Source organism: Vanacampus margaritifer, chromosome 18 (assembly GCF_051991255.1).
Source record: "Vanacampus margaritifer isolate UIUO_Vmar chromosome 18, RoL_Vmar_1.0, whole genome shotgun sequence".
NCBI lineage: Eukaryota > Metazoa > Chordata > Actinopteri > Syngnathiformes > Syngnathidae > Vanacampus > Vanacampus margaritifer.
The window spans coordinates 14,324,182-14,468,360 of record NC_135449.1 but is presented as its reverse complement, the minus strand read 5'-3'; the positions used below and the strand labels follow the sequence as shown (position 1 = coordinate 14,468,360).

At 38.8% G+C, this 144,179-nt stretch overlaps 7 protein-coding genes and 2 pseudogenes across 9 annotated transcripts in view; 6 read left to right on the top strand and 3 right to left on the bottom strand.

The window, feature by feature from the left end:
- Positions 1–14,940, top strand: part of LOC144037925 (uncharacterized) — a 17,000-nt gene extending 2,060 nt beyond the window's left edge. The window contains exons 3-4 of the mRNA XM_077549814.1: positions 967–1,210; positions 9,676–14,940. Coding sequence (XP_077405940.1) covers positions 1,034–1,210; positions 9,676–11,022 — 1,524 coding nt within the window. The 5' untranslated portion in view covers positions 967–1,033 and the 3' untranslated portion in view covers positions 11,023–14,940. The remainder of the gene's footprint in view (positions 1–966; positions 1,211–9,675) is intronic.
- A 5,059-nt stretch (positions 14,941–19,999) lies between these two features.
- Positions 20,000–29,963, bottom strand: LOC144037926 (uncharacterized; annotated as a pseudogene). Its single transcript, XR_013289117.1, has 3 exons — positions 29,442–29,963; positions 24,338–24,514; positions 20,000–23,156 (listed from the first exon to the last, which is right to left on the bottom strand). The product of XR_013289117.1 is annotated as an uncharacterized LOC144037926 (transcript).
- Positions 29,964–44,512: 14,549 nt separating this feature from the next.
- On the bottom strand, positions 44,513–49,366 carry LOC144037930 (uncharacterized). Of its 2 annotated transcripts, none has more exons than XR_013289118.1 (3): positions 49,042–49,366; positions 46,461–46,511; positions 44,513–46,375 (listed from the first exon to the last, which is right to left on the bottom strand). XR_013289118.1 is itself a non-coding variant. In XM_077549817.1 (3 exons), exons 2-3 carry the CDS (start codon positions 46,509–46,511, stop codon positions 46,109–46,111), a joined length of 318 nt encoding a protein of 105 aa, XP_077405943.1. In that variant the 5' UTR covers positions 49,054–49,366; the 3' UTR covers positions 44,513–46,108. The 2 variants fall into 2 exon arrangements, 1 of the variants encoding a protein (XP_077405943.1); XM_077549817.1 differs by having other exon boundaries at positions 49,054–49,366.
- A 2,479-nt stretch (positions 49,367–51,845) lies between these two features.
- Positions 51,846–57,994, bottom strand: LOC144037923 (uncharacterized). The gene is made up of 2 exons (XM_077549811.1): positions 57,564–57,994; positions 51,846–53,925 (listed from the first exon to the last, which is right to left on the bottom strand). Exons 1-2 carry the CDS (start codon positions 57,667–57,669, stop codon positions 52,322–52,324), a joined length of 1,710 nt encoding a protein of 569 aa, XP_077405937.1. The 5' UTR covers positions 57,670–57,994; the 3' UTR covers positions 51,846–52,321.
- A 4,443-nt stretch (positions 57,995–62,437) lies between these two features.
- On the top strand, positions 62,438–66,626 carry LOC144037928 (uncharacterized). The gene is made up of 2 exons (XM_077549815.1): positions 62,438–63,237; positions 65,377–66,626. The coding sequence occupies exons 1-2, from the start codon at positions 63,114–63,116 to the stop codon at positions 66,453–66,455; spliced, it is 1,203 nt and encodes a 400-aa protein (XP_077405941.1). The 5' UTR covers positions 62,438–63,113; the 3' UTR covers positions 66,456–66,626.
- A 4,052-nt stretch (positions 66,627–70,678) lies between these two features.
- On the top strand, positions 70,679–72,274 carry LOC144038805 (synaptonemal complex protein 3-like). Its single transcript, XM_077551549.1, has 4 exons — positions 70,679–70,736; positions 70,853–70,964; positions 71,058–71,157; positions 72,173–72,274. The coding sequence occupies exons 1-4, from the start codon at positions 70,679–70,681 to the stop codon at positions 72,272–72,274; spliced, it is 372 nt and encodes a 123-aa protein (XP_077407675.1).
- A 15,586-nt stretch (positions 72,275–87,860) lies between these two features.
- On the top strand, positions 87,861–89,820 carry LOC144037927 (uncharacterized; annotated as a pseudogene).
- Positions 89,821–96,290: 6,470 nt separating this feature from the next.
- LOC144037922 (uncharacterized) lies at positions 96,291–143,894 on the top strand. Its single transcript, XM_077549810.1, is given in 7 exon segments — positions 96,291–96,707; positions 97,009–97,434; positions 98,777–99,938; positions 118,222–119,397; positions 119,483–120,089; positions 135,193–137,638; positions 140,015–143,894. Coding segments are annotated over 6 exon segments (3,906 nt in total). The 5' UTR covers positions 96,291–96,577; the 3' UTR covers positions 135,598–137,638; positions 140,015–143,894.
- Positions 126,995–130,946, top strand: LOC144037929 (synaptonemal complex protein 3-like). Its single transcript, XM_077549816.1, has 8 exons — positions 126,995–127,088; positions 127,151–127,244; positions 127,348–127,382; positions 127,931–128,048; positions 128,153–128,252; positions 129,194–129,292; positions 130,525–130,641; positions 130,683–130,946. Exons 1-8 carry the CDS (start codon positions 126,995–126,997, stop codon positions 130,734–130,736), a joined length of 711 nt encoding a protein of 236 aa, XP_077405942.1. The 3' UTR covers positions 130,737–130,946.
- Positions 143,895–144,179: the final 285 nt, after the last annotated feature.

Here is a 144,179-nt window from a genome sequence, read left to right as displayed (position 1 = left end):
GATGACGTGCTGCACAAAAAAATCCAATATGACAGCATACATGGTATGTCATCATTTTGACACTTAATGGGCTTAAACCTTTTTTTTTCAGGGAGTCAAATGCCATTGATATTTTAATGTTCATATGCCCACGCTGCAAAATCGTGTTGCGTTTTGGAGGAATATGCGTAAATAATGCGTGTGTTGTTCCAGGCAGAGCCGCACTTCTCCAAACAGAGTACGCTCCGCCTCAACACAAGCGCTCTCTCACCGTCGTAGTATTTGGGCGTCAGAGTGAATTTATGAATAGGACCTCGGAAACAACTTTGCCGACACGTTTGATAATGAAGACATTTAACATTTTCAATTTATATTTTTACTGTTTTTTAATTTACTTATAGGTATATAGATGTGATATAACCATGTATTGAAATGAATAACAATGTGATAATGATTTGTGAACTTCATTTGAAACCGCTTACTCCTCAACAGCTCTTGAGATAAGAATGCGCATGTTGCATAATGTTGTCAGAGTCTCTTATCATTAGTCATTTGGTCGTAAAAACTGAAGGTCTGAGGTCAAATCCTGTTTACATCTGATGCCCGAGCTGGTAGGGGGGCTGGAGTAAACATGTCTGTTTATTATCATCACTAAACCTTTGTTCAACCTAGGAGGGGGAGAGAAACCTTTTATCTTTCATGGATAAAAAGAGTGGGTGTTTTCATATTCGACACACTCGAGGCTTAACATCACCTTTGAATGTAAGCATTTCTCCTGTGTCTTTAAGAGCTCTTAAATAAGCTTGAAGCTTGGACGCATGCGCGAGATGCTGTGACTATCACGAGACCTACAGCGAGACCGGGAAACCCCAACATGGCGGCGCCCTGCTGCTAAGATAGAATTAGCTCTATTATACTAAACTAATCCAAATTTAACCATCATATATCTTGCCTTTCTTTTTTTCCCCTCTCTTTTTCATCCGACAGATTTGGAATACCACCCAACGTGGAGGACCTCGAACGCTTCATCTACGCATATTTTTACAGCTGCGCGATGGAGAATCCTTCCGTCGAGAAACTGTCGAGAAAACCTTCGAAAAAGAGGAAAAATGATTCAGCGACGGACACGGAGAACCTAGCCACTACGCAGGTTTCGGTCAGTATGCTGGAGTCCATAAATAAAAAATTTGAGGTCCTCTCCCTAATCAGCGAGGACGTCAAAGAATTAAAGGTAAGTATGGAATTCTTCAGCCAACAAGTGATCTCCAACGAGACAATGCCGAGTTACACTCTACACTCGTGACTGTTTCAGCCAAGTTAGAAACCGTTAAAAAGGAAAATAAAACGCTAAAAGAAACTGTTCTGGATATTCAATCCCGTAGCATGCGGGAGAATTTAATATTCTCAGGAATATCCGAGAATACCTCTGACAATCCAGAGGTTGAGATAAAAAAAATTATGACGACGTCGTTAAAAATTCCTCAGGAGTCGGTAAATAACATATCTTTTCACCGGGTACATCGGCTTGGAGCCCCTAGGGGCAACAGACCCCGTCCTATTATCGCCAAGTTTGAGCATTTTAAACAGAAAGAATTCGTTAAAAGTAAAGGACGGGAGCTTAAAGGGACCTCATTTGGAATGAACGACCAATTCCCGAGAGAGATTAATGAGCGGCGAAAGGTACTGTTTCCTTTAATGAAACAAAATAGGCAGGAGGGTAAACGGACTGCGATGGTCGTCGATAAACTATACATCGATGGACAACTGTTCCGGAACCCCAACTCCACTCCCTGGCTGTTCTAAATGGCATTGGTGGAACTAAACTTTGTTTGATTATTAGATGTATACATATACTGTATATGTGGTTATAAAACCTTAAATATGAATACTCATTATGTTTAGGCGATATTATAAATATATTATTAAATACATAACTATATCTAAAGTATATTTAAACAAAAAATCTCGCTTGGGTTACCAGTTATTGGTGTATTTTTATGTTTAATCCCCCGTTAACTTTCTTTACTTTTACCTCCCTACCTGTTTTTTCACTGTTATATTTACTTACTCGTCACCTCATATTTTACACAAATTACATAAACCACCTAACCACTTTGATTCTATCCTATAACATACTAATATTGACAAATGGCCTATGCAGATATATACACAGGACTGAGTCTATATTGTTTGTATGCATAAATTAGTTCTGGTTTCCTGGAATGTTTGTGGCGCTCGCTCAGAAGCAAAAAGAATAAAAACTTTAGACCATCTCTTTAAATTAAAAGCAGATATTTGCCTCCTACAAGAAACCCACCTACAAAAATCTGAAGAAAAATTACTTATTGATAAGAATTTTAGCCAAGCGTACTCTGCCCCTTATAACAGTAGACAAAGAGGAGTCTGTATACTCATACATAAGAATTTACTCTTTACTTTGAATAATACAATAACAGACCCAGAGGGCCGATACATTATTATTCAGGTGACTATATTTAATAAAATATATACACTTGGTAATTTATATGCCCCTAATAATGATGATCCGGCCTTTTTCCATGAATTTTTCTCTCAGCTGTTTGATTTAGCAGCGAACTCTACTATTATTATTGGAGGAGACTTTAACACAGTCTTAAATCCATTAATTGACCGTTCTAATAATACAACATGTAGGCGATTACAATCTACTAAAGTAATAGGGGAATATATGGATGACTTTGGCCTCGTCGACAGCTGGAGACTTAAAAACCCAAATAAGAAGGAATTTACCTTCTTTTCCGCTGTGCACCGGTCTTTTTCAAGAATTGATTATTTTCTTACAAATAACTCTATTGCTGATAAAACTGTTACAAAAATACATCCTATTATTATTAGCGACCATGCACCAGTCTCCCTTTCCCTACAAGTTGATTATACCTTTAAACCACCACCGACATGGCGGTTTAACATCTCACTGCTAAACGACGCAGAGTTTGACAAAATTATAAGAAAAGAATGGGCAGACTTTTTGGAAATAAATTACTCTCCAGACCTATCGCCATCTCTTCTCTGGGAAACTGGGAAAGCAGTAATTACCCAAAAAAACAAAAAAAAAAACAAATATGGACTGACTTACAAAATACAAAAATACAGTTAGACGATATGCTAACTAAAAAGACAGAATTTATAATACAACAATTGAGATATAACAACTTTGAATATAATAACAAATCAGGTAAATTTCTTGCAAACCAACTTCAACGCAATCGGGAAAAGTCTCTTATAACGGCTATTAAAGGGACAACTGGTGAATGCACACAATCACCAGAAGAAATTAATCACATTTTTTATAACTATTATCGTAACCTATACATAGAAACTAACAAGCCTAACCCTGAGCATATTGAGGCATTCCTCAGTAGCTTAAATATACCTCAGTTAACTACTGAATATAAAGACATGTTAGATGCGCCACTTACTATAAACGAGTTGTACAGTGCTCTAGATAGTATGCCTAATGGCAAAGCACCTGGCCCGGATGGTTATCCGGCTATATTTTTTAAGCACTTCTGGTTAATGCTTGCTCCACTATTCTTAAGAGTAGTAACAGAAATTAAAACTAAGGGTTACATACGCCCACACATGAATACAGCAGCAATTAAACTTTTATTAAAGCCAGAAAAAGACCCCACCCTTCCATCAAGTTACCGTCCGATTTCACTAATTAACACTGATATTAAAATTATCACTAAGGCTTTCGCATCTAGACTAGAAACAGTAATCTCGACAATTATTCATAGCGACCAAACAGGCTTTATTAAAGATCGTCACTCTACTAATAATATTAGGAGACTCTTTAACCTTATTAGCATGTCACAGCGGCATGATAAAAAGGCAGTTATTATATCATTGGATGCAGAAAAAGCTTTCGACAAAGTTAACTGGTCCTTCCTCTTTGCTGTTTTAAATAAATTTGGCTTTGGGAAATCATTTATCCACTGGGTATCAGTATTATATGATTCTCCAAAAGCTACAGTTACTACTAATGGGATTATATCTCAGAGCTTTACTTTACAGAGAGGCACAAGACAGGGATGCCCACTATCCCCTTTATTATTTGCAATATTTATTGAGCCACTTGCATTAGCCATACGCCAGGAAAGAAGGATTCAAGGAATTCACTCTGGGGTAACAGAACATAAAATTAATCTATATGCCGATGACATCTTACTTTATTTAGAAAAGCCGGCTACTTCGCTAGGGGAAGTATTTAACTTAATAACTAAATTCTCACAGTTATCAGATTATTCTATTAACTGGACAAAATCAACACTTCTACCTATTACAGAAAATTCATGGAACCCTGCAAGCCAGGACCCACACTACTCATTTCCTATAGGTAATTTAAAATACTTAGGCATAAAAATCTCACCTAAATTAACTGATTTAATTCATTTAAACTTTTCTCCACTTCTGGATAACATTTATAGTGACTTGGACCGCTGGAATAATCTTCCTATTTCTCTAATAGGACGAATAGCCACCATTAAAATGAAAGTTTTACCCAAAATAAACAATTTTTTTCTCAATGATTCCATTTAAACCTACGGCTAAATGGTTCCGGTTGTTGGACTCAGCCGTTACAAAATTTTACTGGAATAAAAAAAAAAGCAAAGATTAGTCTATCTACTCTTCAGAAAAGTAAATCCAAAGGTGGTCTAGAGGCACCAAATTTTATGTACTACTATATAGCTAACCAGCTACAATATATCGTTCTATGGGCACAACCCAACAGAGACACTAACTGTTGGTTGGAACTAGAACAGAAGGATTGTAATAACCTCAGACTTCGAGATTTACTCTTTATTACAACATCGATTAAGCGACATAATTGTTTTAAAAACCCAATGATTTCCGCCACCGTGACTGCCTGGTGGAAGGCACTAGAATTGACAAAAGCCCAAGTGGAGTCCTGTGGGCTCTCTCCCCTATGGCATAACCCCGACTTTCAACTTAACAACCAACCGTTTCATTTAGCTGTGTGGGAGCAGAAAGGAATTACACATCTCCACCATCTCTTCTCAGATAATATGTTTATATCATATACATCCTTGCTCCAAAAATACAATATAAAAAACGGAAATTTTTTACATTATTTACAAGTTAAAAATATGATAAAGAAAAAAATTCCAACACTTCGGGGTACGCTCCAACCGCCTGTTTTAGTTAAAGATATTAACAAGCTTTCTCCGACAACAACAAAAAAACTTTCAAAAATATATAAGTTACTTTCATATACTGATAAAATGTCTTTACCCATCTCGAAATGGGAGACAGACTTGTCTATAGCACCGGAACCTGACTTTTGGATTCAAGTTTGTGAAAACGCATTTAAAATGACAAAACACACAAATTTACAACTTATCCAATATAAAATTATTTACAGAACATACATTACTCAATATATGATGAAGAAAATGTGACTCTCCGACTCCGACATTTGTCTCCAATGCTTACAAAACACTACAGACACTTATGTTCATGCTTTATGGTTATGTACTCCGGTTATGTATTTCTGGACTAAAGTCTTAGAAAAACTTTCCGCTATTTTGGACTGTAGGATACCTTTATCTCCAAATTTGTGTTTGCTAGGTGACCTAACAACAACTGACTTACCACATAAACAATTTCAATCTACACTTGTAGCCCTTACTATCGCTAAAAAAACAATTCTTGTTAACTGGAAAAATAAACAAACTCTGAATATCGACCAATGGTCTAACCTCCTCATAAATCACATTTTAATGGAAAAAATATCTGCCTCAAATAAAAACCAAATATCAAAATTTATAGAAACAAGGTCTACGTATATAGAATTTTTTAACCTAATTCTGGTTACTTAATTCTGTCTGTTAGCGAGAGCCACTACATCGTGATAACTTACATTGATGTTTCTGCATTTGGCAATTTATTATTATATTATATTATTAGTATGTGATTTTTTTTAATGGGCTTTAGGTGAACTGATGAATACACACACGCTCGCACGCACGCACACACACACGCACATACACATACTCACCCACATACAAAAAAAAAAAAATATATATATGTGTGTATATGTATGTATATATATTTAAAATAAATAGAAAAATAAAAACATTTATTAAATTTTTTTAATTTATTTGTTTTTTTTAAAAAAAGGAGAGCAATGATGATGTCAAATCGAATGAACAATACTGAGCTCTCCTGGGAAAAAAAAGAAAATAAAAAAAGAAATACACTTAAAAAAACAAAACAAAAAAACGTAATTGTTTTCTCTGCTTACAGAACCCTAGAATCATGCCTTGACATCTTTAATGAAAAAAATAGCTCATATGCTTAGTTATTTAAACAATAAATTAAAAAAAACACAAGTTATGTGGGTATTTTAATATTGGTTGACTAAACCCAAATGATCATTAAAAAAAACAACAGACTTTATAAATAATAGGGGGGTTCAATCAATCAATCAATCAAAAAATTGATTCAGCAATATATCGCGATATTACAGCGCGCAATTCTCGAATCGATTCAATATGCGGCCGAATCCATTTTTGAACATCAATTTTTTATAGAAATATTCAACAAAACGTCTTACTTAGGGTTAGGATTCACACACTAACCATAGAAAAAAATTATGGAACATTAAGCCTTAATATTTTATTTCATTGCTGTTCAAACATGAAACAGACTGCAACCTGTTTGTTAAATGCAGTGGCTCAGTTATAAGCCTGAATTTTCAGATAAATAAATACATTTTCATACAAATCTTACAGTGTACAAGTTTACTGATTAGTATTTTCTAAATTTGAGTTACTAAAAAAATCGCAATAATCAATTTATAGATTCGTATCGGGATTAATCGGTCTCGAATCGTGACCTATGAATCGTGATACGAACCGAATCGCCAGGTACTAGGCAATTCACACCCCTAATAAATAAAGTGCATGGTAATTGTCTCTTTCCTTTAATAACAAAACCTAGTAGAATAACAGCAACTGACACATTAATAGATAACATATTTACAAATAAAATTGATCCGGAAATCCAAAGTGGACTCCTTATAAAACGAAATGTGAGATCACCTGCCTGTCTTTGCAACCTTTCAAGATCTTATGTGACCCGCTCCGGCAAAATGGTCCACATGTCGGGAGGATAAAAAAAAAAAAAATAAGTATTCTATACCGTGATATATACCGTTACCGCGAAGGGATGCAGTTTATACCGTGATATGAATTTTGGGCCATATCGCCCAGCCCTATTGTAAATACTAGTGTAATGTTTTGATAGCTTGTCGATGTTGTCAATTTCATACAACGCCGTTACACGCCGCTTCAGCGATGCATCACAAATAAATGCCAGCATCGCAAATATCACTACACATTTTCACTGCTCTTTTAGTGAGATGACTAATGCCACATCAAATGGCAAATAATCTTTTAATTGACATAAAATTATTAAGTCAAATTTCCCACTGTGGTAAAATGACCTAATTTAAGAAAGAAAATACCCCAAGGAGCAACAATAAAATAACCAAATTTTGGCTGATGCCTCAGAAGATGAATTGTAAGCTTAATGTGGTATTCAAAGTTGAGGCTGATGTCATCTGTGGAGAGGTCAAACTTCCAAAACTTTTAAAGGGTTAAAATCTCGGATGATGGCCTTACCTGCGATTGGAATTGACTTTCCACTGATATTTTAACAGTTCCTGAAAATTCAGGTTCATATTTTTTTTCAAACTTTAAACCTGTTTTTCTCAAAACTAGAGATTTCTACCATCCAACATTAAAGTTGCTGTAATTTTGTCAATTTTGAGGTACGTCCATGTATTATGTATCATTTTAAAGGGAATTAATTAAGTGTAGAATTTTAATATATCAATATCTCAATTTAGATTTTTTGGGGGGCACATATTGATAAAAAGGTGAAGCATAGAGCCTGTGCATCAGTATTAACGATAAGAACCCAACATACTATTGCTGCCCTAACCCATTATGGCCTAAAGCGCCTGAAAAACATGCCTCTAAAACCTATGGGTGACTTTAGAATCACCTCAGAAAACCTGAAGTTTTCCTGGAAATTCAACAATATTGTCAATGCCCACTAAATAATTGATATCTCAGCTCCTGAAGCAGATAAAAACATAATTCCAAACATTCAAACATTTCAGAGCTTGCACCTGTGGCGTTCACACAAACCTAAGTTTATCATTATAAACCTTCAATATATAATTTTTTTTTTTTTTTAAATCAACAACTGTCATATCTGCGAGTATATTAATTACCTTCAACATTAATAACCTTGGGGCGGCAATTGTAACAACCTCTGGGAATCAAGTGGTAATTATTCCTCCATTGCGTTTGAAAGCTGTCAAAACCTTCAACATTCTCATTGTCTACAAACATATTTCTTAAAAATATCAAATGGTATCAAAATTTCTCTCTGAAGTATTAAAATATACTTATCTTAGTTTAATTTTTTTACAAAAACAGAAGGTGCAGAGAGTCCCCATGGTCAGCAGCATCTCTGAAAAGTTCCCTGAAGTTAGCACTTTTTCAAATTAATCTATTATCGGCCGTATGATTCTTCAAAATGGCCAATGCCAATATTCGTCAAAATGCTGAATATCGGCGCCAATAATCGTCCCAGCCAATAATGGGTCTATCCCTATGCGAAATGATAAATGTATTTCTGGCGGGAAATTTGTGGTGTTTGGACAAATTTGCATGGCAAGTGTGATTTTGCGGGGTTTTCTTGATTTTGCGTTAATAGTTGCGATCACAGCATTGCGAAATCCTGGAGGGTCTGACATTTGGCATGACTCTGACAAGAACAAAGTCTCTTTCTGTCCACACCACAAAGTCACATATTTTAAGCCTACTACGAAGATCTGTGTCTACACCTGTGTACTGTACATATGATGTTCCTTTAATTGTGTTCTCCATCACAAAGCTCTTTGATGGACACTTTATTTCCACACATCCTTTATTTTAAGTCCTTGTGGTATGGTTCTTGCTTAGCTTGATAAATACTCCTTGTAGCCTCCTCATGCTCAATCCCCCATTTCATTTCCCGTGTTGTCGACAGTGTCGATGGGTAGCATACCTTCCTCACTGTCGACAAAGCTGGCCTCTCAATGTTGGTGGTGACAATAGCATGCATGTTAGAGGCAGTTACTCTCACTGCCCGTAATGCATACCAGACCGGTGATTTACGCTGCTGCCTGGTCTGTGCCTCCACTTTGTGTGCTTGTGCTACATTCACATGAACAATGTCTTTAACAGTTTCAAAGTGTGGAAGAGCACCATCAAACTGTGAGTCCTGCAGCCTTTTTTGAAGAGGTTTTGCTAATAAAGTTGGCTGGATGGGGTTTGCATACAGATGACAATACGCGGCCTTTACAGTACGGCTTTGTTTACATACGCTGTTGCATCCAAAATGGCGGATGATGACGTTGCGATGGTGCGGTGCACGGCCGATATTTAAAATATTTATTCTGATTAATGAGATATTTTTATTCTTGAGAAATTAAAGTAACTGGATGACCAATTAGGTCTCAGTCTAGAGCTCTACAAACACTAAGTAGAAATCTTAATTCATCTCGCTCTCCTATTAACCTTCATTATGAATAATAACCATATTTACCATGTGTGTTTGTTTTCTTGTGTCTTGCAGACATCAGTGAATATGTTTGCCCCGAAGAGCAGGAGCCAGAGCACCTTCACATTAAAAAAAGAAGAGGAGGATGAAGAGGTCCCACACTTAAAAGAAGAGCAGCAGCAGTCTCCTTCAATTAAAAAAGTGGAGGAGCCAGAGCACCCTTGCATGAAAGGAGAGAGAGAAGACCCTCCCTGCATCAAAGAGGAGGAGGAGAAGGAAAAGGTTATCTATATGTTGCCAACGACTGGTGTCTCCTTGAAGAGTGAAGATGGTGCAAGCGAGGTGAGCAGAGGGACGAAGCCTCCAAGCCGCAGATCAGGTCAACAAATGACAACTGAAGGTGATGGAGACCACTGTGGAGGATTACAAGCTGACGGCCTCCTAGCTCCACTATCAGAAAGTGATGACGCTATGTCACACGCTCTCCTGGATGATGAGGAGGAGGAGGAGGCTGAAGGTGATATGACATGTCACACGGACAACAAACGCTGGGAATGTTCTCGGTGTAGGAAAACTTTTGCTTATAAGCGCTATTTCAACGAACACATGAGAATTCACACTGGTGAGAAACCGTTTGCCTGCTCAGTTTGTGGGCAAAAATTCTCTCAGAAGGGAAGCTTAAATATGCACACAAGAACCCACACTGGTGAGAAACCTTTTGCCTGCTCAGTTTGTGGCCGAAGATTCTCTCAGAAGGGAAACTTAATTAACCACACAAGAACTCACACTCATGAGAAACCTTTTTGCTGCACAGTTTGTGGGAAAAAATTCTCTGTGAAGGGGAGCTTAACAGGGCACACAAAAACCCACACTGGTGAGAAACCTTTTGCATGCACCGTTTGTGGACAAAAATTCTCTCAAAGGGGAATCTTAAAACAACACACAAGAACCCACACTGGTGAGAAATGGTTTGCCTGCTCATTTTGTGGGCAAAGATTCTCTCAGAAGGGAAACTTAAAACAACACACAAGAACTCACACTGGTGAGAAACATTTTGCCTGCTCAGTTTGCGGGGAAAGATTCTCTCAGAAGGGAAACTTAATAAATCACACAAGAACCCACACTGGTGATAAGCCTTATGTTTGCTCAATTTGTGGAAAAGGATTCTCTGAGAAGGGAAACTTAAAACAACACACAAGAACCCACACTGGTGAGAAACCTTTTGCCTGCTCAGTTTGTGGGCAAGGATTCTCTTGGAAGGGGCATTTGATAAGTCACACAAGAATACACACTGGTGTGAAACCTTTTGTCTGCTCAGTTTGTGGTCAAAGGTTCTCTCATAAGTTTCAGGTCAAGAGACACAAGTGTGCTGGTGAGGTATGCAGTAATCAAGAAGCTTGCAATGAAAATATAATTGGTTAGGACCTGGGGTCCATTTTACAAAGCAGGTTTAGTGAGTCTTTTAACCCTGAAATGCAGGAAATTCTGCGTTTTCCATTTGAGAAGGTGAGGTAACTGAAACCAGAAAAAGAGGTGACTCTTGCTTGTTTCATAAAAAGAGGTAACTTAAATTCTTCGTCAGTTACCGTAGTAACAGACTTTATGAACCTAACCTGGTCGGTACCAGGTTTATCTCAATTAACCTCGAGTTTTTCTCTGTCTCCGCTTCCTTTCAGCCACACTTGAAATTTGATTTCTTCATTCATTCAGTCAGTTTGCGAGTTTTGATATAACATAGTTTTGCTGTCTGTTATTTGAAAAAAAAAAAAAAAGTCAATAGGCCTATATTAACTCTTTTACTGCCAATGACGTTAAATGACGTTCTGCAAAAACCTACGGAGGAGCGCCAAAGATGTCCGCCCATTTTTAAAAAAAAAAAAAATTTTGAAACGGGTGCAGGGAAGGCTTGCGGAGCTGTCCTGAAAGTTTCAAGCAGGTCTAGTGAGCCTAATGACTATTTTTGGCCCCTAGAGGGCAGCAATGACTCTCTTTTGACAAGATCGGGTGGGCGTCAGCAGAAGACGTGAGGCGGGGCTAGAGTGTTGTGGGGACAATGGCTGAAGAAGCCATAATGGCGGTTGCAAGCATCTCACGCTAGAGCCGTTTTTTTCAAAGACGAAAAGCATCGACCAACGATAAAGAGCACATTGATGACGACGATGATCATCATCGATGATGATGATGATGGTGACTCCGTGGTTGGAAGCATTGACGCGGCAGTAGAATACGTTAGGCGGAGCTAGATGGAGGAGGAAGCGGACAATGTTGCAAGCAGCTCACAGTTGGGAATTTTCAACGCTAAAGAGCACATTGAGGACGACGATGATCTTCATCGATGATGATGATGGTGACTCCGAGGTTGACGGCGAAGTTGGAAGTGTTGACGCGGCGGCTATGACGACGTCATAAAGGTTCACGGGCTAGCGATGCTGACACCGGAAAACGCGGAGCACAAGCGAGCACGCTCAGGCGGACGTTCAATCGGACGACGAAGAGTGCCCCGAGTCCAATGCATATTCATCGGAGGAGTGGGTACAGTCTGCTACTTGCTATTTATTCCCCGGAAAAAAAGGCCGTCAAGAAAGTGTAACGTCTGAAACGGACAATGAAAGTAAAAAGTAATCTGTTGTGCGCATCCTGCTCGCTCTCCTTGCACGCAAGAGAGTGTTACAAAAAGAAAAACTGTATTTGAAACATCCACATAATTGTAAGTAGTACCACAGTTGCATACATTTGTAAATAGTTTGCGAAATTGTTTTGTCAAATTGTTACACTGTTGAATGGAAATAAACGTATTTTGCAAACTAAAAACACTTTTTCATTGTTGGTGAAAGCGTTTTACAGAAGTAAAGCACTGTTTAGGTGTTTGTAGCATCATTCATGGACAAAAAGAAGTGTACAATTCACTAGAGTGCATGAAATAACATCGTTTCACAAAAAGCTCTTTTTCTCCGTTTTTTGTTTCAAAACAGCATTTCGGTGAAACTAACCATTTTCTATTGTTGATTACTGAAGAACGGAATAAGGTAGAAACAAACTTTTTTTTCTGATGAAAGATGAGAGTTCAATCTTTCATTTGGTAGTATGTGTGTTTCCATAGTCCAAACAACATTTTCTGTGGACCTTGAAAGATCAGTCAAAATGCTTAAATCGGCTGGCACTGGCGACATCCCGTTTCTGAAAACGTCTGGCAGTCAAAGAGTTAAAAGTTCACTTTTTTCACGAACATAGCTTTTGACAATGATCCCGTTGATAAAGGTGCACTCTAAAAAAAAAAAAAAAATTGTTGAACCAAATTTAAGATTACAAATTGAATTGTTGACCAATTTAATAAAATTGCTTCAATTGGTAACACACGATTTATTTAAATAAATCCGGTGAATATGTTAAAGCAGGAACAAAGCAGCATTTGGCTTTCGTTGATTGTGGCGGCACCTTTGGACAAAAGCAATATTGTTTTCCCTTGAATTTTCCTTGAAAGAACCACATTTCCCATAAGGACAAGCGCTGACCATCGTAAAATCCGGATGTCCCAGGCGCAGGCAAGTTGACTGAATTACATTGTTTCCAGTGGCTTTATACAGCACTATAACGTTTCTCAAGCTTGTTAACAGCAGACGGGGGTTGTGATTTTATTTTCTTTGTTCTACACACACAAACGCTGTGCTCCCCTTCCCTTCCTAACTTCCCACGATGCATTCGTAAGCACACAACTTTTGAGCGTTGCGTGGCTGGTTGGGTCAGTGTGGAAGGACAAACTATCAAGCTACTGGCTATTTATTGCTACCACGCAATTTTCCGACAGCTAACGTTAGCGTTATCATTTTGATTTGAACATGGAAAGCTAACCACTACAAAGAGCCGAGTCCCCACAAAGGCAGCGTCGGTCGGAAATCCCCCCTCGTCTTTCACCTTGCAAGCGAGTGAAATCCTGTACTGTTATTTTATCCACATCCAGGTAGGCTTTTTATCATTATTATTATTGTTACCTCAGACAAAAATCCTCGTTTTTTTGGGGTGTTTTGTAGCTTCTGCACGATAACAGTAAACCCGCGTGGACGTTTGACTCGAGTTCCTTCTGGAACGACTGGGGAAAGGACGTATGCCGTAAAGCAGTCTGCACGGTTGTAGTTTTTTGTGTGAGGCAGAGTTCACACCATTCACCTCAAAGTCGTTTAGTGCTAGTAAAAATCAGAGCTGTCAAACGATTACATTTTTTCATTAGATTGATCACATCTTAGAGTTTTGATTAATCACTTAATTAAAATGAAAAAATACGCAATCATACGCAAACATTTATTAAATGCTTTACTTTAATGCATGTTGTTATGTTCATGGTTCAAACACCTCTCCTACCTTTAACGTAACCATTCGCTGTCAAGCTAAAGTATAATCTGGTCTGCGTTAATACATGATTAATGCAATATTTTTTTGTGATTAATCAATGAGTTAACGCTTTAATTTTGAGAACTTTAGTGATAATGATACAGACCCCCTCATATGACAAATATTTAATGAATCTAGCTGTAAGTCAATGTTTTATCAGGAGAATTATGAAGATATAAATTGAAGGTTGAAAAGTGATTTACAATCGCATTTAGATTACCAAGAGAGGGCTTAAAAATGAGGAAAAAGAGGATGCCGCTACCCTCTGCTTCCCTGGTGCCATGGTGACTCGCCGAATCGGGGCTCCATTGATGCATTTTTTTTTCCATTGGTGGTGGTTTACGCGATTAACTCCAGGTGAAACTACTCTCCGTTGATCAAATCTCAGGGTAGGTCAACTCTCAGTTCAGGGTAAGTCTCAGAGTTTGTTGAACCTGCTTTGTGAAATGGACCCTTGAAGTTTTTACTAAGAAAAATCTTTACAAAATCGTACTTTATTTTATTCTATGGAACTTTTTTTTTTTTTTATCACCTTGTAGTCTTTGTATAATCTAAAAGCCTCTGTGGGCAAGTGCTGAGAATTAGCGCTGGTGCAAAAACATTTTAAGCAGTGCATTGGCGTTGTACAATGTTATGGTAATGTCCATATGAAGTGATTGATTAGATGGACTGTGAAGAAACTGACGTTTCATGGGAAGGTTAAATGTGATTGTGAATGAAATGCAAATAATCAGTGTTCTTTGCCAATGAAATGGATTGGATATGTTGACTTCCAAGCTATCCCGTGTTTCAAGTTCCTTTTATGTTCTCATTGTCAATTTTTTGTTATGATTATCATTCTCTCATCATTTATCATTTGAATATGATTAATTGCTTTATGCCTTGTATCTAAGTTCGGCTTCCTTTGTTTCAGACTTGATAATTTGTAGTTGTTTAAAATTATTTTTAATGATTCCTTGTGCAACTCCAGTGTATTTTTGTCTTTAGGTTTTAATGTGATATTCTCTCACCTGACAGTGTTTGTTCTACAAAGAAATCAATACAAAGAGTTTGTACAGTCATGAAAGCCATGGAAAACTTATGAAAATTTAAACTGCATTTTCCAAATCCTTAAAATGTTCATGAAAAATAAAATGTTCTGTAGAATGTTGTTAAAGTCATGGAAATATTGTGTGGATATGTAGGAAAAAAATGCTGTAGCATGTTAATGAATTTAATCTGACATGGAAATGCAACGTAAGTCACATATGACAATGCAACCGTTCACGGCATTACCGTAAACGGGAGCATTTGCCAGCATTCTCAACTATGAAGGGTATGGAGGTAAATATGGTGCAAAACTAACTTGTAAAAAAAGTCTAAATTTGCATCTGTAAAAGTCGTGATTTGTACCTGTAAAAAAAAATGTGTACCTGTAAAAAAAATAAAATTGTATCTGTAAAAAAAAAATTGTACCTGTACTGAAAGTGTAAATTTGTATCTGTAAAAGTTGTGATTTGTACTTGTAGAAATGACAACTTGTAGTCAAAGAAGTCGCCACTAGGAGTCACAAGTGGTTTTTCTGCTGCTGTCCAGTGACGTGAGTTTTGCACCAAATATACCGCTAGAAATGTAGCAAACTGATTTGTACTTGTAGAGCGCCGTGATTTGTACTCGTAAAGAAGAGGGCGGGCTCTGGAGGATTTGGGCGGGCTAAAGCTCAACCTCATTGGTTGAGCGAACGACAGTGGGTTCAACTCAAATGACGCCCATGCACAAACAGCGTAGCCACCGGCCCACACCAGTTTACGCATCATTTTGGAAGAAGAGGACGTCCCAGCGTGAAAATTTCAACATGATTTAATATACAAACACCGTGTGGAACAGCTTAAACGTTGGTTGACATGCAGAGCACTCCAAGTGGGCAGAAAGAAAGAAGTTTTAGTATGAAGGTAAGATTTATTGTACGAACATAGCTCGCAATCCTGTGCTAGCTAGCTAGCTCATCTCATGTTGTTAACACGAAAACTGAACACATTGAAGTCACGATTTTTATTTCATGATTTGAAGCCTACCAGTGTAAACATACGACCATTACTATCATAATAAAATGAAAACAAAACGTTTTTAGAGTGGATCTTTAAGCCGTTACAGGTATTTTAACCTCAACCCTTTATCCTCTGTATTTAATCATTTTATTTTAAATATTACAATTTCTTGATAAATGTCAGTATTTTTGCAATGTATGCTTTGCAAACAGTTAAATACCTACATTGTAGCGGTATATTTGGTGCAAAACTCACGTCACTGGACCGCAGCAGAAAAAACACTTGTGACTCCTAGTGGCGACTTCTTTGACTACAAGTTGTCATTTCTACAAGTACAAATCACAACTTTTACAGATACAAATTTACACTTTCAGTACAGGTACAAAAAATTTGTTGTACAGGTACAAATCATGACTTTTACAGGTACAAATTTGTTTTTACAGATACAATTTTTTTTTACACATACACATTTTTTTTTTACAGGTACAAATTTTTATTACAGATACAATTTTTTTTTACAGGTACAAATTTTTATTACAGATACAATTTTTTTTTTACAGGTACAAATCACGACTTTTACAGATACAAATTTAGACTTTTTTTTTACAAGTTAGTTTTGCACCATATTTACCTCCATACTCAACCCCTCTCTATGTCTACCCAGCGTGTATTCCCAAATGTCGTTATTGCGAACAAAATGACATAAAAATGTAGTTTAAACTTTACGGGTCGTGACTCGTTCAAAAAGTTCTAAGCCTCGCCCAGAAAAAAGATCTGTAGCTAAACATTTATATTGTAGAAACACACTGACACTTCTTATGAAACTATAAAAGCTACTACAGCGTTCTGTCTTCATTTTTTCGCCGGTGATGGACAGGCAAACATCAGGCATGTGTGACAAATCTAAAGTTGGACACAACAGAGGTTTGAGTTACACTCATATGTGCTTTAGAGGAGTTTTTAGGAGTTCAGGACACCACCTTCTTCTGTGATGGGATAACATTGCTTCAGCATCGTTGGACCAGGTGCCTGATTTTATATAGAATAGTCGTGAAAAACTGTCTCCTTCCCACGATTCCTCCAGGTTGAAGTTTAGAACTTTTTGAATGGCCCTCTTAAACTACTGAAAGACCTATAGTCCCTTAATGTGGATCTGCGCTATGACTGTAGAGTAAAAGTTGTTGAACTAAATATAGTTTCTTCTGATTGAATTGGAGATTTCAGTATTGCCCCCCCAAAACTCGCTGTACATGTGTGAGCCGCTCCGACAACACATTGGCAACATTAGTTTTGAGTTGACAAAAATAGATTGTTTGGACAAAATGTCTTATATTTTAATTTCCCAGCAGCACAAAAGCTAATATTGTAGTAGAAATGTATGAAAATAAACAATTATTAGCACAAGGGCATTTTTTCCAACGTGTTTTTAGCTGACTTTAGCTAGAAGTGTGTCTCGGAAACCTACCTCAAAATAACCCGGAATTCCTTGCCTCTAACTCACTTCACAAATGATTTATATAAATGGACATAGGAACAAAACAAAAAAATCAAAATAGATGATCATGTGACCATTCAGCACAAATGTGAACAGAAGCACACAAATTATAACAACGGCATCCTACCTTGGAGCAGAAGCGAAGGTCATTATCGTTCCGGATACCGCAGCAAAGGTTTGTAATCCAAACAGAGATCATCTTCAATTCCGGGATCTCTTTCTTTAATGAGTCTATTTCGTCTTTTAATTCAATTGAATGCATTTGGCACTAGAGCATGTTATTTATTTACTTGAATACTTAGCCACTTAAGATATTAATTTTATTTTGTGTTCTTTTCTTTCACTTGTCTCTACTACAAGACAGATTTTTATTCCATGTACAGCTTTTTGTATGCAGCAATGGTTGTTTTAAAGTGCTTTATAAATAAAGTTGAGTTGAGTTAAGTCGATAATGATATAACGCTATCATATGGGTTCAGTGAAAACTAAGCAAGCTATTAATCAAGGATGTGTAAAGTGTTGTTTTTTTTAACATTAACAAACTTAGCAATGAAAAACAAGTTCAACTCACATTGTACTGCAATATACCTTTAGTGGTAAATCATTTTTGCCTTGTACTATAATTTGTACGTGCAGTAGGTGTTGCGCGCCAGCCCACAAATCCTTTTGTCTGTCACGGATAATGAGTTAAGTGCGTAAAAGGTACGAGGCTTGAGCCAGTCACAGCGAAGCTTCTTGGTGATTGGCATATTGAAAAAGCCAATGAGATTCTGAATACATCGAGGTATAGTTTACCTGGGGGATTTGTTTTTGTTTTGTTTGTTTGTTTGTTTGTTTGTTTTTTTTGGGGGGGGGGGGGGGGGCAAGCACAGCACGTCATAAAGGATCATATCTATTTGATGTGTTTGCTTTGATTTCGTGGCAAAACGATGTCAAAATGTGAATATAGTTATTAAACTATGGCTAGGATGGAATAGTGACAAATTCAGAAGAAGTTTAATAAGATTTGACCTTGACTTTCAATGGTGCCCCAAATGGGAGAAAACACCACACCATTCTACATTCATTTTCAAGACAGCTTGTGAAAACTAATTAGACTAAATACTTTTTTTTTTCAAAACTTTAATATGTCAGTGAATACTATATATATAGGTAATTATTATTTGAGAAGAATTAGAAGATTGCTCTAAGTGGAACCATTGGAATGGTCCAATTAGAGCAATTGGGAACATAGGTAAAAGTGTCATTTTCAAAATATCTGCGGGAGCTCTGGAATGTTGTAATTTGTGGGTCAACTCAAGAGAAACTAATAAATGATAAAGATTGACATCTAACTATGTCCCACTTCCTTTTGACTATTATAAAACTCCCCACGTATTAAAAAAAAAATCTGTAAAAATTGGCATTTTTTTCCTCAATGGCTTCCAGGTCATGTGACCTATTGATCCCAAATCACTGCTGGATCATAGAGCCATGCTGGTTGGTGGACATATGCCCCCCCCCCCCTTTTTTTAAACTCCCCACTCATTTTTTAAATATATTTTTTTCTGTAATAAATTGTATTTTTTTCCTGAATAGCGTCCAGGTCATGTGACCCATTGACCCCAAATCCCTGCTGGATCATAGTGCCATGCTGGTTGGTTGACATACGCCTCTTATTTTACGATTTTAATTCCCCACATATTTGTAACCCTATAACGCCAAACGTATCATATTAAATACAAGACATTTTGAGTCCTCTATTTCACGAGCATAATATTTTTCCCCTATTAAAACCTCCTAAGGCTTAGTGGCCACATACGTGGACAGCACTTTGCATGTAAAAAACAGCTTGGGCCTTAGGAGGTTAAAACCCTGACATACAGTATATGATCTGACACATGCATTGCACGGATAATCCTCTAGTGGGCAGTATCACCCGTCTGATGGCTTTTCCAGCGACCTTGCAAGATTGCCCCAATTGAGAAAGGAGAGAGACTTATCCTTGTTATTAATAGTGGGAAATGTTCTTTCTGATTTTGAAATGCAAATAGTGAATATGTCTGTTTATTTTTATATTTTTGATAGTTATAAATGTACAAATTTAAAGCAGTGTGACTGGATATATCAAATATGACACAAATCAAAAGTCATATGTGGAAGTTGATTTGTTTTTGTTCAAAAGTACCAATAAATACGTTATTTACAAAGAATCATATTTCATGGTTCATGCTTTATAGGGTTAACAAGCATTTTTGCTCAATAGCTTCCAGGTCATGTGACCTATTGACCTCAAATCAGTGCTAGATCATAGCTTCATTTTACCTAGTTGACATTTTAACCTTTCCCTCATTTTCAATTAACTTAATGTTCATATCAATATTATAGCTCAATACTAGGTCATGGAACCTCTTTACTTGACAAGAGAGCATAGCCAATGAAACGTGAATTGGTGCTGCATTATACCGAAACAACTTTTAAACTGCCAATAATAAATAAAAAACGATTAAACTGCTTGTCAAGAACATTTTATTTTGAAAACTAGGTGTCGCTCTCCGCACCAGCGTCCCTTTGCGGACATAACCGTAAATCAGAGAAAAGAGCGAATAGAAAGGGCGAACTTGGAATGAAGAGCGGTTGGCTTGACTCCGCAAAAATAGGCGGCGAGCTTCACTGCAGTCATCTTAGCGAGATATTTGGAGCTAAATGAAAAAGTAAGAAACAGAAAAAACACTGGTGACTCCTCGTGGTGACTTCTTCGACTACAAGTTGTCATTTCCACAGGTACAAATAACAACTTTTACAGAAACGTTTTTTTTTTTTTGCTACAGGCACAAATTATAAAAAAAATTTTTACAGGTATGAATTACTTTTGCACCATATTTACCTTGATACAAAACAGCCCATGTTTGGCCGTGGTCGAGTCATCAACTCATTTGGTTTCCTTTTGACCTTTTAAGGTCCTGATAGGCACACATTGACATTTTTCCGTGACTTTTCCAAAATTCTACAGCACATTTTATTTTTCAATAACATCTTAAGGATTTAGAAATGCATTTTCAAATTTCATTTCAGTTTTCCAGAATTTTCATGATCGTACAAACGTTTTTGTCTCTCTGTTAAGACAATACATTAAACCTGAAGACAAAAAGGCATTGACTTGTAAAAGGAATAATATATACTGTAATTGTAAAAAATAAAACAAAAAATAAAACATTGTTTGTCAAGTCTAAAGCAAAAGAAGCAGAACGTAGATATAAGGCACACATCAATTAACAAAGATTGATAAAAAATCAGACAATGAAAAAAACAAAAGTAACTTGATACACTGATGAGCTTCATTAAACAAGGACCTTGGAAGTCAACATATCCAACTTATTTGATTGTCAAAAGAAGACTGATGATTTATATTTCATTCAAAATCACATTTACACTTTCTCACCTTCCCATGTAAGTCAGTTTCTTCACAGTCCATTTAATCAATCCTTATATGGACATCACCATAACATTGTACAAAGTGCATGCAATCCTTAAAATATTTTTTTGCACCAGTGCTAAATCTCAACACTTGCCCACCGAAGGCTTTTAGATGATACAAGGGACTACAAGATGATAAAATCAATGATGCTACATAAAAAAAATACAGGTTTTAACAAATATTTACCATAGTAAATACTTCAGGTACTAAACAATTACATTTTCATTTAAGTTTCTGGATTTTATTTGTTATTTATTTTTGTTAATTTTTTTGATTACTGCGTTCCTCACCAGCACACTTGTCTCTTGACCTGAACTTTCTCAGAAAACTTTTGACTACAAACTGAGCAGACTTTAAGGTTTCTCACCTGAGTGGGTTCTTGTGTGGCGTTTTAAGTTTCCCTTTTCAGAGAATGTTTTACCACAAACTCAACAGGGATAAGGTTTCTCTCCAGTGTGCGTTCTTGTGTGTATTTTTAAGTTTCCCTTCTCAGAGAAACTTTGACCACAGACTGAGCATGGGGAAAGAGAAATTGTGGGGAGGGTGGGCCCGGCCCCCGGCCCAATTTTTTTTTGCGCCGGGGCCTCTCAGCATGATGACTTTTATTGTGGGAAGTCTAAGGCACATGTGTGCACTAATCATGGTGTCTAATCAATAACTTGATAGGATGTGGGATGTATTATCTAGGCAAAGGAGAAGTGCTCACTATCAGATTTAGATTGGATTCAATTAAAAATTACGATAAGGAAATCCGAAATGTTAAAGGTAAGTCAAGCTCGCTGTCATGCCACGACATGGGCCAACTTAAAAGGAAAACTGTACTAAGGCTATTTGCATTGCCGTCAATGCGCTATTTGACAAACTTTATTTTGAAATTAGCCTGAGTGTAGGCAGCTTGTTACGTTTCCAGCTTCCTTCACATGTCTAATGACGTGTCGCAGGAGGGAGAAAACAAAATCCTGTATCATTAAAAACATTTTTTGAAAAAGGCGGCTCGAAGAATCCCTAGCACAAACAACTTTGTCGCGCATTCTTGTGTGTTTTGTTAAATTTTATTTCTGAGATGCTTTTGCCATCATCTGAGCAGGTAAAAGGTTTTTCTCCAGTGCGTGTATTCTCATGTGGATTGTTAAATATGACGTGTGAGAGAAGCTTTTACCACAATCTGAGCAGGAAAAAGTTTTTTCTCCAGTGTGTGTTCTTGTGTGTGTTGTTAAACTTGACTTATCAGAGAAGCGTTTGCCACAATCTGAGCAAGAAAAAGGTTTCTCTCCAGTGTGTGTTCTTGTATGAATTGTTAACTTTGACTTTCGTGTGAAGGATTTGCCACAGTCTGAGCAGGAAAAAGGTTTCTCTCCAGTGTGTGTTGTTTTGTGTCTTGTTAACTCTGACTTTCGTGAGAAGCATTTGGCACAGTCTGAGCAGGAGAAAGGTTTTTCTCCAGTGTGTGTTCTTGTATGAATTGTTAACTTTGACTTAACAGAGAAGCTTTTCCCACAATCTGAGCAGGAAAAAGGTTTCTCTCCAGTGTGTGTTCTTGTATGTGTTATTAATAATGACTTGTAAGAGAAGCTTTTTTCACAGTCTGAGCAGGAAAAAGGTTTTACTCCAGTGTGTGTTATTGTATGTTTTGTTAATTTTGACTTATCAGAGAAACGTTTACCACAGTTTGTACAGGCAAAAGGTTTTTCCCCAGTGTGTTTTCTCAAGTGAACTTTCAAAATCTCTTTTGAACACAATGTTTTCCCACACTGAAAACATACACAGCATTTGTTGTCAGTGTGATGCGACCTATCACTGTTAGCATGTTCATCATCACCATCCAGATCATCATCATCATCATCATCATCATCATCATCATCATCATCAAGCGAGTGTGACTTTATGTCATCACTTTGTGCTAGTGGTGGTCCCCAATGGCCTGCATCAACTTCTGTCAACATATGTTGAGTAGTTGACCTGCTCCTTGGAGGTTCCGCCCCTCCGTCCTTCTCACGCGCACCCTCGACTTCATCTTCACTCTTTATAGGGGAAAAGGTAATTGGTGACATGGTGACATCATCTTCAACCTCCTCCTTTTTGACACGAAGGGCATTTTCCTCCTTAAAATAAGGGTGCTCTTCCTCCTCCTGTTTCACATGAGGAAACTTCACCTCCTGTTGCTCAGGACGAAGATATTTTTCACCGATGTCTGCAGGACACAAATGAATAAACACACATTTGGTTTGGTGAAGTTAAATATCAAGCGTGACTTGATATTGTGTATTATTGTTTCTACAGCGGCACCTGGTGCATCCATGTGGATCACGGCTCAATGATGAGCAGTTGCACCACTCTTATAAACATGTACTCGCGGCCGTGTGACCGCATTATCATTTTCTTTTTTTACCAGCACAGGCTAAGTAGGTCATATTTGCGGGTAAATTGGTCACAGTGTGAAGTGCATTGCTATTAAAAGTGTGCCCGTACATCTGCAACGCTATAGAAACGAGTACTCGATGTAGGAAAAAGACCTTGAGGATTTTTCGTAAACGAGCTATTCGATTTACTCAAGTACTTTTTTCACCCCTCCACCAGAAACACAATATTTACATGTTTTGTGAACAACAAAATGCTAATTCTGTAGTGTTTGTGAAATGATCAAGCCAAGCAGTGAACTAACAAGTTAACTCTTTAATGCCACAGTTACTCGGCCGTAACCATGCCACAACACAACACGCTAATGTGCGGAGCTTATTAAAAAAAAAAAAATCTGTTCCCTTCACGGCCCGTCCAGACCATGGGAAACTACATAACCCGCCACCCGCCCACAAGGGTTGCTACAATACTGTACCAGTACTTCTTTTAACCTGTATGCACTTTTGTGTATTCATTTTTTGGAGTTAAGGTTGACAAATGTCAATGCCTAGAAATTTTACCTACCGTTCACCTACCTCATCGTAATGCCCGATTGCACTTAAAGTGAATAGATGCATTCCTTTTGCATAAATACGTGAACGTTTTTTTTCTTCAGATAAATCAGTTATAGTTCTGTATTAATTTTCAAATAATGCACTTTTTTGTTTTGTGTAATTATTTGTTAGCCACTTCAAATGGCAAATGTTTGGCCAGTGTTTTTGCGAACGTTATTTTTAACAGCAAATGACCAAAATTATTTGTATGATAAGGAATGAAAATAAATATACATTTGAAAGACACAAATTTATTTGCCGTTCTAATCAGAGCAACTATAATAAGTTTTTCATTCCTGGATGCACAAATTGCTGATTATTTGAAGACTAAATTAAATATAAAAACATATATTTATCGGTATTGGCCATACAAAGCAGGAAATTATTTTTCATATCGTTGATTACTACTTCTCATGCTCACCCTCGTTTTCATCTTCACTCTTTAAAGGGGCAAAGGTCAGTGGTGACTTGGTGACATCATCCTCAACCTCCTTTTTGACACAAAGAGGCTTTTTCTCTTCTTTGATGTAAGGATGCTCTTCCTCCTTTTTCACATGAGGAGACTTCAGCTCCTGTTGAAGATATTTCTCACCGACGTCTGCAGGACACAAAAAAGACAAACACATTTAGTTTGGTCAAGTCAAATTTCAAGCGCAAGTTCATGTGTATTATTGTTTCTACAGCGGCACCTTGACTTGGACCCATCCCACACGGTGCAATGCATCAGAAACCCAACTCGACCGGACCATTGTGAAAAAAAATAATATGGTTGGCAAACCAATATCACACATGGAGTGATTAGATCTATGGACCTCCTAACGGCGCATAATCCCACTCACACTTCTTTTGTAGCTGCGCCCAGCTGTGAAAATACCAAAAAGAAAGAAAGCTACATCCATGCAAAGAGTCAAGGCCTCTATACAACAATCCGACTTCGGAAATCCGAAAAGAGTCCTGGTCGGATTCAACATGTAGAATCGGCGTCAGCCCGTCATGACATTTCATCACTCTTATTGCCTGTTAGCTAACGAATCAGCGCATGGGGCAGGAACAGGAAGTGATGAATGTGGATAAATAGCGATGACAAGCGTTTACAATTTTACCCTTCGCATTTGGACGTAATTATAAGAACAGACGATGAATTAATCATTATGGTTCAAGTAGGGCTGTGCAATTAATCCAAATTCTATTACGATTTTGGTTATTACCCTCCACGATTACAAAATGGGCATAATCGTAAAAAAAACGATTAATAATACTAGGGCTGCAACGAGTCCTCATCATTTCTGCCTCGGATACCCGCCAAGATAGTCGTAGTCGAGCTAACAACAGCATGCATGACAGTACATGGAGCTAACACTGTGAGAAACCCAATTTCAAAATAAACCTTGATGCCGACGGTCGGACTAATTTACCGTTCCTACTGATCAATTATTAGCAAACCAGGCTTACTCAAATGTGCTATTTATTTAGCCGACAAAATCGCTATCATGGGTCGGACGTCACTTTAGTTCCATTGACCAAAATCTATGGGGAGGAATCTCTGTCTAAAATCTCACTGTTTTAGAGGAAAATAGTTTGCTGGCAAACACAGTTTAAGTACAAAATAAAAAATAAAAAAAGTTGATCATCTAAAAATGAACACCAGTTGGCTGTTAATTATTACATGCAAATGTATCGTTTGTCTTAGTATTATATATATATATATATATATATATATATAATGATTATATATTATTATTATTATGATATATATATGATTTATATATATATAGTATAGTACAAGTATATTTTAACTTCTATCCAAATACCCGATTATTCACTAGAACTTTCATTAGGATATCCGAATACTAAAATATTCCATAGCTGCAGCCCTAATAATATTAATTAACACGAGTTCTTTCACCACACACCGCTGTCAAAACTAGCTTGCACCCCACAAGCCATACTGCACACGCTGCACCACAACTTAAAATTTTTGCTAACATAAATAATATAGATTATTATAAATTCTGTTTGGCCTAAAAGAAACTTACATAATTATGGTGTTTAAAATAATTTTATTTGTCTTAATATTTTCAATTTTTTAAAATATTTTCTTGTTTTAAACAAAAAAAAGAATCGTTCCGAATAATTGTGATTTCAATTATTACCAAAATAATCGTGATTATAATTTTTTCCATAATCAAGTCTTTTCATCGTATTTTATTGTATTCATTTATTTATTACTATATTTACAATTTCTTGCATCCAGCCGGGTTGTAAATGAGCCTTTTGTTGAAGTGAAAGTAATGCCGTTGACCAATCTCAATCTTGAACAATTTGGCTTGTGACAAATCTACTGACAGGATACACATAAAATTACTGGACTGACATTGCACTAACGGCCACAGCTGGAATTGGGAGCCAGTTAGTCTGGAGGCCAGTTGAACTAACAGGGTAGGACACATCATACTAAAATAGCCTATTGACAGCTAAACTACTGCAATAAGGGTAAAAAGAACGAGCTAGCCATCGGTGTCCGTCAACAGCAGCCTGACCACCAAGTCACGAGGGCTTACACCACTGGGCCACAGAAGTTTCCACCGCCGCAGCTTTGACCATTGGACCGCAGCGGCCTTCACCACCGAGACGTGGCGGCCTCCACTCCGGGACGCAGCGGCCTGTATCGTCAGGCCGGGGCGGCCCCATCGCCTGCCCGCTAAGAAAAGCTAAACTACTACATACAATAGTGTATCGTTTCCTTTTATAAAATGCTTTATTGAACAACGTGCACTTACAGCAACAGACATCGCAAAAGTCACTTTGAAGCAGTGCAGGTCTACACAGTATAGCTAAACAAATCACACCACATACAAAAAAAAACCTGATTGGTTTTTCCCACGCATTACCTTTCCTTCCTTATCTCTGACTCAAATGCACGCACATCTCTCAGCCGCTGTGAAAAATAAAGTTCGGCAAATCAACACGGAGCTTGCTATGATTCCGGGAGGCCGGCGAACACAGCTTTATCAAGATTGTGAGGCAGCACCGTGCGAGTTACGCCACAATTTGTCAATGGATCGTGGATGCTTGGGTGAAAGCCGGCATCACGACAATGAGGACACATGAGGACACGACAATGAGACTGACTGACAATGACACGGAGCCTGGCGTGTTTGATGGAGAACTTTCCCAGTTGTTTGTTTCGGATACAGAAGATCATGAGGACTATGCGGGATTTGTGGATTAGGAGTGATCAAAAGCAACGTGAGTACATTTTTATATACTTCAAGTACAACTGAACTCACTGTTTACATTGTTACTTCAACTGAACTCAGTTTTGTTCCGCTCGCTGCCTTTTTAAAAACTTGTGCTAGCACTAGCATATATTTTAGCACAATAGCATGCTACCATATGTTTTGAGCTAGCGTATGTTTAACTGTGCCTGCGCCCAATAGTGCGGTGAGCCTTATCTGTGTGTTAAACACAGAAATAGCACCCGTAACTGAAAGCAAATGCAAAGGGGTGTCCGGGCTAAACTACTACATACAGTAGTGTATTGTTTCCTTTTCCCCCCCTTTTTTTAATGCTTTATTGAACAATGTACACTTACAGCAACAGACATCGCAAAAGTCACTTTGAAGTAGTACAAGTCTACACAGATCACACCAAATACGTAAAGACACCACATTGTTTTTTCCCACGCATCACCGTCCTTCCTTATCTCTGTGACTCAATGCGTGCACATCTCTCAGCCGCTGTGAAAAATAAAGTTCGGCAAATGAATGCGGAGCTTGCTATCATTCCGGGATGACAATCAACTAGACACGCGCGTGCTCCGGGAAAAAGAACAACAAGAGTCCGGGTGGTGATACCGGTGCAACGGCGTCATCAACAACTTTGGTGGCTAAGAACAATTATACCTAAGTTATTTGGAACTATTTTGGATTTAGAAAAGAGGATGTACAGTAGATTGTGGTTTTGTGCAGGATGTGTTTGCTGAGAATTGCTACAAAGCAAGGTAGCACAACTAACGTGTTTCACCACCTGTAACAACACCACTGTGTACTATATGAGGAGTGTTGTGAAATGAGAACGAACGTGGGGACTTCTCAATCATCCCAAAAGAAGCCCAAACAAAGTTTGATTGCCGATGCATTTAGTAGCGTTACGCCATACAAATTGACGTCAACCAAGCACAAAAAAGTGGGCTTTCAGAAAATGGTTTAAATGCTGGCCAAACGTTACAAATTACCATGCCAATCACATTTTCATCGAGTGGTGATTCCACAACTTTATAACAAAGGTAAAATAGACGTTCAAGCTGAGGTCCACGAAATGGATCATTTTGCCACAACCACGGATCTGTGGTCAAGCCGAACAACTGAACCGTACATCAGTTTATCTATCCATGATCAAAGCACTGGAGTTGAATGGCTGGACTCTGGTTCAGTGCTTTGGACACAGGCTACACCTGGCAATCGGTAAGTTTATTGTTTCGTCCAATAACTTTGTTTTGGGAGGGAAAAAAACAATGGAATGGATGTGTGTGTTTTTTTTTAAAACAGCACTTTTCACATAAGCTTTATTTATTGCTGAGCTTGTCAATGTTGAATGTTAGTAAGTTTGAATTTTAAAAAATGTGCACTTTCGACATTCTTTATTGCTACGTGCTCAATGTTGATGACTGCGTTTAATATGACGACAAAACAAAAACAGCACTTTTCATATAGGGGGCTACAATATGTATTTTTTTTGACTTTGTCAATGTTATTAATTGCCAGTAACTTCTAAATAAAAATTGCACTTTGCACATCTTTTTGATTGATATTTATCTTTTTCTTAAAACAAAAAAAAGAGCTTAAACTCATTTTATCGTTATCGGGATATCTGGCATAAATATCAAGATGTGGAATTTTGTCCATATCGCACAGCCCTAGTGTGTGTGTGTGTGTTATAAAGTTTTGATTGATTGATTGATTATAATATATGATATAATACTCTATATCAGAGGTGGGCATCGAGGGCCGAAGTCCTGCAGGTTTTGCATGTTGCCCTTCTCCAACACAGCTGATATATGATCAGTTCATCAGCAAGCTCTGCATAAGACTGATAACGACCCTGTCGATTGGAATCAGCTTGGGTTGGAAGTGAGAAACCTCCAAAACCCGCAGGACACCGGCCCTCGAGGACCGAGATTGCCCACCTCTGCTCTATATATAACAAATGTAACTTCCAGGCACAATATGTGTAGTGCATTAACTTGGCTTTGGCTACAAGATCTGGCTTCTACTACTTCTACTAAACTTGGCACATAGAGTCAAGTTCACATATTCAAATTTTATTTTATGTTTTTGTTCGGAAAACTTTGAACATACGTTAACAATTGAAAACGTATTGATGTGTGAAAATGTATTATGCACTTACCGGTAAGTTACAAAAACATAATGGCTAATTATTTTACTGTGTACATTAGGGATTGTATTAATATTTTTAACGCTATATAGTTATGCTAAGCAAGCGAGAGAAAGAAGTGTACAAACCTGTAATGTGTAGCACAACTCGAGGCTCTTCGCAAACACCGTCCAGTAGTTGAAAATGTTGCTCGTTCTCTTCTTTTACTCCAAAGAGTTCCTCCTCGTACTTTGGTGTCGTTCTCGCATACATTTTGGCACAATAATAACAACAAAGTCACACTTGGTCTCTTCTTGACGTGTTATGTGCTTCTCTTTGTTAGCGGCTAGCGAGCTAAGCTAAGCTAACTACGCCGAGAAGCATCAACGCGCACCGAGACGATTTTATCCACACGCTGAGATTTAATAAATGATGTTGCAGTCCTTCAAAGTAGTGATGGGCATCCTGAGTGGAGGCTGCAGTCGATTCAGCACGAGATCGGAAAGAATGATTTAGCAGAGTAGGCTCCAGCGACCCTTGTGAGGACAAGCGGTTAAGAAAACGGATGGATGGATGATTTAGCAGAGGGCTTCAGGTTAAGTGAAAAAAACCAAGAGTGTATTTGCTGCAGCCCGGAGCCCTCACCGCTCATGCGGAGCTCGATAGCGGAAGCTCGGATGAATTTAAAAATAAAAGTAAGCGGGAAATCGATCAATTTCAAAAATAAAATTATTGCAAATGATAAAGTTATTGCTCATGCATGCGTCGATTAACGGAAGTTCTTGATCTTGAACGAAAGTCAAACATCGTTGTCTATTTATATTTAAATGTGTGTATGTTTTTTAAGGTAGAATTAGGTCAGTTGATGTTTTAATTAAGCCAATGTGAGTCTAACAAAATAACTTTAAAATAACTATATATATATATTTAAAATGAATGTTTAATAAATACACAAATTATATGTAGGAATAACATATAATAATGTATAAGAACATGCATGAAGATTAGAATTTTTTTTAATTGTCTCATAGTCATAAGTGAATGTCATGCATTGTTCTCTTAGGCCAGTCATCTTGCAATCAGATGTTAACTACAGTACATCATTGGTTTGGGATTTGGGCAAAAGACAGTTACTGTCGTGTTAGTACAGTTAGTTATAGGAGGCGACACGATGGAACGACACACGTTGTTACAGGACTACTGTTAGATATTATTAACATTTAAATTCCTTATTTCATATATTAACCATTGTTATACATTATTAACATCTTAATTCTTTATATTAACCATGTTGAAATGTTTTGTAGATGTGAGGTAGTGTTGAACTCAGTATAATTTGACCTTAACCTAAGCTGGTAAATTGTTTGGTCTAAAAAATTCCTTCTCAGCATTCTGTGCGAAAACACATTTGGTCCTTGAGAACAGAATCTGTCTCGAACACACACCCCTGACCCTGACTCTGTTTTCGCCATCGCTCACGGAAAAGTACCCAGAGAGTATGTTTTGTCTACAAATGAAAGAGAGGCGGTCGGTTTAACTATAAGAAGCCATTTTACACGCGGAAGAGACACATTCGGCACTCTGAAATTCCACCTGTTATGTGATGTTTGGAGCCTGTCACGATGTCCAGAGATCTCTGTTTTTTTAATAAATCATCTTGCAAAGGTGTTTTTTCTTACATTAAATCTGTCTTCAAATTTTTGGAACACGCAAAGAGGACAAAATAATTTTATTCCTCTTCAAATGGTGACCCGACGTAGAACGACGTTTTACAGCGGGGCATTCAAAGACGAATAGAATTTCCCGGCCACATTAATCACGGTAAGTGGACACTTTATCCACGTTTTAGGAATTCTGTCTGTTTGAGAACGCTGCGGCTGGTATATTCGTCTTGCAAAATTATATTGAAGATGGAATTTATGTAAGAAAAATAGTGATAAATTTTGAAGTCGTTTGGTTGGACGCGAAGTCCCATATTTCGGATTTTACCACGGTATTTGAAGTATACACATGTGGTGACGTAGCATTATTTATAAAATGCTGTCACGTTGAATTGTACGCGATCGTTTTGTAGTCAGTTTTGAGAAACATTTCTATGTTTTTACAAGACGAGAGATACTTGGAGGATTGACATAAATTCCTTGTATAAAATAGAAGCTGAAGAGGAAAACAGTCTTGTTCACGCAGATGAGAGGCACTTACTGTAGATAATTTGTTCTTAAAGGTCTTTGTGCAAGGAAGCAGTTTGTTAAACGCAAACGAGAGGTTCTTGGATAAAATTTCGGAGATACTACGACTGAGACAGCGGAATAGTACTGCCCTGATTGACATCGTAAAGATCCTTGAACATTTATTCAGCGTTGGTAGTCAGATTGGCATAAAACGGATTTAATACGCCGCTTTAAGATCAATCGGGAGGTCCTTGGATGATTGGATATGGATATTCATGGACAAGTCTGTTCAGCTGAAAGACAACAGAAATACGAATGCGCAGATGAGGATATATTACCAGAGATTGGTACGTAACGTTACGATGGGTTTCTGCACAATTGAATCGAATAATTGTGAACAGACAGGCTATATTAGTCGAGAGATTGCTTCGTGATTGATTAAAAGCAGTATTTATTATTTTGAGGGGAGATCATGATATTTGTTGTGTGTTATTTGTATGTTTGGTATTTGGTAGAATAGTCGGACGTTAAAGGGACCGCGATGAGATATGTTGTTGACTAATTCTGTTATAAGTGAGACGTCACTTCATTTATAAATGTTAATACGATTTAACTACAATATAATATAATATAATAAGTTATAAAATACGGGAGTCGATAATTAATAGAAATTAAGGACGCTCTTTTTGAACGCGAAACAGAATTGTTTGACCCAAATGAGCTTCCGTTAAGCGAGAACATGATGACGCTATGAAAAAGTTGAGAGCGCATGCGCAGTTGCTATCGGAGTTTTGCCCACTAAGACAGACCCGTGAATTGAAAGACTAAATAAAAATGGATGCACGATTGCAGTGGAATAAATCTTTTGGCGCCGTTATAATCTACGGCAGAGGTGGGCATCGAGGGCCGGAGTCCTGCAGGTTTTGCATGTTGCCCTTTTCCAACACAGCTGATATATGATCAGCTCATCAGCAAGCTCTGCATAAGCCTGATAACAATCCTGTTGATTGGAATCAGCTTGATAACAATCCTGTTGATTGGAATCAGCTTGTGTTGGAAGTGAGAAACCTCCAAAACCTGCAGGACTTCGGCCCTCGAGGACCGAGATTGCCCACGTCTGAGCTACGGTAAATTAATTTTATTGATGAAAAACGTTAAAACTTGCGCCGCCGGGCGTTCGACGTAAAATACGAGATAGAACCGGTAATTTCTTCGAGTGAAACAAAAGCGAGACATAATCGTGTATTTTTGGATAAGATGATGAATAATGCTAGAATACTAGCTTTAGGTATTTTTGTGAAGTTCTAACCATTTATATAACTTTAATAAAGTAATAATGTTGGGGCTACGGTGCGCTTTTATTCTGAAGGACTAAATGATTTTCCGCTAGACGTGACTAAAGCTTCTAGGTTATATAATTGACCGTCGAATAATGATATAAAATGTAATTAATATTGAACGATGGGACTTGAATTTATTGTGGAAAAGGTTAGTTTATTCTAATGAGATGTGTCATTTGTTCGGTGGTTTTGGGGGCAGTTTGGCTATGGATGTGCGTGAAAGCCGACCGCTGATTGGAAGAGTGTTGGAGCTATATGTATTTTATATAGAGGAAAGTCCCGGACATAGCTTTAAGAAAAGTGTATTGAATAATGATTAATGCTGAAATGTTGCTTTGCAAATAAAACAGCTATATAATACAAATTTACGTAATAAAATAAATGAAACCGTTTAATAAACGCTGAACGGGATAAATTAATTAGACGATATATTACTAATAAAATTTCTAACGCTAAAACCGCGAGCATCAAGGTCTGCGTTAAATAATTAAACGACATTACATAAATTATTAACGTAACTAAATTTCTAAGTCCTTATATAAATCTCCTAACCACTAATGGTGAATACTTAATCTGGCTTCACGAGTACAAATACGTCATATTTAAAATTATGTTTAATACAAAACAAACGAATATTAATACGCAAATAACATAGAGAGGTATAGTGTTAAAATATTGTAAAATTTCGATGCATATCTTACGCTTATTGAACATAAATAACTGTAAGACCGATTGTAGTTGCTATGACTCTAGCTGTCACCCTTTTATAAATTAATGACGCGAGTCAGTTAGAAATTATAGTTGTTGTGACTCATTCTGACCGCCAGATGTCACCCTTTTTTCAAATTAAAATTGATAACAGCCTTAAAACCTTTACAAATAGAGAATACAATTTTTTCTATAAAAGACAAGTTGTTAAATGTGTCATTGTTGCTTTTGTATGTGCGTTAATTAAATTTGCTTTTGAAGTCTAATGAGAAAATATATATTTAACTTTTTTGGATTGTTTTTAGATAAAATAGTTTAGTCTCTACTCTCCGTATTTTAATAATAATAATAATATTAATAATTAAAAAATGAATAATTTGAATAGGGAATTAATGTGGAATATTTTGTTATAAGATGATTGTTTTTCCCTTATAATTATTCTTGTGCGCGAGAACATTATTTAACCTTGAAATATCTTTTCAGAAGCGGCTGTCAGCCATTATGAGGAGGAGACGACAAGTTCCTTATCTCCCGTCCTGGGGATGAAGTAATGTGTTAATTATAATTTAAAAAGGGGCTATTCCCATGTTTATAAATAGAAAAATATTTTTTAATCTCTCCTGAATATATTTAACCTTTGAATTCGACATTTGAAGTCCCATTTCAGAGTTTGGAGCAGGCCTTGCGAGTCCTGGAAGACTGGATTCCATGGGGGAAGCCATCTGGGAGAATCACATTTTTTGGCATAATTTGAGGTGCTATGTAATTAAAAATCATTTCTGCTTTGATGTTTGACCAAAAGCTGACTAGGCGTTTCTTGAAAATATTAATTGAAAACTACACACTGGTTAATTGACTCTGTATTATATTCATAAATTTTTAGAGCAAAGCTATCCTTTCTTATCTTAAGTATTATTTACGAAGGTATGCAAAACATATTAAATATTGTAAACCATAACAAATATTGAAATATAATTAGCAATTATTAAAATTGTAAACTTTCATTGTTTTAGTCATTTTTATTTTTAATTAATAAATTATAATTTTTTATTTTATTTAAAAATATATATATATATTTTTTATTATTTATTTTTTTTTTTTTTAAATAAAGGAGGATTTTGTTCTGACTATTTACTGACATGTTATAACCTAATACTGTTGGGGCAGATTTTAATGTTTTCAGTCGAGTGAGGGTCATTTGTCGGGGTCATTATTTCAAAACAAGGTCAACTGGACTGATGCAAGCGGGACACAGATGTCATCAAAACAAAATCCCCACCAACAAAGAAACCGCAAATGCTACCACCAGCAGAGGGGCGTGGTGCGGCCATCCCCTGATCAGCACTCCACCTGCTGGGCCTACCACCACCTGATGGACAGCAGAGGTTCCTGGCGCCACCTGGTGGAAAGTTTCCACAATGACTGCACCCTGAACTCACATGCAAAAGTCTTAAATGAAAAAACTGCTCCAATGCACACAATGCTCCGCACAAGCTTCCTTAAAGCATTCCTGCGTCCCGAACTGTCCTGTGAAAAAACTGCTCCACTACGCTGGTGCCTCCGCCCCCACCAACAATATTTCCTTGAGTTAGTGATACCAGACCATATGATGTGATACTGACTGTTTACACTGCACTCTATATTTTTGACAGATATAAGGTGATAACATTTACAGTAAAACATTTCGTAAATATAACGAACTGATTGACAACACTCTATGCACACAGATTTATTATATTTTAAAACTTTTGATGTTTATTTTGATTTGATCTGATTTGTTTATCTCTGTCTATTTTAAAACAGTCAGCTTTTTGGACAAACATCAACAAAAGGGGGACTAGCAAGCTTAATGGTAAAATATTAAAATTAAGGGCAACTTTATGTATTAATAATTGATGAATTGGCTGAAAACTGAGATTCTTTGTAAAATTCATTGGCTTAAGCTACAATATTTTTATAGTACAAAAGATAATACAGGTAAATTTCGTGTGGTTTCAGAAATTGAAAACAGCTAATGTGAATAAAGATAAGATAAAATTTATTTCAATCTTAATTATATTTTCCGTTATTTGACGCTTGTTAAATTTGGTCTTCTAATATTTTCCCAAATTCTCTTTTGAAATTTAAATAAATTGCTTGGGGCGCATTGTCGAATTTACTGGTTAAATTTAAAATTTTCCCCTCTTTTTAAACAAAAAAGCAAGCAAAATTGATTTACTGCTGTAGTTCTATCATCAGTCTGAAAAATTCTCTAAGTCGATTTTTTTCAGATGGGGGAATTATTGGTCGGTCTGGGTATGTCGCCGCGAAGGACACAAACAGTCCATGTTGAATTAAATAAATATAAAATTAAAAGTTAGTCTTAATGTGATAATTATAGATAGTCCGTGAGAATGAATGAAATTTACAGGACGACAATTGGGGATTTCCTTGACCATGGAGAAGGAGTAAGTTTTGGCAGAGACGACGAAAATAAGGTGACTATGTTCCATTTCTATTTTTCCCTGGGGCCCTGGGGTTAGATGTTATTTTTTGATTTTATTTGTTGGCGAAAGTTGCATTTATTTAATGGCTGGAAGCACATTCATGCCATATCTATAACAGTAAATATTATAATAAAACATTCCACTAATCATTACACTCTGTAAACAAAATTGGCCTCGTCAGATTTGAATTGGCTAAGATTTTCATTTTTGCATTAATGAATGTGCTTAGGTCATTAAAGTCAGCCAAAGGCTGGATTCTAATTGAATGTCACAACAAACAGAATTTTTTCCCACAGGACAGGACTACAGAACTTTACTAACATTTACTAACTCCAAACTAATAAAACTGCCAGATGCTCTTTCAAAAGAAGGGATGTGAAGATGTATATTTATTAGTGACTAAATGAGAATATTCTGCACCCAGATGAGGTGATGAAAAGGTCAATATGGTCCAGTCCACGGGGGGCACCTGGTTCCACATCTTGCCTATCAGACCTGCCGGGGGTCCGCCTTCTACTCAACCCCCACCTTCAGGAGCAAGCCACCAGACGAACCAACCGAGAAACCATTCAACTGTTTCTAGGAGCCACCTGACGAGCTGAAGACATCACTCAATGGAGATTGAGTTTCGCTGAGGACATCCCTCACTGGAGATAGGAGGAACGTATCCCTTTTCCAGGGCGTTCCACAAAGAATGAGTCACACCTTGGGAAAACAAACCCCGGTGATCAATCCCTGCATCTCTGGCAGTTGATGTGGGTTCTAAAAGAGCTGAAGGATCCATCCATCCATTTTCTTGACCGCTTGTCCTCACAAGGATTGTGAGGGTACTGGAGCCTATCCCAACTGGCTTCGGGCAGTAGGCGGGGTGCAACCTGAACAGGTTGCCAGCCAATCGCAGAGCTGAAGGACTCTGTTTGAAAAAAACAAATGCAAGAACGAAAATGGAACTGACAAACGTCAACAAAAACTTCCCTAGCCCAAACGACAACAAGTCTTCAATCGCGTCTCCAATTGCACGTACATAATGACACTCTTTCTCATACTGACTGTCATGCCAATTTGCTATTTCTGGGATCCCCCACCACAATTTTGAACATAATCAATCACAACACATTGTCTTCATATATGATATGCTTATTTTACTGAAAAAATCTTTTAATGAATCACATTGTTTTTGACATATGACTGACCTCCTCTCCTGCTAAAAAGAATGTTTTCATTTTTTTCCTTCCTTATGTTGAAAGATATTATAACATTTTTAATACCTAATTTCATATATCAACTATTGTTACACATTATGAACATTTTAATTCTTCATATTGTATTTTGTGTCCTGTGCAGAGCAGATGGTGTTGATTTCGGTATAATCTGACCTAAACTGGGTCATACTATTTAGTCTAAAAAAGTTCCTTCTCAGCGCTTTGTGCGAAAACACATTTCGGTCTTGAAAACAAAATTTGCTTTGAAATAACACACACACACACTCTTTACTTTCTTCATCAGTCACGGCCACCGTAAATTTGGTTCAACTTGTTTGTGAGATTTTGCTATGGGAAAATCCTTCAACTATATAACACATTCTGTCTCAAAAACATCCACCTGACCTTGTTTATGCCATCTGCTCACGGAAAAGTACCAGAGAGTATGTTTAGTCTACAAATGAAAAGGAGGAGGTCTTTTTAACTATAAGAAGCTATTGTACACATAGAAGAGCACATTTGACGCTCTGAAATCCCACGTTTTTTAAGTGATGTAATCAGAAGCTGTTATCTGTCCAGAGATTCTCTGTTTTTTATTAAATCATTTTTGCAAAAGGTGTATTTTTCTTACATTAAATCTATCTTCATTTTTGGAACACGCAAAGAGGACAAAATTCCTTTATTCCTCTTCAATGTTGCACCTGCCATTGCGATGATGAAGATCCCGCTGGAATCTTTGCGTAAAGATGTTTAAATGTTTATTTATTGGGCTTTATTTTAAATAAGCCCAAAGGGCGGACTGTTAGATATTATTAACATTTAAATTCCTTATTTCATATATTAACCATTGTTATACATTATTAACATCTTAATTCTTTATACTAACCATGTTGAAATATTTTGTAGATGTGAGGTAGTGTTGAACTCAGTATAATTTGACCTTAACCTAAGCTGGTAAATTGTTTGGTCTAAAAAATTCCTTCTCAGCGTTCTGTGCGAAAACACATTTGGTCCTTGAGAACAGAATCTGTCTCGAACACACACCCCTGACCCTGACTCTGTTTTCGCCATCGCTCACGGAAAAGTACCCAGAGACTATGTTTTGTCTACAAATGAAAGAGGCGGTCGGTTTAACTATAAGAAGCCCTTTTACACGCGGAAGAGACACATTCGGCACTCTGAAATTCCACCTGTTATGTGATGTTTGGAGCCTGTCACGATGTCTAGATATCTCTGTTTTTTTAATAAATCATCTTGCAAAGGTGTTTTTTCTTACATTAAATCTGTCTTCAAATTTTTGGAACACGCAAAGAGGACAAAATAATTTTATTCCTCTTCACTACTCCGCCATTTATTAACTTCCTCACAGCAACACAGTTCCTTATGCAAAGTTCCTACCTACAAAAGTAACCTAATGCTGCATCCCCCTTTCTAAAGAAAGTATCTTCCTAGGGAATGTACATGTGCCACAAAAGCAATAAATTTCAAAGTAAAACAACACTATTATTATTCTTTTTTTTTCTTTTTTTTTTGGAGAGCTCAGTATTGTTCATTCGGTAATTTTACCGATTTGACATGTCATCATCATTGCTCTCCTTTTATTATTATTTTTTTTTTGTATGTGGGTGAAAATATGTATGTACGTGCGTGCGTGCGTTCATTAGTTCACCTAAAACCTATAAAAAATAAAAATAAAAATCCCATAACGTTTCCCTAAACTGAACACTTCCGGCCAGAGTCGTGAGGCCGTCAGGAAACCCGAGAAAGGACCAAAGAAAAGAAAGGAAAGTGAAATCCAGCACCGACCAGACACCACCCACCAGGCCACCAACCAGAGTCCTTCACCAACCCCAGAGACATCTAAATTTCAACAAATCAGGGAGACCTCAAGAGACCAAAGGAGAGACTGAGGAAAGGAAGGAAGGACAAAGGAAGCAGAGTGAGATCCACAGACACCAGCCTCCACCAATTCAATGACCTGAGGAAGATTGTGTCTGAGTTTCGATAGATGCTGGTGTGGTGGATCTGGCGTGCATGAAAATCTCCACCAAAGAGGGGAGCCGTCGACCCCCGCCAGGACAGAGCAAGCGCAACACCAGGCCGCGGCAGCGCCAAAGGACGACCCTCGGGCCCCGCAGGGGCCACCGGCCGGAGAGCAAACCCAGGAGCAGGAGCGCCACCCACCCCAACGCGGCCCGCGCCCCCAACCTTATTATTCTACATACATGCAATATATATAGTGCCAATATTTAAACTCAAATATTGAAGGGGAATCTCTTTTTTTTTCTCATACAAACGACACTTTTTAGCATATAAACAATTTAACTAAAGTGATTCAATAATCAGCAAACATTAGTCAGCATACTGTACTCTCTGAGTATTAATCTCAATTAACACAACAAATTGTCTTCTCCAAAACAGATCCAAGAGTGTCTTTTCAAAAGTAAATGTTTTTTTTGTTTTCTGGAGAGCTCAGTATTGTTCATTCGATTTGACATGTCATCATTCTCTCCCTTTTTAAAATTTTTTATATATATATATTTATTTTTTATTTTTGTATGTGGTGAAAATGTGTATGTGCGTGTGTGCGTGTGTGTGTGCGTGTGTGCGTGTGTGCGTGCGTGCGAGTGTGTGTGTATTCATTAGTTCACCTAAAACCTATTAAAAAAAATCCCATACCGTTCACCTAAACCAAACAAAAGTAAAGTTCTCATATTTTCTGTGAGGGATGGGGTGGACCACCCAAACCCTCCATCTGAGTGTGGGGATTATTCTGCCCCAATGGCTCACTCATCTCCTAAATCTATGAGCAAACAAAGTCTTTCAGGAGTGGTCTTCACTCTGGTGGGGAACCGCTTCTCGCAAACTGGACTCTGCTGGTTGCTTGCATGAAGTATGTCGGGTGCGACAGGTTCACACACCTCCACAGGATCGTTGTTCATCTGAGTGTCCTGCAAGTCTTTCGATGTCTCAGGCCCACCAGTGGTTGGAGAGAGATGGTATCTGTTTCTTCGCAGCATGCCCCTGGATGTCTTGATGATGTAGAACCTTGGTGTGCTTGCAGTAGACACAACAGTGCCTCGATCTTGCGTGTCTTTGACCCACACCTGATCTTCCGGTCGCAGGTACGGCATGTCATGTGCCTGGTGTCTGCAAATATAGCTGTACCGTTGCATTTGTCTGTATCGCTGTTCTGTAGTTTTCAAGCTTTCCACGTCTACACTTTTTGGATTGAGCTGAGATGGAATAACAGGAATGGTCATTCTTATCTTCCTTCCCATGAGTTCTGCGGGACTGAGTCCATTCGCCAGGGGAGCAGCACCGTAGGCCATGAGTGCCAGATATGGGTTGGACTTCTTGAGAAGCCCCTTGATTGTCCTCACCGCTCGCTCAGCATCCCCATTGCCTTGTGGAAATTGAGGGCTGGAAGTCACATGTTTGAAACTCCAATCCAACGCAAACTTCCTGAAGAGCTCCATTATTTGAGCGCACTTCTTCAGGTATCCCATGACGAGCAAAGATAGACTTGAAATGATCAATCACAGCTTCCGATGTTGTAGACGTTAGCTTAGTCACCTCAAAGAATCTCGAGAAATAGTCCACAATGACAAGATAATGTTTATTATCTATCTGAAACAAATCCGCCCCTACAACGGACCACGGTCTGGATGGGAACTCAGTAGATACGTAGCATTGTTTCTCTGAGGTTCGTCCTCTCTCGGGCACACACATCACAGCCCTCTACAAGCTTAGCCAGCTTTTTGCTGAGACTCGGCCACCACACCGACAGCTTAACTCTCTCCCTGCATTTAGTTATTCCTAGGTGACCCTCATGAAGCTTTGACAACATCTCTGTTATAAGTGATGGTGAAATTACAATCCTGCTGCCATATAGTAGCAGACCATTGTGAACTGTGAGCTCACCTGAGAATGATAAATAGGGTTGGAATGTTCTTTCAATCTTCTTTCAGGCCACCCCTCTTCACAAAACTTCTTCAGCTGCAGGAGAATGGCATCATCGTCTTGGTGTGTTCGTATTTCCTGTAGCCTCGTTTCTGTAGCTGGCAGGATTGTGATGACAGAATCAACATACAAGTTGATTTCCTCCTCTTGTAACCCATCCAAAGTGGTGGTGACAGGTGCTCTGGACAGCACGTCTGCAGTTGAAATGTCTTTCCCAGCCACATGAAAGATGGTATAAGAGAATCTCATGAGTCTCATGCGCAGACGTTGTATGCGTGGTGGGAGCTCATCCAAACTCTTGGAGCTCAGCAGGGGAACGAAAGGTTTGCGGTCGGTTTTAATGTGGAACTTTTTCCCAATGAGGAACTCGGAAAACCTCTCACAGGCCCACATTGAGGCAAGTGCCTCCTTGTTAATTTGAGCGTATTGCTGCTCGGTATTGCTGAGGGCTCTCGAAGCATACGCCACGGGTTTCCAACTGGCGTCTGCTTGCTGCTGGAGAAGCACGGCTCCCATCCCAAATGAGGATGAATCAGCAGAGACAAGAGTTTCAGCATTCGGGTCATACAACGCTAGCCCTGGGGGTGTTGTCAAGTCCGCCTTGATGCTATCGAATGCCTTCTGCTGTTATGGTGCCCAGACCCACATGTTGGATTTCCTAAGCAGGTCTCTGAGGGGCCGTGTCTTCTCCGCCAGATGGGGCAGGAACCTGCCAAAGTGGTTTGTCAACCCCAAAAAATGCCTCAACTCACTGATGTTGTCCGACTCCTTCATCATTCTGACTGCATTCACTTCACCCCTGTTGAGTCAATAATCTGTCCCAGGAACTTTATCCTGGTCTGTGAGAGCTCACACTTTTCATTTAGCATGACGCCCGCTTCCTTACAGTGTTCTCCTCAGTCTCTCATCATGTTCCCTCTGCGTAGCACCCCAGATGAGCACATTGTCCAACTGACACACAACCCTATCTAGACCCAAATGCGTGACATGCGTTTTTGAAAGTGTTCTGGCGCTAATGAGATTCCAAAACATAGACGGTTGTAACAGTACCACCCAAAAGGAGTGATGAACGTTGTCAATAAGGAGTACTCCTTGGACAGAGGAATCTACCAAAATCCAGCATTTGCGTCCTACTTTGAAAATATCTTGGCTCCAGCCAGTTGTCCTAAGGTATGTTCGGCTGAGGGAAGTAGGTGTTTTTCTCTCATCACAGATTTGTTCAACTCCGTGAGGTCTGTGCAAATTCTCACTTTGCTTTTGGATGTGCGCTTGGGCACCACCACCATAGGTGCACACCACTCCATCGGCTCTACTACCTTAAAGATGACACCTTGCTCCTCCATAAGATCCAGATCCTCTAACTTTTGGTAGGGAGGGAAATGCGTCTGGGCGTTGAGCGAGAGAAAGGCTGTACGCCAGGCTTAAGTACAATGTTGTACTCAACCTCCATTTTCCCTAGTCTGCTGAAAAGCTTTGGAAGCTCTTTCTTCACATTCTATTTGGAGTCTAGGCTGATGTTGTCCACTCTGGAAACCATCTGCAGTGTTATGGCAGCCACCCAGCAATGCCATGCTCAGCCCTTTCACGACATAAATGTCCTCCAAAGTGCTTATATTGTTCTTAGTGAGGGTGGCCATGAACATGCCTTTTACATTTAGACGTGTGCCTCCTGGCCCCTTCAGTATTTTAAGTGGTTTTCCCAGTCTTCTGAATCAGCCACGGATGTAGAATGCTTCTGGGACTGCTGAGACATCTCCTCCAGTGTCAATTATAAACACTCAAATATGGTTGTCCACATTTATTTCTGACGTCCATGGGCTGGCCTTTGTATCAGCTGACACTGAGCCCAAGAATACAACTTCACTTGCATCATCATCCGATTGCGTAGCCGCACTCACTTCGTCTATTTTTTTAACATTGCTTTTCTTGCTGGGCAGTGTTGCAGACTATGTCTTTTTGCATATCCACAACATTTGCATTGTGTCTGTCTGTCCTGCGGTGCTTTCTTTTACGACTGTCCATATGTTTTGTTTTGTTTGTGCCGCACGGTGCCGCATTGCCGCGCGTGCACACGGTCAAGCTGTGCGTTAGCGATGTCTACTTTAAAGTTAGACTTTTAACATTTCTTGTTGCTTCTTAACCTGCTCACTTTGTTGAGCTCTGTTAATTGCTTTCTCTAGCGTCAATTCAGGATCCATGTGCAATTGTTCTGATAAGCGTTTATCTCTCAAGCCAACTACAAATCTGTCTTTCACCATTTCATCATGCAGAGCTCCGTAACCACAGTACTCCGCGAGGCAATGTAGTGCCGTGTGAAAGCCATCAGCCAACTCACCCGCTTCTTGTCGTCGCTGATTAAACTTTGCCCTCTCAAAGATGACGTTTCTGTGAGCCACAAAGTGGGCATCTGACTCAGTTTTGACTTAAGACGTAGTCTCTGACTTCTGCTGTGTTTAGGTGGAAGGAAACAAATATATCCTCTGCTTCCTCCTCCATGGTATAGATAAGCGTATTCACTTGATTCTCTTCCGTTTGTGTCTCCAATCTGGACGCAATATACGAAATCTCTCAAAACGCTTTATCTATCTTGTCCACTCCTCTGCCTTGAAGGAGAATTTTTCCAGTGGTGAGACTTGAAACTGAGACATGTCGTCATCTGCACACTTGCTTGACCTTCCTCAACAGCCGTCCGCTCCTAACAGATACATTTTTCTTCTGACACAATGTCGAGTTAGTATAGTTAGTTATAGGAGGCAAAACGCAGGAACGACACACGTTGTTACAGGATCACTCCGCCATTTCCCCACTTCCCCACAGCAACACAGTTCCTTATGCAAGGTTATTACCAACATCGGTGTCCTTCCTGAAAATACCTGATTGAGAAATCACAAGGAAGATCTGACAACTTGGCCATTACAGCGCATGCAGTTTTGCTCATCTTGTCGGAGGGAGCTGCTTGGCGCACTTTTTATGAGTGCGGGGAAGCGTGCCCAGGTAAGGTCAATTGTAGGTGAATTTAATACATTTTGTTTTGGAAAGATGAATCTACCTCAGTTTTATGTTGCACTTTACATAATTGCATTTTTTTTTCGTTTATTGAGGTTTTGTATATGCCTCAATATTAACAGGTGCTAAAGGTGTCATGGTCTGTGTTTTGGTTTGGTTTATTGGTCATGCTTTTCTAATATGTCTTGTCAAGTTTTAGCATGTCCTCCTGTGCTTGTCTTGGAACTTTGTATTTTCCATCAGGATTTTGTTTTTAAAGTAAAGAAATAACTTCTTCTCTTTGAGAATTTATTAATATACCTTGTTGAAAGGAAAAATGAAATGATTCCAACAAAGGTTTTTAATTTCATCCAAAAAAAAGTATTTAATACCTCAATTGGAATGCCGTCAATACCTGGTGATTTCCCTGAAGAAAATGAATTAATTGCTTCTAGTAATTCCTGCTCTGTTATGTCACCCTCACAAAGTCTCCCGCAACAACAATCTGATTAGTATTAAAATAACTCAAGCATTTACTAATTTTACACACAAAAAAAGGGGGGTATTTGTATTAAGAGCATATATATTAGTTAAAATAATATGCAGATTTTTAATAGTTCTATCTACCACAATCCATCTACCTTCATTATTTTAAAGAAAAGAATGCAATAAATAATCTACGTTAATTTTAATCAAAATCATAACTCCTCTACTATTAAGTCCATGAATAAAATATATATTTCCTCCCCATTCAGATTTCCATTTTAGCTCATTTTCCAACCAAGAATGTGTTTCCTGCAAACAAACAATTTGAATATCCATCTTATCATTTAACCACGTGAAAATGTCATTCCTTTTAGAGATATTTGCTAAACCATTACAACTAAATGTTGCTATTCCAATAACTTGACTTCACATTGCATTTGGACAAATTCACATCTAAATTACAATGCCCTCTAACAAAACTATATCATAAGTACAAATTAACAACCAACTTTTCTCACCACACACATACACTTCAAAAAGTCCCTAAACTGGTAAAGAAAACAAAAAACATAAACCTGTAGTGCCCCTTCTCAAGCTCACCCACATATGACATTTTTGTCCGAGGAGGTGCGAACCCAGCAAAGGTCCCATCAACATCACTCATAGGCCAGCTCGGAGGGGCACATGACTGGAAGCCGGTGATAGATCTGCACAAAAAGTCGACTTTGTGGGCAAATCAACCATCTCAAAGACTTGGGAATTCAAGGCCAAACCATAAAGGCCCGCTCAGGTGCAGCAGAGGAGGCAAGTCAGTGGCTCTGGGTCAAGAGGCAAGACACCTCCTGGGCCCCAAAGGAGTGTTTTAGCACTTCTTTTGTTTTTGCACTTTTTTTGTACACTTTTTACTTACACTTTGCTAACACGTACACTTTTTGTATACTTTTCTAAATTATGACAATACTGAGAACACCAAATCCCTCAGGTGCTCATGAAAAATAAATATAATGGCAGCACTAAATGTGTAGCTTGGCATGTTGCACCTAATTTGTTCTGTTGATCAGTATTCTAGGTTTAGAGAAATAAAGATTTATTAAATCTAAATTTGTATTTTATTTTGGAGCTGGAAAAGGTCAATGTACTTTTTACTTTTTTAAGTACATTTTCAAATTGGTAGTTTTTTACTTTTACTTAAGTAAGGGACTGACTTCAGTACTTCTACTTTTATCAAAGCAGTTTTTTTGCACAAGTAACTACTTTTAAGTACTGAACACTCATACTTTTGACATTGTTGTTCAGTCTGGTTACATTTAGTATGACTCACTCTATAAATATTTTTTTAAAGTATGTCATCCATTGATACTGAAATAACTTTTGGTTTTTGGTAAACTCCTTAATAATTTTCAAATATGTATATTCATTCAAACATATTTTTTTTCTACACTCTTATTTTGTAGTTCTTGAACAGAAGCTGGTCTCTAACATAACTTTTTGCGAGCACTGGGGTTTGACTCAAAATAATTGTCAGCAAACTGGTTGGTGGCATCCGCAATGTGCTGCAGCAGCTCATTTGTGATGAACAGCTGCAGGAAGTCTGCTGGCTCGTCCGACTCCAGCTCTGTCGCAGCATCTAGTGGTCCTGGGGTTGCGGCGAAAGGGATGGATGCCTTTATGCTGCCATCCGGTTCGCTGCCAGCCCCAACCATCCCAGCCCCAACCATCCCCACGACTTCTAGGTGCACGACCTGTAAATTATAGAAACATAAACAATTGCGAATATTATATATTTTATTGCTGCAGTATGACATATAGTAGGCTACTTTTAATCACCTTTTTTTGCACCAACAGAGGAAGGCCAAGCTCTCTGGCTGGTGGATGCATCTGTAATTGATAAAAAAAAAAAAAAAAGTATAATTACCACAGTTTTTTGGGGGTTTTCTACAGATTTACATTTTCCCACCTCTCTCTAGAACTATAACTATGACAATACACAAGTCCGTCTATCAACCTAGCAATTCTGCACACATACCCCCATATATTTGTCCACTACATCTACAAGATGCACGTCCTGTACATGTATTATTAGTAGGGCTGGGACAAAATATCGTTTGGCAATGTATCGCGATACTACTTCATGTGTCATGTCTGGGAAGATCTGGCTTTGGTTGAGGGCCCTGAGTGGGTTCCCGCCCTTCCGCGGGTTGACCAATCCGGGTCCTCAGCCACTTGTGCCTGGCCCAAGGTGTGGCTAATTACCAAATTAGTGTGGGTGTATTTAGTTCCCGGGTGGTGATCAGCCCGTGTAGGATCATTGCCGCTTGTCACGGTCACCCCCGGAGTTCTGTCTGTCATTTTGATTTTGTACCTTTTCAGTTCCTTGTTTATTTTATGCTAACCAGTACCCTGGTTAGTGTTTGTGGTGAAATAAAGCACGCCAGTCTCGCCTGCACTCCTGCTGTGGTTCTCCTGCCTCCCTGCATTTTGGGTCCTCCACCTCACACGCCGACAGACATCATGCCGCTCCGTGACCACACCGTGACCACACCGTGACCACACCGTGACCACACCGTGACCACACCGTGACCACACCGTGACCACACCATTGATCCATTAATTGGTATCACGATACTTAATTGATACCATACATTGCCGTGCAGTGCAATCGCCGTGCAGCGCAGCTGCATTACAAGTAGCCAGCCATATGTTAATCTGCTAATCCCAGAGGGGGAGCAGCATTGCACCACCAAAGTTTATAGGCAACTCAAAAAAGAGATGAACAAGAATGTAGCCTACTGGATATTAGCTAATATGTTCGCCTTGGACCGGGAACAACCAAAGACAAATTTGTCATCTGTTTTTTCATGACACATTCTTTTTTTCACACACTCATCATAAAGGTCACCCTGGGATTACACCGCATGTGTGTGCGTTGCGTCTCTGCTCCGCTGCGTCTTGACTGCGTGCTTCAGACATGTCAATTTTATGGACAAAACTCACCGGCTGCGCACAGCTGCGGTCCGACGTGATCGTGCGCGATAATGTGGCATTAAAAACAACGATAAACACACTTTTGTCTGTGCTCAACAGAGAAGCACAAATAAAGGTGGACTGGAACCTTTGATTTAACCTAACCTAATTTAATTTAACCTTTTTTTTCCTGCCTTTTTTGGGGGGGTTATCCGATGTGCTGTGTCATATTATTATACAGACGCTCCCCTACTTACGAACATTCGAGTTACGAACAACGGTACATACGAACATGTCTGCGCGCATGTCAAAAAATGTTCGGAAAGAGATGCTGTAAATTAGATTTTGGATTGCGCACCTTTTTCCGAGTACTGTAGTGCTTCTTTCCGCCGCTAATACCGACGCTTGGCGCTGTGAGAGCTCACCCAGCATTGGAGGCTCAGCAACGTGTCGAGAAGGAGGAAGAAGAAGAAACGCCTGTCGCTCATAGATAAAGCCATATTATTTATTTATTTATTTATTTATTATTTGAACAAACTGATAGAATGGAAACGAATCAGATGCGCCGATGGAGCGGAGACGCAACGCACACCAAGCCGGTGTAATCCCGGGGTCAGGATCCAAATACGGCTCATACTTGTCATCCTCAAAATCGGTGTAATTGTCATCATCTGTATAGACGCTCCCCTACTTACGAACATTCGAGTTACGAACAACGGTACATACGAAAATGTCTGCGCGCATGCGCGCATGTCAAAAAATGTTCGGAAAGAGATGCTGTAAGTTAGATTTTTTATTGCGCACCTTTTTCCGAGTACTGTAGTGCTTCTTTCCGCCGCTAATACCGACGCTTGGCGCTGTGAGAGCTCACCCAGCATTGGAGGCTCAGCAACGTGTCGAGGAGGAGGAAGAAGAAGAAACGCCTGTCGCTCATAGATAAAGCCATCGCACTCTTCGAGCAGCAAGACCCAAATATTGAACGTTGCACAAAGGTTGCAAATCAATTGAATGATGCCATACAGTGCTCCCGCATCATTTATGATGAAAAAAGAAGAAAACTGTGCAATCGTCGTTAGATCGCTTCTTTCGGCCAGTTTCTAGTAAATCCTCCAAGGAAGATACTCATCAACCCTCATCTTCTTCTCCGCGACCCTCAACTTCTTCCTACATTGAAGTTACGGAGGAGGAAGTAACTTTTGAAGCAGATTCCAGCGACGACGAAGAACCTCTCATGATATAAAATCCTCCTCTTCCTCCATCAAATCCTTAAGCATCGAGTACATCTTCCAAAAGTAAGTTAAACTTCATTTTATTTATCTTATTACGTACATGTACATACTGTGTGTGTCTCTCGCTCTCTCTCTCTAACATATGTAGTACAGTACTGTACGTATTCTCTTTAAACATAAATTATAATACAAAATATAGCACTGAAGCAACTTACGAACAAATTCACCTTACGAACGATCGCTCGGAACGTAACTCGTTCGTAAGTTGGGGAGCGTCTGTAGTCTTCTTCGCTTGATGTGACCGGCGGAGCGTCGCTCAACAGCTGCTCGACGCGTTAATTTGTTGAACGAAACGTCATTCTTTGGCAATTGATCGCCACCATCATCCTTTGACGAGGATGCTTTTTCAGCCGAAAAGCACTCATTCAGTGTTAACAGTTTTTTCTGTAACTTCTGTCCATCGCTCGCACTCTACTTTCTCCCTCCGCTGCCTCCAAGGTACTCCACCACGCTAATCCACCACATCAACTCCTAAATTACTGCTTCTCTTCTTCTACAACATAATCCTTGCGTGATCATGGCTGGTTTAATAGTTGTTGCCACCTACTGGCCGTTGTTAACATCGCAGTCAAACCTGATCCTTCACTCAGAAGCTGCGTCAGACCCTCCTGTACACTCTTGCATTAAAAAAAAAAAAAACGCTTATGACGTATGGATACGTCATGTGTATGCGTCGACTGACACTTATGACTTATCGCTACGTCATATGTATTGAAAGAGTTAAAGGAAACTAGGGATGGCTCAATACCACTTTTTCCTACCTGATACTGATATCAATACTGCAGCCTTGATCCAAAACCAATCCGATTATTTTTGTCACCCGAAAAGTTAATAATTAAACATAAATGTAATCTGCTTGAAACTGACATCTAAAAACTAAACGCTCAACCAACGTTCAACAACTTTTCAGGTCCACTACATATGTAACTACATATAAATACTGTATATATATCTCAGGGCTGGGACAATCCACTCCTGTCACGATCCAATCCGAATCCCGATACCTTGGTGGCGATCCGATACGCATTGTGATACTTTTTTCTTTTCTTTTTTAAAATTTTATTTTTGGCCATTTAGGGGGGTGGTACTTAAATATTAATGTTATTAACCTTAAAATATGTACAGTATTCAAAAAAGGGATCATCCTGCCAGGATGGCCCATTTTTCACTGAAACTCATTGTTTGTTTATTCAGTAAAGTGATATTAGCATGCATTTTCAATTTCATCTGCAGCCATGCTTTATACATTAATGTTGTTGTTTTTTAAACTGCACCTACTTTGTATGGGGCATTCCAGGGATTGGAAACACATATTACAGGGGGTGGGAGGGAATCGGTTTGTGTTTTTGATTTTGTTGTTTGTTCTTTTTCTTTCTTTTTTTATGTGAAGCACCTTGTGTTGCTTTCAAAGTATGAAAGGTGCTATAGAAACAAATATTTGATTGATTGATTCATCAACACTTCGAAGCCTCTTTCGCTGAGTTTAACCATATAACTAAAAAGTAGGGGGGCCAGCGGGCACCACGCGGTTGCAAGTGGAGGACGGTATGGCGGCTCGGCCTAGGGGGCCACCTTGAAACCTGGACGAGGCGACCGCCTCCTCCCGCTGACCTGAGATCAGACGAGATGACCTGCTGAATTTAAGCACATTACTAAAAGGAGAGGAAAAGAAACTAACCGGTTAGCGGCGAGAAAAGAGGAAAAGTGACATTTATCTTTGGCTGTTCCCGGTCCGAGGCGAACATATTAGCTAATAGTTAGTAGGCTACACTCTTGTTCATCTCTTTTTTCGAGTTGCCTCTAAACTGCGGTGGCCTCAAATACTGTCTGCAGCATGAATGGCATTGCACATTAGAATCAGTTTTCAACTGCCTTACCAAGATAAATTATACACTACACTCAATCTTGTACTACTCCACGGTGATTTGCTCGGGAAAGGCGTGACATTCTGTGCAATACTTCGATCTGATTGGACGATGCGGCATTGTGCACGTTTGTTTTGACCAATCACGGCTACGGATGAAAATGTCATCTTTGTTCTCGTCGAAAGGGGGGGAGCACGGATATCTTTACCAGCTAAAAATGCATGAAGCGCCACTCACTGTTCAACATTCAACGAGGAAACGGTGAGTAATTCTGCAAGACAGCATTAATGCAGCGTCCATTTGTCCATGTTAGGTTTGTTTGTTTGCCCGCCCCAGCGTTGGCGCTGGCGTCCTGGTTTCGTCACAGCGGCATATCACTAATAGAACAACTGCTTTTTTCCCACATGTCCCCCCCCCAAAAAAAAAAAATTTAACTAGAGCTGCAAGCAGCTATAAAGGGCCCTCACAGCCCGGGCAACTTTGGAGTACTTGCACGCTGGGGTACATTGGAATTTGAATGTTTTTGAAAATTTCACAATAAACCTTTGCATATGGATTTTTTTTTTGGGGGGGGGGGGCAAGCCTGATGTGCTTTCCAAATTTCACAAGTTTCTTGGCAAACGGCGTGCATCCACAGCAACAGCATTCGGCAAGTAAAAAGTGTTGCTTTTACTTTTCATCTGGAACATCTTTAGTAACACCCACAGATTCAAATCAACTGGATAAGAGTTCTTTAAAATGTGACCTCTATAGTAGGCCAAAAATGGGGCACAAATTGAAAGTAAATCCAAAATGGTGGACTTTCTGTTGGGTTTTACATATGGCTCCAAAACTTTTTGGTAGGTCTTGGACTGTTTCATATTTTTGCATGAGCCATGCTAAAATGTGTACCAAAATTTAAAAATATTGTGTAATAAATAATGTTGAGATTTTGACATTTGTTACCCTTTTTACAGTAATTTGAATAACTGAACAATCTTTTATCCTTAACTTTTGATTTCAAAACAAGTAATCCATCAAGTCAACTGGCATGGCAGCTTCAGAGTGCCACCTTTTCAGTCGAGTGTGTGTGCACGTCATAGAGAGAAAAGGCATGCGAAGAGCAGTACTTTATTCAGGATCATAATCAGGTACACTTTTTTCTTTTATCTCACCACAATGAATCAAAGTTTCTCCAAAGTCAATTTCAATCAATCATTCACTTACTGGATATGAACTACACACACAAAAACAGGACAAACTATATACAACGCTTGTAAATTATTTAAAATCGCTGTCATTGTAATTAACTTTAATATTAAACATAGAAAATGTAATATAAAAGGGTATATATAAGGCACAGTGCATATGAACGGGCATTTACATGTAAACATGCCAGATTGTAGCCGTCAGATAATCTGCAGCCCCTTGTCAGGTTGATGTAACGTTTTAGAAACAAATTCAATTTCAAAATAGGCTAAGTCAAGACACATACAAGTACACAAATCATTTGCTCATTCAGCATCAGTCCTGATTTCTGCACCATTTTAAATGTATTTTTTTTTTTTAAATGAGATCATATCAAGCTTCATTAATCACCGCTATTCTCACCAGCACACTTGTGCCTCTTAGCTTTAGCCTTACTTGGGAATCTTTGATCACAATCTGAGCAGGCAAAAGGTTGGTCACCAGTGTGGGTTCTTGTGTGTCTTTTTAAGCTTGCCCTGTGAGCAAAATTTTGGCCACAAACACAGCAGGCAAAAGGCTTCTCTCCAGCGTGGGTTATTGTGTGTTTTATTAAATTTTCCTTCTCTAAAAAACTTTGACCACAAACTGAGCAGGCAAAAGGCTTCTCTGCAGTGTGGGTTCTTGTGTGAGTTGTTAAGGTTTGCTTCACAGCAAATTTTTTACCACAAACTGAGCACGTAAAAGGCTTCTCTCCAGTGTGGGTTCTTGTGTGTATTTTTAAGTTTCCCTTCTGAGCAAAATTTTGACCACAAACTGAGCAGGTAAAAGGCTTCTCTCCAGTGTGGGTTCGTGTGTGTATTTTTAAGTATCCCTTCTGAGAAAAATTTTGACCACAAACTGAGCAGTTAAAAGGTTTGTCACCAGTGTGTGTTCTTGCATGTATTTTTAAGTTTCCCTTCTGGGCAAAATTTTGACAACAAATTGAGCAGTTAAAAGGTTTGTCACCAGTGTGCGTTCTTGTGTGTATTTGTAAGTGTCCTTTCTGAGCAAAATTTTGACCACAAACTGGGCAGTTAAAAGGTTTGTCAACAGTGTGGGTTCTTGTGTGTTGTTTTAAGTTTCCCTTTTCAGAGAAACCTTGACCACAAACTGAACAAGCAAAAGGTTTCTCACCAGTGTGGGTTCTTGTGTGTATTTTTAACCTTCCCTTCCGTGAAAATTTTTGACCACAAACTGAGCACGTAAAAGGCTTCTCACCAGTGTGGGTTCTTGTGTGTATTTTTAAGCTTCCCTTCAGAGAAAATTTTTGACCACAAACTGAGCAGTTAAAAGGTTTGTCACCAGTGTGGGTTCTAGTGTGTTTTTTTAAGTTTCCCTTGTGAGAAAAATTTTGACCACAAACTGAGCACGTAAAAGGCTTCTCTCCAGTGTGGGTTCTTGTGTGTATTTTTAAGCTTCCCTTTGTAGAAAAACTGTGACCACAAACTGAGCAGTTAAAAGGTTTGTCACCAGTGTGGCCAATCACGTGTTTTCTTAATTGATGCTTGTAGCCAAAGGTTTTTCCACACTGAGAACATTTCCAAGGTTTGCTGTCAGTGTGACATGTCCCATCACCGTCAGACTGTTCATAGTCATTAGTGTGAGGAGATTGTAAAGTGTCTTCATCATCTGACATTGGAGCTATCCAGTTGTCTGCTTGTGATCTTCCACGGTGGTCATCATCATCTTCTGTTTTTATTTGTTGTTTTGAGCTGCTGCTTGGAGGCTCCACCCCTTTGTTCTCTTCATATTGACATTCATCTTCAATCTTCAAATGGACACCAGTCACAGGCAACTCAGTGAAATCCTCCTCCTCTTTAATGTATGGTGGCAGCTGCTCCTCTTTTTTTATGTTGGGTTGCTGTGGCTGCTCCTCTTCTTTAACTTGAAGAGCCTCCATGTCCTCCTCTTTTACGCCAGGGAACTCTGGCTCCTCCCGTTCAGGACAAAGATATTTTTCACTGACGTCTGCAGGACACAAGATACACAATTACACATGGTTTGGTAAAGTTACTTTATTGTGATGTTACGTATTTTATCTTTAAGATGATCACTTGGGCGACAGGAGTGAAAGAATAACAAAGCTGGCAAATGTTACGTATTGTCTGTATTTAGCTCCAGTAATCACTTAACATATTTCTGTAACCCTTGTAACACTGATTGTGACTGACTGACTGATTTTTAAAATTAATTAATCGCACAATTTTCCGCAATTAATCATGATTAATCACATTTTCCTACTAATGCTTCTACTTTTTCCGGCAAATCTTGTAACAGACATTTTTACTTGAGCAAAATTTTGGAAATATTGTAAAATCATCTAAATAAAGTATATTGAGAATCAAAGACTGTTCTAATGGCTTTCTTTGATTCTTGAATAGAAAGGATACGTCTGTAAAATACAAATGTTAAAACAAAACAATCAAAATGGACTCAAACAATTCTCAGAACTTCTCACAGGTTTAGTTCTGCTCACGAGCACCTCACTCCAGCAGCATTGGATAACGAGCAAATTTGAACAAGGATTTTGGCTCTGAGATGATACAGCTAATATGCTAGTTGAATTTGGCTCTGCAAAGCACGCAAATTATTTTAGAGTTCTCCAGCAAGCAACAAGCAAGCAAATCAGAAAGTAAAACTACCTATAGTCCATATTTGTTCATATTCCCGCCAGTAACTTTTTTCTTTAACGCTTTAATGAAAATTTTATATATATATAAAGGCCGTCAAATTTATTGCTTTAATATCATGCTAACTTAAAGTGACTTTAACGGCACCAATTTTTTTTAACGCTTGATTGATTATTCTGATAAAAAATGTAATAGTTTGACAGCTCCAATTAACTCTTTTACTGCCAAAGACGTTAAATGATGTTCTGCAAAAACCTACGGAGGAGCGCCAAAGACGTTAAAAGACGTCCTCCCATTTTTTTTTTTTTTTTTTGAAACGGGTGCTGGGAAGTCTTGCGGAGCTGTCCTGAAAGTTTTAAGCAGGTCTCATGAGCCTAATGACTATTTTTGGCCCCTAGAGGGCAGCGATTACTCTCTTTTGACAAGATCGGGTGGGCGTCAGTAGAGGCGGAGCTAGAGCGTCGAGCAGGAGATCAGAATGGAAAACAAAGGAAAAATGGCGGCCGGTCGCGAGGAGCTCACGCCAGAGCCGTTTTTTTTTCAAAGACCAAAAGCATCGCTAAAAGAGCACATTGTTGACGACGATGATCATCATCGATGATGAAGATGATGGTGACTCCGTGGTTGGAAAGCATTGACGCGGCAGTAGAAGACGTTAGATGGAGCTAGATGGAGGAGGGAACGGGCAATGGCGAGCGTTTGCAAGCAGCTCTACACTTACAAGACAAAAGGCATCGACCAACGCTAAAAGAGTACATTGATGACGACGATGGTCATCATCGATGATGATGAAGGTGAATCCGAGCTTGACGGCGAAATTGGAACCGCTGACGCGGCGGTTATGACGGTGTCGTAACGCAGAGCGCAACCGAGCACGCGCAGGCGGACGTTCGATCGGACGACGGAGAGTGCCCCGAGTCCAATGCATATTCATCGGAGGAAGTGTGTACAGTCTGCTACTTGCTTTTTATTCCCCGGAAAAAAAGGCCGTCAAGAAAGTGTAACGTTTGCACGCAAAACGGACCAATGCGAAAGTGAAAGTAAACTGTGTGCGAGTCCTGGCGTCTCCTTGTACGCAGGAGAGCGTTACAAAAAGAAAAACTGTATTTGAAACATCCACATAACTGTAAATAGTACCACAGTTGCACACATTTGTAAATAGTTTGCGAAATTGTTTTGTCAAATTGTTACACTGTTGAATGGAAATAAACGTATTTTGCAATCTGAAAACACTTTTTCATTGTTGGTGGTGGTGTATTACAGAAGTAAAGCACTATTTAGGTGTTTGTGGCATCATTCATGGACAAAAAGAAGTGTACAATTCACTAGAGTGCATGAAATAACATCGTTTCACAAAAAGCTCTTTTTCTCCGTTTTTTGTTTCAAAACAGAGAATTTCGGTGAAAGTAACCATTTTCTATTGTTGATTACTGAAGAACGGAATAAGGTAGAAACAAACTTTTTTTTTCTGATGAAAGATGAGAGTCCAATCTTTCATTTGGTAGGATGTGTGTTTCCATAGTCCAAACACAACATTTTCTGTGGACCTTGAAAGATCACTCAAAATGCTTAAATCGGCTGGCACTGGCGACAACCCGTTTTTGAAAACGTCTGGCAGTCAAAGAGTTAATTGTCACTTTGTTGCCTCAATTTATTTAAGTAGATAATGATCAGACTTTATACAGTGCAGTTAAGAGCGCTAAGACATAATTATGCTGACATTGTATTGTACGGCGCCTGTTGCCATTGTTTAACGGTGACTGCTAGTTAACAGCGAGCTACCAGCACCAAGCTAGCCACTCTAACTAGCAGCGTTAAAGTGATCCAGCTGTCTGATTACTTTTCAAAGGCATAAATACTGCAGCCCGTAGACAGCTTGTGACTGTGAGGATTAACGGTTCAGAAAATGGATCGATGGACTGTGCACAGTTTGATGCTGACAGCCTGACTAATTTCCCGTTCCTACAACAAACTAATAACAAACTAGGCTTACTCAAATGTGCTATTTATTTTGCCGATAAAATCGCTATTGTGGGTCTGACGTCACTTAAGTTCCATTGACCAAAATCTATGGGGAGAGATTTGTCTAAAATCTCACTGTTTCAAAGGAAAATAGTTTGCTGACGAGCACAGTTTAAGTAAAAAAAATAAAAATAAAAAGTTTATCATGTGTTTTTTGTCTTTAACCAAGAAAGTATATACAGGTATATTTTTATTTCTATCCAAATACACGATTATTCGCTGGAATTAGGATATCAGAATACCAAAATATTCGATAGCTGCAACCCTAATAATATTAATTTTGAGTTGTTTTGAGGCACGTCCACACGAGTTCTTTCACCACACACCCCTGTCAAAATTAGGCTTGCACCCCACAAGCCATACACGCTGGACCCTAACTTCAAATTTTTGCTAACATTTATTATTATTATTATTATTATTACTATAAATTCTGTTTGGTCCAAAAATAACTTACATAATTATAGTGTTTCAAATTATTTTTATTTGTCTTGATATTTTCTAGTTTTGAACAAAAAAATTATCATTTGAATAATCGTGATTTCAACTATTACCAAAATAATTGTGATTATTATTTTTTCCATAATCGAGCAGCCCTAACTGATATTGTAGGAAACAAAAGTAAATTGTACATAATCATTTGCATACATCTTGTTAAAAAGAGAGAGAGGAGAAACTGCTTTTAGCTGTGTACAAGTAACACACTCACAGTGATGTGAAAATTTAACAAGTGGTTCTGAGAAATTCAATTGTGTGAAGCGTTTTTCATTGTCCACAAAAAGCGCTGTATAAAACTGATCCATTATTAATAATTCTGATCTGAGAAATGTACCAAAGACACTGATAAAAACTGTAAATTAACAAAGTGCCTGAATGAAGATTAGTTTCAAAATAAATACAGACATATTGTTGAAAAGTATTGCTCAATCAAGTGACAATAAACTCTATTCAACACACCTCGAGACTGCTTGCAAACAGCATCCAGCAGTTGACGTTGACGCTCGTTCTCCTCTTGTGCTCCACAAAGCTCCTCTTCGTACTTAACATTCGTTCTTGCGAACATTTTCACACGATATTCCCGAAACTTTACGGTCACACTTGACGTCTACTTTTTTGGCGGCTAGCAAGCTAAGCTAAACTAGGCAAAGCTAAGCTACGATAAACAGGGCCGAGAGATTTCGACGAGCACTGACTGATACGAATTTAACCAGACACGGAATGTAGCAGTTATGTTTTGACTTCAATAAAGTAGTGACGGAGGCACAGTGTCGATTTTTAAATTCGTTCAGTAAAAATTCAGGAGAAATTATGCAGTGAACGGCGTGTGGCTATGTAAAAGCAGCCTGGAATGGACTATCTCTTGTCACATGAAATCTACGGCAAAACCAGTTGGACAAATTTCGTGTCACGAAAACATACTAATTTTATAAATTACCACGTTTAAATTTGGATCAATTTGGAAAATAAAAAAGTAAATATTCAAACTGCATTTGGACGATTAAGAAAATTGTTTAGTTCCTGTTCATTGTTGTAAACTCGTCATTTTCTGACAACATAGTTCATCAGTGTGCAGCGTATCATTGATTTTTTTTATTTTTTAATGGATATCCGTTTGAATGTACGGAAGCGTAGAGCTGCCAATGTGGAGTAAACATTTGTGGTTGGCGAGTACGTTAGAACGTACTTGCGAATATGTTAGAACGTACTCACAATTACATTAGAACTTATTTAAATATGTTCAAATATGTACAAACATACTTGCAAATACGTTTGAACGTACTCGCAAATACGTTCGACCATACTTGTAGGCTAAATGCTACAAAGTTAGCATACTTTCCATAATGCCACGTGGTATTATTAGCGCATGTGCAAGTGTTGTTAGGCATTTGGGCCACATTATCAATTTGTTTGAAAATTAAGTAGAAAAAACATTGTTTATTTGTAACGTTTACGATTTATTATGTTTGTAGTGCATGATTAAAGGTTTGTCATTTTTCACCCCACAATGCAACGGGGTATTTGCGCACACACAACTGTACTTCATGAAGGCAAAAGTGGACAGGAGCCTCACCGACAGTGAAAAATAAGTCAGTAAACATAGTTTATTCCTCATTTTTGTGGCTTTATTATGTCTGCATTGCATTATTTTCGATTTGTTGAAACATAGTGATGGGCAAGTGAAACTTTTTGAACACTCGAAGCTTTCCCTCAAATTGGTTTCCCCCAGTTGTTGTCCCAGGTCTTGGGATGATACATGCCAAGTTAGAAGTAAATCGGATGAAAACTGTTGGCAAATGGGCAAAAAAAATGATCACAGTGAATGTGCAAAAATGGGCCAAAATTGGACATTCAAAAATTCATAGCTCACTTCCTGTACATTTTAGGATATAGCTTCCACTGACTTTTTTGTGTGTCTCGATTCACGTGCCTGCCAATTTTTGTAGCCCTCGGTCAAACGTGCTGGGATTGGTGCATATTTTTCCACGCTAGGGGGCGCTATATGTTGCTATGTTGTTATGTCAACTTCATAATATAACATTTTTCGCCGAACCCGAGGAGTGTGCAACGTTTGTTGAGTTTTCGTAAATATTTAGGTCCCCAAAAATGAGATTGTTTACAAAGAAGAAGAACGAAAAAATAGGGCCCTCGCACTGCAGTAGCTGCTCGGCCCCTAATAATGAGGCATTGATTGCATGTAAACTGAGGTAATGGGGACTGTGCTTATGGATACTGAATTGATGGGGATTGTATTTATGAGTACTGATAGTTGTTATGATAGATGAATAGTTAACAAATCTGATTGTTGTACTTCAATTGCTTAGCGCACAACAAGCACTTCACCTTGCAATACAAATTACGTGAATTTTCAAAGTAACGCGTCATTTCATTAGTGTTGCCAAACCGAGGATAAGTTGGGTTTTTTTCAGCTGCCGGCAAAACAAAAAAAAAAGAAGCAAATTTGCGACGCTCAAAAATTTACTGACACACAACTTTAGCGGAGAAGCATTGCGTATGGAGGTAAATATGGTGCAAAAGTAACTTGTACCTGTAAAAAAATGTTTTAGTTGTATTAAAAAAAAATTGTACCTGTAGAAAAAAGTATAAATTTGTATCTGTACAAGTCGTGATTTGTACCTGTAAAAAAAAAACAATTCTATCTGTAAAAAAACAATTGTACTTGTAATTAACAACATGAAATGAGCTAGCTAGCACCGGATTACGAACTATGAGCGTACAATAAATCTTACCTTGATACTAAAACTTCTTTCTTTCTGCCCACTTTGAGTGCTCTGCATGTCAACCAACATTTAAGCTGTTCCACACGGTGTTTGTATATTGAACCATGTTGAAATTTTCACGCCTGGGACGTCCTATTTTTCCAAAATGACGCGTAAACTGGTGTGGCTACTCTGTTTGGAATTTTGGGCTTGTGCATATTAATGATAAAAACGTGGCGTCATTTGAGATCAACCTCTTCTTCTACGAGTACAAATCACGGAGCTCTACAAGTACAAATCAGTTTTGCACCATCTGTAGCGAGAGATTTGGTGCAAAAGTCAAGTGACTAGACAGCAGCAGAAAAAACACTTGTGACACCTAGTAGCGACTTCTTTGACTACAAGTTGTCATATCTACAGGTACAAATCACGACTTTTACAGATACAAATGTACAATTTTTTTTTTACAGATACAATTTTTTTTTTACAGATACAATTTTTTTTTTACAGGTACATTTTTTTTTAATAGGTACAAATCACGACTTTTACAGATACAAATGTATCCTTTTTTCTTCAGTCACAATTTTTGTTTTAATACAACAACAAAAAAATTTTTTTACAGGTACAAGTTACTTTTGCACCATATTTACCTGCATAATTGCGCTTTATATGCTGTGTGAAACTCTGCCAAAGTCGAACCACTTCCTGAACCCATGAAGTGTCATATGTCATCGGTGACGTCATTTGCCCGGAATGAATCACACCTCGACACGCGCTTCAGAAATGTCTTCCTGGATTACTCGACACACGCTACGAACCCTCGGCACATTACATCCCATCACTAGTGTGGTGTGTGATTGTGCAGCGTGGCTGCACAGCACACACAACTGTTATTTCCGTGATTTTTTTCTCTTCACGCGTGGGGTCTCTCACAGTTTGAAAGTCGGCCGACAATTTTAAAATCTTGCCGTGTAAACCAACTTTAGCTGACCATCTGTTAAACTTGACTCCATCTCCTCTACCTCCTTAGTGTTAACTTAATAAGTGCATCAGTTTACTCTCACAGTTTGTACTAATTTCATCTGAGGCTTTGGCCTCTGTGGTAGCTACCTCAAAGCCTACGTGCGCATTAGATCGGATAGGGCAGTTAGTCGGATAGTTCTTGTAAGACATAATTAATCAAGACACATTTATATACATACATTACATAACAAAACACAAGCATTAAGACACAATTAATCAAAAATCATAAGCCGAGGCGGCCAAGCTGTCATCCAGACATGAAATGAACCAGCAGCACCACCTCCGAACAGTTTAAAAATGATAAATCTCTAGCCTGACATGTGCAGTTTACAAACCAGTGGGTGCACGACCTGCAGATGGCTAAATACGCGTCTGGGTGGCACATAGTCAGAATCATATGGATCAGAGGCCAGTTCTCCGTTAAACTGTATTCTGGAAATAAAACAGGAAAGCAGCACATATAAATATTTACTGATCTACAGACGCGTATTTAGCCCATTTTTGGCGGTGCACCCCCAAAGTGAAAAGCACCCCCAAAATTTTAGACTATATCTATATAGATATATTTTACTGTGTGTTCTTTTTAACAAGCTAGAAACTTATAGCTATAATATATATAAACCATAGAGTTTAAAAGTAATATTTAAACAACAAAAATACAGTACACCACCTATTTGATTGAAAATAGTTTGATCCACCTCGACCCCTCCTCTCCTGCAAGACGAGTGAGCGTGTCGTCCTCAGTCCATTCACGGAGTATGTCTGTCTAGTTAAGTGAAATTAAGTGTTCCTTGCTGGATATGTGAAAACATTTTTACCTAAAGGGTCAAATTATTTTCAAGAACAATCATTTTTGCTCTGGCTTGTTTCATTCGTTTATTTGTATTTATTTTTTCATAAATCTATGCTCTCTTGCTCTCTCTCTCTCTCTCTCTCTCTCTCTCTCTCTCTCTCTCTCTCTCTCTCTCTCTCTCTCTCTCTCTCTCTCTCTCTCTCTCTCTCTCTCTCTCTCTCTCTCTCTCTCTCTCTCTCTCTCTCTCTCTCTCTCTCTCTCTCTCTCTCTCTCTCTCTCATTATTTTAAATTTTTTATGATACGACTTAAAAAAAGGTCCATATTTCCTATCGACGTGTCAGGCTATCTGAAAAATTGTCGGGCTACCTCAATTTTCGTAGTTAGGAGCCCAGCTGGCTCTTAAGCCTGGCTGGCTAAATCTCAGGCCTACTGTGTGGAATTTTCTTCATTTTGTGTGTTTAGATTTACAGTTAACCTCAACTGGAGTGTAAGAAATGTCTTGATACTTAACAATAGTATTGTTAGAGTTCATGCTGCTTGAATGACTTATTAGAGTGAGGAACACGCTACAGCAGAGGTGGGCATCGAGGGCCGCAGTCCTGCAGGTTTTGCGTGTTGCCCTTCTCCAACACAGCTGATATATGATCAGCTCATCAGCAAGCTCTGCATAAGCCTGATAACGATCCTGTTGATTGGAATCAGCTTGTGTTGGAAGTGAGAAACCTACAAAACCTGCAGGGCTCCGGCCCTCGAGGACCGAGATTGCCCACCTCTGCACTAAGGTTTATGAGTTAGGAATGAAAAATGATTATTCTTGTTAATTAGTCATTAACTAGTGAGACTAAAAGGTGATGACGTGTGTAAATACATTTATCTCAGTTTAATCACATATTTACAAACGTCTTCAACATTTTTTGATCCACTGCACACTCTCGTTCTCATTTTTTAATCAGTTGAATACTTGCATAATTTAAAATTTAAAAAATACACCCGTAGTTTGACATGAAGAAATATTCTGAATGTCATACACACATTTAAATATAAATATACAACTATGTGTGACTATATTTCGCTGTTGTATAACTAAGTTTTCTGCTGGCGCTTTCGTTCAAGATCGAGAGCTTCCGTTAATGGATGTACGCATGAGCGTTAAGCTTAATTTTATTTTTGAAATCGATCGAACTTCCGCTTCCTTTTATTTTGAAATTCATCCGATTTTCCGCTATGCCCTCTGCTAAATCATTCTTTCCGATTTTGTGCTGAACCGACTGCAGCCTCCACAAAGGATGCCCTTCGCTACTTTGAAGGACTGCAACATCTTTTAAATCAACGTGTGGATAAACTTGTCTCGTTGCACGTTTATTCTTCTCGGCCTAGTTACCTTAGTTTAGCTCGCTAGCCGCTAACAAAGAGAAGCACATAACACGTCAAGAAGAGACCAAGTGTGACATTGTTGGCATTATTGTGCTAAAATGTATGCGAGAACGACATCAAAGTACGAGGAGGAACTCTTTGGAGTAAAAGAAGAAAACGAGCAACATCTTCAACTGCTGAACGGTGTTTGCGAAGAGCCTCGAGTTGTGCTGCACATACCAGGTTTGTACACTTCTTTCTCTCCATTGCTTAGCACAACTATTTAGCGTTAAAAATATAAATGATCAAAACATCAATATAAAAAATATCCCTTGTGTACAGCGTACACAGTAAAATAATAGGGCGCATTTACAGTGTCATCGCGACATCAGCTGACGTCAGCATTCTCCATGTTACATGTAGCAGCGAACGTAGACGTAACCTGGGACCGATACCTTGCAAAAATACGTGTTATAAATGGTTTGGAACCGTATGAAATTCCCAATACAGATTGGAGCAGCAACCCGGACTTACATTTTTGCGTACGTCGTCGTGGGCAAGAGGAACTAGATGACATGATCGCATGTGACAACCATGACTGTCAGATTCAGTGATTCCACTTCAGTTGAGTGGGGCTAAAACATGCCCCAGCACCCAGCGTGACTTGGTTTTGTCCTTCATGTCGATAGATGTCAATGCATCACCTGCCTAAAATAATGACCTTTTCTGTTATTGCACATTTTCAAGTTGATTTATGAGAGGTACATATAAAATAAGTGCTGTGAGTATGTACATTTTTCAATATTCCTACAATTAGGGATTGTTGTAATTACACATTTTCATGTGCAGTATACACACCTTAAAGCTAAGAAACATTTCACATTGTTGCACATTTTAATGTTTATATATCTTAAAGCTAGAACCATTTCCGATGGTTGCTGCATATTTTCATGTTTACGTACCTTGAAGCGCGAAACATTTCAGATTGTTGTACTTTTTTAGCTTGCATGCACCTAAATGCTGCAATACTGTTATTCCTTTTTATTTATTAAGTTTCATTTTTACTTTTGCAACATTAATTGATCTTTTTTTTTCCCTGAAACAAGTGCATACAACAAGTGCAAATAAGTTTAGTAAAAAGACAACTGATGAGTAAAAGGACTAACAAAATTTAATTTCTTACATAGGAGAAACAATACAGAAAGCAGTTGTATTATTGATGTGGCACAACAACACTCGGGCTCAGGTTGGTTAGTGCACAGCATACAGTCACAATCTTGTCAACATCTAGTGATATATTGTCCAAACCATGGCCATCATTTTTTCTTTTCTTTTTTTTAGCGGCCATTGGCATAAACTAAAATAAAATTTGACATGGCACATGTCATTTGTCTGCTCATCTCTCACTTCTTTGTTTTCTTTGCAACGCTACGATACATACTGAACTGCACGCTAATGCTAGATGTTGATTTCCAATTGTATTTGAGCCATCATTTACTTGTAATGTAAAATTTAAGATATATGTTATAGTTTGGACTCGTTTCGAGACCGAAATTGCGATCTCAGACACTGCGGTTTTGAGATCGTCAAAGCTGTGTTTTTTTAAGTGCTCTCATCCCTCAAGTTCACACATACACTAGCCAGCTCCAAAATGTTTTAAAAAAAAAAAAGCCGCGTATATGTCACGCTGTCGACGAGGCACCCGGAGGTACTTTGTTGTTTTGCGGCTGCTTGACCCGTTGTGAACGCGAGGCGCTAAGCTAATTTGCTCTGCGGCAGAACGGTCAGGTTAATAATAAGTCTGTATGCTGTAGCAGCAACAAACTGCGGGGTGCAGAATGCAGATCCTGTGCTCCGTGGTAACAAATAAACTACTAAAAGTAGCGGTTTCAGCCTCCACACGGGCAGTCGCTCAGCGTGCTAATCGCTCATGTGAAATGCAGAGCCAGGAAGGACCCAAAATAAGTGTGACTTTTCACAGTAGTCTGGTCAGAACCGCGTTAAGGCGGAGAGCCAGTAACTATGAACAGAACAGTTGTACTACAATTAATACGTATTCTAGACTGAAAATAAGCTGACAGCTAGCCTGTTAGTACACGTACGAATGGCTGAGCACACTAACTGCTGACTTCAGCCATGACGTCATTTACTTGTATTTGCACTTTTCCATCACTGATTTCTGAGATCTACACAGTAATAGGGCTCAAAATTACTACTAATTTTGTTATCAGTGTTTTTTTTTTTATTTGAATAGATTTCATTACTTACATAGAAGGCAGACTACGTTGACATAAAACCGCAAGATTTGAATGAAAAACTGAGAATAATGAATGATACTTTCTCACCCTTTTTAACAAAATATATTTATCTTGTGTCCTGCAGACGTCAGTGAAAAATATCTTTGTCCTGAACGGGAGGAGCCAGAGTTCCCTGGCGTAAAAGAGGAGGAGGACATGGAGGCTCTTCATGTTAAAGAAGAGGAGCAGCCACTGCAGCCCAACATAAAAAAAGAGGAGCAGCTGCCACCATACATTAAAGAGGAGGAGAATTTCACAGAGTTGCCCGTGACTGGTGTCAATTTAAAGACTGAAGATGAATGTCAATATGACGAGAACAAAGGGGCAGAGCCTCCTAGCAACAGCTCAAGACAACAAATAACAACAGAAAGTGATGATGACCACCGTGGAGGATCACAACCAGACAGCTGGTTAGCTCCAATGTCAGATGATGAAGACACTTTACAATCTCCTCACACTGATGACTATGAACAGTCTGACAGCAAACCTTGGAAATGTTCTCACTGTGGAAAAACTTTTGGCTGCAAGTATCAATTAAGAAAGCACGTGATTGGCCACACTGGTGACAAACCTTTTAACTGTTCATTTTGTGGTCAAAATTTTGCTCGGATGGGAATCTTAAAAAGACACACAAGAATCCACACTGGTGACAAACCTTTTACGTGCTCAGTTTGTGGTCAAAAATTTTCTCAGAAAGGAAGCTTAAAAACACACACAAGAACCCACACTGGTGAGAAGCCTTTTGCCTGCTCAGATTGTGGTCAAAGTTTCTCTGAGAAGGGAAACTTAATGAAACACACAAGAACCCACACTGGAGAGAAGCCTTTTACGTGCTCAGTTTGTGGTCAAAATTTTGTTCGCAAGGGACACTTAAAAATACACACAAGAACCCACACTGGAGAGAAGCCTTTTACCTGCTCAGTTTGTGAGCAGAATTTTTCTCAGAAGGGAAGCTTAAAAATACACGCAAGAACCCACACTGGAGAGAAGCCTTTTGCCTGCTCAATTTGTGGTCAAAGTTTCTCTGACAAGGGAAACTTAATACAACACACAAGAACCCATCCTGGAGAGAAACCCTTTGCCTGCTCAGTTTGTTGTCAAAGATTCCCAAGTAAGGCTAAAGCTAAGAGGCACAAGTGTGCTGGTGAGAATAGCAGTGATTAATGAAACTTGATATGATCTCACTTATGAATTTACATTTAAAATGGTGCTAAAATCATGTCTCCCGCTGAATGAATGAATGATTTGTGTACTTGTATTGTATGTATGTGTCTTGAGTTACCCTATTTTGAAATTGAATTTGTATTTAAAATGGCACTATGTGTGTGTGTGTGTGTGTGTATATGTATATATATATATATATATATATATATATATATATATATATATATATATATATATATATATATATATATATATATATATATATATATATATATATATATATTTCTAAAAATGTACCACAAGTATATTGAAACATTTTGATGTAATGGATGAGCCGTGGTTATGTCACATAAAGTCATGTTTAAGATGTGATTGTATATTTGAATTGTATTGGGTTGAAGCTAGAGTTTACTAAACAAAGTAGAACCAGCACCCACATTAGAACACAAATTGGACTCTCAGACTCCGACATTTGTCTCCAATGTTTACAAAACACTACAGACACTTATGTTCATGCTTTATGGTTATGTCCTCCGGTTATGTATTTCTGGACTAAAGTCTTAGAAAAACTTTCCGCTATTTTGGACTGTAGGATACCTTTATCTCCAAACTTGTGTTTGCTAGGTGACCTAACAACAACTGACTTACCACATAAACAATTTCAATCTACACTTGTAGCCCTTACTATCGCTAAAAAAACAATTCTTGTTAACTGGAAAAATAAACAAACTCTGAATATCGACCAATGGTCTAACCTCCTCATTAATCACATTTTAATGGAAAAAATATCTGCCTCAAATAAAAACCAAATATCAAAATTTATAGAAACATGGTCTACGTATATAGAATTTTTCTCTAATCTAATTCTGGTTACTTAATTCTGTCTGTTAGCGAGAGCCACTACATCGTGATAACTTACATTGATGTTTCTGCATTTGGCAATTAATTATTATATTATATTATTAGTATGGGATTTTTTTTAATAGGCTTTAGGTGAACTGATGAATACACGCACGCACGCACATACAAATAAAAAAAAAAAATATATATATATATATATGTATGTATTAAAAAAAATTGTATTTAAAATTAAAAAAAATTAAATTAATTATTTATTTATAAATTAAAAAAGAAAAAAGTAGAGCAATGATGATGTCAAATCGAATGAACAATACTGAGCTTTCCTGAAAAAAAAAAAAACACAAATTGGTTGTTAGTTAAATGAGTACAGTAACTGAACCACATATAAGGCATGCCATGCTTCACATAGTCATATTTAATAATTATTTGATAAATACACATACTTAATCAATACGTACACATATTTAATCAATATACGGTATTTTTGTTTGCTGATATATTGAGTTCTATATATGCTTCTGGTTGGGTCCTTAGTCTGCTGTTTTATACAAGGCCCCAAGTTTCATAGGCAGTTGTGCACAGTAGATTACAGGCACCAGTAACAGCTTGCGCTCATTCGTTAAGAATGATAATATCCCCGTGAATTTAGGCTCACACTAATATTTATGAGTTGGGAATGAAACATGATTGTTCTTGTTAATTTGTCATTAAATAGGAGACCTGTCATTAACTAGTGAGGCTAAAAGGTGATGACGTGTGCAAATACATTTATCTCAGTTTAATCACATATTTACAAACATGACCATTATTTTAGTGTGATATTTTATGACACATTTGTATGGCTACAGAATTAGTCACAACACTGACAATGTAAAAGGGCATTTGTGTGAAACTTTGAGTGATTAAATGCAAACGGATAATGAATAATAGTTGACTTCTTTAAGAGTTACAGTAGGGAAAGTACACAAGCTCGCTGCACAGGGAGCTGGATTATTCCAGAAAAATCCAGTTCTCTGCTCAGTTTGCAGAAATTTGGGGCTTTTTCCCAACTCTTGTCTCACAGAGGCAAACTTGACAGCGTTAGGTGCTTTGGTAAAAGACCATTTCTGTCTCCAAAATGCAGCTGTGTAAAAGTGCAGGGTTGAAAGGAGAAGTACAGGTCTTTTATTGAAACTATCCAAATTTAAGGAACTAAAGTAGAAAGAGGAAGCCTTAGGAATTATAGGATTTATCATAGATTTAAGTGAGGTTGGCCACTCGACAACTCCACCTAAAACAAGCTAATTCACTTCAAAGCTTTTTTGCCCTCATCTATGGATTTTAACTTTTTCTATTTTTGAGGAATGGATTATTTTTACCTTATAAGCGAATGACTAAATGTGTCTTCTCCTAAAAGTAGTAGGTCTATACAGTTTATCTTTTCTTTTAATTACTTATGCTATCCGCTTTTTATTTCTTTGCTTGAGTTACTCAATCTTGGATGTAAGATCGATTTAAGGAACTTTTGAGTTGTAGCAGCTCTGTACTGTGAAATTCATTTGAGAGTGATTCCTATGTAGTTTTAATCATTTATATTATTTCTAAATTGTTAATAAATATCCAAAATATTCCTCTTTTAGTTATTTCTAACTTATTTTACAATAATACCAGAGTGAAAGAATATCTATTTTATGTATTTTTTTCTAACTTTAATCAACTTGTTAGCTATTCAGAGTAGTTAAGAGTTTAAGCGATTTAAACAATTTTTTTTAAATTATCGGTTTATGAATTAAAGTTAGAGCAACTAGTTTAACAAACCTCCAACTTATTAGTAGAGCTCTCCCCAACTAATTTTTTAAAATCAGATAAATCACATCTTAGAATTTGGATTAATCACGATTGATTGCTTAATTAAAACTGCTTTTTTTTATGAACATTTTTTGCTCGTCAAATTTGAAGAGCACCTGTTGTTTATTGTTTCGACATTGAATGTTATGAGGACGTCTTCAACATTTTTTGATCCACTGCACTCTCTCATCCTCATTTTTTAATCAGTTAATTACTTGCATAATTTAAAATAAAATAAAAAAATACACCAGTAGTTTGACACGAACAAATATTCAGAATGTCATACACAAACATTTATTAAATGCTTGTAGGCATGTAGTTATGTTTATTGCTCAAACACAATCTGTGCTACCTTTAACCCCGGAGAACCCACGGGGTCAAATTTGACCCCAATAAATTCTGCTACTCAAATAACAAAGACCTTTTTTTTTTTTTTTTACAAATTTAACTTCAAAAGTCCAGAGTGCCACTTTTGCATGGGGCCATCTAGTGGATGAATATTGCACTTACATGAGCCAGAGTGGTGGTGACAAGATGGCTAAAATGCAACAAATAAAACAAAAAAATTATATTGTTCAATGTAGCTGCGTATTTGATTGATTATTTTCTTAAATTCTAAATAGTTTACTCACAGTTTTTGTTATTCTTATTTTTCGAAATGATACCCCTAAATCCCAAAGGGTCAAATTTCGCCCTAATCCTAAATTAGGGAATTAATTGAAAAAACATATTTTGGTGTTCAGTGAATTTATAGCAGTCATTAAATCTATAATTCATAATTTTCCAAAGAAGAAAAGGGTTCTTGGGTTCTCCACGGTTAAGTAACCATCCGCTGTCAAGATAATGGCGAATCTGTGGTCAAAATTAATAGTGTGATTAATACAATATTTTTGGGGAATTAATTAGTTAATGCTTTAACTTTGACAGTACTACTGGGACTAGCTTTAGTATAATTAAACTTTTTTTTTTGATGATTTGACAATAGAACTATTAATCAACATAGTTTATAGTTTCTATCTTGTACTTAAGTTTTGCCCACTTAGTGGAGTTAAAGGGTCCGTAATGTGAAAAATCAACATGTTTGGAGCCATGTTAAAATGATAATTATTATTACTTATAAGACGCAAAACAAACCAATTCTTATTTGTTAAATGTATTGAAAGTTTGTTATTATTTATTTATCTTAAGCAAAAAGCTTTGACGCTTTAACAAAAAAAGCTGCATTGGAAGGTTCTGGTGGGAACAGGCTGCTTGGCTCGGTTACTGCTCCTCTGTGTTTGTGTCCATCAAACATCGATATTATTGGGGCAACTATTTTGTTGTTGGGACAAAAGCGACCAGGGAAAGGTTAGTTTTCACAGACCCAACACTATATTTAGTGAGTTTTGTTCATTTAAAAGGTTAACAAAAAACATCTACAGATAATAATAGCAAACCAGCTTCTTTTTTTTTTTGTAGAAAAACAGGACATTGTTTGAAGTTTCCATTGCAGAATATTTGCAACAAATTTACAACATCAAATCAATTTAAATGACATGACTATTTTGCAAAGGTACCCACACCATCCACCTAAGGTTTGCAATGTTGTCAAAGGTGAGGGAATCATTCCGTCCCGCAGGTTCACCTAGGTGTGAAATGTCATTGTGGACAACATTGTCCATCATCCAAAAATGTGTGTGCTTCCGTCGTGTGTGTGCGCGCGCGCACAGCCGACATAAACAAGTTGATGTTCACCAAGCGCAAGCGTCTGGAAAGTCTGACCAAGATTTACATGAACGGAGGGCAGCAGAAAATGGAACAACTACCACAAGCAAAGGTACTGTATGGTATACCTGCATGACGTCATGCATCGTCCAACACACCTCTTGTGCTCTACCTGGCTCAATGATGTGGTGCTGGTGTGCATGTGTGCAGGCAGAAGATGACTCGGGAGTGTTCTCAGCAGTTGTCGTCAGTCCTGCAGCAGCGGCAGATGGAAGTGGAGCAAATGAAGGAGCAGGAGGAGAAGCTCAATGTGCGAGCACACATACACACAAACACACGAAACAATACATGAGGCATGTGACTAGAGCTGAGACTTTTGTACCATTTTCTTTTGGGACTCCTTGACTTGAAAGTACAGACCACTTTGATCACAAAGAAGGGGGGAAAAAACATTATTGTTACGGTGCGTCCACGGAGCGGAATGGTGTCTGTCGGCGTGTGGAGTGGAGGACCCAAAATGCAGGGAGGCAGGAGAACCACAGCGGGAGTGCGGGCGAGACTGGCGTGCTTTATTTTACAGAAAACACTAACCGAGGAACTGGTTAGCATAAAATAAACAAGGAACTGAAACGCTACAAAACCAACGTGACAGACAAGACTCCGGGGGTTACCGTGACAAGCGGCAATGATCCCACGCCGACTGATCACCACCCGGGAACTAAATACACCCACACTAATGGGGTAATTAATCACACCTGGGGCCAGGCACAAGTGGCTGAGGGCCCGGATTGGTCAGCCCGCGGAAGGGCAGGAATCCATTTAGGATTAAGTATTAAGGGTGGTCCTCTCTCCAATAAAAGACAGTTTGTACATCTAGATGCATGGGATGCGATACAATTCAAGAAGGGTTAAATTAAGTGTGCTTATGATTCAATTAGATTTCAGTTGATTTGATTCGGTCCAACTCATATAACGCAATTGACATTCTATGGATGAATTTGTCAGTACTGTGAATGGGACATCTCGACTGCTACTTAACACTGCAACATGTTACATAACAAACCAGTAACTCAACCACAATTGAGGCATTTTCTGCACTGGCAATTTCAAACAATGTCCTGTTTTTCTACAATAAAAAGATAGACATTTGATATAATGTTGTTTTCCCCCAAAATCTGATACATCAATAAATAGGGAAAAAAACTCTTTGACAAATCGTTAGTGAGCAGCTCCAAAAAAAAGTGCAGCTAATCTGTGTGATTGGCTCTTTGAAGGTCTAATCATGCATCTCTCCACTCCATGTGACACCGTGTGTGTGTTTTTAGAATCTGATGATCCAGCAGCAGAATGTGGTCCAGCAGAGCAAAGTTCTTCAGAAGCAGAAAGTGGAGGCCATGCAAGGCTTCAAGCACTTTGTCAAGGTCTAAACAGCAACAGGCAGCTTTCCTGTCAGGTTTTCAGATTTTTAGTGTGGAATGTGAATTCTATGGAAGGTTGGACACACACACACACGCACGCACGCACACACACACACACACACACACACACACACTTCCGTCTTCCTTCTACAAACAAGTTTTTAACCTTCAGGCCTTGTTGGGTTTGACTTCCACATTCAGATATAGTCTAGCAATTTTATGATTTTTGTGTGGGAATGTTTTTCTGCAGATGGCAACGAACGCTTCATTCAGCCTGTTTACTTATAATGTAACTCAAACAAAACATATGAGCTCATCTTTCAAAACAGGTGGCAGCACTTCTTGTGATTAAAATTTCGATGCCTTTTTGAAGGTGCATTGTGCCGTATTTATAATATTAATAATATTAAAGTTTTTTCTACATCATGCATGCTCTACCAATCCCCAGATGAGTACGAAGAGCCCTGACTGTTTTATTCTGACTGCAGCTATCAGCTTTTATCTTTCCTTTATAGTAAAGTATGCGCACCCTACACAATCCAGTTTCTTTGTGGAAGGGAAGGGTGGAGTTTTTCTTACCTCAAGTCATGTCTTCCTTTGTCACCTTTGGGTGTCTGAAGGGAAAAAAAACATGGTTTGGAATGTCCTCATGTAACCTCTTATATAAGGATATGTTGTTGTCCTGAACTGTTGTACGAATCCAGGTGCCCAACAATTTGTAAATAAAGGGCGGGATTAGCCTGGGAACTCTTCCTTGTTTTTACTACAGTTTTCCCTGCTTTGCAAAACATGTTTTCGAAAGTGTCTGAGAAAGGGCTTGGCCAGTGAAGGAATGGATATTCTTACCATTGATTAATAAAGCATACAATGAGATCAGTGAATTCAGGCATTTTCTTGTAGATTTATTCATGAATTCGTGGACAGGAGAGTAATAGCCACCCGCGCCATCTTTGATTCTCAACTGTGAAGCCCCCACCCCCATCTGTGGGTAATATTCTCTTTGTCCTCCAACGTTACCTCCCAGAGTCACATGACTATGCCCCCATTTGTCACAATGATGTCTCAATACAGTTGGTCAACCATACTCCTCCTGTCACGGTGTGTGAGTGGAGGACCCAAATGCAGGAAAGTAGGAGAGCCACGGCAGGGATGTGGATAACATAGTTTTAATCCACCAAAACGTACCAACACAAAAATCACGCTCGAGGGCGGACAAAAAGCAAACACAAAATCACGCTCGAGGGCGGACAAAAAGCAAACACAAAACTCACGCTCGAGGGCAGACAAAAAGCAAGTCATAGGGATCAGCAGTTGATTCTTGAATACGCGCTACCAGTCGGGTCAAGTGAGCAGCGTCACGGAGTAATAACCCGACACTCCTTGCTGCTTCTGCCAGGCCTTTATCCTGGCCTGACGGGCTGATGAGCAGCAGGTGTGTTTGGCAGGCTCCGCCCTCCAGCTGTTTCCCCGGTGACTGCAAATGGAAAACAGAAACAGCTGACCCCAATCATGACAGTACCCCCCCACTAACGAACGCGCCCAGGCGGACCACCCAGTGGAGAAGGATTCTATGCATGGAACGGACGAGTGACTGGTCCAAAATCCAGGAGCGGGGAATACACTGGCGGTCCTCGGGACTGTACCCCTCCCAGTCGACCATATACTGCATCCCCCTGCCACGCTTTCGAGAGTCCAGAATGGCCCTCACCGTGTAGACAGGCTGCCCACCTACGACCCGGGGAGGCGGCGGGGGTGCGGCCGGCGGGCACAATGGGCTGGCAGAGACAGGCTTGAGCAAGGACGTGTGGAAAACTGGGTGCACCTTGAGTGTGGGTGGCAGGTTGAGCCGAACTGCCACCGGGTTGATCACTGCGTCGACTTCAAATGGGCCGACAAACCGAGGCCCCAGCTTCTTGGAACTCCCCGCCAACTGCAGGTCCCGAGTGGAGAGCCAAACTCTCTGTCCCGGTTGGTAGGATGGTGCCGGGATCCGGTGCCTGTCCGCGAGTCGCTTGTTGCGGACCATGGTGCGGCACAGGGCCTTCCTGGCGTCCTGCCAAACCCTGCGAGCCTGGCGGAGGTGGGTATGGACCGAGGGAATGGCAACCTCGCCCTCCTGGGAAGGAAACAAGGGGGGTTGATAACCACAGGCCGCGTTGAACGGGGACAGACCTGTGGCAGAGCACACAAGAGTGTTGTGGGCGTATTCGACCCATGGGAGGTGGGACGCCCACGAGGAAGGATGTTGATGGCACACACATCGGAGCGCCGCCTCCACATCCTGGTTAGCTCGCTCCGTCTGCCCATTAGATTGGGGGTCATAGCCCGAAGACAGGCTAGCCGTAGCCCCCAAAGACTTGCAGAAGGCCTTCCACACCCGGGACACGAACTGAGGCCCCCTATCGGAGACGATGTCAGATGGTATCCCGTGGATCCTGAATATGTCCCTTATCAGGATATCCGCTGTTTGCAACGAGGTGGGCAACTTGGGCAGGACGATAAAGTGTGCCATCTTAGCGAATCGGTCCACCACCGTAAGTATCACCGACTGCCCGTTAGAAGGAGGTAGCCCGGTAACGAAATCCAACGCCAAATTCGACCAAGGACGGTGGGGAATGGGCAGGGGGCGGAGCTGACCGGATGGCTTATGGCGAGAGGCCTTATTACGGGCACACACCGTGCAGGACGTAACATAGTCCGTAACGTCCTTGCGTAGCCCAGGCCACCAAAATCTCTGCGTAATCAGGGACAGAGTTCGACCCACCCCAGGGTGACATGCCACCTTCGAAGCATGCCCCCACTGCAGCACCTCTTGCCGAAGGTGTGCGGGCACAAACAACTTATCCCCAGGGCACGCTACCGGGGTCTGCGTGTCGTCAGCTGCTTCCACCACCTTCCGCTCTACCTCCCACTGGAGGGCTCCCAATACCCTGTTCTCCGGCACGATAGTTTCGGGTGGAGACCCCTCGGCGGCTGGACCGTGTATGCGGGACAAGGCATCCGGCTTGGTATTCCGGGCCCCTGGTCGGTAAGTGATGGTGTAATTGAAACGGGTGAGGAACAGGGCCCAGCGTGCTTGACGGGGATTCAATCTCCGAGCGGACCGGAGGTGCGATAAGCTCTTGTGGTCCGTAAAAATCTGGAAGGGTTCCGCCGCGCCCTCCAGCCAGTGCCGCCACTCCTGCAAAGCAAAGATAATGGCCAACAGCTCACGGTTGCCCACATTGTAGTTGCGCTCCGCCTGGTTGAGCCGACGAGAGAAAAAGGCACAGGGATGCAGCCTCTGGTCAACCGGGGACCGTTGGGACAACACAGCCCCCACTCCTGTCTCTGAAGCATCGACCTCGACGACAAAAGGAAGAGCCTCGTTAGGGTGTGTCAAAACCGGGGAACTCGAAAATAAAAATTTGAATTTAGCGAAAGCGGCCTCAGCCTGCCGAGTCCAAACAAACGGAATCTTGGTGGATGTAAGCCTTGTCAGAGGTTCCGCTTTTATGCTATAGTCGCGGATGAACCGACGGCAGGGATGTGGATAACATAGTTTTAATCCACCAAAACGTACCAACACAAAAATCACGCTCGAGGGCGGACAAAAAGCAAACACAAAAATCACGCTCGAGGGCGGACAAAAAACAAACACAAAATCACGCTCGAGGGCGGACAAAAAGCAAACACAAAACTCACGCTCAAGGGCGGACAAAAAGCAAGTCATAGGGATCAGCAGTTGATTCTTGAATACGCGCTACCAGTCGGGTCAAGTGAGCAGCGTCACGGAGTAATAACCCGACACTCCTTGCTGCTTCTGCCAGGCCTTTATCCTGGCCTGACGGGCTGATGAGCAGCAGGTGTGTTTGGCGGGCTCCGCCCTCCAGCTGTTTCCCCGGTGACTGCAAGGGGAAAACAGAAACAGCTGACCCCAATCATGACACCTCCCCTCTCTGTCCCAGGATGGAAAAACACAGGTATAAGATAAGAGTTGCCGTTCAGCTCCAGGCAGACTTAGTGGAGCCTTAATATGAACAAAGGGTCTAATTAACACATTCACCTTCCCCCATCCCATGCTAATAGGAATGTAATGTGAAAGAGAATTGTCACACAAAACTATACTGAGTAAATCAAAGCAATTTTGTCCAATTCTAAATAGTTATAACTTAATCAAAACAGTTAAAATTAAATTGAAACTGAATATTTACTTCACTAGCCCGGTTTCCCACGCTAACGAATAAAATACGGAGCGGCACACGGTCCGGACAGAGTCAGCTGCGGAACACGTACGATTGCCCAGCCGTTTTGCAGCTCGTTCTACCCGGACCGTCGGCTCTCCGGTCTAGTGTCAAGGTAAGCGCTGATGATGATCATATTATGTTGCTTAACGTTGTAGTGTATTGATTGCTGTTTGCGGGGAATAAAAGGTACAATCATTCTAGCAAAGCAAGTTGTGATTATTGCTGTTTGCGGGAAATAAAATGTACAGTCATTCAAGCAAAGCAAGTTGTGAATATTGCTGTTTGCGGGGAATAAAAGGTACAATCATTCTAGCAAAGCATATCAGTCTCTGTGTATTCATTGTTGCCGCCGACCACTCACGATCCTGCATAAAAATATAAAGGTGAAGTAGTGTTTTCCACAAAACATTTTGGCGTTGTCGGCTGGTTTCCTAACTTCTCGGTAAAGAGAAGTAGATGAGTGGCTATGGTTCAATGTTTCAGAGAAAAGAGAAAAAGTCGGAAGACAAAAACAGTGAAACGAAAGAGCAAACGGGTCATACAGAAAGTATACCCGGTTGGGATGAATGTTCGCCCACGTATACAGTAAATCAGGAGCTGCGTAAAGGGGGTGGGCGTATGGAGCCGTGGATTGAAGTGCTGAAAGACGGAGGTCCTACAGCGCTAACCGCGGCTCTACAGCAAATTTCTGTAACCGGCAAAAAGCCGATAGACGATCTGCAGAGACGGTTGTGGCTAACGGCTTCTGCGTGGCGAAAACAAACGGAACAAATTAAGCAATTGGAACAACAGTTACATGAAAAGGAGGATGAGGTGATTAAGGAAAATGGTGATAAAGCGGGAGCCCAAGCACAAGTGCAAGTAATACAAGTGCAGCTGGGGAAATACCGAGACATGGCTGAGCAATCTGTTCTACATGTGACCAAAATAAATAAAGCGAGGAAAAGGAAACGTCAAACATCCATGAAAAATGTGCGCGACTTTGTAACCAGAGCTGCACTACAGGGTCGGAGGATTGATCCTTCTTCATGGGATGTTGACATTTGGAATGGTGATGAGGGGGACGACTGGCGTGATTATATCTGGGATTATGAGGAGTGTGAAACCGGAGCAAGGAGGGAGGCAGAACCAAAGGCGAGACCTGTGTTCAGACGTAGGAAATTGTTTGATGTACTGCCTGATGAGAGGCGAGTAGAGCGGGATTTGCAGGGTGTTCCCATAGTGGATGGAGAAGGGAATCTAGTTTTGGGACCACAGCCAGTGCCGCAGGTTAGCACGCTGCTAGAAGATTACACTCAGGACGGGATCGCACATCTGACTGGTAAATATAAGCAGCTGTCAGGTGATGAGCTAGATACTTGGTTGGTGCGTCTGGTGGAGATGGGTGCGTCAGAGGTTAAGTTGGTCCATATGGACGTTAAAAAGTTTGCTCGGTTGAGTACCATACCTGTCAACTTGTACGTTTTATACGTATTTTATACGTTTTTTTACCATTTCAAATCATGTACGCCGTACACCGACTTTTGTACGGGGAAAAAAAAATGCGCTGACATGCGCATGCGTAGATATACATAGAGTAAATATCGTGGAAGCAAGCATGCAGGAGCCACCTAGGAAGAAACGAAGAACTCAAGGATCGGGTCGACACCAGAAAGAATGGGAGTTACTTCAAGGTGAATATGCTGGCTGGATTAAAGCATCGTTAAGAGGCACTCAATTCTCATTCTGTGTCCCTTGCAATAAAGACGTGAAAGTTGCTGCGAGTGGATTTTACGATCTGAAGAGCCACTTTAAAACTGCCGGACACGTGGAGAATGTGAAAAAAAACAATTCACATGTCCCATTAACCAAGCACTTCGTCTCTACCGCAAATCCTGCAGCATCCCACAAAACGACAAATGCGGAAATTCTCTTCTGCCATTTTCTTGCTGAGCACAACATTGCTTTCACAGCTGCGGACCACTTCTCGGATTTGGTGAAAGTTATGTTTCCGGATTCACAGACAGCTAAGGTAATTTATTATTATTATTATTATTATTATCATTCATATCTACAATGAATCAGCATTTATGGCACCGTGTCAAAAATTTAAATTTTATATTTTAATATTATATTTTTGTAGGAGTTTGCATGTCGGAGGACCAAGGCTACGATGATTGTTAAGGAGAGCCTTGCACGTGGCTACACCCAAGACGTCATTCAGTACTGCAGAACTCACCCATTTACCCTCATGATTGATGAAAGCAATGATCGTACTACCAAAAAGCGACTTGTTGTGTTAGCTCACTTCTTTGATGGGGAGAACACAAATACCAGACTCCTCGATTTACCAGAGTTGGCATCAGGCACAGCAGCATCAATCTTTGCCGTTATTGACAACATTTTACAAGAAAATGACATTCCATGGAGTAACGTTGTGGGATTTGCAAGCGACAATTGCAACACCATGGTTGGAAAGAAAAACTCTGTCTTGTCTAGGATAAAAGAAAAAAATGGGGCTGTTTTTAGTGTTGGATGCATTTGTCATCTTGGCAATCTGTGTGTCAAAGATGGACTGAAGACATTGCCAGTAAACATAGATGACTTGCTGGTGGATATATTTTATTTTTTTTAAAAAATAGTTCCAAACGAATTGAGGATTTTAAAGAGTTTCAGGACTTTACAAATTCCGAGCAAGAAAAAATCCTAAAGCATTGTCCGACACGATGGTTGTCTCTGCAAAAAGTGGTTGAAAGAACATTCTCTCAGTACGAAGCACTCAAAAGCTACTTCGCTAGCCATGCGGATGTTGAAAGGGCAGGTAAAGTGAAAAGCATCCATGATCGACTTCAAGACCCTGTTACTCTCCTCACACTCCACTTCCTCAGCTTCATCCTGCCTCAAATAAATCAATTCAATATTGTGTTCCAAACAGAGGCATGTATGATTGGAGATTTGCTACCAGAAATGGAAAGACTCTTAAAGAAACTCTTGGTGAAATTTGTGCAAATGGAACATGTCAAATCTGCTGATAGCCTGCTGGCAGTTGATTATACAAACAGATGCCTGCAGCATGAAGATAGCACGCTTGCTGTTGGCTTGGGCACCAGGGCCCTCTTCCAAGACACCAATGAGGAGGATGAAATCAGGCAAAGCATCACACCAGCCATGCAAGCAACTTTTTTTTCCTCTGTTCGCTCCTTCTACGAGGCTGTTGTAACTAAAATGATACAAAAATTTCCATTTGAAAATACAATACTGAGTGACTTGGTGGTGTTGGACCCAAGAAAGAGAGAGATGTTGGATTACACAAGTATTGTTAAGCTTGCAAACAGGTTTACACCAGACTTTGATCAGGAACAATTAAAAGATGAATGGGAAGACTATCAACTAATACCTGATGATCTTCTCCCTCAGAAAAGTCAGGATGGACAACCAATTCGTCCAGAGACATTTTGGCCTCATGTGTTCAAAATGAAAACTGGTTTGGGGCTGGATCGCTTTCCACTGATGAGAAAGATGTATCTAATTTTACTCAGCCTTCCTCACAGTAATGCTGATAGCGAGCGGGTTTTCAGTCATGTGAGGAAAATTCATACAGAGTACAGAAAGACAATGGGAACAGACACTCTTACTTCTTTATTACAGATGAAATTGAACTGTGACAACTGTTGCTCACAAGTGAGACCCTCATTAGAGCAGATAAAGTCTGCTAAATCATGCACATTGGCTTACAATAGGAAGCACTGAAGGCACAGTTTATTGCATTGTAAACTTTTTAAATTGAATAAAAGACTTTGTATGCAAATGACCTTTGTTATTTCTATTACACTGTCTGGTTACCGCGAGTAAACATGCGTCGTACGGTGTTTGTAAGGTTTTTTTGGGGTTTGTAAGGGGAATCATAATCATTTATAAGGGCAGTTATCGGCAGAGGTTGACAGGTATGGAGTACTGATGCGGGAATTAATGTTGTGGTACGCGTTGGTGTTACTGAGGGAGGGGGAAGTGATTTATTGGAAACGTATGTTATGGCTATGTTGGGACAGCGGGGCCTTACGTGAGTGACTGGCCGGCTAAGACAAAACAATGTCACACGCTGTTCATGAGCTTCAGGAACCTGACGGTTCCTTGTGTTCAACATTCTTACGATTGTAATGTAATTTAAGAAAAAATTGCAATGTAATCTTGGGGATTTAAAGGGGAAATAAGACAATGTGTGATCACATGCATATTATGTAACACGATTTATAGTTAGCGCTGTGTGTATTTGATGTTTAGACAAAAATGTCTGATGTTATCTTTTTAATTTTCCAGAAGTCAAAACATAGGACAAAGATGTCCAAACTACGGCCCGGGGGCCATTTGCCACCCACCATAAATTTTTTGGGCGGCCCATGGCATGCGCATGGGTGGAAATTACATGGGAATGAGGTATGGGGTGCAGAACTATGGAGAGACATTTGGGACAAAGTGCAGGGTGTGAAAATTACGGTGTCACATGTAGTTGCACACACTAAAAATACAGATTCTGAAGCACTACACAATCAAGCGGTAGACCAGTTAGTAAAAGCAATGATAGTGCAGAGGGAATCCACGGTTGGCCTAGCAAGATAGGTACATCAGAAAAGCAGATATTGGGGTATACAGGGGACCCGACAGTGGGCCCTGGATCGAGGCATTGATCTAAAAATAGATGATGTGAAAATAGCGGTTGAAAATTGTGAAAAATGCCAAAACAGGTCAAAACAAACGGAGAACATTTGACCGACAAAGCTGGAGCTAAAGTATGGGTAAAACAAGCGACGGGACCTCCCAAAGCAGGATATATTATAGCGCAGGGGAATGATCACTCTGTGGCCGTAATGTATCCTGGAGACGAAAAGTGGGTGGTTGTTCCAGTCAACAAATGTTATTTACGAGAAAACTAATTCTAGCATGTAGTTGTCTATGTATATGTGTACAGGTATGACTTCTCCTCGATTGGGGATCCAAGTACAACGTGATGATGTATGCTGGCCGAAGTCATGGAGGTGCCGGATGATGGGGCATCGGAGGCCTTGCAGGTGGTGTGCTCCTGATGGGGATGATCGTCCTTTGCTGGGAGCCGATTCAGACGGCCTCCATTGGTCGAAAGCTGGAGCACGTGTGGTGGTTTCGGTGGCAGTGGAGAAACGCCGCTGACAACCGCACCCAGGACGACTTTACTTGTTAAGCGCTGATGATGATCATATTATGCTGCTTGACGTTGTAGTGTATTGATTGCTGTTTGCGGGGAATAAAAGGTACAGTCATTCTAGCAAAGCAAGTTGTGAATATTGCTGTTTGCTGGGAATAAAAGGTACAATCATTCTAGCAAAGCAAGTTGTGATTATTGCTGTTTGCGGGGAATAAAAGGTAGTCATTCTAGCAAAGCAAGTTGTGAATATTGCTGTTTGCGGGGAATAAAAGGTACAATCATTCGAGCAAAGCAAGTTGTGAATATTGCTGTTTGCGGGGAATAAAAGGTACAATCATTCGAGCAAAGCACAGGTGTCGCTTACTGTTTGCGGGGAATAAAACGTACGATTATTCTAGCACAGTATAAAAAAATGTTGATTGCTGTTTGCGGGGAATAAAAGACACAGTTACTCTAGCAAAGCATATCAGTCTCTGTGTATTCATTGTTGCCGCGGACCACTCACGATCCTGCATAAAAATATAAAGGTGAAGTAGTGTTTTCCACAAAACATCATTTTACCGGACGGTGTCATCATTTCTTCTTCTTGGCCATGCGTGTTCTTCTGTTCAGTGTTGAAAAGATGACGTTAAGCGATTCATTCTTGGTGTCTGTACACTTAAGCAACCTCTAGTCCTAGGAAAAACTGCAAATGTTTCACTCTGGTTTTGGGAATATAAACTATAAACCCTCAATTTCATTTGCTGTCATTTTTACTGTAATCGTTCACTAATCAAAGAAATGACAGGTCGCTAATCAATGCCAGGGCACGTGGAAACAAGTATTCACAGTCACGGCAAATCAGAGTCTTCATTTTTTTGCAATGTGGAAACACCTACGCAAGCGCCAGGAGAATATGTTACAGCCGGACCCGGGGGCTGGAGCTTCTTGATAGTGATAGTTTTATAGTGATCGTTTTTCTGCAGTGAATTATGAGCTTGTATTTCTAAATAGATTAACTCTTTGACTGCCAGACGTTTTCAGAAAAGGGACGGTGTGGGTGCCAGCTGATTTAAGCATTTTGACTGATCTTTCAAGGTCCACAGAAAATTTTGTGTTTGGACTATGGAAACACACATACTACCAAATGAAAGATTGAACTCTCATCTTTCATCAGAAAAAAAAGTTGTTTGTTTGTTTCTACCTTATTCCGTTTTTCAGTAATCAACAATAGAAAATGGTTAGTTTCACCCAAATGCTCTGTTTTGAAACAAAATACGGAGAAATCAAGCTTTTTGTGAAACGATATTATTTCATGCACTCTAGTGAATTTGACACCTTTTTTTTCCATGAATGATGCCACAAACACCTAAACAGTGCTTTATTTCTGTAAAACACTACCACCAACAATGAAAAAGTGTTTTTTGATAGCAAAATACGTTTATTTACATTCAACAGTGTAACAATTTGACAAAACAATTTGGCAAACTATTTACAAATGTGTGCAACTGTGGTACTATTTACAATTTTGTGAATGTTTCAAATACAGTTTTTCTTTTTGTGTAACACTCCCCTGCGTGCAAGGAGACGCAGCAGGATTTGCACAACAGATTAGTTTCACTGCGATTGCCCCTTCGCGTGCAGACGCTACACTTTCTTGCCGGCCTTTTTTTCCGGGGAATAGTAAGTATATACTACAGTGTGTGTTTGGCCATGTTGCCATCAAGTGTACTATCAGGATCATGATATGGTGGCATTACGGTGGTGTTATGTCTGGCTTCCTCATGTCCTTCAGTTCCTATACCGGGTGGTGGTAAGAGATGTTCTGATCCATCTTATCCACTCCATTGATGGTGGCATCGTAGTCCAAAACCAGTCTCTTCTCCGTGATCAGACTGTACCCACTCCTCCGATGAATATGCATTGGACTCGGGGTACTCTTCATCGTCCGATTGAACGTCCGCCTGTGCAGAAGTGCTCGGATGTGCTCCGCTTTTTCCGGCGTTAGCATCGCTAGCCGGTGAGGCTTTACAACGTGATCATAGCCGCCGCGTCAACGCTTCCAACTTCGGCGTCAACCTCGGAGTCACCATCATCATCATCGTCGTCATCAATGTGCTCTTTAGCATGGTCGATGCTTTTCGTCTTTGAAAAAAATGCTCAAGCGTGAGCTGCTTGCAACCGGTCGCCATTTTCGCTTCCTCAGCTATTCTCCCCTCAACACTCTAGCTCCGCCTCACGTCTTCTACTGACGCCTACCAAAGAGATTCATCTCTGCCATCTAGTGCCCAAAAATAGTCATTATACTAACTAGATCTGCTTGATACTTTCAGCACAGCTGGCCAAGGCTTTCCTCCACCCGTTTCCAAAAGAAAAGAAAAAAAAAACATAGTGAACGTCTTTTAACGTCTTTGGCAGCCCTCCGTAGGATTTTACTAAACGTTATTAAAGGTTTTTGGCAGTCAAAGAGTTAAATTGAAATTGATGATTGTCCTAGGGTACATTAAACTGGCTTTAGCGTTGAGTATATTCTTCATATAATTTAGGAACAGTGTTGTTGGTTTTGTACATTTTTTTCCAGTTTTTCGAGAAGGGAACCCTCAGAAACTATGGGAAAGGCGCCAAGCCAGGACAGGTCACAGCGACACAACGGCCGAGCTCAAGTGACCCATCTAATCATTAAGAGGCCTAATATCCATCCATCCATCCATTTTCTGTACCGCTTAGTCCTCACAAGGGTCGCGGGGAGCGCTGGAGCCTATCCCAGCTGGCTTCGGGCAGTAGGCGGGTGTTTTGTGGAAAACACTACTTCACCTTTATATTTTTATGCAGGATCGTGAGTGGTCGGCGGGAGCAATGAATACACAGAGACTTGATATGCTTTGCTAGAATAACCGTGTCTTTTATTCCCCGCAAACAGCAATCAACATTTATTCTGTGCTAGGATAATCATACGTTTTATCCCCCGCAAACAGTAATCAACACCTGCGCTGTGCTAGAATGATTATACCTTTCATTCCCCGCAAACAGCAATAATCACAACTTGCTTTGCTAGAATTATTGTACCTTTTATTCCCTGCAAACAGCAATCAATACACTACAACGTTAAGCAGCATAATATGATGATCATCAGCGCTTACCTTGACACTAGACCGGAGAGCCTACGGTCCGGGTAGAACGAGCTGCAAAACGGCTGGGCAATCGTACATGTTCCGCAGCTGACTCTGTCGGGGCCGCGTGCCGCTCCGTCTTTTATTCATTAGCGTGGGAAACCGGGCTAGCAAAGCCCTTTCTCAGACACTTTCGAAACCATGTTTTGCAAAGCAGGGAAGGCTGTAGTATAAACAAGGAAGCGTTCCCAGGCTGATCCCGCCCTTTATTTACAAATTGTTGGGCACCTGGATTTGTACAACAGTTCAGGAGAACAGCATATCCTTATAGAAGAGGTTTCATGAGGACATATCAAACCATGTTTTTTTTCCCTTCAGCGGGGTACACCCTGAACTGGTTGCCAGCCAATCGCAGGGCACACAGAGACGAACAAGCTTCCACACTCACAATCACACCTATGGACAAATTTGAGTGTTCAATTAACCCTTCATGCATGTTTTTTGGAATGTGGGAGTTCACCATTACTGTTTATAATGGTTGCTGAAATGTTATCTATCTTATTAAGAACCAGTAGGATTAGAGGGCTGAAGGTAATGGAGCAGAAAATTGTGATAAATCAATTAGCAGGTGATGCAACTTAATTTTTGGAGTATGTGGATCAAGTTCCACTGGCTCTACAAGCTATTGATGTTTTCTCAAAGGCTTCTGGTTTACAACTCGAAAAAATGGGAGATTTTGCCATTACATGGTTGTCAATTGCAATCTGTGTGGGGTATAGAGATAAAAAAAAAGAAAGTCAAATACTTGGGGGTTGCTATCTCTGATGACAAAATGATGTCAGAAAAAAATTTATATCCGAGAAACTGGACACATGTCAATCTGTTTGAAACAGATGGCTGCAAAGGGATGTTTCTATTTTTAGAAGGGTTTTATTGACAAAAATGGAGAGCCTGTCATCTCCCCTGCATTTTCTTTACCAATTTCCACAAAAATTATTAAGATGATCAATACTACGTATACATTTTAGATTTATATGGAGAAACAGATACCAGTATATAAGGAAAAATGACATGGGTAGGGGAATGAAGAAGGTGGCATAAACGCCATTAATTTTGATGTTTTGAACGGAGTCTTGAAGTTAAAATGGCTGGAATCTTTGAATGTAGATCACTACCGGTTAAACTTTCTGATTTTCATCAACAAGTACTTCTCTATGGGAAATTATTTTACTGCCAGAATTTTACTCCACACAATACCCCGATCTGGAATAATAGATACATATTGCACAACAGGACATCTGTTTTTATTGAATGGAATTCAAAAGGGCTGTAGCGCACTTGTTAGACAAAAATGGGAACCTGTTGCGACGTGAAGACTTTTGTCAAAAATACCAAATACAATGTTGTCTAATATACAAACATAACAAATGCAATTCCGATCTCTTTAAGAATGATGGCGAAAGAAGATGTTCGGAATTCTGGAGTCTCTGGAGCATTGGAGGACTGGATTTTTGTGGTTATAAATGTAATAACAAGGTTATCAGGAAAGTGCTGTTAGATGAATATTATTGTAATCCCATTAAGAGGTCATATATTGTGAAACAATTTGATATTGACAAGATTAAAAACATAAGAAATAATTATATATAATTTCCAGTACCTCCCAAAGCAAAAGAGGTCCCATTCAAAATGTTGAACAAAATGTACCTGACTAATGAGTTTTTAAGACTGAGGTTTGATTTTGATGTAAATAATTGTGTGTTCTGTGATGTGGATGTAAAACACCTGAACCGTATTTTCTTTCACTCCAATGTAGTACAATTCCTTTTGGACTAATTTAAGGAGTTGGTTGCAATCAAAAAATATTGATTTCCCCCTGACAGAAGAGTCGATTTTGTTTGCTGTGTTTCAAGAAGATAAAAAAGTAGAATTTGTTTTGAATGTTTTGTTGCTTTAGATTTTTTTTTATTCACAAGTGCAGATATTTAAAAACAAAACTTTGCCTACTCAACTGGAAATATGACTTTCTACTATTTTGTAAATCTTTAAAATTGGTTATGGATAGAAAAGCCCTTAATTTAGTTTCTTTATTGGATATAATTGATTTGTTATAGATAGTCCTCTTACAAATATAATTTCTGTTGTTTTTAATTTTTATTTTAGTGTTTTTTTTTGTTTACCTTTTTATTTTCTACATTCAATTGTATTGTTAGAATACTTATGCTCAGTCTATGTCTAGCAATTTGTCATTTGATGATACGAGTGCCTTGTGTTTGTTTGTGTATAATTGTTCAATAAAAAAAACACTGAACTGGGTTGATATTGACCACAATGCATTGCGAGTATGAAAAACACATGGCGTGAGAATCAAATTAATATATATACTATGGAAATAATTAATGCGTTTTAGTTGAAAAAGTTTGCAACAAAGGAACTCAAGAACAGTTTCAAAACATTTTCATTCACAATAAATAATCGAAGCTTTATGCGCTGGTGCGTCGTAAAAGTTACGGGTCACATTCCACGCCCGGTAGGTGGCGGCAATGCGCCTTTGCGTTGGTTTGCCAAACGCCAAACAAACTCCAGTAGAAGATCACCCGGAGCATGGCGTTACATGGGTAAAGTTGAACGTTGCAAGCAACGTTCAACTTTACGTTCGTTTTTCAATCGACCAATGATTGAAAAACGAATTGTTGCCGATAGTACTAAACGGGCTCGACACAGTACGCACATGACTACTGCACAAAGACGGAGCCCATCAAACGTTTGTGTTCGGGTTAACTCGTCTAGTTGCGCTTTGAAGCTTCTCTGCCTAGCTTAATTTAGCATCGCTAGCCGGTAAAGCTTTATGACGTCGTCATAGCCGCCGCGTCAACGCTTCCAACTTCGGCGTCAACCTCGGAGTCACCATCATCATCATCGATTATGATCATCGTCGTCATCAATGTGCTCTTTAGCGTTGGTCAGCCAATGAGTGAAAAACGAATTGTTGCCAATAGTACTGAACGGGCTCGACACAGTACTCGTTGCGCTTTGAAGCTTCTCTGCCTAGCTTAATTTAGCTCGCTAGCCGCTAACCAAGACACGCGTTTGGTAGAAAGTGTTGAGATTCTCCTGTGAAAATGTGCGCAAGAAGGACAGCAAAGTACGCGGAGGAACTATGTGGAACAGAAGAGGAAAACGAGCGTTGTCGTCAACTAGTGGACGCAGTCAGACTTTGCCAGCAGCCACGTGTTGTGTCACACAGAGCAGGTTTGCACACTTTTTACTTTCCCTTGCTTAGCATTTAGTAAATGCTGTTTACTAGTGATGGAGAAACCGAAGTTAAACTTCCTGCATTCACGAAAGGCCGCTGTCAGTTAGCAGCTAGAGACGTGGAGGAAACTCGGAAAATAACACATTTAAGAATCTATGTAACACGGGTGATTGGAAATATATGCCAAAAGTATAACATCTTAAATGGAACTATTCCTGTAAGGATGATTGTACCATGTAAAGGAGAAGAGGTCACATTGTTGGATAAGGTTGTGTTTGATTTCTTGTGTCTTGCAGACATCAGTGAATATGTTTGTCCTGAGCAGCAGGAGCCAGAGCATCTTCACATTAAAAAAGAAGAGGATGATGAAGAGGCCCCCCACTTTAAAGAGGAAGAAGAGCAGCAACAGTCTCCTTTCATCAAAAAAGAGGAGGAGCCAGAGCACCCTTGCATGAAAGGAGAGAGAGAAGACCCTCCCGACATCAAAGCAAGAGGAGAAGGATGTCTATATGTTGCCATAGACTTGTGTCTCCTTGAAGAGTGAAAATGGTGCAAGTGAGGTGATCAGAGGGACGGAGCCTCCAAGCAGCTGCTCATGTCAAAAAATGACAACTGAAGGTGATGGAGACCACTGTGGAGGATCACAAGCAGACGGCCTCCTAGCTCCACTATCAGATAGTGACGACGCTATGTCACACACTCTTCTCGATGATGAGTCTGAAGGTGATATGACATGTCAGGCTCACAACAAGCGCTGGAAATGCTTTCGGTGTAGGAAAACTTATGCTCATGAAATAGGTTTGAAAGAACACATGAGAATTCACACTGGTGAGAAACCTTTTGCCTGCTCAGTTTGTGGTCAAAGCTTCTCTCAAAAGGGAGACTTAAAAAGGCACACAAGAACCCACACTGGAGAGAAACCTTTTGCCTGCTCAGTTTGTGGTCAAAGATTCTCTGAGAAGGGAAACTTAAAAATGCACTCAAGAATCCACACTGGTGAGAAGCCTTTTGCTTGCTCAGTTTGTGGTCAAATATTCTCTCTGAAGGGAATCTTAAAAAAGCACACAAGAACACACACTGGTGAGAAACCTTTTGCCTGCTCAGTTTGTGGTCAAAGATTCTCTGAGAAGGGAAACTTAAAAAAGCACACAAAAACCCACACTGGAGAAAAACCTTTTGCCTGCTCAGTTTGTGGGCAAAGATTCGCTCAGAAGGGAAGCTTAAAAATGCACACAAGAACCCATACTGGTGAAAAACCTTTTCCCTGCTCAGTTTGTGGTCAAAGATTCTCTGAGAAGGGAAGCTTAAAGATGCACTCAAGAACCCATACTGTTGAGAAACCTTTTGCCTGCTCAGTTTGTGGCCGAAGATTCTCTCACAAGTTTCAGGTCAAGAGACACGCGGAGGAACTATGTAGAACAGAAGAGGAAAACGAGCGTTGTCGTCAACGAGTGGACGCAGTCAGACTTTGCCAGCATAAAAGAGGTTTGAAAGAACACATGAGAATTCACACTGGTGAGAAACCTTTTGCCTGCTCAGTTTGTGGTCAAAGCTTCTCTCAGAAAGGAAACTTAAAAAAACACACAAGAACCCACACTGGTGAGAAACCTTTTGCCTGCTCAGTTTGTGGTCAAAGCTTCTCTCAGAAGGGAAACTTAAAAAAAACACAAGAACCCACACTGGTGAGAAACCTTTTGCCTGCTCAGTTTGTGGTCAAAGATTCTCTGAGAAGGGAAACTTAAAAAAACACACAAGAACCCACACTGGTGAGAAACCTTTTGCCTGCTCAGCTTGTGGTCAAAGATTCTCTGAGAAGGGAAGCTTAAAAAAGCACACAATAACCCACACTGGAGAGAAACCTTTTGCCTGCTCAGTTTGTGGTAAAAAAAATTCTCAGAAGGGAAGCTTAAAAAAGCACACAATAACCCATACTGGTGAGAAACCTTTTGCCTGCACAGTTTGTGGTAAAAAAATCTCTCGGAAGGATGACTTAAAAAAGCACACAATAACCCACACAGGTGAGAAACCTTTTGCCTGCACAGTTTGTGGCCGAAGATTCGCTCACAAGTTTCAGATCAAGAGACACAAGTGCCTGGTGAAAAACGCAGGAATCAGGAAGCTTGCACTGAAAATGTAATTGTTTTGTACATTTAACAGTAAATGTAAAAGTATTTACTAAGGTAAATATTTACAAAAACTTACATTATTTTATTTTTTTCTGGCATGATTTTTTTTGTATCATCTTGTAGTCTTTGTATAATCTAAAAGCCTCCTATGGGCAAGTGCTGAGAATTAGCGCTGGTGCAAATTTTTTTTAAAGTAATGCATGCACTTAATGCTATGATGGCCATAATAAGTGATTGATTAGATGGACTTTGAAGAAATTGATGTTTCATGGGAAGGTTAAATGTGATTCTCAATGAAAGACAAATCAGCCTTTTTTGTCAATGAACTGGGTTAGATATGTTGACTTCCAAGCTATTCAGTGTTCAAAGTCCCTTTTATGTTATTTTTATTGTCAATGTTTTGTTATGATAATCATTCTATAATTTTCTATGTGATTCATTGCTGTATGCCTTATATCTAACTACGTTCTGCTTCCTCTGTTTCAGAATTGATAATTTGTAGTTTTTAGTTATTAATCATGCACAAATTATAATAACCTACTGTACATCAGGATTTTATTTCTCAAATGTTTTTATTACTCTTTAGGCATGAGACGTGGAGGAAACTCGGAAAATAGCACATTTAAGAATCTATGTAACACGGGTGATTGGAAATATATGCCAAAAGTATAACATCTTAAATGGAACTATTCCTGTAAGAATGATTGTACCATGTAAAGGAGAAGAGGTCACATTGTTGGATAAGGTTGTCACTGTGTGCTGTGCCCTGGCAAATCACTGTCCAACTGTCGTGTAGATTCAGAGATGACCCAAGATGTACGGTGTTTTGATTTTTATTATTTGTGCGCAACCTAAACTAGACTTGTATGTGCAGCTCTATCCTACCCGCAAAAGGAGCCTCCCTTGAATACCTTGATTTTCCCGCTGCGTTTTCATGTTATTTTGTGTCTCTACGGCAAAAACGCCACAGTTTGTGCCTACACACATAGTGTAAATACAAGTAAATAAGTCCGTGCTTATGGCGTGTAACCCACCGGAAATACTCAAGCCGTTGTCAGCAAAGAACCACACTTCTGGAGCGAGGAGGAAACGGACTACTTTATTTAGCGTGGTGAGTATAGTAAATTAAAAGTGAAAATGACGTTATTTACCGAATTATGTTGTCCGGGTGTCGTGGTTCGAACAAGATATTCCAATTGAGCACAAATGAGCATGTAAACAGGAGTAACTCTTTCTGCCACGCATGTGAACGTTTTATCTCGATTGTTTCAGAAACTGGAATTCTGACCTTAACCCGAATATTGACTGCATGTAAATGTTGTTAGTATGCTCTGAGGGTTTTGGTTAGGGTTAGGCTGGTAATGCCGATAGCAGCCTATCTTCGGTGGCAAAACAAAATACAATAAAATTGTCAAATACCACATAAAAAAAGGAAAACCTTTATACAAAAGAAATACATTTGAAAACATTTGAATATGATGAACACAAGAAATTTGATCCAAAAAATAGTGTTGATCCAGATAATAGAAATAATTATGACTCTAATAATGATCAATTTAACTCATTCACTGCCATCGACGGCTATAGACGTAAAAAAATAATTTGAACTATTTCTATTTGTTTAGAATTGTTCTACTTTTGTTAACAAGAGTATGAAAACCTGTATATATTTTTTATTGTACATTTAGAACAGATATAACATTTGTGATTAATTGTGAGTTAACTAGTGAAGTCATGCGATCAATTACGAATAAAAATTTTAATCGCTTGACTGCCCGAATTTTTTATAATCTTTAAGTCGTGTCAGGCGGTTAAAATTTGCAGTTGTAATTAATCGCATGACTTCAATAGTCACGATTAATCACACATTTTATATCTGTATTTCTAAAAACAAATTTCTAGGTTTTCCTACTCTTGTTAAGAAAAGTGGAAAAAAATGTTAAACTAATAGAAATAGTTCAAATTAATTTTTGACGTTTATAGCTGTCAAAGGCAGTGAATGAGTTAATATAAACATGGAACATGATCATACATTTTCAATTATACACTTTAATAGCAGAAGTCTCTATAAAATTTCACTGAAATTAAGGAATACTTGAATAAAATGAACAAGTCATAGCCATATCAGAGGCTTGGGAAAATAAGTGACATAGAAATCGAAGGGTTTGAATTGTTTACAATAGGGCTGTGCAATTGATTGAAATTCAATTAAGATTTTTATTATTACCCTTCATGATTACAAAATTGGCATAATCGTACAAAAATGATTATTAATACATGGTCTGAAACGAGTCCTCGTCATTTCTGCCTCGGATACCCGCTGAGATAGTCGTAGTCAAGCTAACGGCAGTATGCATGACAGTACACGGGGCTAACGCTGTGAGAAACCCAATTTAAAAAATAAACCTTAATTTACCGAGTAGCATATGTGGATCAATGCATTGTAGTGCTTTTATTTTGGAAGTGTGTCGTTGCGGTGTAAGGACTGACGACATGCTCGTGTATTCAGAGTTTGTGAACAATGGCAATATAAATGCCCCAAACTAGGGTTGAACGACTATGGAAAATAATCTAATTGCGACCCCTACCCCCCCCCCCCCCCAAAAAATGCGAATGCGATATCATATGCGGTTTTTCTCCCCTTCAAAATCCTTTTCAATGATTTTTTTACCCAACAAAGTTAATTATAATAAACATGATCAAATCTATTATAAAATACTGGATTTTAAGATGAAGGCAAATGAAGCCTTAATATCACATTTTTTTCTTCTACAATTGCAGTTAGTTACAATTTACCACTTCAACATATCCAACTTTTCATGTTGCATGAAACATGACTTGTAAACTCTGCACTTTTTAAACACTGCATTTATCAATGAATAAATTCAATACCTGTATACATATTTAAAAAATAAAACTTAGCGATCTCCAGTCAGTAAACTCACACATACTAAAGTGTAGGCAAAGTAAAATTATACCTGCTTATATGACATTACATTTTCCAATTTAATTTAAAACCCCACTAGCATTTTATAGCAATCCTTGTGGTGACAATAGCATGCATGTTAGAGGCAGTTACTCTCCCTGCCCGTAATGCATACTCCTCTCAACTCATCTTGCTCATGTTACCGGACGGTGTCAGCATTTCTTCTTCTTGGCCATGCGTGTTCTTCTGTTCAGTGTTGAAAAGATGACGTCAAGCGCTTCATTCTTGGTGTCTGTACACTTAAGCAACCTGTAGATGGCACTGTTGTTCTCTTAGTGCTCGGAAAAACTGCAAATGTTTCACTCTGGTTTTAGGAAGATTAACTATAAACCCTCAATTTCATTTGCTGTCATTTTTACTGCAATCGTTCACTAATCAAAGAAATGACAGGTCGCTAATCAATGCCAGGGCACGTGGAAACATGTATTCACAGTCACGACAAATCAGAGTGTTCATTTTTTATGCAATGTGGAAACACCTACGGAAGCGCCAGGAGAACATGTTACAGCCGGACCCGGGGGCTGGAGCTTCTTGATAGTGATAGTTATTCTGCAGTGAATTATGAGCTTGTATTTCCAAATAGATTCAATTGAAATAGATGATTGTCCTAGGGTACATTAAACTGGCTTTAGCGTTGAGTATATTCTTCATATAATTTAGGAACAGTTTTGTTGGTTTTGTACTTTCTTTTTCCTGTTTTTCGAGAAGGCACACCTTAGAAACTATGGGAAAGGCGCCAAGCCAGGACAGGTCACAGCGACACAACGGCCTAGCTCAAGTCACCCATCTAATCATTAAAATGCCTAATATAACAAGCTCGACTTAGGTTTATCTGTAATAATTAGTGAAAGACAATCTGTTTTTTTAAAAGGCAAGTCAAATCACACTAACATTAAACTTGTATGGGATTTGCTTCATTATAGTCAAATAGTTGATGAAAGAGGATTTATTTTGTTTTTAGATTTGTATATCTTTAGACTCAGTGGAGCACCCTTTTATTACCCCCCCCCCCCCCCCCAACTTCAGGTTATTTGGGTTTTGAGAATAAATGTATAGACATTATTGGAATGCTTTATAAATGGATTAGCAGTTCAGTAGCCTTAGGTCATGGCACTTCCCCCAGGTTTGACATTGAGATGAATTCGACAGGGTTATGGGAGTTCACCATTACTGTTTATAATGGTTGCTGAAATGTTATCTATTTTATTAAGAACCAGTAGGATTAGAGGGCTGAAGGTAATGGAGCAGAAAATTGTGATAAGTCATTTAGCAGATGATGCAACTTAATTTTTGGAGGATGTGGATCAAGTTCCACTGGCTCTACAAGCTATTGATGTTTTCTCAAAGGCTTCTGGTTTACAACTCGAAAAAATGGGAGATTTTGCCATTACATGGTTGTCAATTGCAATCTGTGTGGGGTATAGAGATAAAAAAAAAGAAAGTCAAATACTTGGGGGTTGCTATCTCTGATGACAAAATGATGTCAGAAAAAAATTAATATCTGTGAAACTGGACACATCAATCTGTTTTAAACAGATGGCTGCAAAGGGATGTTTCTATTTTTAAAAGGGTTTTATTGACAAAAATGGAGAGCTTGTCAAGAGTCATCTACCCTGCATTTTCTTTACCAATTTCCACTAAAATTATTAAGATGATCAATACTATACATTTTAGATTCATATGGAGAAACAGATACCAGTATATAAGGAAAAATAACATGGGTAGGGGAATGAAGAAGGTGGCATAAACGCCATAAATTTTGATATTTTGAACGTAGTCTTGAAGTTAAAATGGCTGGAATCTTTGAATGTAGATCACTACCGGTTAAACTTTCTGATTTTCATCAACAAGTACTTCTCTATGGGAAATTATTTTACTGCCATAATTTTACTCCACACAATACCCCAATCTGGAATAATCGATACATATTGCACAACAGGAAATCCGTTTTTAGGGTAGAATGGAATTCAAAAGGGCTGTAGCGCACTTGTTAGACAAAAATGGGAACCTGACTTTTGTCAAAAATACCAAATACAATGTTGTTTAATATACAAAGATAACAAATGCAATTCCGATCTCTTTAAGAATGATGGCGAAAAAAGATGTTCGGAATTCTGGAGTCTCTGGAGCATTGGAGGACTGGATTTTTGTGGTTATAAATGTAATAACAAGGTTATCAGGAAAGTGCTGTTAGATGAATATTATTGTAATCCCATTAAGAGGTCATATATTGTGAAACAATTTGATATTGACAAGATTAAAAACATAAGAAATAATTATATATAATTTCCAGTACCTCCCAAAGCAAAAGAGGTCCCATTCAAAATGTTGAACAAAATGTACCTGACTAATGAGTTTTTAAGACTGAGGTTTGATTTTGATGTAAATAATTGTGTGTTCTGTGATGTGGATGTAAAACACCTGAACCATATTTTCTTTCACTCCAATGTAGTACAATTCCTTTTGGACTAATTTAAGGAGTTGGTTGCAATCAAAAAATATTGATTTCCCCCTGACAGAAGAGTCGATTTTGTTTGCTGTGTTTCAAGAAGATAAAAAAGTAGAATTTGTTTTGAATGTTTTGTTGCTTTAGATTTTTTTTTATTCACAAGTGCAGATATTTAAAAACAAAACTTTGCCTACTCAACTGGAAATATGACTTTCTACTATTTTGTAAATCTTTAAAATTGGTTATGGATAGAAAAGCCCTTAATTTAGTTTCTTTATTGGATATAATTGATTTGTTATAGATAGTCCTCTTACAAATATAATTTCTGTTGTTTTTAATTTTTATTTTAGTGTTTTTTTTGTTTACCTTTTTATTTTCTACATTCAATTGTATTGTTAGAATACTTATGCTCAGTCTATGTCTAGCAATTTGTCATTTGATGATACGAGTGCCTTGTGTTTGTTTGTGTATAATTGTTCAATAAAAAAAACACTGAACTGGGTTGATATTGACCACAATGCATTGCGAGTATGAAAAACACATGGCGTGAGAATCAAATTAATATATACTATGGAAATAATTAATGCATTTTATTTGAAAACATTTGCAACAAAGGAATTCAAGAACAGTTTAAAAACATTTTCATTCACAATAAATAATCGAAGCTTTATGCGCTGGTGCGTCGTAAAACTTAAGGGTCACACTCCACGCCCGGTAGGTGGCGGCAATGCACCTTTGCGTTGGTTTGCCAAACGCCAAACAAACTCCAGTAGAAGATCACCTGGAGCATGGCGTTACATGGGTAAAGTTGAACGTTGATTGTAATCGGCCAATGATTGAAAAACGAATTGTTGCCGATAGTACTGAACGGGCTCGACACAGTACTTCACGTTCACAAACGTTTGTGTTCGGGTTAACTCGTCTCGTTGCGCGTTGAAGCTTCTCTGCCTAGCTTAATTTAGCTCGCTAGCCGCTAACCAAGACACGCGTTTGGTAGAAAGTGTTGAGATTCTCCTGTGAAAATGTGCGCAAGAAGGACAGCAAAGTACGCGGAGGAACTATGTGGAACAGAAGAGGAAAACGAGCGTTGTGGTCAACTAGTGGACGCAGTCAGACTTTGCCAGCAGCCACATGTTTTGTTACACAGAGCAGGTTTGCACACTTTTTACTTTCACTTGCTTAGCATTTAGCAAATGCCGTTTATTAGTGATGGAGAAACCGAAGTTAAACTTCCTGCATTCACTAAAGGCCGCTGTCAGTTAGCAGCTTTGAGACGTGGAGGAAACTCGAAAAATAACACATTTAAGAATCTATGTAACACGGGTGATTGGAAATACATGCCAAAAGTATAACATCTTAAATGGAACTATTCCTGTAAGCATGATTGTACCATGTAAAGGAGAAGAGGTCACATTGTTGGATAAGGTTGTGTTTGATTTCTTGTGTCTTGCAGACATCAGTGAATATGTTTGTCCTGAGCAGCAGGAGCCAGAGCATCTTCACATTAAAAAAGAAGAGGATGATGAAGAGGCCCCCCACTTCAAAGAGGAAGAAGAGCAGCAACAGTCTCCTTTCATCAAAAAAGAGGAGGAGCCAGAGCACCCTTGCATGAAAGGAGAGAGAGAAGACCCTCCCGACATCAAAGAGGAGCAAGAGGAGAAGGATGTCTATCCATCGACTTGTGTCTCCTTGAAGAGTGAAGATGGTGCAAGTAAGGTGAGCAGAGGAGCGGAGCCTCCAAGCATCTGCTCATGTCAAAAAATGACTACTGAAGGTGATGGAGACCACCGTGGAGGATCACAAGAAGACGGCCTCCTAGCGCCACTATCAGATAGTGACGACGCTATGTCACACACTCTTCTCGATGATGAGTCTGAAGGTGATATGACATGTCAGACTGACAACAAGCGCTGGAAATGCTCTTGGTGTAGAAAAACTTATGCTCATAAAAGAGGTTTGAAAGAACACATGAGAATTCACACTGGTGGGAAACCGTTTGCCTGCTCAGTTTGTGGTCAAAGCTTCTCTCGGAAGGATAACTTAAAAAAGCACACAAGAACCCACACTGGTGAAAAACCTTTTGCCTGCACAGTTTGTGGTCAAAGATTCTCTGAGAAGGGAAGCTTAAAAGAGCACATAAGAACACACACTCGTGAGAAACCTTTTGCCTCAAAACATTTTCATTCACAATAAATAATCGAAGCTTTATGCGCTGGTGCGTCGTAAAAGTTACGGGTCATACTCCACGCCCGGTAGGTGGGGGCAATGCGCCTTTGCGTTGGTTTGCCAAACGCCAAACAAACTCCAGTACAAGATCACCCGGAGCATGGCGTTACATGGGTAAAGTTGAACGTTGCTTGCAATCGGCCAATGATTGAAAAACGAATTGTTGCCGATAGCACTGAACGGGCTCGACACAGTACGCACATGACTACTGCACAAAGACGGAGCCCATCAAACGTTTGTGTTCGGGTTAACTCGTCTAGTTGCGCTTTGAAGCTTCTCTGCCTAGCTTAATTTAGCATCGCTAGCCGGTAAAGCTTTATGACGTCGTCATAGCCGCCGCGTCAACGCTTCCAACTTCGGCGTCAACCATCATCATCATCGATTATGATCATCGTCGTCATCAATGTGCTCTTTAGCGTTGGTCGGCCAATGAGTGAAAAACGAATTGTTGCGAATAGTACTGAACGGGCTCGACACAGTACTCGTTGCGCTTTGAAGCTTCTCTGCCTAGCTTAATTTAGCTCGCTAGCCGCTAACCAAGACACGCGTTTGGTAGAAAGTGTTGAGATTCTCCTGTGAAAATGTGCGCAAGAAGGACAGCAAAGTACGCGGAGGAACTATGTGGGACAGAAGAGGAAAACGAGCGTTGTCGTCAACTAGTGGACGCAGTCAGACTTTGCCAGCAGCCACGTGTTGTGTTACACAGAGCAGGTTTGCACACTTTTTACTTTCCCTTGCTTAGCATTTAGTAAATGCTGTTTACTAGTGATGGAGAAACCGAAGTTAAACGTCCTGCATTCACGAAAGGCCGCTGTCAGTTAGCAGCTAGAGACGTGGACATTTAAGAATCTATGTAACACGGGTGATTGGAGGAAATATATGCCAAAAGTATAACATCTTAAATGGAACTATTCCTGTAAGCATGATTGTACCATGTAAAGGAGAAGAGGTCACATTGTTGGATAAGGTTGTGTTTGATTTCTTGTGTCTTGCAGACATCAGTGAATATGTTTGTCCAGAGCAGCAGGAGCCAGAGCATCTTCACATTAAAAAAGAAGAGGATGATGAAGAGGCCCCCCACTTTAAAGAGGAAGAAGAGCAGCAACAGTCTCCTTTCATCAAAAAAGAGGAGGAGCCAGAGCACCCTTGCATGAAAGGAGAGAGAGAAGACCCTCCCGACATCAAAGAGGAACAAGAGGAGAAGGATGTCTATATGTTGCCATCGACTTGTGTCTCCTTGAAGAGTGAAGATGGTGCAAGTGAGGTGAGCAGAGAGGCGGAGCCTCCAAGCAGCCACTCATGTCAAAAAATGACAACTGAAGGTGATGGAGACCACTGTGGAGGATCACAAGCAGACGGCCTCCAAGCTCCACTATCAGATAGTGACGACGCTATGTCACACACTCTTCTTGATGATGAGTCTGAAGGTGATATGACATGTCAGACTGACAACAAGCGCTGGAAATGCTCCCGGTGTAGGAAAACTTATGCTCTTAAAAAAGATTTGAAAGAACACATGAGAATTCACACTGGTGAGAAACTGTTTGCCTGCTCAGTTTGTGGTCAAAGATTCTCTCACAAGGGAAACTTAAAAAGGCACTCAAGAACCCACACTGGTGAGAAGCCTTTTGCCTGCTCAGTTTGTGGTCAAAAATTCTCTCAGACGGGAAATTTAAATGAGCACACAAGAACCCACACTGGTGAGAAGCCTTTTGCTTGCTCAGTTTGTGGTCAAAGCTTCTCTCGGAGAGAAAGCTTAGAAATACACACAATAACCCACACTGGTGACAAACCTTTTGCCTGCTCAGTTTGTGGTCAAAGATTCTCTCAGAAGGGACACTTGAACAGGCACACAAGAACCCACACTGGTGAGAAACCTTTTGCCTGCTCAGTTTGTGGTCAAAGCTTCTCTCAAAAGGGAGACTTAAAAAGGCACACAAGAACCCACACTGGTGAGAAGCCTTTTGCTTGCTCAGTTTGTGGTCAAAGCTTCTCTCGGAGAGAAAGCTTAGAAATACACACAAGAACCCACACTGGTGAGAAACCTTTTGCCTGCTCAGTTTGTGGTCAAAAATTCTCTCAGAAGGGAAACTTAAATGAGCACACAAGAACACACACTGGTGAGAAACCTTTTGCCTGCACAGTTTGTGGCGAAAGATTCTCTCACAAGTTTCAGGTCAAGAGACACAAGTGCCGGTGAAGAACGCAGTAATCAAGAAGCTTGCAATGAAAATGTAAATGTTTTGTACATTTAATAGTAAATGTAAAAGTATTTACTAAGGTAAATATTTACAAAAACATACTTTATTTTCTTTTTTTCTGGCATGATTTTTTTGTCTCATCTTGTAGTCTTTGTATAATCTGAAAGCCTCCTATGGGCAAGTGCTTAGAATTAGTGCTGGTGCAAAAACATTTAAAGCAATCCATGCACTTAATGCTATGATGTCCATAAGAAGTGATTGATTAGATGGACTGAAAAGAAACTGATGTTTCATGGGAAGGTTAAATGTGATTCTCAATGAAAGACAAATCAGCCTTCTCTGTCAATGAACTGGGTTAGATATGTTGACTTCCAAGCTATTCAGTGTTCAAAGTCCCTTTTATGTTATTTTTATTGTCAATGTTTTGTTATGATTATCATTCTATGATTCATTGCTGTATGCCTTATATCTAACTACGTTCTGCTTCCTCTGTTTCAGAATTGATAATTTGTAGTTTTTTGTTATTATTCATGCACAAATCAGGATTTTATTTCTCAAATGTTTTTATTACTCTTTAGGCATGAGACGTGGAGGAAACTCGGAAAATAGCACATTTAAGAATCTTATGTAACACGGGTGATTGGAAATATATGCCAAAAGTATAACATCTTAAATGGAACTATTCCTGTAAGCATGATTGTACCATGTAAAGGAGAAGAGGTCACATTGTTGGATAAGGTTGTCACTGTGTGCTGTTACCTGGCAAATCACTCTCCAACTGTCGTGTAGATGCATAGACGACCCAAGATGTACAGGTGTTTTGATTTTTATTATTTGTGTGCAACCTAAACTTGTAAACATTCTTCTTTTTTTTAACCATAATAAAAGAAAAATCACCAAGACTTGTAAACATTCTTTAAGCATAAAAAATGGTCATGTACTTAAGCAAATAAGTATAACTCTTTAAAGTGTACATTTGTGAACAGTGCAAAATTACAACACAAGGAAAAGCTAACATGTATGGTTAGTACAGAGCTAGTAACATTAGGTGCTTAGCTTTATTTGTGAGGTAAACTCAAATATTGAATAACAGGCTTAAATTAACTGACATACGTTTTTTAACTCGAACACTGAGGGCAAATCCCAAAATCTGACTGAGCTGTTGTGAGGTGTAAGCCAACACAACTCAAATAAAACCTTTCTTCATTTTTTTCTTTTTTTTTCTTGGAGAGCTCAGTATTGTTCATTCAGTAATTTTACCGATTTGACATGTCATCATCATTGCTCTATTTTTTTAATTTATTATTTTTTATCTTGTATGTACGTGTAAGAAGAGAGGTGATTAGCTCCAATGTCAGATGGTGAAGACGCGTCACACTCTCCTAACACTGATGAATATGAACAGTCTGACAGCAAACCTTGGAAATGTTCTCACTGTGGAAAAACTTTTGGCTGCAAGTATCAATTAAGAAAACACGTGATTGACCACACTGGTGACAAACCTTTTAACTGCTCAGTTTGTGGTCAAAATTTTGCTCGTGAGGGACACTAAACAATACACACAAGAACCCACACTGGAGAGAAGCCTTTTGCCTGCTCAATTTGTGGTCTAAGTTTCTCTGAGAAGGGAAACTTAAAAAAGCACATAAGAACACACACTGGTGAGAAACCTTTTGCCTGCACAGTTTGTGGTCATAAATTCTCTCAGAAGGGAAACTTAAAAAAGCACACGAGAACCCACACTGGTGAGAAACCTTTTGCCTGCTCAGTTTGTGATCAAAGATTTTCTCGGAGAGCAAGCTGAGAAAGTCACACAAGAACACACACTGGTGAGAAACCTTTTGCCTGCACATTTTGTGGTCAAAAATTCTCTCAGAAGGAAAACTTAAAAAAGCACACAAGAACCCACACTGGTGAGAAACCTTTTGCCTGCACAGTTTGTGGTCAAAAATTCTCTGAGAAGGGAAACTTAAAAAAGCACACAAGAACCCACACTGGTGAGAAACCTTTTACCTGCTCAGTTTGTGAGCAAAATTTTTCTCAGAAGGGAACCTTAAAAATACACGCAAGAACCCACACTAGAGAGAAACCCTTTGCCTGCTCAGTTTGTTGTCAAAGATTCCCAAGTCAGGCTAAAGCTAAGAGGCACAAGTGTGCTGGTGAGAATAGCAGTGATGAATGAAACTTGATATGATTTCATTTATGAATTTACATTTAAAATGGTGCTGAAATCATGTCTTCCGCTGAATAAATGAATGATTAGTGTACTTCTATTGTATGTATGTGTCTTGAGTTACCCTATTTTGAAATTGAATTTGTATTTAAAATGGCACGATGTATATATATATATATATATATATATATATATATAGAGAGAGAGAGAGAGAGAGAGAGAAATGTACCACAAGTATAATGAAACATTTTGATGTAATGGATGAGCCGTGGTTATGTCACATAAAGTCATGTTTAAGATGTGATGTATTTTTGAATTGTATTGGGTTGAAGCTAGAGTTTGCTAAACAAAGTAGAACCAGCACCCACATTAGAACACAAATTGGTTGTTAGTTAAATGAGTACAGTAAATGAACCACATATAAGGCATACCATGCTTCACATAGTCATATTTAATAATTATTTGATAAATACACATACTTAATCAATACGTACACATATTCAATCAATATACGGTATTTTTGTTTGCTGATATATTGAGTTCTATATATGCTTCTGGTTGGGTCCTTAGTCTGCTGTTTTATATAAGGCCCCAAGTTTCATAGGCAGTTGTGCACAGTAGATTACAGGCACCGCATAATTAACCAGTAACAGCTTGCGCTCATTAGTTAAGAATGATAAGATCTCCATGAATTTAGGCTGACACTAATATTTATGAGTTAGGAATGAAACATGATTGTTCTTGTTAATTTGTCATTAAATAGGAGATCTGTCATTAACTAGTGAGGCTAAAAGGTGATGACGTGTGCAAATACATTTATCTCAGTTTAATCACATATTTACAAACATGAACATGATTTTAGTGTGATATTTTATGAAACATTTGTATGGCTACAGAATTAGTCACAACACTGACAATGTAAAAGGGCATTGAGTGATTTAATGCAAACGGATAATGAATAACAGTTGACTTCTTTTAGAGTTACAGTAGGGAAAGTACACAAGCTCGCTGCACAGGGAGCTGGATTGTTCCAGAAAAATCCAGTTCTCTGCTCAGTTTGCAGAAGTTTGGGGCTTTTTCCCAACTCTTGTCTCACAGAGGCGAACTTGACAGCGTTAGGTGCTTTGGGAAAAGACCGTTTCTGTCTCCAAAATGCAGCTGTGTAAAAGTGCAGGGTTGAAAGGAGAAGTACAGGTATTTTATTGAAACTAGACAAATTTAAGGAACTAAAGTAGAAAGAGGAAGCCTTAGGAATTATTGGATTTATCATAGATTTAAGTGAGGTTGGCCACTCGACAACTCCACCTAAAACAAGCTATTTCACTTCAAAGCTTTTTTGCCCTCATCTATGGATTTTAACTTTTTCAATATTTGAGGAATAAATTATTTTTACCTTATAAGCGAGTGACTAAATGTGTCTTATCCTAAAAGTAGTAGGCCTATATAGTTTATCTTATCTTTTAATTACTTATGCTATCCGCTTTTTATTTCTTTGCTTGAGTTACTCAATCTTGGATGTAAGATTGATTTAAGGAACTTTTGAGTTGTAGCAGCTCTGTACTGTGAAATTAATTTGAGAGTCATTTATATTATTTCTAAATTGTTAATAAATATCCAAAATATTCCTCTTTTAGTTATTTTTTAACTTATTTTACAATAATACCAGAGTGAAAAAATATCTATTTTATGTATTTTTTTTCTAACTTTAATCAACTTGTTAGCTATTCAGAGTAGTTAAGAGTTTAAGTGATTTAAACAATTTTTTTTTAATTATCGGTTTATGAATTAAAGTTAGAGCAACTAGTTTAACAAACTTCCAACTTATTAGTAGAGCTCTCAAACTAAATTTTTTAAATCAGATAAATCACATTTTAGAATTTGGATTAAACACGATTGATTGCTTAATTAAAACTGCTTTTTTTTATCAACATTTTTTGCTCGTCAAATTTGAAGAACACCTGTTGTGTTTATTGTTTCGACATTGAATGTTATGAGGACGTCTTCAACATTTTTTGATCCACTGCACACTCTCATCCTCATTTTTTAATCAGTTAATTACTTGCATAATTTAAAATAAAATAAAAAATACACCAGTATTTTGACACGAACAAATATTCTGAATGTCATACACAAACATTTATTAAATGCTTGTAGGCATATAGTTATGTTTATTGCTCAAACACAATCTGTGCTACCTTTAACCCTGGAGAACCCACGGGGTCAAATTTGGCCCCTATAAATTCTGCTACTCAAATAGCAAAGACCTTTTTTTTTTTTTACAAATTTAACTTCAAAAGTCCAGAGTGCCACTTCTGACCCCTGCATGGAGCCATCTAGTGGATGAATATTGCAGTTACATGAGCCAGAGTGGTGGTGACAAGATGGCTAAAATGCAACAAATAAAACAAAAAAATATATTGTTCAATGTAGCTGTGTATTTGATTGATTATTTTCTTAGATTCAAAATAGTTTACTGACAGTTTTTGTTATTCAGATTTTTTGAAATGATACCCCTAAATCCCAAATGGTCAAATTTCGCCCTAATCCTAAATTAGGGAATAAATTGAAAAAAAACATTGAAAAACATATATTTTGGTGTTCAGTGAATTTATAGCAGTCATTTAATGTATAATTCATAATTTTCCAAAGAAGAAAAGGGTTCTTGGGTTCTCCAGGGTTAAGTAACCATTCGCTGTCAAGATAATGGCTAATCTGTGGTCAAAATTAATAGTGTGATTAATACAATATTTTTTTGGAATTAATTAGTTAACGCTTTAACTTTGACTGTACTACTGGGACTAGCTTTAGTATAATTAAACTTTTTTGGGGGGATAATTTGACAATAGAACTATTAATCAACATAGTTTATAGTTTCTATCTTGTACTTAAGTTTTGCCCATTTAGTTAAAGGGTTAAAGGGTCAGTAATGTGAAAAATCAACATGTTTGGAGCCATGTTAAAATGATAATTATTATTACTTATAAGACGCAAAACAAATCAATTCTTATTTGTTTAATTTATTGAAAGTTTGTTTTTATTTATTTATTTTAAGCAAAAAGCTTTGACGCTATAAGAAAAAAAGCTGTATTGGAAGGTTCTGGTTGGAACAGGCTGCTTGGCTCGGTTACTGCTCCTCTGTGTTTGTGTCCATCAAACATCCATATTATTGGGGCAACTATTTTATTGTTGGGACAAAAGCGACCAGGGAAAGGTTAGTTTTCACAGGTCACTTATCACCGCCATTAGCTCTGCGTGCTAAACTGGCATTGGCCACCACTAACGTTAGCCGGCTAGCTGAACAAACTCCCAAAAATGTCGGCCAGCAAAAGAATGAAGAAGAAGAGGCCCTCTGAAGAAGCTTACGCTAAAGCGCTCCACTGCGGCTCAGAAGATGACGACGGGGGAGGTAAATGCTCCTTAGCTCTTTCTAACTACTGCTACGTGAATCTTTTGCTCCCTTCCACATAGTGTCACAAGAGAAAACTCCAAGTGAGAAAAATGCTCCTTTGAGAAAAAGATCAGCTGCTGACTTTAAAGATGAAGACGCTGCAGTTGCTGTTGGATAGTCTGATAATTTACTTCATTTATCCACAATTCAATATTTCTTTAATTATTTATTCATGATTTAGAGCTGCTAACTAATGAGCTCAATGGTTTGTTTGTAGGAGTAAAGTTAACAACATGTTGGAGTGCTTTGGAGGTAAGAACGCACTTGTCATGAACAATTTCAATGTCCGCCCAACACTATATTTAGTGAGTTTTGTTCATTTAAAAAGTTAATAAAAAACATCTACAGATAATAATAGCAAACCAGCTTTTTTTTAATTGTAGAAAAACAGGACATTGTTTGAAGTTTCCATTGCAGAATATTTGCAACAAATTTACAACATCAAATCAATTTAAATGACATGACTATTTTGCAAAGGTACCCACACCATCCACTGAAGGTTTGCAATGTTGTCAAAGGTGAGGGAATCATTCCGTCCCGCAGGTTCACCTCGGTGTGAAATGTCATTGTGGACAACATTGTCCATCATCCAACAATGTGTGTGCTTCCGTCCTGTGTTGTGTACGTGTGTTCAATCATCTTTGTGTGTGTGTGTGTGTGTGTGCGTGTGTGTGCTTGCGCACAGCCGACATCAACAAGTTGATGCTCACCAAGCGCAAGCGTCTGGAAACTCTGACCAAGATTTGCATGAACGGAGGGCAGCAGAAAATGGAACAAATGTGGAACAACTACCACAAGCAAAGGTACTGTATGGTATGCCTGCATGTGCATGACGTCATGCATCGTCCAACACACCTCTTGTGCTCTACCTGGCTCAATGATGTGGTGCTGGTGTGCATGTGTGCAGGCAGAAGATGACTCAGGAGTGTTCTCAGCAGTTGTCGTCAGTCCTGCAGCAGTGGCAGACGGAAGTGGAGCAAATGAAGGAGCAGGAGGAGAAGCTCAATGTGCGAGCACACATACACACGAACACACGAAACAATACATGAGGCATGTGACTAGAGCTGAGACATTTGTACAATTTCTTTTGGGACTTCTTGACTTGAAAGTACAGACCACTTTGATCACATAGAAGGGAGAAAAAAATGTTATAGCCTACATCTAATATATTAAGGGTGGTCATCTCTCCAATAAAAGACAGTTTGTATATCTAGATGCATGGGATGCGATACGATTCAAGGAGGGTTCAATTAAGTGGGCTTATGATTCAATTTGATTTCATTTGATTTGATTCGGTCCAGCTCATATAACGCAATTGACATTCTATGGATGAATTTGTCAGTACTGTGAATGGGGCATCTCGACTGCTACTTAACACTGCAACATGTTACACAACAAACCAGTAACTCAACCACAATTGAGGCATTTTCTGCACTGGCAATTTCAAACAATGTCCTGTTTTTCTACAATAAAAAGATAGACATCTGATATAATGTTGTTTTCCCCAAAAATCGGATACATCAATAAATAGGGAAAAAAACTCTTTGACAAATCGTTAGTGAGCAGCTCCAAAAAAGTGCAGCTAATCTGTGTGATTGGCTCTTTGAAGGTCTAATCATGCAACTCTCCATTCCATGTGACACCGTGTGTGTGTTTTCAGAATCTGATGATCCAGCAGCAGAATGTGGTCCAGCAGAGCAAAGTTCTTCAGAAGCAGAAAGTGGAGGCCATGCAAGGGCTCTTCAAGCACTTTGTCAAGGTCAAAACAGCAACAGGCAGCTTTCCTGTCAGGATTTCACATTTTTAGTTTGGAATGTGAAATCTAGGGAAGGTTGGACACACACACATACACACACGCACACACACTTCCGTCTTCCTTCTACAAACAAGTTTTTAACCTTCAGGCCTTGTTGGGTTTGACTTCCACATTCAGATATGGTCTAGCAATTTAAAGATTTTTGTGTGGGAATGTTTTTCTGCAGACGGCAACGAACGCTTCATTCAGCCTGTTTACTTATAATGTAACCCAAACAAAACATATGAGCTCATCTTTCAAAACAGGTGGCAGCACTTCTTGTGATTAAAATTTCGATGCCTTCTTAAAGGTGCATTGTGCCGTATTTATAATATTAATAACATTAAAGTTTTTTCTACATCATGCATGCTCTACCAATGCCCAGATGAGTATGAAGAGCACTGACTGTTTTATTCTGACTGCAGCTATCAGCTTTTATCTTTCCTTTATAGTAGAGTGTGCGGACCCTGCACAATCCAGTTTCTTTGTGGAGGGGAGGGGTGGAGTTTTTCTCACCTCAAGTCATGTCTTCCTTTGTCACCTGTGGCTGTCGCGCACCATGAACGAGCCTGTCACAGATGGCTGCAGTTACGCTTTGGGCCAGAGGTGGCAGTCACGAGTAAAAAAAAAAAGTGACAAACTGCGCAAAGATCCTTTAACTATAACCCCACTCAGCATCTGCGTTTAAAATGTGAATTGGATTGGAGCTGTCAAAATGAATCCTTTACAATAATTGCTTAAGTAATTTTTTCAGATTTTTCAGGAAACACACAAAATGTAATCATTTTCATCATGAGGAGATGATTTGGTCCCCGCAAAAATTGCAAAAAAAAAAACAAGACTTGGCAATTATTATAAGACGATTTGGTAAATGGCGAAACCCTGCAGCAGGATACCTAACAGCCATACATGCTTTAAACATCTACAATGGCTTTAGACTTTGTTTGCGCTCTCAGATTTGTACAAAGAAATGCTGGCCAGTTTAACCACCATTTAATTGAACTAATTGGTAGGAGAGTTCGTCTGTTAGAGACGAAGTACTGCTTTTATGGCCTAAAATGGTCTAGAATTATTGTGAATAAATTTTGAAAAGCTTGAAATTGTTTGACAGTTTATCCAAAATCGGAGGGGGATTTTGGGCGTGAAGTTGATTGCTTGAGCCGTGTACCGGGTGCGCTTCCTTTTTCACCGCCGTTATGATTCATTGCTATTTATTACATAAGGCCTTTACAAAAATACAAATCAGCTGTATACTGTACCAAAAACAGAATGTCTAAGAGACTTGACTAGATAGCACCTACTGCTATACGCTCCTTTGAGCTACTAAGCTAACATCCATGCATTCTATTAGCTTTGATGGGACGGTCGGGCCTGCCATCATGGCCGCCACGTAGGCACATCTATTATGGACTATGTGCCACGGAACTTTGTTTCTGTTTCCGGTTTGCGACGTGTGGGCCGCGTCCCAGTACTTGCGCTTCCGCCTTTGTACCCCTCGGTTGCGTGTTCCCGTCGACCGGTGCGAGGCTGTGAGTGTGTAGTGTCTGTCTCAGTGTCCGAAGCTTTTCAGATAGACGAGACGCCCTCCCACCGATGAGCGGGAGCGGGGGTGCGAGTGTTTGAACGCGTCCAGCGGTGGCCGTAAACGGCGCTGATGTGTAGAACCCGGAAGCCCGTGGCATCTACCCCATTGCGGCCAATTCAGGAAATAACAGACTTTGAGCATGCGATTGTTCCGTATCTCGTATCTCAAGGCACTGCTGGACATCTGAAAAAAATAATGTGAGTATTCACGTTTGTCCATCTCATTTCATTCGATGGCTTCCCCAACTTTCATCACATTTTTTTTCTTTTTTTTTTTTTTTTTACTCAGAGCTCAGTATTGTTCATTCGATTTGACATGTCATCATTGCTCTCCTTTTTTATTTTTTATTAAAAAAAATTCTATATATATATTTATATAAATATATATATTTTTTTTTTTTTTGTATGTGTGTGTGTGTGTGCGTGCGTGCGTGCGTGCGAGCATGTGTGTATTCATCAGTTCACCTAAAACCTATTAAAAAAAATCCCATACTAATAATAATAAATTGCCAAATGCAGAAACATCAATGTAAGTTATCACGATGTGGTGGCTCTCGCTAACAGGCAGAATTAAGTAACCAGAATTAGGTTAAAAAATTCTATATACGTAGACCATGTTTCTATAAATTTTGATATTTGGTTTTTATTTGAGGCAGATATTTTTTCCATTAAAATGTGATTTATGAGGAGGTTAGACCATTGGTCGATATTCAGAGTCTGTTTATTTTTCCAGTTAACAAGAATTGTTTTTTTTGCGATAGTAAGGGCTACAAGTGTAGATTGAAATTGTTTATGTGGTAAGTCAGTTGTTGTTAGGTCACCTAGCAAACACAAGTTTGGAGATAAAGGTATCCTACAGTCCAAAATAGCGGAAAGTTTTTCTAAGACTTTAGTCCAGAAATACATAACCGGAGTACATAACCATAAAGCATGAACATAAGTGTCTGTAGTGTTTTGTTAACATTGGAGACAAATGTCGGAGTCTGAGAGTCCCATTTTCTTCATCATATATTGAGTAATGTATGTTCTGTGAATAATTTTATATTGGATAAGTTGTAAATTTGTGTGTTTTGTCATTTTAAATGCGTTTTCACAAACTTGAATCCAAAAGTCAGGTTCCGGAGCTATAGACAAGTCTGTCTCCCATTTCGAGATGGGTAAAGACATTTTATCAGTATATGAAAGTAACTTATATATATTTGAAAGTTTTTTTGTTGTTGTCGGAGAAAGCTTGTTAATATCTTTAGCTAAAACAGGCAGTTGGAGCGTACCCCGAAGTGTTGGAATTTTTTTCTTTATCATATTTTTAACTTGTAGATAATGTAAAAAATTTCCGTTTTTTCTTTTGTATTTTTGGAGCAAGGATGTATATGATATAAACATATTATCTGAGAAGAGATGGTGGAGATGTGTAATTCCTTTCTGCTCCCACACACCTAAATAAAACGGTTGGTTGTTAAGTTGAAAGTCGGGGTTATGCCATAGGGGAGAAAGCCCACATGGCTCCACTTGGGCCTTTGTAATTTCTAGTGCCTTCCACCAGGCAGTCAGGGTGGCGGAAATCATTGGGTTTTTAAAACAATTATGTCGCTTAATCGATGTTGTAATAAAGAGTAAATCTAGAAGTCTGAGGTTATTACAATCCTTCTGTTCTAGTTCCAGCCAACAGTTAGTGTCTCTGTTGGGTTGTGCCCATAGAACGATATATTGTAGCTGGTGAGCTATATAGTAGTACATAAAATTTGGTGCCTCTAGACCACCTTTGGATTTACTTTTCTGAAGAGTAGATAGACTAATCTTTGCTTTTTTTTTATTCCAGTAAAATTTTGGAACGGCTGAGTCCAACAACTGGAACCATTTAGCCGTAGGTTTAAATGGAATCATTGAGAAAAAATAGTTTATTTTGGGTAAAACTTTCATTTTAATGGTGGCTATTCGTCCTATTAGAGAAATAGGAAGATTATTCCAGCGCTCCAAGTCACTATAAATGTTATCCAGAAGTGGAGAAAAGTTTAAATGAATTAAATCAGTTAATTTAGGTGAGATTTTTATGCCTAAGTATTTTAAATTACCTATAGGAAATGAGTAGTGTGGGTCCTGGTTTGCAGGGTTCCATGAATTTTCTGTAATAGGTAGAAGTGTTGATTTTGTCCAGTTAATAGAATAGTCTGATAACTGTGAGAATTTAGTTATTAAGTTAAATACTTCCCCTAACGAAGTAGCCGGCTTTTCTACATAAAGTAAGATATCATCGGCATATAGATTAATCTTATGTTCTGTTACCCCAGAGTGAATTCCTTGAATCCTTCTTTCCTGGCGTATGGCTAATGCAAGTGGCTCAATAAATATTGCAAATAATAAAGGGGATAGTGGGCATCCCTGTCTTGTGCCTCTCTGTAAAGTAAAGCTCTGAGATATAATCCCATTAGTAGTAACTGTAGCTTTAGGGGAATCATATAATACTGATACCCAGTGGATAAATGATTTCCCAAAGCCAAATTTATTTAAAACAGCAAAGAGGAAGGACCAGTTAACTTTGTTGAAAGCTTTTTCTGCATCCAATGATATAATAACTGCCTTTTTATCATGCCGCTGTGACATGCTAATAAGGTTAAAGAGTCTCCTAATATTATTAGTAGAGTGACGATCTTTAATAAAGCCTGTTTGGTCGCTATGAATGATTGTCGAGATTACTGTTTCTAGTCTAGATGTGAAAGCCTTAGTGATAATTTTAATATCAGTGTTAATTAGTGAAATCGGACGGTAACTTGATGGAAGGGTGGGGTCTTTTTCTGGCTTTAATAAAAGTTTAATTGCTGCTGTATTTATGTGTGGGCGTATATAACCATTAGTTTTGATTTCTGTTACTACTCTTAAGAATAGTGGAGCAAGCATTAACCAGAAGTGCTTAAAAAATATAGCCGGATAACCATCCGGGCCAGGTGCTTTGCCATTAGGCATACTATCTTGAGCACTGTACAACTCGTTTATAGTAAGTGGTGCATCTAACATGTCTTTATATTCAGTAGTTAACTGAGGTATATTTAAGCTACTGAGGAATGCCTCAATATGCTCAGGGTTAGGCTTATTAGTTTCTGAGTATAGGTTGCGATAATAGTTATAAAAAATGTGATTAATTTCTTCTGGTGATTGTGTGCATTCACCAGTTGTCCCTTTAATAGCCGTTATAAGAGATTTTTCCCGATTGCGTTGAAGTTGGTTTGCAAGAAATTTACCTGATTTGTTATTATATTCAAAGTTGTTGTATCTCAATTGTTGTATTATAAATTCTGTCTTTTTAGTTAGCATATCGTCTAATTGTATTTTTGTATTTTGTAAGTCAGTCCATATTTGGTTATTTGGGTTTATTGCGTACTCATCCATCAGTTGTTTAATTTTATCTTCCAAGTCTTTTTCTAATTTTTGCTCCTGTTTCTTTTTATAAGATGAATATGATATAATTTTACCTCTAATTACTGCTTTCCCAGCTTCCCAGAGAAGAGATGGGGATAGGTCTGGAGAATCATTTATTTCCAAAAAGTCTGCCCACTCTTTTCTTATAATTTTATCAAACTCTGCGTCGTTTAGCAGTGAGATGTTAAAACGCCATGTCGGTGGTGGTTTAAAGGTATAATCAACTTGTAGGGAAAGGGAGACTGGTGCATGGTCGCTAATAATAATAGGATGTATTTTTGTAACAGTTTTATCAGCAATAGAGTTATTTGTAAGAAAATAATCGATTCTTGAAAAAGACCTGTGCACAGCGGAAAAGAAGGTAAATTCCTTCTTATTTGGATTTTTAAGTCTCCAGCTGTCGACGAGGCCAAAATCATCCATACATTCCCCTATTACTTTAGTAGATTGTAATCGCCTTATACATGTTGTATTATTAGAACGGTCAATTAATGGATTTAAGACTGTGTTAAAGTCTCCTCCAATAATAATAGTAGAGTTGAGAACAGCTGTGAGAAAAATTCATGGAATAAGGCCGGATCATCATTATTAGGGGCATATAAATTACCAAGTGTATATATTTTATTAAATATAGTCACCTGAATAATAATGTATCGGCCCTCTGGGTCTGTTATTGTATTATTTAGAGTAAATTCTTATGTATGAGTATACAGACTCCTCTTTGTCTACTGTTATAAGGGGCAGAGTACGCTTGGCTTAAATTCTTATCAATAAGTAATTTTTCTTCAGATTTTTGTAGGTGGGTTTCTTGTAGGAGGCAAATATCTGCTTTTAATTTTAAGAGATGGTCTAAAGTTTTTATTCTTTTTGCTTGTGAGCGAGCGCCACAAACATTCCTGGAAACCAGAACTAATTTATGCATACAAACAATATAGACTCGGTCCTGTGTATATATATATCTGCATAGGCCATTTGTCAATATTGGCATGTTATAGGATAGAATCAAAGTGGTTAGGTGGTTTATGTAATTTGTGTAAAATATGAGGTGACGTGTAAGTAAATATAACAGTGAAAAAACGGGTAGGGAGGTGAAAGTGAAGGAAGTTAGTGGGGGATTAAACATAAAAATACACCAGTAACTGGTAACCTAAGCGAGATTTTTTGTTTAAATATACTTTAGATATAGTTATGTATTTAATAATATATTTATAATATAGCCTAAACATAATGAGTATTCATATTTTAGGTTTTATAACCACATATACAGTATATGTATACATCTAATAATCAAACAAAGTTTAGTTCCACCAATGCCATTTGGAACAGCCAGGGAGTGGAGTTGGGGTTCCGGAATAGTTGGCCATCGATGTATAGTTTATCGACGACCATCGCAGTCCGTTTACCCTCCTGCCTATTTTGTTTCATTATGGAAACAGTACCTTTCGCCGCTCATTAATCTCTCTCGGGAATTGGTCGTTCATTCCAAATGAGGTCCCTTTAAGCTCCCGTCCTTTACTTTTAACGAATTCTTTCTGTTTAAAATGCTCAAACTTGGCGATAATAGGACGGGGTCTGTTGCCCCTACGGGCTCCAAGCCGATGTACCCGGTGAAAAGAGATGTTATTTACCGACTCCTGAGGAATTTTTAACGACGTCGTCATAATTTTTTTTATCTCAACCTCTGGATTGTCAGAGGTATTCTCGGATATTCCTGAGAATATTAAATTCTCCCGCATGCTACGGGATTGAACATCCAGAACAGTTTATTTTAGTGTTTTATTCTCCTTTTTAACAGTTTCCATCTCGGCTGAAACAGCCGCGAGTGAAGAGCGTAACTCGGCATTATCCCGTTGGAGGTCACTTACATGTTGGCTAACGAATTCCAAGCTTACCCTTAATTCTTTGACGTCCTCGCTGTTTAGGGAGAGGACATCTAATTATTTATTTATGGACTCCAGCATACTGACCGAAACCTCCGTAGTGGCTAGGTTGTCCGTGTCCGTCGCTGAATCATTTTTCCTCTTTTTCGAAGGTTTTCTCGACGGTTTCTCGACGGAAGGATTCTCCATCGCGCAGCTGTAAAAATATCCGTCGATGAAGCGTTCAAGGTCCTCCACGTTGGGTGGTATTCCAAATCTGTCGGATAAAAAAGAGAAGAAAAAAAAGAAAGACAAGATACAGTATATGATGGTTAAATTCGGATTAGTTTAGTATAATAGAGCTAGTTCTATCTTAGCAGCAGGGTGCCGCCATGTTGGGGTTTCCCGGTCTCGCTGTAGGTCTCGCGATAGTCACAGCATCTCGCGCAAGCGTCCAAGCTTCATAATCAGAGTCTGTTTCAGAATCAGAGTCTTCATCACATTTGCATCAACACAAACTGAAATAGTTCAAATCAAGGAAGTGAGTTGGACTCAAACAGCCAAATGGAATCTTCTTGTTTTTCTTCTCATTGCGGCGTTTGGCATATGCAGAACATGGGGGAGATGGAGAAGAGCCACGAGGACGTCCTGCATCGGGCACAGCAGGAGCTGAGAAAGGAGATGGCCACCATGCAGAAGAAGATCCTCATGGACACTGAGTCGAGTCCTGCCGCTGACATGAAATCATCTTGCACTTTGTCCCTTGGCAGCAACAACAGGAAATGGCGTCCGTGCGCAAGTTCCTGCAGACCATGCTCTTCTAGACTCCTCTCAACTCATCTTGCTCATGTTACCGGACGGTGTCATCATTTGTTCTTCTTGGCCATGCGTGTTCTTCTTCTGTTCAGTGTTGAAAAGATGACATCAAGCGCTTCATTCTTGGTGTCTGTACACTTATGCAACCTCTAGGTAACACTGTTGTTCTCCTAGTGCTAGGAAAAACTGCAAATGTTTATAAACCCTCAATTTCATTTGCTGTCATTTTTACTGTAATCGTTCACTAATCAAATAAATGACAGGTCGCTAATCAATGCCAGGGCACGTGGAAACAAGTATTCACAGTCACGACAAATCAGAGTCTTCATTTTTTTTGCAATGTGGAAACACCTACGGAAGCGCCAGGAGAACATGTTACAGCCGGACCCGGGGGCTGGAGCTTCTTGATAGTGATAGTTTTTCTGCAGTGAATTATGAGCTTGTATTTCCAAATAGATTCAATTGAAATTGATGATTGCTTAAATTAAACTGGCTTTAGCGTTGAGTATATTCTTCATATTCTGCAATTTAGGAACAGTTTTGTTGGTTTTGTACATTTTTTTCCAGTTTTTCGAAAAGGGAACCCTCAGAAACTATGGGAAAGGCGCCAAGCCAGGACAGGTCACAGCGACACAACGGCCTAGCTCAAGTCACCCATCTAATCATTAAGAGGCCTAATATAACAAGCTTGACTTAAAATAGGTTTGTCTGAAATAATTAGTGAAAGACAATCTGTTTTTTAAAAGGTAAGTCAAGTCACACTAACATTAAACTTGTATGGGATTTGCTTCATTATAGTCAAATAGTTGATGAAAGAGGATTTATTTTGTTTTTAGATTTGTATATCTTTAGACTCAGTGGAGCACCCTTTTATTATACCCCCCCCCCCCCCCCCCAACTTCAGGTTATTTGGGTTTTGAGAAGAAATGTATAGACATTATTGGAATGCTTTATAAATGGATTAATAGTTCAGTGGCCTTAGGTCATGGCACTTCCCCCAGGTTTGACATTGAGATGAATTCGACAGGGTTGTGGGAGTTCACCATTACTGTTTATAATGGTTGCTGAAATGTCATCTATTTTATTAAGAACCAGTAGGATTAGAGGGCTGAAGGTAATGGAGCAGAAAATTGTGATAAAACAATTAGCAGATGATGCAACTTAATTTTTGGAAATGCAATTCCGATCTCTTTAAGAATGATGGCGAAAGAAGATGTTCGGAATTCTGGAGCATTGGGGGAATGGATTTTTGTGGTTATAAATGTAATAACAAGGTTATCAGGAAAGTGCTGTTAGATGAATATTATTGTAATCCCATTACGAGGTCATATATTGTGAAACAATTTGTTATTGACAATGTTTGTTATTGATTTGTTATAGAAAGTCCTCTTACAAATATAATTTCTGTTGGTTTTAATTTTTATTTTAGTGTTTTTTTGTTTTGTTTTTTGTTTACCTTTTTATTTTCTACGTTCAATTGCATTGTTAGAATACTTATGCTCAGTCTATGTCTAGCAATTTGTCATTTGATGATACGAGTGCCTTGTGTTTGTTTGTGTATAATTGTTCAATTAAAAAAAAACACTGAACTGGGTTAATTTAGTTTCATGATTGGATATAATTAATTTGTTATAGAAAGTCCTCTTGCAAATATAATTTCTGTTGGTTTTAATTTTTTTTTATATAAAAAAAAAACACTGAACTCGGTTGATATTGACCATAATGCATTGCGACTATGAAAAACACATGGCGCGAGAATCAAATTAATATATACTGTACTATGGAAAGAATTAATGCGTTTTAATTGAAAACATTTGCAACAAAGGAATTCAAGAACAGTTTTAAAACATTTTCATTCAAAATAAATAACGCTGGTGCGTCGTAAAACTGACGGGTCACACTCCACGCCCGGTAGTTGACGGCAATGCGCCTTTGCGTTGGTTTGCCAAACGCCAAACAAACTCCAGTAGAAGAAGATCACCCGGAGCATGGCGTTACATGGGTAAAGTTGAACGTTGCTTGCAATCGGCCAATGATTGAAAAACGAATTGTTGCCGATAGTACTGAACGGGCTCGACACTGTACGCACATGACTACTGCACAAAGACGGAGCCCATCAAACGTTTGTGTTCGGGTTAACTCGTTGCGCTTTGAAGCTTCTCTGCCTAGCTTAATTTAGCTCGCTAGCCGCTAACCAAGACACGCGTTTGGTAGAAAGTGTTGAGATTCTCCTGTGAAAATGTGCGCAAGAAGGACAGCAAAGTACACGGAGGAACTATGTGGAACAGAAGAGGAAAACGAGCGTTGTCGTCAACTAGTGGACGCAGTCAGACTTTGCCAGCAGCCACGTGTTGTGTTACACAGAGCAGGTTTGCACACTTTTTACTTTCACTTGCTTATCATTTAGTAAATGCCGTTTACTAGTGATGGAGAAACCGAAGTTAAACTTCCTGCATTCACTAAAGGCCGCTGTCAGTTAGCAGCTAGAGACGTGGAGGAAACTCGAAAAATAACACATTTAAGAATCTGTGTAACACGGGTGATTGGAAATATATGCCAAAAGGATAACATCTTAAATGGAACTATTCCTGTAAGCATGATTGTACCATGTAAAGGAGAAGAGGTCACATTGTTGGATAAGGTTGTGTTTGATTTCTTGTGTCTTGCAGACATCAGTGAATATGTTTGTCCTGAGCAGCAGGAGCCAGAGCATCTTCACATTAAAAAAGAAGAGGATGATGAAGAGGCCCCCCACTTCAAAGAGGAAGAAGAGCAGCAACAGTCTCCTTTCATCAAAAAAGAGGAGGAGCCAGAGCACCCTTGCATGAAAGGAGGGAGAGAAGACCCTCCCGACATCAAAGAGGAGCAAGAGGAGAATATGTTGCCTTCGACTTGTGTCTCCTTGAAGAGTGAAGATGGTGCAAGTGAGGTGAACAGAGGGGCGGAGCCTCCAAGCAGCCACTCATGTCAAAAAATGACAACTGAAGGTGATGGAGACCACTGTGGAGGATCACAAGCAGACGGCCTCCTAGCTCCACTATCAGATAGTGACGACACTATGTCACACACTCTTCTCGATGATGAGTCTGAAGGTGATATGACATGTCAGACTGACAACAAACGCTGGAAATGCTCTCGGTGTAGGAAAACTTATGCTCATAAAAGAGGTTTGAAAGAACACATGAGAATTCACACTGGTGAGAAACATTTTGCCTGCTCAGTTTGTGGTCAAAGATTCTCTCAGAAGGGAAGCTTAAAAATGCACTCAAGAACCCACACTGGTGAGAAACCTTTTGCTTGCTCAGTTTGTGGTCAAAAATTCTCTCAGAAGGGAAATTTAAATGGGCACACAAGAACCCACACCGGTGAGAAGCCTTTTGCTTGCTCAGTTTGTGATCAAAGATTCTCTCAGAAGGGAAACTTAAAAATGCACTCAAGAACCCACACTGGTGAGAAACATTTTGCCTGCACAGTTTGTGGTCAAAAATTCTCTCAGACGGGAAGCTTAAAAAAGCACACAAGAACCTACACTGGAGAAAAACCTTTTGCCTGCTCAGTTTGTGGTCAAAGGTTTTCTGAGAAGGGAAACTTAAAACAACACACAAGAACCCACACTGGAGAAAAACCTTTTGCCTGCTCAGTTTGTGGTCAAAGGTTTTCTGAGAAGGGAAACTTAAAACAACACACAAGAACCCACACTGGTGAGAAACCTTTTGCCTGCTCAGTTTGTGGTCAAAGATTATCTGAGAAGGGAAGCTTAAAAAAGCACACAAGAACACACACTGGTGAGAAACCTTTTGCCTGCACAGTTTGTGGTCAAAAATTCTCTCGGGAGGATAACTTAAAAAGGCACACAAGAACCCACACTGGTGAGAAACCTTTTGCCTGCTCAGTTTGTGGTCAAAGATTTCCTGAGAAGGGAAACTTAAAACAACACACAAGAACCCACACTGGTGAGAAACCTTTTGCCTGCTCAGTTTGTGGTCAAAGATTCTCTGAGAAGGGAAGCTTAAAAAAGCACACAAGAACCCACACTGGTGAGAAACCTTTTGCCTGCACAGTTTGTGGTCAAAAATTCTCTCGGAAGGATAACTTAAAAAGGCACACAAGAACCCACACTGGTGAGAAAGCTGTTGCCTGCTCAGTTTGTGGTCAAAGATTCTCTCAGAAGGGAAACTTAAAAATGCACTCAAGAACCCACACTGGTGAGAAACATTTTGCCTGCACAGTTTGTGGTCAAAAATTCTCTCAGACGGGAAGCTTAAAAAAGCACACAAGAACCTACACTGGAGAAAAACCTTTTGCCTGCTCAGTTTGTGGTCAAAGGTTTTCTGAGAAGGGAAACTTAAAACAACACACAAGAACCCCACACTGGTGAGAAACCTTTTGCCTGCTCAGTTTGTGGTCAAAGATTATCTGAGAAGGGAAGCTTAAAAAAGCACACAAGAACACACACTGGTGAGAAACCTTTTGCCTGCACAGTTTGTGGTCAAAAATTCTCTCGGGAGGATAACTTAAAAAGGCACACAAGAACCCACACTGGTGAGAAACCTTTTGCCTGCTCAGTTTGTGGTCAAAGATTTCCTGAGAAGGGAAACTTAAAACAACACACAAGAACCCACACTGGTGAGAAACCTTTTGCCTGCTCAGTTTGTGGTCAAAGATTCTCTGAGAAGGGAAGCTTAAAAAAGCACACAAGAACCCACACTGGTGAGAAACCTTTTGCCTGCACAGTTTGTGGTCAAAAATTCTCTCGGAAGGATAACTTAAAAAGGCACACAAGAACCCACACTGGTGAGAAAGCTGTTGCCTGCTCAGTTTGTGTTCAAAGATTCTCTGAGAAGGGAAGCTTAAAAATGCACTCAAGAACCCACACTGGTGAGAAACCTTTTGCCTGCTCAGTTTGTGGTCAAAGATTCTCTGAGAAGAAAAGCTTAAAAGGGCACATAAGACTCCACACTGGTGAGAAACCCTTTGCCTGCACAGTTTGTGGCCGAAGCTTCTCTCACAAGTTTCAGGTCAAGAGACACAAGTGCTGGTGAAGAACGCAGTAATCAAGGAGCTTGCAATGAAAATGTAAATGTTTTGTACATTTAACAGTAAATGTAAAAGTATTTACTAAGGTAAATATTTACAAAAACTTACATTGTTTTATTTTTTTCTGGCATGATTTTTTTTGTATCATCTTGTAGTCTTTGTATAATCTGAAAACCTCCTATGGGCAAGTGCTGAGAATTAGCGCTGGTGCAATTTTTTTTAAAGTAATGCATGCACTTAATGCTGTGATGTCCATAAGAAGTGATTGATTAGATGGACTTTGAAGAAATTGATGTTTCATGGGAAGGTTAAATGTGATTATCAATGAAAGACAAATCAGCCTTTTTTGTCAATGAACTGGGTTAGATATGTTGACTTCCAAGCTATTCAGTGTTTAAAGTCCCTTTTATGTTATTTTTATTGTCAATGTTTTGTTATGGTTATCATTCTATGATCATTTTCAATGTGATTCATTGCTATATGCCTTATATCTAACTACGTTCTGCTTCCTCTGTTTCAGAATTGATAATTTGTAGTTTTTTGTTATTATTCATGCACAAATCAGGATTTTATTTCTCAAATGTTTTTATTACTCTTTAGGCATGAGACGTGGAGGAAACTCGGAAAATAGCACATTTAAGAATCTATGTAACATGGGTGATTGGAAATATATGCCAAAAGTATAACATCTTAAATGGAACTATTCCTGTAAGAATGATTGTACCATGTAAAGGAGAAGAGGTCACATTGTTGGATAAGGTTTTCACTGTGTGCTGTGCCCTGGCAAATCACTGTCCAACTGTCGTGTAGATTCAGAGATGACCCAAGATGTACAAGTGTTTTGATTTTTATTATTTGTGCGCAACCTGAACTTGTAAACATTGTGTGTGTTTTTTTCAGCCATAATAAAAAAAAAAAACAATTCACCAAGACTTGTAAACATTCTATAAACATAAAAAATGGTCATGTACTTAAGCAAATAAGTTCAACTCTTTAAAGTGTACATTTGTGAACAGTGCAAAATTACAACACAAGGAAAAGCTAACATGTATGGTTAGTTAAACCTGAATAAGACCCCTGGATTACCCCTTTAATAACCGTAATTCTTGCTCATATAAATGTATTTGGAATACCTCGATCGATCGTGGCATTGTTTTTCACTGCGCGCATGCTTGCTATTTTCTTCCTCGCCTTATTTTCTTCTTCTTTGCTTATTTGATTTGCAATGACTCTTAGTGTATATAGTCACGACTTGTATGTGCAGCTCTAACCTACCCGCAAAAGGAGCCTCCCTTGAATACCTTGATTTTTCCGCTGCATTTTCATGTTATTTTGTGTCTGTACGGCAAAAACGCCACAGTTTGTGCCTACACACATAGTGTAAATACAAGTATATAAGTCCGTGCTTCTGGCGTGTAACCCATCGGAAATACTCAAGCCGTTGTCAGCAAAGAACCACACTTCTGGAGCGAGGAGGAAACGGACTACTTTATTTAGCGTGGTGAGTGACATGAATAAGTCTTTTATTTAACGTACAGTAAGTTAAAAGCGGAAATGACGTTATTTACCTCATTACGTTGTCCGGGGGTCGTGGCCCGAACAGGATATTCCAATTGAGCACAGATGATCATGTAAACAGGAGTAACTCTTTCTGCCAATTTGATCCAAAAAATAGTGTTGATCTAGATAATAGAAATAATTATGACTCTAATAATGATCAATTTAACTAATTCACTGCCATTGACGGCTATAGATGTAAAAAAAATTATTTGAACAATTTCTATTAGTTTAACATTTTTCTACTTTTGTTAAGGCAGTGAATGAGTTAATATAAACATAAACATGGAACATGATCATACATTTTCAATTATACACTGTAATAGCAGAAGTCTCTATAAGATTTCACTGAAATTAAGGAATACTTGAATAAAATGAACTAGTCATAGCCATATCAGAGACTTGGGAAAATAAGTGACATAGAAATCTCAGGGTTTGAATTGTTTACAATATGGCTGTGCAATTGATCGAATTTGAATTAAGATTTTTATTATTACCCTTCATGATTACAAAATTGGCATAATCGTACAAAAATGATTATTAATACTAGGTCTGAAACGAGTCCTCGTCATTTCTGCCTCGGATACCCGCTGAGATAGTCGGAGTCAAGCTAACGGCAGTATGCATGACAGTACACGGGGCTAACGCTGTGAGAAACCCAATTTCAAAAATAAACCTTACCTTACCAAGTAGTGTATGTGGATCAATGCATTGTAGGGTTTTTATTTTGAAGTTACTTTCGGAAGTGTGTCGTTGCGGTGTAAGGGATGATGACATGCTCGTGTATTCAGAGTTTGTGACAATGGCAATATAAATGCCCCAAACTAGGGTTGAACGACTATGGAAAATAATCTAATTGCGACCCCCTACCCACAAAAAATGCGAATGCGATATCATATGCGATTTTTTTCCCCTTCAAGATCCTTTTCAATGATTTTTTTACCCAACACAGTTAATTATAATAAACATGATCAAATCTATTATAGATTACAGGATTTTAAGATAAAGGCAAATGAAGCCTTAATATCACAGTTTTTTCTTCTACAATTACAGTTACAGTTACAATTTACCACTTCAACATATCCAACTTGTCATGTTGCATGAAGCATGACTTGTAAACACTGCAGTTTTTAAACATTGCATTTATCAATGAATAAATTCAATACCTGTATACATATTTAAAAAATAAAACTTAGCGATCTTCAGTCAGTAAACTCACACATACTAAAGTGTAGGCAAAGTAAAATTATACCTGCTTATAAGACATTACATTTTCCAATTTAATTTAAAAACCCACTAGCATTTTATAGCAATCCTTGTGGTGACAATAGCATGCATGTTAGAGGCAGTTACTCGCCCTGCCCGTAATGCATACTCCTCTCAACTCATCTTGCTCATGTTACTGGACGGTGTCATCATTTCTTCTTCTTGCCCATGCGTGTTCTTCTGTTCAGTGTTGAAAAGATGTCATCAAGCGCTTCATTCTTGGTGTCTGTACACTTAAGCAACCTCTAGGTGGCACTGTTGTTCTCCTAGTGCTAGGAAAAACTGCAAATGTTTCACTCTGGTTTTGGGAATATAAACTATAAACCCTCAATTTCATTTGCTGTTATTTTTACTGTAATCGTTCACTAATCAAAGAAATGACAGGACGCTAATCAATGCCAGGGCACGTGGAAACAAGTATTCACAGTCACGGCAAATCAGAGTCTTCAATTTGTTTGCAATGTGGAAACACCTACGCAAGCGCCAGGAGAACATATTACAGCCGGACCCGGGGGCTAGAGCTTCTTGGTGAGGCAAGGGGACGCAGCAGGATTTGCACAACAGATTAGTTTCACTGCGATTGCCCCTTCGCATGCAGACGCTACACTTTCTTGCTGGCTTTTTTTTCCGGGGAATAGCAAGTACAGTATATACTGCAATGTGTGTTTGGCCATGTTGTCATCAAGTTAACTCTCGGGATTATGATACGGTGACCTGGTGTTACGTCTGGCTTCCTCATGTCCTTCAGTTCCTATACCGGGTGGTAAGAGATGTTCTGATCCATCTTATCCGCTCCATTCATGGTGGCATAATAGTCCATAACCAGTGTCTTCTCCGTGATCAGACTGTACCCACTCCGATGAATATGCATTGGACTCGGGGTACTCTTCGTCGTCCGATTGAACGTCCGCCTGTGCAGAAGTTCTCGGTTGTGCTCCGCGTTTTCCGGCGTTAGCATCGCTAGCCAGTGAGGCTTTATGACGTGATCATAGCCGCCGCGTCAACGCTTCCAACTTCGGCGTCAACTTCGGAGTCACCATCATCATCTTCATCGTCGTCATCAATGTGCTCTTTAGCATTGGTCGATGCTTTTCGTCTTTGAAAAAAATGCTCAAGCGTGAGCTTCTTGCAACCAGTCGCCATTTTCGCTTCCTCAGTCATTCTTCCCTCAACACTCTAGCTCCGCCTCACGTCTTCTACTGACGCCTACCCAATCTTGTCCAAAGAGAGTCATCGCTGCCATCTAGTGCCCAAAAATAGGCATTATACTAACTAGATCTGCTTGATACTTTCAGCACAGCTGGCCAAGGCTTTCCTCCACCCTTTTCGAAAAAAACAAACAAAAAAAACATAGTGAACGTCTTTTAACGTCTTTGGCTGTCCTCCGTAGGATTTTTCGAAACGTTATTTAACGTTTTTGGCGGGCAAAGAGTTAAGAATGATAAGATCCCCATGAATTTAGGCTCACACTAATATTTATGAGTTAGGAATGAAACATGGTTTGTTCTTGTTAATTAGTCATTAAATAGGAGACCTGTCATTAACTCGTGAGGGTAAGGTGATGACGTGTGTAAATACATTTATCTCAGTTTAATCACATATTTACAAACATGAACATGATTTTAGTGTGATATTTTATGACACATTTGTATGGCTACAGAATAAGTCACAACACTGACAATGTAAAAGGGCATTTGCGTGAAACTTTGAGTGATTTAATGCAAACGGTGGATAATGAATACTGACTTCTTTTAGAGTTACAGTAGGGAAAGTATACAAGCTCGCTGCACAGGGAGCTGGATTGTTCCAGAAAAATCCAGTTCTCTGCTCAGTTTGCAGAAGTTTGGGGCTTTTTCCCAACTCTTGTCTCACAGAGGCGAACTTGACAGCGTTAGGTGCTTTGGGAAAAGACCGTTTCTGTCTCCAAAATGCAGATGTGTAAAAGTGCAGGGTTGAAAGGAGAAGTACAGGTATTTTATTGAAACTAGACAAATTTAAGGAACTAAAGTAGAAAGTGAGTTATTGGATTTATCATAGATTTAAGTGAGATTGGCCACTCGACAACTCCACCTAAAACAAGCTATTTCATTTCAAAGCTTTTTTGCCCTCATCTATGGATTTTAACTTTTTTCAATATTTGAGGAATGGATTATTTTTACCTTATAAGCGAGTGACTAAATGTGTCTTATCCTAAAAAAAAAGGTCTATATAGTTTATCTTTTCTTTTAATTACTTATGCTATCCACTTTTTATTTGTTTGCTTGAGTTACTCAATCTTGGATGTAAGATCGATTTAAGGAACTTTTGAGTTGTAGCAGCTCTGTACTGTGAAATTCATTTGAGAGTGATTCTTATGTAGTTTTAATCATTTGTATTATTTTTAAATTGTTAATAAATATCCAAAATATTCCTCTTTTAGTTATTTCTAACTTATTTTACAATAATACCAGAGTGAAAGAATATCTCTTTTATGTATTTTTTTCTAACTTTAATCAACTTGTTAGCTATTCAGAGTAGTTAAGAGTTTAAGTGATTTAAACATTTTTTTTTAAATTATTGGTTTATGAATTAAAGTTAGAGCAACTAGTTTAACAAACTTCCAACTTATTAGTAGAGCTGTCAAACTAAATGTTTTAAATCAGATAAATCACATCTTAGAATTTGGATTAATCACGATTGATTGCTTAATTAAAAATGCTTTTTTTTAATCAACATTTTTTGCTCACCAAATTTGAAGAGCACCTGTTGTGTTTATTGTTTCGACATTTAATGTTATGAGGACGTCTTCAACATTTTGTGATCCACCGCACACTCTCATCCTTTTTATTTTTATTTTTTTAAATCTGTTAATTACTTGCATAATTTAAAATAAATTAAAAAATACACCAGTAGTTTGACATGAACAAATATTCTGAATGTCATACACAAACATTTATTAAATGCTTGTAGGCATGTAGTTATGTTTATTGCTCAAACACAATCTGTGCTACCTTTAACCCTGGAGAACCCACGGGGTCAAATTTGGCCCCTATAAATTCTGCTACTCAAATAACAAATACCTTTTTTTTTTTTTTTTTACAAATTTAACTTCAAAAGTCCAGAGTGCCACTTCTGACCCCTGCATGGGGCCATCTAGTGGATGAATATTGCATTTACATGAGCCAGAGTGGTGGTGACAATATGGCTAAAATAAACAAATAAAACAAAAAAATTATATTGTTCAATGTAGCTGTGTATTTTTTTGATTATTTTCTTAAATTCTAAATAGTTTACTGACAGTTTTTGTTGTTCAGATTTTTCGAAATGATACCCCTAAATCCCAAAGGGTCAAATTTCGCCCTAATCTTAAATTAGGGAATAAATTGAAAAAAACATTGAAAAAACATATATTTTGGTGTTCAGTGAACTTATAGCAGTCATATAATGTGTAATTCATAATTTTCCAAAGAAGAAAAGGGTTCTTGGGTTCTCCAGGGTTAAGTAACTATCCACTGTCAAAATAACGGCTAATCTGTGGTCAAAATTAATAGTGTGATTAATACAATATTTTTTTGTAATTAATTAGTTAACGCTTTAACTTTGACAGTACTACTGGGACTAGCTTTAGTATAATTTAGTTTAGTTAGTTTATAGTTTCTATCTTGTACTTAAGTTTTGCCCACTTAGTGGAGTTAAAGGGTCAGTAATGTGAAAAATCAACATGTTTGGAGCCATGTTAAAATGAATTATTATTACTTATAAGACGCAAAAGAAATAAATTCTTATTTGTTAAATTTATTGAAAGTTTGTTTTTATTTATTTTAAGCAAAAAGCTTTGACGCTTCAACAAAAAAAGCTGCATTGGAAGGTTCTGGTGGGAACAGGCTGCTTGGCTCGGTTACTGCTCCTCTGTTTGTGTCCATAAAACATCGATATTATTGGGGCAACTATTTTATTGTTGGGACAAAAGCGACCAGGGAAAGGTTAGTTTTCACAGGTCATTTATCACCGCCATTAGCTCTGCGTGCTAAACAGGCATTGGCCACCACTAACGTTAGCCGGCTAGCTGAACAAACTCCCAAAAATGTCGGCCGGCAAAAGAATGAAGAAGAAGAGGCCCTCTGAAGAAGCTTACGCTAAAGCGCTCCACTGCGGCTCAGAAGATGACGACGGGGGAGGTAAATGTGCCTTAGCTTTTTCTAACTACTGCTACGTGAATCTTTTGCTCCCTTCCACATAGCGTCACAAGAGAAAACTCCAGGTGAGAAAAATGCTCCGTTGAGAAAAAGAGCAGCTGCTGACTTTAAAGATGAAGACGCTGCAATTGCTGTAGGGTAGTCTAACAATTTACTTCATTTATCCACAATTCAATATTTCTTTAATTATTTATTCATGATTTAGAGCTGCTAGCTAATGAGCTCAATGGTTTGTTTGTAGGAGTAAAGTTAACAACATGTTGGAGTGCTTTGGAGGTAAGAACGCACTTGTCATGAACAATTTCAATGTCCGCCCAACACTATATTTAGTGAGTTTTGTTCATTTAAAAAGTTAATAAAAAACATCTAGAGATAATAATAGCAAACCAGCTTTTTTTTTAATTGTAGAAAAACAGGACATTGTTTGAAGTTTCCATTGCAGAATATTTGCAACAAATTTACAACATCAAATCAATTTAAATGACCTGACTATTTTGCAAAGGTACCCACACCATCCACTGAAGGTTTGCAATGTTGTCAAAGGTGAGGGAATCATTCCGTCCCGCAGGTTCACCTTGGAGTGAAATGTCATTGTGGACAACATTGTCCATCATCCAACAATGTGTGTGCTTCTGTCCTGTGTTGTGTGTGTGTGTTCAATCATCTTTGTGTGTGCGTGTGTGTGTGTGTGTGTGTGTGTGTGTGTGTGTGTGCGTGCGTGTGTGCGTGCGTGTGTGTGTGTGTGTGTGTGTGTGTGTGTGTGTGTGTGTGTGTGTGTGTGTGTGTGTGTGTGTGTGTGTGTGCGTGTGTGTGCCTGCCCACAGCCGACATCAACAAGTTGATGCTCACCAAGCGCAAGCGTCTGGAAAGTCTGACCAAGATTTGCATGAACGGAGGGCAGCAGAAAATGGAACAAACGTGGAACAACTACCACAAGCAAAGGTACTGTATGATATTTCTGCGTGTGCATGACGTCATGTATCGTCCAACACGCCTCTTGTGCTCTACCTGGCTCAATTATGTGGTGCTGGTGTGCATGTGTGCAGGCAGAAGATGACTCAGGAGTGTTCTCAGCAGTTGTCGTCAGTCCTGCAGCAGTGGCAGATGGAAGTGGAGCAAATGAAGGAGCAGGAGGAGAAGCTCAATGTGCGAGCACACATACACACGAACACACAAAACAATAAATGAGGCATGTGACTAGAGCTGAGACATTTGTACAATTTTCTTTTAGGACTTCTTGACTTGAAAGTACGGACACTTTTGAGGACATAGAAGGGGGGAAAAAACGTTATAGCCTACATCTAGAATATTAAGGGTGGTCATCTCTCCAATAAAAGACAGTTTGTATATCTAGATGCATGGGATGCGATACGATTCGAGGAGGGTTAAATTAAGTGGGCTTATGATTCAATTTGATTTCATTTGATTTGATTCGGTCCAGCTCATATAACGCAATTGACATTCTATGGATGAATTTGTCAGTACTGTGAATGGGGCATCTCGACTGCTACTTAACACTGCAACATGTTACACAACAAACCAGTAACTCAACCACAATTGAGGCATTTTCTGCACTGGCAATTTCAAACAATGTCCTGTTTTTCTACAATAAAAAGATAGACATTTGCTATAATGTTGTTTTCCACAAAAATCGGATACATCAATAAATAGGGAAAAAAACTCTTTGACAAATCGATAGTGAGCAGCTCCCAAAAAAAGTGCAGCTAGTCTGTGCTATTGGCTCTTTGAAGGTCTTATCATGCAGCTCTCCACTCCACTCCACTTACCGGCTCAGTGGGCGAGTGGTACAGTGTCCTCCCTTAGACTGGGAGGTCGTGGGTTCAATTCTTGGCCGGGTCATACCAAAGACTATAAAAATGGGACCCATTGCCGCTCTGCTTGACACTCAGCATTAAGGGTTGGAATGGGGAGGCTAGATCTCCATATGATTCCCGAGCGCAGCTGCTGCTGCTGCTCACCGCTCCCTCAGGGGATGGGTCAAATGCAGAGAACGAATTATGCCCCACTTAGGTGGGTGTGACAATCTGTGGACCTTATCTTATGTGACACCGTGTGTGTGTTTTCAGAATCTGATGATCCAGCAGCAGAATGTGGTCCAGCAGAGCCAAGTTCTTCAGAAGCAGAAAGTGGAGGCCATGCAAGGGCTCTTCAAGCACTTTGTCAAGGTCAAAACAGCAACAGGCAGCTTTCCTGTTAGGATTTCACATTTTTAGTTTAATCCAAAATTAATCCTTTACAATAATTGCTTAAGTCATTTTTTCAGATTTTTCAGGAAACACACAAAATGTAATCATTTTCCTCATGAGGAGATGATTTGGTCCCCCAAAAAATTGCGCACAAACAAACAAAACTTAGGCAATTATTGTAAGAGGTTGACGATTTGGTAAATGGCGAAACCCTGCAGCAGGATACCCGACAGCCATACATGCTTTAAACATCTACAATGGCTTTAGACTTTGTTTGCGCTTGTGGTTATCATCTCAGATTTGGAGAAAGAAATGCTGGACAGTTTAACCACCATTTAATTGAACTAATTGATAGGAGAGTTCGTCTGTTAGAGACGATTGTCTTTTACTTTGAAGTACTTCTGTTATGGCCTAAAATGGTCTAGAATTATTGTGAATACATTTTGAAAATCTCCAAAATCGGAGGGGGATTTTGGGCGTGAAGTTGATTGCTTGAGCCGTGTACCGGGTGTGCTTCCTTTCTCACCGCTGTTATGATTCATTGTTATTTATTACATAAGGCCTTTACAAAAATAAAAATCAGCTGTATACTGTACCAAAAACAGAATGTCTAAGAGACTTGACTAGATAGCACCTACTGCTATACGCTCCTTTGAGCTACTAAGCTAACATCCATGCATTCTATTAGCTTTGATGGGACGGTCGGGCCTGCCATCATGGCCGCCACGTAGGCACATCTATTATGGACTATGTGCCACGGAACTTTGTTTTTGTTTCCGGTTTGCGACGTGTGGGCCGCGTCCCAGTACTTGCGCTTCCGCCTTTGTGCCCCTCGGTTGCGCGTTCCCGTCGACCGGTGCGAGGCTGTGAGTGTGTAGTGTCTGTCTCAGTGTCCGAAGGTTTTCAGATAGACGAGACGCCCTCCCACTGATGAGCGGGAGCGCGGGGGTGGAAGTGTGAGTGTTGGAACGCGTCCAGCGGTGGCCGTAAACGGCGCTGATCTGTAGAACCCGGAAGCCCGTGGCTTCTACCCCATTGCGGCCAATTCAGGAAATAACAGACTTTGAGCATGCGATTGTTCCGTATCTCGTATCTCAAGGCACTGCTGGACATCTGAAAAAAATAATGTGAGTATTCACGTTTGTCCATCTCATTTCATTCAAATGGAATCTTCTTGTTTTTCTTCTCGTTGCGGCGTTTGGCATATGCAGAACATGGGGGAGATGGAGAAGAGCCACGAGGACGTCCTGCATCGGGCACAGCAGGAGCTGAGAAAGGAGATGGCCACCATGCAGAAGAAGATCCTCATGGACACTGAGTCGAGTCCTGCCGCTGACATGAAATCATCTTGCACTTTGTCCCTTGGCAGCAACAACAGGAAATGGCGTCCGTGCGCAAGTTCCTGCAGACCATGCTCTTCTAGACTCCTCTCAACTCATCTTGCTCATGTTACCGGACGGTGTCATAATTTTTTCTTCTTGGCCATGCGTGTTCTTCTTCTGTTCAGTGTTGAAAAGATGACGTCAAGGCCTTCATTCTTGGTGTCTGTACACTTAAGCAACCTCTAGATGACACTGTTCTCCTAGTGCTAGGAAAAACTGCATATGTTTTACTCTGGTTTGGGGAACATAAACTATAAACCCTCAAATTCATTTGCTGTCATTTTTACTGTAACTGTTCACTAATCAAAGACATGACAGGTCGCTAATCAATGCCAGGGCACGTGGAAACATGTATTCACAGTCACGACAAATCAGAGTGTTCATTTTTTTTGCAATGTGGAAACACCTACGGAAGCGCCAGGAGAACATGTTACAGCCGGACCCGGGGGCTGGAGCTTCTTGGTAGTGGTAGTTTTTCTGCAGTGACTTATGAGCTTGTATTTCCAAATAGATTAAATTGAAATTGATGATTGTCCTAGGGTACATTAAACTGGCTTTAGCATTGAGTATATTCTTCATATACAGTAAACAGTTGTGTTGGTTTTGTACATTTTTTTCCTGTTTTTCGAGATGGGACACCTCAGAAACTATGGGAAAGGCGCCAAGCCAGGACAGGTCACAGCGACACAACGGCCTAGCTCTAATCATTAAGAGGCCTAATATAACAAGCTCGACTTAAAATAGGTTTGTCTGAAATAATTAGTGAAAGACAATCTGTTTTTTAAAAGGTAAGTCAAGTCACACTAACATTAAACTTGTATGGGATTTGCTTCATTATAGTCAAATAGTTTATGAAAGAGGATTTATTTTGTTTTTAGATTTGTATATCTTTAGACTCAGTGGAGCACCCTTTTATGTAATTAATGTATGGACATTATTGGAATGCTTTATAAATGGATTAGCAGTTCAGTAGCCTTAGGTCATGGCACTTCCCCCAGGTTTGACATTGAGATGAATTCGACAGGGTTGTGGGAGTTCACCATTACTGTTTATAATGGTTGCTGAAATGTTATCTATTTTATTAAGAACCAGTGGGATTAGAGGGCTGAAAGTAATGGAGCAGAAAATTGTGATAAGTCATTTAGCAGATGATGCAACTTAATTTTTGGAGGATGTGGATCAAGTTCCACTGGCTCTACAAGCTATTGATGTTTTCTCAAAGGCTTCTGGTTTACAACTCGAAAAAATGGGAGATTTTGCCATTACATGGTTGTCAATTGCAATCTGTGTGGCGTATAGAGATAAAAAAAAAGAAAGTCAAATACTTGGGGGTTGCTATCTCTGATGACAAAATGATGTCAGAAAGAAATTTATATCCGAGAAACTGGACACATGTCAATCTGTTTTAAACAGATGGCTGCAAAGGGATGTTTCTATTTTTAGAAGGGTTTTATTGACAAAAATGGAGAGCCTGTCAAGAGTCATCTACCCTGCATTTTCTTTACCAATTTCCACTAAAATTATTAAGATGATCAATACTATACATTTTAGATTCATATGGAGAAACAAATACCAGTATATAAGGAAAAATGACATGGGTAGGGGAATGAAGAAGGTGGCATAAACGCCATTAATTTTGATGTTTTGAACGGAGTCTTGAAGTTAAAATGGCTGGAATCTTTGAATGTAGATAACTACCGGTTAAACTTTCTGATTTTCATCAACAAGTACTTCTCTATGGGAAATTATTGTACTGCCATAATTTTACTCCACAGAATACCCCGATCTGGAATAATCTATACATATTGCACAACAGGACATCCGTTTTTAGGGTAGAATGGAATTCAAAAGGGCTGTAGCGCACTTGTTAGACAAAAATGGGAACCTGTTGCGACGTGAAGACTTTTGTCAAAAATACCAAATACAATGTTGTCTAATATACAAAGATAACAAATGCAATTCCGATCTCTTTAAGAATGATGGCGAAAGAAGATGTTCGGAATTCTGGAGTTTCTGGAGCATTGGGGGACTGGATTTTTGTGGTTATAAATGTCATAACAAGGTTATCAGGAAAGTGCTGTTAGATGAATATTATTGTAATCCCATTAAGAGGTCATATATTGTGAAACAATTTGATATTGACAAGATTAAAAACATGAGAAACAATTATATATTATTTCCAGTACCTCGCAAAGCAAAAGAGGTCCCATTCAAAATGTTGAACAAAATGTACCTGGCTAATGAGTTTTTAAGACTGAGGTTTGATTTTGATGTAAATGATTGTGTGTTCTGTGATGTGGATGTAGAAAACCTGAACCATATTTTCTTTCACTCCAATGTAGTACAATTCCTTCTGGACTAATTTAAGGAGTTGGTTGCAATCAAAACATATTGATTTCCCCCTGACAGAAGAGTCGATTTTGTTTGCTGTGTTTCAAGAAGATAAGGAACTAGAATTTGTTTTGAATGTTTTGTTGCTTTAGAATTTGTGTAAGTGCAGATATTTAAAAATAAAACTGTGCCTACTCCACTGGAAATATGACTTTCTACTATTTTGTAAATCTTTGAAATTGGCTATGGATAGAAAAGCCATTAAATTAGTTTCTTTATTGGATATAATCGATTTGTTATAGAAAGTACTCTTACAAATATAATTTCTGTTGGTTTTAAGTTTTATTTTAGTGTTTTTTTTGTTTTGTTTTTTGTTTACCTTTTTATTTTCTACATTCAATTGTATTGTTAGAATACTTATGCTCAGTCTATGTCTAGCAATTTGTCATTTGATGATACGAGTGCCTTGTGTTTGTTTCCGTATAATTGTTCAATAAAAAAAACACTGAACTGGCTTAATTTAGTTTCTTTATTGGATATAATTGATTTGTTATAGAAAGACCTCTTGCAAATATAATTTCTGTTGGTTTTAATTTTTATTTTATAAATAAAAAAAACACTGAACTGGGTTGATATTGACCACAATGCATTGCGAATGTGAAAAACACACGGTGCGAGAATCAAATTAATATATACTATGGAAATAATTCATGCGTTTTATTTGAAAACATTTGCAACAAAGGAACTCAAGAACAGTTTTAAAACATTTTCATTCACAATAAATAATCGAAGCTTTATGAGGTGCGTCGAAAAAGTTACAGGTCACACTCCACGCCCGGTAGGTGGCGGCAGTGCGCCTTTGCGTTGGTTTGCCAAACGCCAAACAAACTCCAGTAGAAGAAGATCACCCGGAGCATGGCGTTACATGGGTAAAGTTGAACGTTGCTTGCAATCGGCCAATGAGTGAAAAACGAATTGTTGCCGATAGTACTGAACGGGCTCGACACAGTACTTCACGTTTACAAACGTTTATGTTCGGGTTAACTTGTCTCGTTGCGCGTTGAAGCTTCCCTGCCTATCTTAATTTAGCTCCCTAGCCGCTAACCAAGACACGCGTTTGGTAGAAAGTGTTGAGATTCTCCTGTGAAAATGTACGCAAGAAGGACAGCAAAGTACGCGGAGGAACTATGTGGAACAGAAGAGGAAAACGAGCGTTGTTGTCAACGAGTGGACGCAGTCAGACTTTGCCAGCAGCCACGTGTTGTGTTACACAGAGCAGGTTTGCACACTTTTTACTTTCACTTGCTTAGCATTTAGGAAATGCCATTTACTAGTGAGGGAGAAACCGAAGTTAAACTTCCTGCATTCACGAAAGGCCGCTGTCAGTTAGCAGCTAGAGACGTGGAGGAAACTCGGAAAATAACACATTTAAGAATCTATGTAACACGGGTGATTGGAAATATATGCCAAAAGTATAACATCTTAAATGGAACTATTCCTGTAAGCATGATTGTACCATTTAAAGAAGAAGAGGTCACATTGTTGGATAAAGTTGTGTTTGATTTCCTGTGTCTTGCAGACATCAGTGAATATGTTTGTCCTGAGCAGCAGGAGCCAGAGCATCTTCACATTAAAAAAGAAGAGGATGATGAAGAGGCCCCCGACTTTAAAGAGGAAGAAGAGCAGCAACAGATTCCTTTCATCAAAAAAGAGGAGGAGCCAGAGCACCCTTGCATGAAAGGAGAGAGAGAAGACCCTCCCGACATCAAAGAGGAGCAAGAGGAGAAGGATGTCTATATCTTGCCATCGACTTGTGTCTCCTTGAAGAGTGAAGATGGTGCAAGTGAGGTGAGCAGAGGGGCGGAGCCTCCAAGCAGCTGCTAATGTAAAAAAATGACAACTGAAAGTGATGGAGACCACTGTGGAGGATCACAAGCAGACGGCCTCCTAGCTCCACTATCAGATAGTGACGACGCTATGTCACACACTCTTCTCGATGATGAGTCTGAAGGTGATATGACATGTCAGACTGACAACAAGTGCTGGAAATGCTCTCGGTGTAGGAAAACGTATGCTCATAAAAAAGATTTGAAAGAACACATGAGAATTCACACTGGTGAGAAACCTTTTGCCTGCTCAGTTTTTTGCCAAAGATTCTCTGAGAAGGGAAACTTAAAAGGGCACATAAGAACCCACACTGGTGAGAAACCTTTTGCCTGCTCAGTTTGTGGTCAAAGATTCTCTCAGAAGGGAAACTTAAAAATGCACTCAAGAACCCACACTGGTGAGAAGCCTTTTGCTTGCCCAGTTTGTGGTCAAAAATTCTCTCAGAAGGGAAACTTATAAAAGCACACAAGAACCCACACTGGTGAGAAACCTTTTGCCTGCTCAGTTTGTGGTCAAAGATTCTCTGAGAAGAAAAGCTTAAAAGGGCACATGAGAACCCACACTGGTGAGAAACCTTTTGCCTGCACAGTTTGTGGCCGAAGATTCTCTCACAAGTTTAAAGTCAAGAGACACAAGTGCCTGGTGAAAAACGCAGTAATCAAGAAGCTTGCAATGAAAATGTAAATGTTTTGTACATTTAACAGTAAATGTAAAAGTATTTACTAAGGTAAATATTTACGAAAACTTACATTATTTTATTTTTTTCTGGCAGGATTTTTTTTGTATCATCTTGTAGTGTTTGTATAATCTGAAAAATTAGCGCTGGTGCAAAAATATTTAAAGCGATGCATGCACTTAATGCTATGATGTCCATGAGAAGTGATTGATTAGATGGACTGTGAAGAAACTGATGTTTCATGGGAAGGTTAAATGTGATTCTTAATGAAAGACAAATCAGCCTTTTTTGTCAATGAACTGGGTTAGATATGTTGACTTCCAAGCTATTCAGTGTTCAAAGTCCCTTTTATGTTATTTTTATTGTCAATGTTTTGTTATGATTATCATTCTATAATTTTCAATGTGATTCATTGCTGTATGCCTTATATCTAACTACGTTCTGCTTCCTCTGTTTCAGAATTGATAATTTGTAGTTTTTAGTTATTAATCATGCACAAATTATAATAACCTACATCAGGATTTTATTTCTCAAATGTTTTTATTACTCTTCAGGCATGAGACGTGGAGGAAACTCGGAAAATAGCACATTTAAGAATCTATGTAACATGGGTGATTTGAAATATGCCAAAAGTATAACATCTTAAATGGAACTATTCCTGTAAGAATGATTGTACCATGTAAAGGAGAAGAGGTCACATTGTTGGATAAGGTTTTCACTGTGTGCTGTGCCCTGGCAAATCACTGTCCAACTGTCGTGTAGATTCAGAGATGACCCAAGATGTACAGGTGTTTTGATTTTTATTATTTGTGTGCAACCTGAACTTGTAAACATTGTGGGGGGTTTTTTCAACCATAATAAAAAAAAATCACCAAGACTTGTAAACATTCTTTAAGCATAAAAAATGGTCATGTACTTAAGCAAATAAGTTAAACTCTTTAAAGTGTACATTTGTGAACAGTGCAAAATTACAACACAAGGAAAAGCTAACATGTATGGTTAGTTAAACCTGAATAAGACCCCTGGGTAACCCCTTTAATAAACGGAATTCTTGCTCATATAAATGTATTTGGAATACCTCGATCGATCGTGGCATTGTTTTTCACTGTGCGCATGCTTGCTATTTTCTTCCTCGCCTTATTTTCTTCTTCTTTGCTTATTTGATTTGCAATGACTCTTGGTGTATATAGTCACGACTTGTATGTGCAGCTCTATCCTACCCGCAAAAGGAGCCTCCCTTGAATACATAGATTTTTCTGCTGCGTTTTCATGTTATTTTGTGTCTGTACGGCAAAAACGCCACAGTTTGTGCCTACTGAAAGATATTATAAAATTTTAATACCTAATTTCATATATCAACTATTGTTACACATTATGAACATTTTAATTCTTCATATTAACCTATAAGACATATTTTGTGTCCTGAGCAGAGCAGATGATGTCGACCTCGTATGGTCTGGCCTTAAGCTGGGTCATATTATTTAGTCTAAAAAAGTTCCTTCTCAGCGTTCTGTGCGAAAACACATTTCTGTTCGTGAGAAGAGAGCGCACACTCATATAACTATGTTACATTAGGAGCTGTTGAGTTCAACTTGTTTGTGAGATTTTGTTATGGGAGAAAGTACTGAGAAGTGCCTTGAAAGTATATTTTGACTAGAGACGAATACAGCTGTATCTGTGTGCTGAGAACTCTGTTTTTCAACCTGTATTTTTCCATTGTATAACACATTTACTTATTCATGAGGGGCGGTGTTGGAGACACTGTTCTGGCGATTTGATTGTAATAAAGTGTGGGCTCTTCGAAAGAGGAGAGGCATTATTGATCTGAAACTGTTGGAGTTTGATTCAATGATGTAACGGAGATCTCCGGAATAAATCATCCTGCGCAGGAACTCTGTTCATTTCTTATCCCATAATTTGATTTATTGGACACGCAAAAGTATGGATTTTTAATATACCTTCTTCAGATGGTGACAACCTGACTACAAAGACGTTTGACGGTTGTGGCGTTCGCGGACGGTTTGAATTCCTGGCGCCATATTAACTGAGGTAAGTGGAGTAATTATCCACGTTTAAGGAATTCTTTCTGTTTCGGACCGCTCCGGCCGCCATGCGTTTTGTAAATAACTAAATCAAAGGTGGGATTTGTGTGAACAGAGGTATAAGTTTAAATTGTTTGGTTGTATGGAGTCCATGATTGTGGATTTTCCTACGGTATTTGAAAAATACACATGTGGTGACGAGCAATATTTATGAAGATGCTGTCACGTTGAATTGAGTGCAACTGCATGGGGAAGTCAGCTTAAAAAGCATTTTGTTTTTATAAGCGTTAGATATTTGGATAATTGGTTTGAAATCCATATATATGTGTTGAAGTTGTTTGGATAAGTGGTTTGAAGTCCACATATATGGGTTGAAGTTGAGAGGAAGTCAGCTTAAAAATCATTTTTGTTTTTATAAGCGTTAGATATTTGGATAATTGGTTTGGAGTCCATATATATGTATTGAAGTTGAGAGGAAGTCAGTTTGAAAAGCATTTTTGTCTTTACAAGAAAAGCATTTTGTTTTTACAAGCGATAGATTCTTGGGTAATTAGAAATGATCCTTGAATAAAATAAAAGTCAGCGGATAGACGCAGCAGAGAGTACAACTGCTGTTATGTAATCGGGACAAGATATTTGCTCAATTTATGGAAGTCAGATTGACATAAAACGGACTTAATATGCCGTTTTAAGATCAATCGCTAGGTCTTTTGAATAATTGGTTATTGATATTCTTAGACAAGAGATATTTGCTCAACTTATGGAAGTCAGACCGACATAAGAATATTTGGAACTCCTTAAGATCGGTCGATGGGTCTTGGAATATTCGGTTATTAAAATTCTTAGACAATACTGTTCAGCTGGGACAAGAACAGTTATCCGGATTTTATATGTTTTGATATGTCGTACAAAGCGACATGTCTTGTCTGTCCGTTGTGTGTGTGTATGCCGTCTGGTCGGTGAAGAAACTCTAACGTCACGGTAAAATCTTAAAGGGACCGCGATGAGATATGTTGTTGACTAATTTTGTTATAAGTGAGACGTCACTGTATTTAGAAATATTAATACGACTTAGCTACAATATAATATAATATAATATAATATAATATAATAAGCTATAAAATACGGGCAATAATTAATAGAAAGAAAACACTGTTTGAGAACTACAAAAATGGTTGCAACCGGATGCCGCGTCACGAGGCGACAGGGAGTTGTGTGCGCATGCGCTGGTGTCAGCGGAGAATCGTTATGAAATATAAGGCGAGAAATAAAATAATTGCACGACTGGGTGCACGATTGCGGTGGAATAAATCTTATGGCACCGTTATAAGCTACAGTAAGTTAATTTTATTGATGGGGGACGTTGAGGCTTGCGCCGCGGGCGTTCGACGTAAAAATACGAGATAAAAGAACACGTTTACGAGTGGAATAAAAACGACACATAATCGTGTATTTTTGGATAAGATGATGATGAATAATGCTAGAATACTAGCTTTAGGTATTTTTGTGAAGTTATAACCATTTATATAACTTTAAATAATGATATAAGACTAAATGATTTAACCTGATATCACTTCCGCTAGTCGGAATTAAAGCTTCCGGATTAAACATACCGTTTAAATAATGACTTAAAATGTAATTAATATTGAACGACGGGACTTGATTATATTGTGAAAAAGGTTAGTTTATTCTAATAGGATATGGCATTTGTTCGATGGTTTTAATGACGGCAATTTAACTTTGAATGTGCGTACACGGCGACCGCCCGTTAATAATGTTATGAGTGTATGTAATTTTTATATAGAGGAGAGTCCCGGACGTATCTTTAAGAAAAGTTTATTGAAAAAATGATTAATACTAAAATGTTGCTTTGCAAATAAAATAACTGTATAATACAAATTTATGTAATAAAACAAATTAAGCCGTTTAATAAGCGCTAAACGGGATAAATTAATTAGACGGTAAAATTACTAATAAAACTTCTAACGCTAAAACCCGCAATTGTCTGCGTTAAATAATTGAACGACATTATATAAATTGTTGCCATAACTGATTTTATAAGCCCCTTATATAAATTTCTTAAGCACTAATGTTGAATACTTAAACTGGCTTCACGAGTGCAAATACGTCATATTTAAAATTATGTTTGCTATAAAACGAACGAATATTAATACACAAATAACATAGAGAGGTATAGTTTTAAGATATTATAAAATTTAGATGCATATCTTATGCTTATAGAACATAAATAACTTTAACTAAAAACGAATAACTTGGATGGCAATTAATGTGGAATAATTCTTTATATAGATGATTGTTTTTTCCCTTATGATTTTGTTTGTGCGCGAGAACATTGTTTAATAAATTTTAAATATCTTTTCAGAATCAGGAGACACACCCATTAAGGACAATTGGGGTCCCACCAAAGTGCCATATTCCGGTCCTGGGGATGAAGTAATGTGTTAATTATAATTTAAAAGGAGTTTTTTTTAATTTTTTTTTTTTTCTCCCATGTTTATAAATAGAAAATAATTTTAATCTCTCCTGAATATATTTAACCTTTGAATTCGACATTTGAAGTCTCATTACAAACAGACTGGGGAAGCTATCTGGAAGAATCACATTTTTGACATAATTTGAGGTGCTATGTAATTAAAAATCATTCCTGCTTTGACGTTTGACCAAAGGCTGACTTTACGGGCTGCGGCCTCCATTGAGAAAACATTAATTGAAAACTACACACTTATTAATTAACTATATTTGTAAATTGTTAGAGTATATCTGTCCTATCTTATCCTAAGTATTATTTATGAAGGTATGCAAAACATATTAAATTAAATATTGTAAACCATAACAAATATTGACATATAATTAGCAATTATTTAAAATTGTAAACTTTCATTGTTTTAATTATTATTATTATTATTATTTTTATTTTTTTTAGTTAAAAAAAATATTATTTTCTTCCCCTTTCTCAATTTTTTTTTTTTTTTAAATTTTTTAATAAAGGAAGTTTTTGTTTTTAATATTTACTGACATGTTATAACCTAAATACTGTTGGGGCAGATTTTATGTTTTCAGTCGAGTGAGGATTATTGGTCAGGGGTCATTATTTCGGAACAAAGTCAACTGGCGGGACACAGACCTCTTTAAAACCCCCCCACCCACAAAGAAACTGCAACTGCCACCACCATCAGAGGGGCGTGATGCAGCCATCATCACAAAACATCCTGCCAATACCTGATGGAGAGTTGAGGTTCCTGGCGCCACCTGTTGCCACAATGACTGTGCCATCATATACAAATGTGATAAAAGAAAAACTGCTCCACTGCCCAATGCACACAATGCTCCGCACGAACTGTCCTATGAAAAACTGCTCCATATGCTCTGCACAAGCGTCCTTAAAGCATTCCTGCGTCCAGAACTGTCCACTACGATGGTGACTCAACCCCACAAACAATGCTTTCCTTGAATTAGTGATACCGGACCATATGATGTGATACTGACTGTTTACACTGCACTCTATTTTTGACAGATATAAGGTGATATCATTTACAGTAAAACATTTCGTAAATATAATGAACTGATTGACAACACTATATACACACAGATTTATTACATTTTAAAAACGTTTGATGTCTATTTTGATTTGATCTGATTTGTTTATCTCTGTCTATTTTAAAACAGTCAGCTTTTTGGACAAACATCAACAAGGGGGACTACCAAGCTTAATGATAACATTAAAACTAAGGGCAACTTTATGTATTAATAATAATTGATGAATTGGCTGAAAACTGAGATTCTTTGTAAAATTCATTGGCATAAGCTACAATATTTTTATAGTACAAAAGATAATACAGGTAAATTTCGTCTGGTTTCAGAAATTGAAACAGCTAATATGAATACAGATAAGATACAATTTATTTCAATCTTAATTATTATATTTTACTTTTTTAAGTTTGGTCTTCTAGTGTTTTCCCGAATTCTCTTTTGAAATTTAAATAGTTGCTTGGGACGCATTGTCGAATTTGCTGGTTAAATGTAAAATTTTCCCCTCTTTCTAAACAAAAAAGCAAGCAAAATTTATTTACTGCAAAACTTTATATATTAGTCTGAAAAATTCTCTAAAGCGATCTTTTTCAGATGGGGGAGTTATTGGTTGGTCTGGGTATATCGTCGCGAAGGACACAAACAGTCCATGATAAATAAATACATTTAAAATTAAAAGTTAGTCTTAATGCGATAATTATAGATAGTCCGTGAGAATGAATTTTACAGGAGGACAATTGGGGATTTCCTTGACCATGGAGAAGGAGTAAGTTTTGGCAGAGACGGCGAAAATAAGGTGAATATGTTCCATTTCTATTTCTATTTTTCCCCTGGGGCCCTGGGGTTAGATGTTATTTTTTGATTTTATTTGTTGACGAAAGTTGCATTTATTTAATGGCCGGAAGCACATCCATGCTATATAACAATAAATATTATAATAAAACATTCCAATAATTATTACATTCTGTAAACAAAATTGGCCTCGTCAGATTTGAACTGGCTAAAGATTTTCATTTTTTGCATTTAAGAATGTGCTCAGGTCATTAAAGTCAGCCAAAGGCTGGATCCTAATTGAATGTCACAACAAACAGAATTTTTTCCCACAGGAGAGGCCTACAGAACTTTACTAACATTTACTAACTCCTAACTATATAACACTACCAAAATGCTCTTTCAAAAAGAAGGGATGTGAATAAATGTTTATTAGTGACTAAATGAAAATATTTTGCACCCAGATAAGGTGATGAAAAGGTCAATCTAGTCCAGTCCACGCGGCACCTGGTTCCACATCTTGCCTATTAGACCAGCCGGAGGTCCGCCTTCTACTCAACCCCCACCTTCAGGAGCCAGCCACCACCGGGAATCAACAGAGAGACCAGCCAGCTGCTCCAATGACCAGACGTGCCAGCCGAGAGGCCATTCAACTGCTTCCAGTTTCCACCAGATGAGCTGAGGATTACCCAATGGAGAGAGGAGGAATGTGTCCCTTTTCCGGGGCGTTCCACAAAGAATGAGTCACACCTTGGGCCCGGTGATCATCTCTGGCAGTTGATGTGGGTTCTAAAAAAGCTGAAGGAATCCATCCATCCATCCATTCCCTTGACCACTTGCCCTCACAAGGATTGTGAGGGTACTGGAGCCTATCCCAACTGGCTTCGGGCAGGAGGCAAGGTGCAACCTGAACAGGTTGCCAGCCAATCGCAAAGCTGAAGGACTCTGTTTGAAAAAACCCCAAAAAAACAAAACGCAAGCAACAAAACTTCCCTAGCCCAAACGACAACAAGTCTTCAATCGCATCTCCAATTGCACGTACATAATGACACTCTTTCTCATACTGACTGTCATGCCAATTTGCTATTTCTGGGATCCCCCAACACAAATTTTGAACATAATCACAACACACTGTCTTCATATATGATATGCCTATTTTACTGAGAAAAAAACAAAAAATCTTTTAATGAATCACATTGTTTTGACATATGACTGACCTCCTCTCCTGCTAAAAAGAATGTTTTCATTTTTCCTCTTCCTATGTTGCACCTGCCATTGCGATGATGAAAATCCCGTGGGATTCCTTTGGTAAAAATGTTTAAATATTTAGTTATTGGGCTTTATTTTAAAAAGCCCAAAGGGCGGACTGAAAGATATTATAAAATTTTAATACCTAATTTCATATATCAACTATTGTTACACATTATGAACATTTTAATTCTTCATATTAACCTATAAGACATATTTTGTGTCCTGAGCAGAGCAGATGATGTCGACCTCGTATGGTCTGGCCTTAAGCTGGGTCATATTATTTAGTCTAAAAAAGTTCCTTCTCAGCGTTCTGTGCGAAAACACATTTCTGTTCGTGAGAAGAGAGCGCACACTCATATAACTATGTTACATTAGGAGCTGTTGAGTTCAACTTGTTTGTGAGATTTTGTTATGGGAGAAAGTACTGAGAAGTGCCTTGAAAGTATATTTTGACTAGAGATGAATACAGCTGTATCTGTGTGCTGAGAACTCTGTTTTTCAACCTGTATTTTTCCATTGTATAACACATTTACTTATTCATGAGGGGCGGTGTTGGAGACACTGTTCTGGCGATTTGATTGTAATAAAGTGTGGGCTCTTCGAAAGAGGAGAGGCATTATTGATCTGAAACTGTTGGAGTTTGATTCAATGATGTAACGGAGATCTCCGGAATAAATCATCCTGCGCAGGAACTCTGTTCATTTCTTATCCCATAATTTGATTTATTGGACACGCAAAAGTATGGATTTTTAATATACCTTCTTCACTACACACATAGTGTAAATACAAGTATATAAGTCCGTGCTTCTGGCGTGTAACCCACCGGAAATACTCAAGCCGTTGTCAGCAAAGAACCACACTTCTGGAGCGAGGAGGAAACGGACTACTTTTTTTAGCGTGGTGAGTGACATAAATAAGTCTTTTATTTAACGTATAGTAAATTCAAAGCGGAAATGACGTTATTTAACGAATTACGT

Excerpts from the sequence above, each read along its gene's own strand:
- LOC144037930 (XM_077549817.1), bottom strand. The coding sequence starts at position 46,511 with ATGCATCCACCAGCCAGAGAGCTTGGCCTTCCTCTGTTGGTGCAAAAA. Across the intron at positions 46,376-46,460 it reads CTCTGTTGGTGCAAAAAAAG|GTCGTGCACCTAGAAGTCGT; the intron begins GTGATTAAAAGT and ends TATAATTTACAG.
- LOC144037923 (XM_077549811.1), bottom strand. The coding sequence starts at position 57,669 with ATGTTCGCAAGAACGAATGTTAAGTACGAAGAGGAGCTTTGTGGAGCA. Across the intron at positions 53,926-57,563 it reads TGTTTGCAAGCAGTCTCGAG|ACGTCAGTGAAAAATATCTT; the intron begins GTGTGTTGAATA and ends TGTGTCCTGCAG.
- LOC144037928 (XM_077549815.1), top strand. The coding sequence starts at position 63,114 with ATGTATGCGAGAACGACATCAAAGTACGAGGAGGAACTCTTTGGAGTA. Across the intron at positions 63,238-65,376 it reads AGTTGTGCTGCACATACCAG|ACGTCAGTGAAAAATATCTT; the intron begins GTTTGTACACTT and ends TGTGTCCTGCAG.
- LOC144038805 (XM_077551549.1), top strand. The coding sequence starts at position 70,679 with ATGACTATTTTGCAAAGGTACCCACACCATCCACCTAAGGTTTGCAAT. Across the intron at positions 70,737-70,852 it reads GGTTTGCAATGTTGTCAAAG|CCGACATAAACAAGTTGATG; the intron begins GTGAGGGAATCA and ends GCGCGCGCACAG. Across the intron at positions 70,965-71,057 it reads CTACCACAAGCAAAGGTACT|GCAGAAGATGACTCGGGAGT; the intron begins GTATGGTATACC and ends GCATGTGTGCAG.
- LOC144037929 (XM_077549816.1), top strand. The coding sequence starts at position 126,995 with ATGTCGGCCGGCAAAAGAATGAAGAAGAAGAGGCCCTCTGAAGAAGCT. Across the intron at positions 127,245-127,347 it reads GACGCTGCAATTGCTGTAGG|GAGTAAAGTTAACAACATGT; the intron begins GTAGTCTAACAA and ends GTTTGTTTGTAG. Across the intron at positions 129,293-130,524 it reads TCTTCAAGCACTTTGTCAAG|AACATGGGGGAGATGGAGAA; the intron begins GTCAAAACAGCA and ends TGGCATATGCAG.